The following is a 144,179-nucleotide window of genomic DNA, read 5'->3' as shown; positions in this document are numbered from 1 at the left end:
GATCAAACTCTGAGAAACAAGTCAATTTTCATTCTGGTTAAGAAAAAATGTTGTTGAATGACCTTCTTAACAAGATAAATGGGCTTTTAAAGGGTGAACCATGAGTCTCTCTATCTATGGCCCAAGAGGGACAAAAGTCAATGCTACAGGTGCCTGGAGTCACTGCAAAACAATAGGCATCCCTGATTGTTTTGCAAGAGTATGGTACACTCTAAAATGTGGGTCAGAGAGAAGAACAAATGCAGCAGGCAGGTAAGTACCACACGTTTATTTTTCTGTTTCCAATCTCAGGTAGGTTAGCGGAAATTAAATTTTGCAGTAACTTACCTAAACCTATTAAGGGATCATTAGGTTTTCTAGGATTCAGTAAATTTTCTTAAAACACTTTGGTTCCATTTGGGAGGAAAAAGCAGCATGGGAATACTTTGATCACAGTTCTGGAGCATGAAATCTGATTTAATACCCAAAGGTCACTGCACTGTTTTATTGTAGAGGACATTTCACTCCATGTTAAGAAGTTACAGGGTGAAATGAACTGCAACTGAGGCGGCTCTGTATTGTTGTGGTCTGCTATTTAGGCTGTCTGTCCCCCATTAGATTGTTTGTACTGTACTAAAGAGTTCTGGAATGAAACTGCATGACAGCTGTTTCCCCTGAGACTTCTCTGAGTATAAGATATACATCTCATGTGTCTCTCCCAGCAAAAAAGCATTTGAAATAAATAAATATCCCATCTGTTGCCATCCATCTGAGTTTTCTAATCTCTTCTGCTTTCATTGTGCTGGTCCCACATTGTGTACTTGGTGTCAGGTGGTTGAAGGATGTCAGAGTGCCCTGGCAGGTCTCTGACATTGTAGACTTTTCAATTTTTTTTGTTGGATATTATGGTAATGCATCTTTTTGTGTACTGCTTTGAGCAAAGCTGTGAAAGCTGCTGTCTGAAGGAAGTCACCAGTCCAGGACTGGGAGAGAAAACTTCTAGGAGGAAGTAACATTTAAGTTGGATCATAAGGGGACAAGCAGGGTTCTCTGGGAAAAATAAGGGCAATGGGGGTGGAAAAGAGGAGGACTCTGTCAATAGGGGTTCAGCTTGTACTTGGACCTAGCACTGAGAGGCCTCTTCTGAAATTTTCAAAGGCCCGGTGTATGTGTGTGAATGTGTGTTATGTGAGTATATGCATCTGTATGAATGTGTGTTAGTAGTGTTAGTATGTATGAATATGTGTGTCTGCGTGAATGTATGTGTGTGACTATCTCTTCGTATGTGTATATGTGAGTATATGTGTGAATGTATACGTGTATGTGTATGCATTTGTGTATTGTGTGGTTAAGAATGAATGGATGTCTGTGTTTATATTAGTGTGTGTGAGCGTGTTTGTATGAATGTGTGTGTGAGTAGTGTATATGTGAGTGTGTATATAAGTACATGTTTTGGATTGTAACTATGGTCATGGAGGCTGGCAAAATATGAGGCTAAAAAGATAAGAGAGATGTTATCTTGATCTTATATGGTGATGTCTGTGGTTTTAGTTCTTCATCTATAGAATAAAACCTTTTCCATCCACCACCACTCCTACCCAGTGGACAAATGAGGCATTGGAACTGGCTTCAAATAGCAACCTTTTTAGGCATCACTTTCAGGAATACCTTGCCAGTACTTGTTTCAAAATCAGACTTTAAAATCAGGTTGCCTTGTTTTAAAATCAGACCAGCCCACTCACTCATCTTGAAGCTCAAAACCTTGAGTTCCCTTGCTCCTCAGAGCAATAGTTGTGCGCTCCTTCTCTTTGTGACAGTGTGTTCCAGTCCCTGTGGGTCTCACTTGGTGGAATTCTGCCCCTTCGGTTGAAGAACTAACTATACTATGGAACTGTAATAGGTTGATTTCTATTTGCTCTAAATTTACTGAATATTTTTATATTCTATATATAATATCTGCTTTTAATTTATATAATAATCATATATACACATATCTAAATTTACAGAGTGATTCTATCTGTCTATCTATCTATCTATCTATCTATCTATCATCTCCATCTTCAAGTAACTGCAACAAAAACTCACAATAAGTTGTGTTGGACTTATACAAAGTCTTTGATTAAATTTTTGGCAGGTCAATGGTCCTTAGAAACAAAAAGATTTTTCCACATCTGCTACAGATGCTATTACTAATTGTCTTGCTCATAAGAAGAGTTATGTACCTTTTCTTTCATTTGCCTTATCTGGTTGCAATAGCAATCTACATTTTCTTGAAGCAAAAGGGCAAGACTTCAAGGGACGCCTGGAAGTTCCAGCCACAGCCTGGTTCCATTTTATGCCCCTGTCTTTATTTTCCCCTTTTGTTCCTCACATATTTCTAATTTATGCTATCTTGCTATTTTTATGTGCCCTTGTAAAGCCCCTGAAATTCTTTTTGGGACAAGGTAGAGTATAAATTTTAAACAATAAATTGTGTGAAAAAATATGAAATAAACCACGTACCGTGTATTTAAGAAAAACATACTGTTTTTCAGCACTATGAGGTATTTTAGTGATTTTCTAGTTAAGAGCTTGAGGCTGAGAAAGGGGACACACTACCAGGTCCCCAGGATGGCAGTCCTGCATTTCCATCACAGTCTTCTATGTAGATGATTTTCCTTTATAATTAGAAAAAATGTCTGCAAACATCCCAAAGTAAATACCATAGAAAGAAAAGTCCACCCTTCACTCCATTCCAATTCCTTAGGGAATCAATGCTCAGTTAACTCCAACTCCAGACAAGAAGGGGGGCCAACTTGGTACTAAGACCTCCAAGGAGAGCAAGACCCCAGTTCTGTTGTGGTGGGCAGTTGCCCAGCAGCCAATCGACCCCTCAGTCTGGGCCGCTTCTCTGTTTACCACCAGGTGACAGAAAAAAAAAAAACCTCTCTTTGCCCTCCTGTCAGGCAGGTTCAGAGAAAGACAGAGAGACGGGGGGTTTGGGGTCGGCTTTCGGAGCCTGGGAGATGAAGCAGTCTCTTACAGGGCTGCAGGGTGGTCAGGGAGCAGCCATTAGGAGTTGGGTACTCATTCGGATTATGGGGTAGGGCAGAGTTTAGGGGACGAGGCTGTAATGTCATCATACACAATATTGTTGTGAGACAGGTTGGTTTGAAAAATTACAGGGCAATTAGAAAAAGGATTCTATTCCTTCCTAAGTATTAAAACCAGTGTTTCTAAATTTAAACCCTCTTTTGTTTGTAAAGGCAAAAAATGTTATCTTGGAAAGGAAAAAATAAATTCCTAGATCTCAGGTTGAAAAACACTGATTTCAGTTGTACTTCCTCTGAAAACCAATGTGTATCCTTGGGAAAGGAGTATGTATATGTGTGCATGCATGTGTGTGTATGTGTGTGTGTGGTGCAGTGTATGTGTGTGGTGTATGTGTGTATATGTGATGTGTGTGTAGTGTGTGTGCATGCGTGCACACTTGCGCATCCTACCACAACTGATTCCCTTGTTGACAATAATTTCTTCTCAATCAGGAGTGGCAGTAGCAATGCCTCTCACAGGTTCTGCGAAGGCTGTCATGGAAGATACCCCAACATGTGCAGATGACTGCCCCTCCAAGCCCTGGCTCCATCCAGAAGCAAGGTGAGCCAGCAATGAGGCAGGATCATGTGCTGGGCAGGAGTGATAAGCAAGTGGAGGGCTCCAAAGCCAAGAGCAGCCTGTATATTATTGGAGAAAGAGTTGGCCTTAAACAAGTGAAGAAAACTGACACTGGAGCTGCAGAAACATATCTCCTTTTAGGTACAAAGCAAGAAAGGCAAAGACAGTGCATCCAGGCATTTGGGGGCAGGTCTGCCTCTGAGTCAACAGGCAGGAAGACATTTTGGCCTTCACTCTGATGACAGAAAAGAGGGGTAGGGATGTAAACGAGACGTTTCTGCTCTTTCTGCTCTATTTCTATATCTATGTCATGAGAAATAGATCTTTTCAAAGTGAAATTTTTATAGGAAATATAAAAGAAAATTAGGTATATCAACATCCCATTCAATGCCATAACCTGAAGATAAAAACCTGTAGAAAAAATTATCTCCTAAAAAAGACACATCTGAAAAACACAGAACAGTGCATACTAACGTACTTAGAAACCACCTAGGCATCTTGTCAAGATAACTGATTGGGTAGGACTGGGCTGAGGCCTGAGAGTCTGCATTGCTAATAAGCTCCCAGCTGATGCCAGTGTTGCTGGTCTATGGACCACAGACTTTGAAGAGCAAAATTTTAGTATGTTTTCCAGTTTCAGGTTCTTACAAAACTCTACTCTTCAAATTGATTATCTAGTGGATTCAGAGTACATTCAGAAGTCTTTACTTTCTTTGTTGTTTTAGGATGTTTTTTATTTTATATTTGCAATTATTAATAATATCCAACATGAATTAAGTCCTTGGCACATGCCAGGGACTGTTTTAAGTATTTTATTTGTATTAGTCAATTTAATCCTCACAACTTTATGAGGAAGCTATTTTTATTATTATTATTATTATTATTCTTGTTTTACAGATAGGAAACTGAGGAAAACTGAGGAAAATGGAAAAATAAAGTATATTTCTTGCGTAGAGATATATGTACAAGTTTATTATATAGGTAAAGTGCATGTCACAGAGGTTTGGTGTACAGATCATTTCACCACTCAAATAATAAGCATAGTACCTGACAGGAAGCTTTTCAGTCTTCTCCTTCTTTCCACTCTCCACCTTCAGGTAGGCCCTGGTGTCTGTAGTTCCCTTCTTTGTGTTTACATGTTCTCAATCTTTAGTTCCCAGTTATTAGTTCCCACAAATTTGTGGTATTTGATTTTCTGTCTCTATGTTGGCTCACTTGGGATAATGTCCTATGGTTTCATTTATGTTGCTAAAAAGGATGTGATCTTGTTCTTTTATGACTGTGTAGTATTCCGTGGTGTATGTGTACTACATTTTCTTTATTCAGCCTACTATTGGTTGGCATTCAGGTTGGTTCCATGTCTTTGCTACCATGAATATTGCTGTCATGAACATACACATACATATGTCTTTATGGCAAAACATATATTCCTTTTGGTATACACCCACTAATGGGATTGCTGGGTCAAACAGTAATTCTGTTTTAGGTTCTTTGAAAAATCACCACACTGCTTTCTATAACAACTGAACTCATTTACATTCCCACCAGCAGTGTGTAAGCATTCCCTTTTCTTTGCAACCTCACCAGCATCTGTTATTTTTTGACTTTTTAATAATAGCCTTTCTGACTGTTGTGAAATGGTATCTCATTATGGTTTTGATTTGCAACTTTCTAACGATCCATGATGCTGAACATTTTTCATGTCCTTCCTGGTCACTGGTCACGTATATGTCTTTCTTTTGAAAAGCATCTGTTCATGTCCTTTGCCCACTTTTTAATGAGGTTATTTGTTTCCTGTTTGTTACTTTGTTTAAGCTATTTATAAATTGTGGATATTAGAATCTATAAGAATATGGATACTTAGAATCAGATGCATAGTTTGCAAATATTTTTGCCCACTCTATGTATTATCTGTTTACTCTGTTGATAGTTTCTTTTGCTGTGCAGAAGCTCTTTGGTTTAATTAGGTCTCATTTGTCAATTTTTATTTTTGTTGAAATTACTTTTGGCATCTTCATCATGAACTGTTTGCCAAGGTCTATGTCCAGGGTCAATGGTATTCCCTAGGTTACCTTCCAGAGTCTTTACAGTTTTAAGTTTTACATTTAAGTCTTTAATCCACAGATTTTTTTGTATATAGTGTAAGGAAGGGGTCTATCTTCTGCATATGGGTAGGCAGTTACCCCAGCACCATTTATTGAACAGGGGAGTCTTTCCCCATTGCTTGTTTTTGTCAACTTTGTCAAAGATCAGAGCTTGTAGGTGTGTGGCATTATTTCTGGACTCTCTGGTCTGCTCCATTGCTCTGTGTGCCTGGTTTTGTACCACTATCATGTCATTTTAGTTACTGTAGCCTTTAGCATAGTTTGAAGTTGGGTAACATGATATCTCCAGCTTTATTCCTTTTGCTTAGGATAGCCTTAGCTATTCAGGCTCTGTTTTGGTTCCATGTGAAATTTAAAATAGAGTTTTCTAATTCTGCAAAGAATGTTATTGGTAGATTGATACGAATAGCACTGAATCTGTAAATTGCTTTGGCAGTATGGCTATTTTAACAATCTTGAATCTTCTTATCCATGAGCATGGAATGTTTTTCCATTTGTTTATGTCATCTCTGATTTCTTTGAACAGTGTTTTGTAGTCTCATTGTAAAGATCTTTCACCTTCCTGGCTAGCTGTTTTCCTAGGTATTTTATTCTTTTAGTGGCTATTGTGAATGGGATTGTGTTAGTGATTTGGCTTTCAGTTTGGATGTTGTTGGTGTGTAGGAATGCTACTCATTTTTGTACACTGATTTTGAATCCTGAGACTTTGCTGAGATTGTTTAACAGATCAATGAGCTTTTGGGCAGAGACTATAGGATTTTCTGGGTATAGAATTATACATCTACAAACAGGGATAGTTCGACCTCCTGTCTTCCTACTTGGATATCTTTGATTTCTTTCTCTTGCCTTGTTGCTCTGGCTAGGACTTCCAGTACTATGCTCAATAAGAGTGGTAAGAGTGGGCATCCTTTTCTTGTTCCAGTTCTTAAGGGGATTGTTGCTCTGGCTAGGACTTCCAGTACTATGCTCAATAGGAGTGGTAAGAGTGGGCATCCTTTTCTTGTTCCAGTTCTTATGGGGAATGCTTCCAGCTTTTGCCTGCTCCATATGATACTGGCTGTGAGTTTGTCATAAATGGGTCTTATTATTTTGAAGTATGTTCCTTTGATGTCTAGTTTTTTGATGATTTTAACATAAAGCGATGTTGAATTTTGTTGATAGCCTTTTCTACATCTATTAAGATGATCATCCGATTTTTGTTTTTAGTTCTGTTTATGGAATGAATCACATTTATTGATTTGCATATGTTGAACTATCCTTGTATTTCAAGGATAAAGCCTGCCTGATCATGGTGGATTAGCTTTCTGATGTGCTGCTACATTTAGTTTCCTAGTATTTTGTCGAGGATTTTTGCATCTATGTTCATAAAAGACACTGGCCTGAAGTTTTCCCTTTTTTTGTTGTGTCTTTGCCAGGTTTGGGCATCAGAATGATATTGGTCTCATATAAGGCCCTAGGGAGTAGCCCTTCCTCCTCAATATTTTGAAATAGTTTTACTAGGAGTGGTACCAGCTCTTCTTTACACATCTAGTAGAATTCAGCTCCGAATCCATTGGATCCTGGGCTTTTTCTGGTTGTAGGCTTTTTATTTCTGATTCAGTTTTGGAACTCACTATTGGATCTGTTCAGGCATTCAATTTCTTTCTGGTTCAATCTTGGGAGATCATATTATCCCAGAATTAATCTATTTCTGCTGGGTTTTCTAGCTTGTGTGCATAGACGTGTTCATTCTAGTCTCTGAGGGGTTTTGTATTGCTATGGGGTCGGTGATAATATCCCCTTTGTTATTTCTAAATATGTTTATTTGTTTATTTGGATCTCCTCTCTCTCTCTTTTTTTTTATTAGTCTAGCTAGCAGTCTATCTATATATAATACTAATTCTCGTCAAAAGCCCACTTGCTGGATTCATTGGTCTTTTGTATTTTTTTTTCATCTAAATTTCCTTGAGTTCAGCTCTGATTTTGGTTACTCTTGTCTTCTGTGAGCTTTGGGGCGGGTGTGCTCTTGTTTCTCTGGTTTCTTCAGGTGTGATGTTAGGTTGTTAATTTGAGATCTTTCTAACTTTTTGATGTGGCTGTTTAATGTTCTAAACTTCCGTCTTAACACGCTGCAGCTGTGTCCTAGAGATTCTGGTATGTTGTAACTTTATTTTCATTAGTTAAAAAAATTTTTTTTCTTGATTTCTGTCTTAATTTCATTGTTTACCCAAAGTTCATTCAGGAGGAGGTTGTTTAATTTCCATGTAATTTTATGGTTTTGAGCAATTTTCTTAGAATTAATTTCTATTTTTATTGTGCTGTGGTCTGACAGTGGTTTTCTGGAATTTGCTGAGGATTGTTTTATGCCCTATTGTGTCATCGATTTTAGAGTATGGGCCATGTGAAGATGAGAAAAATGTATATTCTGTTGTTTCAGGGTAGAGAGTTCTGTAGATATCTATTAGGTACACTTGGCCAAGTGTCAAGTTCAGGTCCTGAATATCTTTTTTAGTTTTCTGCCTCAATAATCTGTCTCTGTCACTGGAGTGCTGAAGTCTACCACCATTATTGTGCTGTTATCCAAGTCCCTTCATAGATGTCAAATAACTTGTTTTATGAATGTAGGTGTTCCTGTGTTGGGTGCATATATATTTAGGATGGTTAGTTCTTGTTTAACTGAACCCTTTACCATTATTGAATTCCCTTCTTTGTCTTTTTTGATCTGTGTTGATTTAAAGTCTGTTTTGTCTAAAATTAGAATAACGACCCCTACTTTTTTCGGTTTTCCATTTGCTTGGTAGATTCTTCTCCATCTCTTTACTTTGAGGCCATGAGTATCACTGCATGTAAGATAGGTCTCTTGAAGAGAGTGTACCGTTGGGTCTTGCTTCTTTATTCAACTTGACACTCTACGCCTTTTAAGTGGGAAATTTAGCCCATTTACATTCAAGGCTATTATTGATATGTGTGGATTTGATCTATCATCATGTTCACGGCTTATTATGAAGACTTATTTGTGTGGTTGCTTTATAGTGTCAATGGTGTATGTAGTTAAGTATGTTTTTGTAGTGGCCAGTAACTGTCTTTCCTTTCCATATTTAGCATTCCCTTCAGGATAAGGCAGGATCTGCTGGCAATGAATTTCTTAGCATTTGCTTGTCTGAAAAGGATTTTATTTCTTGTTTGCTTATGAAGCTTAGTTTGGCTGGATATGAGATTATTGGTTAAAATTTCTTTCCTTTGAGCATGCTGAATATAGACCCCCAATCTCTTCTGGCTTGTAGGGTTTCTGCTGAAAGATTTGCTGTTAGCTTGATGTGGTTCCCTTTGTAGATGAACTACCTCTTCTCTCTAGCTGCCTTCAACGTTTTTTCCTTTTGACTTTGGATAATCTGATGACTCTGTGTCTTGGGGATGGTCTTGTGCTATATCTTGCCAGGGTTTCTACATTTATTGAATTTGAATGTCATCCTCTCTAATGAGTTTGGAGGAATTTTGGACAGTATCTTGAGATATGTTTTCCAAGTTGCTTGCTTTCTCTCTCTCTCTTTCAGAGATGCCAAAGAGTTGTAGATTTTGTCTCTGTACATAATCCCACATTTCTTGGAGGCTTTGTTCATTCTTTTTTATTCTTTTTTTTTCTTTATTTTTGTCTCATTCTGTTAGTTCAGAGATCCAGTCTTCGATCTCTCAGGTTCTTTCCTCAGCTTGGTTTATTCTGTCATTAACATTTGTGACTGTTTTATGAAATCCTTGCAGAGTTTTTTTCAGCTCTATCAGATCAGTTTAGGTCTTTCTTATGATGGTAATTTTGTCTTTTGGCTCCTGTGTCATTGTATTGTAATCCTTAGATTACTTGGATTGGGTTTTAACTCTCTTCTGAAACTCAATGATCTTTTTTCCTATCCATATTCTGAATTATATTTCTGTCATTTCAGCCCAGCCTGGTTAAAAATGCTTGCTGGGGAGCTAGTATGGTCCTTTGAATGAAAGAAGACACTGTTTTTTTGAGTTGCCAGAGTTCTTGCACTGATTCTTTCTCATCTGTGTGGGCTGATGTTCCTTTAACTGCGTAGTAATTTGAGAATAGTAAATTGACTTCTTTTCTGTGTGTTTTCAGAGAGCTGAGGCTTTGTGCGGTATCTTTATTTGTAGCTGAATTAATGTCCTTGGTTTCACAAGGGAGTATATTAGCAAAGTATTTTTGGTGTTGAAGTTCAAACTGTAATCTAGTAAATAGCACTTATGTGTAATGGCTAAGAGGTAGTCTCTTGCCCAGCCACGTGTCTTCTCTGTATTTCCTCACAATTACAGCCACGCTTCCTCTCAGTGCTCTGAAAATGTGGGCTCCTTTCCCACTAGAGTGCTGGCTGCAGATCTTGGCTTGGCAATCCCAGGCTGCATAACGCTGCCCTGCGGTGAACTCAGGCTTTATGTTCCCTCCCCAACTTGGAAGCATCAGGGGAAGAGATCTTGGCAGTGGCTGTGGCAGAGGGCCTGTCACTTGTCTCTTCACCCCAGAGATATGCAGAGGTGCTGTCAATCAGTGTGATATGCTTGTGCACTGGGGTGGCTCTATTGTGAGCCCAAGCTGGGGGACCCTGCCTGGTGACAAGCAGAGGATGTCAGGGACTCATAGGGAAGACAGACTGGCCTCTTCTCTTTAGAGTGACTGTGGCTTGCTGGGTGTGTGGCTAAAGCATTTAGGGTCTTTGTTCCTTCCCCAATCTAAGCACAAGGGCAATACTACTGCAGCAGCAGTGGCAGAGGGGCTTTCAGTTGCCTCTGGGAGCTCCACCTCAAAGAAACACAGAGCCACTGCCTGGGGTCCCGGCGGGGGGCTGCTCAGTGAGGAGTACTGGGGGTGGTGACCCAAGTGGAAAATAGTCTGGCCACTTTTCTGCAAGGCTGCTGCCCTCTTCTGGGGGTCCACATTGTCCCTAATCACTGTGCTCCCTCCTTAGCCCAGGGACAACAGGAGTGAGGGCTGCAGAGCAGCAAAAATGGCGGCCTGCCTGCTCCCTCTAGGAGCTCTGTCCCAGGGAAGTGCAGAGCTGCTCCTGGTGCGAGAGCCCAGGTGGGGCTGAGGCGGCTCCACTAGGGTCCCAGGCCAGTGGGCCACATCCAGCAAGATGCAGCAGAGATGAGGCCTGCAGACTATCTGCCATTCAGTCCCATGGATTCAGGCCCTGTCCTGGGGGCATACAAGGCAGCCTGGCCTCCCCCATTGCCAGAGATGCAGCCACTGGGGCCAGGATGCCAGGGTATCCATGTGCCTGAGCAGTGGCTCTGCCCAAACTCCAAGGAGCTCTCTGTGTCAGTGCAGTGGGGACTCTGTGTCACTTCCAGGTGGGCATTTGTCCTCTCTGGCTGCTTTCCATTCTCTGTGGGTTGAGGTTTCCCAAAGCGTCCACCTGGATGGTCCAGTTGGAAAGAGTGATGTTCCTTGCCATTCTTTCTTCTCTTCCTGAGAATGAGCCTTATTTTAATCTGCATTTATAATTCAAACACAACAGGTAAGTCTATTGATAATCATTTTGAAAATAAAATCTGGGACTTTTCTCCTTCTGAGACAGTCTATTAAGCCATAATTATCTCTATTTTGGAGGTTAAGTACCAACAACTTTGACCGACTCAACCAGATAATTTAGGAAATGAATCTAGTCTTATTTCAGCCCACACATATATTGGATAAGCCATAAAGTTTCTAAATGATCTCCTGTTATCACTCTTTCTTGGTAGGGAAAAGGAATGCAGAATCCTGCATTAAGCTCACATATGTAGCATTATATGTTGGGTGAAACCAACCCTGCCATTCAGGCCTCAACAATGCAACCAAGAATTAGTGGATAAACCAAGGGAAAACACTCATGAACTCCACTGAGAGAGAACAACCACCTCTCAAACAGCCTGGCCTGGAAGTTTGTCCAAAGGGTGGTCCTACATGAGACAAGGTAAAGGCTCCCTATCAAGTCTTTTCTTTGGGGGACTATAGATACTAACTATGAAGGGAAGATAGGTCACATAATGCCAGGGAGCATTATGTGGTATAGTCTGGAACAAGGAGTACTATGGCTGGCTAAAGAAGATCATATTCCCTTGTATCCTTATCATGAATCCTCACTACTGAAAGTAACTGAGTCAAACTAATACTCCGTGCTAATAGGATTGGTTGAGTTATATTCAGTGCCTTGCCTCCTGCTACCCTTTGGACTCAAGTATGCTAGAATAACATGCTATTCAACTAATATAATTCTGTTTGTAATTGCCTCATACACTAAATTTCCTTTATATTTGTGTAAGATAAGTGGGAATTTTTTTAATGTGCTAAATTTGGTGGAAACTGTAAGGTGTTTATAAGGTGGCTTAGCCTCTCAGTGATGTAGCTAGCAAAATGTGAAAGACAATGTTTTTAATTGTCCAGAAATACATTCCAGCTCTGGCAACTTAATTCAGAAAAGTCCTCTAATGATTATGAAACAATAGTAAACATTGCAATACATCAGCTTAATAAAGATGATACAAAGGAAAGACAATTTATAATTTTCAGATGTTTTCTAATTCAGTGTCTACCAAGCTTCCAAAAGTCTCTAATAGGATCGCTATAGGACAAATTATGAAGTGCATTTTTTGTTTGGTTGGGTTTTTTTCTGGTTCCCTGAGGGAAAACACTATCATCCCTTTGTCATCATTAAAGGATGTCGGGTCACTAGGTAGCATCAGATTTGCAATAAAATGAAGTTGTTATGTTAAATGATTTCACTATAGTATTATAAATCTGTGTTTTATTTTTAACAACTCAGTCATGACTGTCTTATTTTTAAAGCTATGACTTCTTTTTGTTCTGTTCATTCTGTCTGAATTCGAGGTAAATCCAACTAGGAAGAGTTTGTCATTGCCTGGTTACTAGTCAGCAAGATCACCTTGATGCAGGCTTAAAGTTGCTGAAAAGGCCAACTTTGAAGTGCCTTTATATAGATAGACTTTCAACACTGACATTGACTATGTTGTGCTAATCAGAAGCTCTGATAGGTAATTATATAATCTTTGATGAATTTTTAAAGGGGCAAGAGGAAGTCATGAATGTTTACTTAAGTGAAACTTAACAGACAAAAATTTCTTTGAACATGGTATTCAGGAAGGGCAATAATTTTTTAAGGTCTTTGTAGGTGGAAAACAATAAGTAAACACCACTGACTGAAAACTACTCAGATAAAGCTAAGACAAGTCCTTTTTAAGAATTATATTTTAAAAAAGAAAAAAGGAAACTGAGAAAAGAAGGCCAGGGAAAGAAAAACTGAAAAGGAGATGAAATTGGAAACAAGGATGGGGAGGAAAATTACAATGTGGGAAGACTATGCTAAAATGTGGAAAGGGTCAAGCATGTCACCTTCTCCTCCAGATTCCTTTGTAGACGTGAGTTCTTAGTCTGACATCTTTATCTGAAACCTCTTTATAGCTGCGAAGACCTATGTTAACCAGCACTGAATCAAATGCTACTCAATTCTTTATCATTGGATTTTGAAGTCATAGTGAATAGAGTACAACCCTGAACATGTAAAGTCTAAGTAGGAAGCAGCAGGCGTGATAATAATCCTTACCTCACCTACAGAAAACAAAGGATTCTTGATGCTCCCCACCTTTGAATTTATGGAATAGCAGAGCAAGGTAAAAATGCAAAGATCCTTTGGTTACTTTAGAAGAACCACAAATGGATGGGAATTATTGAATTTCATCATGCAGTTTGGCTTTGCCAAATTTGGATATGATATTCCTACACAGATAGACCTGTTTTGCTAAATAATGAAATATCATTTTACCACTCCAAAGCTTTGAAAAACATTTTTGTTAGTCTATCCTCTTCACACATGATCATAATAAAGAAAATAAGTGATCATGTTTAGTGCTTTATAGTCAGTGTTTAGCCAAATAATTGTCATTCATTCATCCATTCATTCAGCAAATATTTATTAAATGCCTGCAATGTGCTAGCTGCCATCTTAGAAGGCAGTGATTCAGTCATCAACAAGACAGACAAGGTCCCTGACTACGATGTGTTTGCTACACAGAAAATTGTCTTTTTACTCTGATACAGAACTCTTCGATTTACTCTCACAGTTAATCACAAAGTATTTTCACTTTTTGCAAAGTTTTAAAAACTCTTAAATAGGGAGGACTAGTAGGCGAGAAGAAATCATCAAGGGATAGGGCTCAAAAAAAAAAAAAAAAAAAAACCCACATGATCCTATGGCCCAACTGCAGCTAGGAGCATAATTCCTTTCATGAAAGACTGTATGGCTTTCAACATGGGCACTTCCCTCCTAATCAAAATTTCAAAGAACACAGAAGACCATTTAATAGGATTATAACTAAACCTGTTATAGATTAAATTCTCTAGCTGTCTGACACCATAGTAACTAGTTTGGATTTGTATTTACAAAGAAGAGGTGAGAAAAATTCCTTCCTGATAGGAAGAAGAGAACAGGATATCCCATCTCTTCCCTTATCTCAGAAATAAATAAATTAAATTAAACTAAAAAGGGAGAGGAACATATGCCAGGAAACAGAAACTCCACCTCCAGTTTACTGATGGCAAAGTTCAAGTGTACCAGGAAAGCTCACCAAGCAGTGTCCACCCATGCCCTCTGAAGCAAAATTCCACTGGCTATTTCCAACGGCTCACAGCCAAGATCTCAGCATTTCTCCCTGAACAGCAGGAACAATAAATATCTGTCTCTTGGTGACACAAATAGTTAAGCATTGACAGAATTTTAAATAGAAATTACTAAAAACCCTCCTCTAGGTTGCAACCACTAATCTTACTGTACCTTCAGAGATTGAGGACGGCAGCTACTGACGATGGCAGCCCACCAGCAGCAAAATTATGTGAAGAGAAAAAAATCACAAACATATTTCCACCTTAAAATAGGTGGTATTGGGAGGATATACAGATTGGATAAAATGAGAGCAAGTAGGCAATATGCTTTTAAAACATGATGGATGATACCTTTTATATACACGTGTGCATCCCCAAGCTAATTAACGTTCAGATGAAGCTGTCATTCTAACATCAGTACAAGAGACAAAGATGTTCATAAATAGAAAACTATGTAAGTAAGGGTTTAAGCAAACAGTTTTTCCTGACACCTATGAAAAGTGTTAAAACTTTTTTTCGTATTGACTGTTACCATCTGGGAGGATATTCTGTAGCTAATAAAGCAGTTTTCCAAATGGCTTTCTAAAAAGGTCAAGTCCATTTTCAGGGCTTAAGACAGACTGTCTGCTAGAGGGTTGCAGAGAAGTCTTAAGAGTGAATTCACTTTTAGCTAAGATTGCTGATTCATTCCAGATGCTTTATATTTGTACAGGTTCAGTAGCTCATTCTCATTTGCAGCATTTTTGAATTTGATTTAATACTCCTTATTAGGCAGCTCTTTGAAGTTTGCTTATTTACTACAAAATTGATTCCAGGAGCTAGTGCTGTGAGTATAGATTTTTAAATACTGTGTAACTACCATCAAAATGTAAGATGGCAACTTGTGTTTAGACTCTCTGTGCTAGAGAGAGAGGGTTGAACTATGCTCTGCCATTGTCACAGGAACATGACTTAACAAGATCTGTCACATCCGATGGCTTTGTCACAGCTCTATATGTTAGTGCATACACAGCTTTGCAAACACATCTCCCACTGTACAACAAATATTTACTACATTTGACATGTAATTTTTATAATAGACATTCACATTTATTATTTATAGACATGAGTTACAGGCTCACACTTATTTAACTTGCCTTTATCATAATTTCAACAGGATAGACACTAAAATACATTATTGTGTATTCTAGAAAGTGTTCCTCAAATCCGGTGTCCTGCATGTGTCCTAAGAAATTGCTTTTGCTGCTTCTTCAGTGATTAACAGCACAGGCTCCAATTCACTCAAAAATGCTGATTCTGTCAGTAACTAATTTCTCTTTAAGTCTCCATCTCATTATCTGTAAATGAGGATAATCATAGTTTACCTATAGAGTTGTTATAACAACTAAATGAGATAACGCATGTATGCTTTGTATAGTGCCTCAGGAAAAAAATAAGGCTTAATATGTTTTAGGTGTTACTATTACCACATTTTCATGAAATCTGCCACTGATTGCAAATGCACCATTACTGAATATACCACGATGAAAAGAAAAGAAAAAACAAACCACTGCCAGCTCAACTATGCAACTGATGCAAAGCTTTTGCTTTCTCATTACTTATAATTTTATTTTTACATTCATTGAGAAAGTTTTTTAGATGGAAACATAGATTTTTATTATATAGCACTCTTATGCATGTATAAAAATGCAAGCAAAAAATTGGTTAATATATTTCAAAACTTCTTTACATTCAAAGTCTGACTCTCTTAATCACTTTTTGATTCATAATTGCTGATGGCTGTGTTTTTCCATACAGTATTCTTTAGGCATCAAGAATGCTGGTAATGCGGGATCATCTTTTAAGCCACTGACACACTTTCTGCAAGTTTTCTTGCTGATGCTTCCCAAATCTTACCAAATGAAAAGGATAGAAGGTTTCCATTTGATATCAGGGAAAGATAGTTCTATTCTCAAATGATTGTTAAATCACTCATTGGTTGAAACATCACGGAACTACCTTTGTTTGCCGCACCATTAGGAGTAACAATACAGCTGACATATGCACAGCAAAGACACCGAACAGTAGTATGTTAGAATTGACTAAATACAGAATGTTCCCTGTCACTTTTCTGCCTCTCACACCCGAGTAAGATAGCATGGATCAGTATCTGCAACCCAAATGAAATAGAAAGTTAGGCACTTTGCTATAGAATCTATGTATTGAGTCCAGCCGTGCCCATGGAAATCCAACATTTATGTGTTATTCATTTACCATTTATTGAAATATGTCTATTCTACAGACACATAATTAGACAAAGTATAGGAATTTAAAGAGGTAAGTTTTGGTCACTGAGACAAAGTAGATGATCCAGCCCTTGGTTAGTGAGGGAAAGCAAACCTGCAAGCAAACACTGAAGATAATGAACTAAGGTGGTGCGGTGAGTGGTGCATGTATAAGGTATCCTGGTCACACAAAGGAGACCTCTGTGGATTCTGCTAGGGCCTGAGATGGAGAAATAGATATGAGTGCTTCAGGCAACAAAGGAGGGAAGGGTATTGCAGGAGAAGGGTACATTTTTCAAAGGAATGTTTTCTGAAAATTGAAAAATTATTTCTCTTTTTTTCTTCTTCAAACTACCTATTTATAAATTTTGTCTATTTTCTCTGGAGTTATATTCACTTATTGGCTCATAGGGACTTTTTTACATTATGGCTGTTAACCCCACTATGAATTATATATTTTATGAACACATTCTTCCATTCTGTCACTTACCCTTTGATTTTATTAATAGCAACTTTTATATTCCAACAGCTTTAAGTGTTTTCCCAGTCAAATCTGTTGATATTTTGCTTTATGGTTTCTGGGTTTTAGATTTACTTATGAAGGCCTTTCCTACCCTAAGATTATCTTCTAAAACTTACTGTAAATTTTCTTCTTTTTTAAAGAATTATTTAGCATTGTACCTGTCATCTAATTTTGAAACTATTTTACTGTAAATTGACAATTTATAATTGTATATATTTATGGAGGATAGTGATATGATTTATTGATATGAGGAATAATTAAATAAAGCAAATTAACATATCCATCACTTGAAATATTTACCATTTTTATGTGAACATTTGAAATTTACTCTCTCAGAAATTTTGAAATGTGTAGTATACTATTATTAACTATATTCACCAACCCACGCAATAGATCTCAAAAAAACCACCCTACTTATTCTTCCTGTCTAAGGCTTTATGCCCTATGACCAGCATCTCCTCAATCTTCCTAGCCCCCTGCCCCAGCAACCACCATTCTGTTCTGCTTCTATGAGTTTGTTTTAAATTCCATGTATAAGTGGAAACATGTGATATTTGTCTTTCTGTGCCTGGCTTATTTCGCTTAGCATAATGTTTCCCAGTTCCACCCTTGTTATCACAAATGAAAGAATTCTCTTCTTTTGTTAAGGCCAAATAGTATTCCATTGTATGTATAGGCACCATATTTTCTTTCTTTATTCATCTGTTGATGGACATGAGTTGATTCCATAACTTGGCTATTGAAAATAGGGCTGTAAAGAACATGGGGATGCAGGTTGATTTTAAACTGACTTCAGATCTTTGGGGGAAATACCCAGAAGTGAGATTGCTGGAGTATATGGTAATTCTACTGTTGTTTTTTTTGAGAAACCACCATATTAGTTTCAGCAATGGCTGTACTAATTTACATTCTCACTGACAGTGTACAAAAGCTCCCTTTGCTCCACATCCTCACAAACATGTATCTTTCATCTTTTTGATAACAGCCCTTCCAGCAAGAGTGAAATAATATCTCATTGTAATTTTAACTTGCATTTCCCTGGTGATTAGTGATGCTGAGCATTTTTTTCATGTATCTGTTGGCCATTTCTATGACTTCTTTTGAAAAATATTTGTTCAGCCTGATATGGTTTGGCTCTGTGCCCCCACTCAAATTTCATCTTGAATTGTAATCCCCATGTGTTGAGGGAGGGGCCTGGTGGAAGGTGATTGAATCATAAATCAGACTTACCCCTTGCTGTTCTTGTAATAGTGAGTGAGTTCTCATGAGATCTGGTTATTTGAAAGTGTGTGGCACTTCTGCCTTCACACTCTCTCTCTCTCTGTCTCTCTCCTGCCCTGCCAATGTAAGATGTGCTTGCTTCCTCTTTTCTTTCCATCATGATTGTAAGTTCCTGAGGCCCCCCCAGACATGCTTCCTATTAAGCCTGCAGAACTGTGAGTCAATTAAACCTCTTTTCTTCATAAACTACCCAGTCTCAGGTATTTCTTTATAGCAATGTGAAACAGACTAATACAGAAAATTGGTACTGGAAGTGGGGCACTGCTAAAAAGATACAGTAGCAGTGACTTGAGAACTGGGTAACAGGCAGAGGTAGGAACAGTTTGCAGGGCTTAGAAGACAGGAAGATGTGAGAAAGTGTGGAACTGTATAGAGACTTGTTAAATGATTTTGACCAAAATGCTATAGTAATACGGATAATGACGTCCAAGCTGAGATAGAAATGAGGAACTTATTGGGAACTAGAGCAAAGGTGACTCTTACTATGCTTTAGCAAAGACACTGGTGGCATTTTGCACCTGCCACAGAGGTCTGTGGAACTTTGATCTTGAGAGAGATGATTTAGAATATCTGGCAGAAAAAATTTCTTAGCAGCAACCTGTTCAAGATTTGGCCTGGCTGCTGCTAACAACATAGAGTCATGTGTGTTCACAAAGAGATGGTCTGAAATTGTAACTTACGTTTAAAAGGGAAGCAGAGCATCAAAGTTTTGAAAATTTGCAGCCTGACCATGCAGTAAGAAAAACCCAATTTCTGGGAAGAAATTCAAGCAGCCTGCAGAAATTTGCATAAGTAACTAGAAACTGAATGTTAATAGCCAAGATAATGGGGAAAATGTCTCCAGGGCATTTCAGAGGTCTTCAAGGCAGCTCCTCCCACTACAAGCCTGAAGGCCTAGAAGGAAAAAAAATGGTGGCCCAGGACCCCACTACTTTACACAGATTCAGGATGTGAAATCCTGCATCTCAGCCACTCCAGCTCCAGCTGTGGCTAAAAGGGTTCAAGCCATGGCTTCAGAAAGTGCCATGGCTTCAGATGGTACCCCAGGCCTTGGTGGCCTTCACATGGTGTTGGGCCTGTGAATGTGTAGAAGGCAAGAATTGGGGTTTGGAAACCTCTACCTGGATTTCAGAGAATGTATGAAAATGCCTGGATGTCCAGGCAGAAGTCTGCTGGTGGGGTGGAGCCCTCATGGAGAACCTCTACTAGGGCAGTGTAGATAGGGAAACGTGGGGTTGGAGCTCCCACACAGAATCCCCACTGAGGCACTGCCTAGAGGAACTATGAAAAGAGGGCCACCATCCTCCAGTCCTCAGAATAGTAGCTCCATACACAGCTTTCAGCACCAGCCTGTGAAAGCAGGGTCTATAACTTGCAGAGCCACAGGGGCAGAGCTGCCCAAGGCCATGGGAGCCATTCCTTGTATCAGCATGCCTTGGATGTGAGAAATGGAGTCAAGGGATATTATTTTGGAACTTTAAGATTTAATGACTGCCCTACCTGGTTTTGGACTTGCATGGGGCCTATGGCCTTTTTGTTTTGGCCAGTTTATCCCTTTTGGAATGGGAGCATTTATCCGATGCCTGTACTACTACTGTATCTTGGAAGTAACTAATTTGATTTTTATTTTACAGGCTTATAGGCAAAAAAATAGGGACTTACTTTGTCTCAGGTGAGACTTTGAACTGCGAACTTTTGAGTTAATGCTGGAATGAGTTAACACTTTAGGAGATTGTCACTGGACTGTTGGGAAGGCATGACTGGTTTTGAAATGTGAGAAGAACATGAAATTTTGGAGGGCTCAGGGGCAGAATGATATAGTTTAGCCCTGTGTCTCCACCCAAATCTCATTGCAAATTGTAATGCAAACATGTGGGAGGGCCTGGTGGAAGGTGACTGAATCATGAAGGTGGACTTCCTTTTTGCTATTCTCATGACACTGAGTGAATCCTCTCAAGATCTGATTGGTCGAAAGTGTGTGACACTTCCCTGCTTCGCTCTGTCTCTCTCTCCTGCTCCACCATGGTAAGACATGCTTGCTTCCCCTTCACCTTCTGCCATGACTATAAGTTTCCTGAGGCCTCCCAGTCATGCTTCCTGTTAAGCCAGTGGAATAGTGAGTCAATTAAACCTCTTTATAAACTACCCCGTATAAGGTAGTTCTTCATAACAGTGTGAAAATGGACTAATACACAGCTTCCTCACCCATTTCTTAATTGGGTTTTTGTTTTCTTGCTGTTGAGTTGTCTCTGGGTTCCTTATGTATTTTGGATATTAAACCCTTATCAGATGTGTGGCTTGCAAATATTTTCTCCTAACCTTAGGTTGTTGCTTCACACTTTTAATTATTTGCTTTGCGGTGTAGAAGCTTCTTAGTTTGATGAAATCTCATGTCTATTTTTGGCTTTGGCTGCCTGTATTTTTAAGGGCAAATCTAAAAAAATCATGGACCAGACCAATATCATGACATTTTCTCCTATGTTTTCTTTTATTTGTTTTATAGTTTCTAGTTTTATGTGCAAGATAATTCATTTTGAGTTGATTTTTGTATATGCTATGAAGCAAGCATCCAATTACATTTTTCTGCATGTGGATATCCAATTGTTCCAACATCATTTATTGAAAAGACTATTCTTTCCCATTGTGCATTCTTGGCACCTTTGTCAAAAATCAATTGATTTGAGCCTGTGTAGACATATGAAAAATTTTTAAGAAAATCAATTTACATACTTATCTGGCAGGGGGGATACCATGATCATGAAGGTGGTTTTCCCAGGGCAAGGCTTATCCATTGCACTCTGGATCTGACCCCTACGATTTCCCCAAATATGGGAAACTTGACTGCATAATTTGTGGTAGTGGGGGACTGTGTTCATGCTTTTCCCTGGTTTTAATATTTTATTTTTTATTTATTTAAAAAAAGTAAAATAAAAATAAAATCTATAAATGCATGGGTTCATTTCTGGGATCTCTATTCTGTTCCATTAGTTGATGCGTTTATTTTATGCCAGTACCATCCTACTTTATTTACTATAGCTTTGTAGTCTAGTTTAAAATTAGGTAGCATGATGCCTTTAGCTTATTCTTCTTGCTCATGATTGCCTTGGCTATTTTTGAGTTTTTGTAGTTTCATATGAATTTTAAAATAGTTTTTTCTATTTCTATGAAAAATGACATTGGAATTTTGATAGGGATTGCATTGAATCTGTAGATTGCTTTGGGTAGTGTGGATGTTTTAGCAATATTTGTTTTTCCAATCCATAAACACAGAATATCTTTCCATTTGTTTACATTTCCTTCAACTTCATTCATCAAATTTTCTTCAGTATCCAAGTCTTTCACCTCCTTGGTTATATTTATTCTTAAGTATTTTATTGTTTTTTGTAGCCATTGTAAATGGAATTAAAGAGGTTTTTTTTACATTAAAGTCTATATTAATATTTATTTTTGGATAGTATGTGAGGTTGATGTAATTTTCCCCCAATGCAAATTGAATTTAGATTTTCTGTCAGCTTTTACCAGATTGTTATTAACTCAGACAAGGATAAGCAGGCAAATTTCAATGATCTGTGCCAACAAAGAAGAGTAGTGTCACAAATAAAATTATACTATTTTTTTTAGTTTTAAGTGTCAGAAACCTGCACAAAAATAACGTTGGGAAAACATGAATTTTTTTTAACTCCCATAAAGGGCAAAAAGGGAGAGATGAATCTATGCTTCAGAATAGGTAGATTTGGGGATGTGAAAGTCATAAAAACCGAGAGGACTCAAGATGGTGCTGTGAGAACAACCCAGGATTGGAGCTCTCCTTGAATCCGCAAAGAGGTGAGTCAGAGTTGCATTTCCAGACCGATCTTTGTTGCCCACAGAACGGGGAAACTCCCAAGTATAAAAAAGACACGGGACGCCAGGCAGTAAGTCTGCCTGGCGAAGCCGGCAGCCGGGGCGGCGGTGGCCGGCCCTACCCAGCAATCCCCACAGGGCGCGCTTGTCCGGGTGCCCTGTTGAACCGGCAACCTGAGACTTGAGAGGGCTGGACTTGAGACTGAATGAGACTTGGACAGTAGGCCAGCCCAGGGGAGTGCAGGGACAGAGCGTTCGGGGTACCCAGTGGGACGAACAAAACCGCGATTTCAAACTATCCCGAGCAGACGGTCCGAGACGCTCTGTGGGGGAGGGGCGTCCACCACTACCGAGGCAACCCGCCCCAACTGAGATACACGCCCACTGCTGACGCAGCCTGCCGTTGCCGAGGCAACACACTACAATGAAGAGACTCCGCCGCAGGGCGTGGCGGAGACCACAGCAGAGCCTGCAGGAACAGGGCGAATCACACAACAGCAGGGCGGAGACTCAGCAGGCAAACAGTGGCTAGTCTGCCTCCTAGCTGGGCAGGACACCTCAACAGACATCGAAAAATAAAGCCCGAACCCCCCAACACAGAGCATTAGAGAAAAAAAGGGTTTTCTTAATGAGCTCTGTTGCAGCAGAATCAAACAGAGCAGCCTAACAGCCCTGAATGAACAACAGAGCTCACAGCTCAGCAATTGAGCTCCTAAAAAGAACAGACTGTCTCCTCAAGCAGCTCCCTGACCTCTCTATATCCAAAAGACTGACATTTGGCAGGCATCATCCTGGGACAAAGATAGCAGAAAAAGAAATGGGTAGCATCCCTCACTGTGCCACAGCTGCTAGAGGTGCACCCCAGACAAGCAGGGCCTGGAGTGGACCTCAGCAGTCGTACAGTGAAGGGGCTAGGCTGGTAGAAGGAAAACCAAGTAACAGAAATACTTCATCATCAACAATCTGGGTGTCCACTCAGAGACCCAATCGAAAAGTCAGCAACTACACAGACGACAAGTGGATAAACCCACAAAGATGGGAAGAAACCAGCGAAAAAAGGAGGAAAACACCCAAAACCAGAACACCTCACCTCCTAGAAAGGACCAAAATCCTCACCAGCAAGGGAACAAAGCTGGACGGAGAATGACTGTGATGAAATGACGGAATTAGACTTCAGAAGGTGGATAATGAGAAACTTTTGTGAGCAAAAAGAACATGTATTAAATCAATGCAAAGAAACTAAGGAACTTAAAAATAGATATGAGGAAATGATAACAAGAATGGATAACTTAGAGAGGAATATGAATGAATTAAAGGAGCTGAAAAACACAATACGAGAACTTCGCAAAGCATGCACAAGTTTCAATAGCCGAACTGACCAAGCAGAAGAAAGAACATCTGAAGTCGAAGACCAACTCAATGAAATAAAATGAGAAACCAAGATTAGAGAAAAAAGTGCAAAAAGGAATGAACAAAGTCTCCAAGAAATGTGGGACTATGTGAAAAGACCTAACCTACGATTGATAGGTGTACCAGAAGGGGACGAAGAGAATGAATCCAAGCTGGAAAATACTCTTCAGGACATCATCCAGGAAAAATTCCCCCACCTAGCAAGACAGGCCAACACTCAAATGCAGGAAATACAGAGAACACCACAAAGATATTCTGCAAGAAGAGCAACCCCAAGGCACATAATCGTCAGATTCAACAAGGTTGAAATAAAGGAGAAAATACTAAGGGCAGCCAGAGAGAAAGGTCGAATTACCCACAAAGGGAAGCCCATCAGACTCACAGCAGATCTCTCGGCAGAAACACTACAAGCCAGAAGAGAGTGGGGGCCAATATTCAACATTCTTAAAGAATAGAACTTTCAACCCAGAATTTCATATCCAGCCAAACTGAGCTTCAGAAGTGAAGGAAAAATAAAATCCTTTGTGAACAAGCAAGTACTCAGAGATTTTGTCACCACCAGGCCTGCTTTACAAGAGCTCCTAAAAGAGGCACTACACATAGAAAGGAACAACCAGTACCAGCCATTCCAAAATCACACTAAATGCTAAAGAGCATCAACATAATGAAGAATCTACAACAACTAACAGGAAAAACAGCCACTTAGCATCAAAATGGCAGTATCAAATTCACACATAACAATATTAACCCTGAATGTAAATGGACTAAATGCACCAATCAAAAGACACAGACTGGCAAATTGGATAAAAATCCAAAACCCATCAGTGTGCTGTATCCAGGAAACCCATCTCACATGCAAGGATACACAAAGGCTCAAAATAAAGGGATGTAGGAAGATTTACCAAGCAAATGGAGAGCAAAAATAAAAGCAGGAGTTGCAATTCTCATCTCTGATAAAATAGACCTTAAAGCAACAAAGATCAAAAGAGACAAAGAAGGCCATTACATAATGGTAAAAGGATCGATAAAACAAGAAGAGCTAACGATCCTAAACATATATGGACCCAATGCAGGAGCACCCAGATACATAAGGCAAGTTCTTAATGACTTACAAAGAGACTTAGACTCACACACAATAATAGTGGGAGACTTTAACACTCCACTGTCAATATTAGACAGATCAACCAGACAGAAAATCAACAAGGATATCCAGGGCTTGAACTCAGAACTGGAGCAAGCAAACCTGATAGACATTTACAGAACTCTCCACCCCAAATCCACAGAATATACATTCTTCTCAGCACCACATCACACCTACTCTAAAATTCACCACATAATTGGAAGTAAAGCACTGCTCAACAAATGCAAAACAACTGAAATCATAACAAACAGCCTCTCAGACCATAGTGCAATCAAGTTAGAACTCAGAATACAGAAACCAACCCAGAACCGCACAGCTTCATGGAAACTGAACAACTGGCTCTTGAATGTTGACTGGGTAAACAATGAAATGAAGGTAGAAATAAAGAAGTTCTTTGAACCCAATGAGAACAAAGACACAACATGCCAGAACCTCTGGGACACATTTAAAGCAGTCTCTAGAGGAAAGTATATAGCAATAAGTGCCCATATGAGGAGAATGGAGAGATCCAAAATTGACACCCTATCGTCAAAATTGAAAGAGCTACAGGAGCAAGATCAAAAAAACTCAAAACCCAGCAGAAGACAAGAAATAACTAAGATCAGAGCTGAACTGAGGGAGATTGAGACACGAAAAACCCTTCAAAAAATCAGTAAATCCAAGAGCTGGTTTTTTGAAAAGATCAACAAAATAGACAGACCACTAGCCAGAATGATTAAAAATAAAAGACAGAACAACCAAATAGATGCAATAAAAAATGATAAAGGGGAAATCACCACAGATTCCACAGAAATTCAAACCATCATCAGAGAATATAACAAACAACTCTATGCACATAAACTAGTAAACCTGGAAGAAATGGATAAAGTCCTGGACTCCTGCGTCCTCCCAAGCCTAAACCAGGAGGAAGCTGAAACTATGAATAGACCAATAACAAGGTCTGAAGTGGAGGCAGCAATTAAGAGCCTACCACACAAAAAAAGCCCAGGTCCAGACGGGTTCACAGCCGAATTCTACCAGACACACAAAGAGGAGCTGGTACCATTCCTTCTAAAACTATTTCAAACAATCCAAAAAGAGGGAATACTTCCCAAATCATTTTACGAGACCAAGATCATTCTGATACCAAAACCCGGCAGAGACCCAACAAGAAAAGAAAACTTCAGGCCAATATCCATGATGAACATAGATGCAAAAATCTTCAATAAAATATTGGCAAGCCAAATGCAACAGCAAATCAAAAAACTTATTCACCATGATCAAGTAGGATTCATCCCGGGGATGCAAGGCTGGTTCAACATACGCAAGTCTATAAACGTAATTCACCACATAAACAGAACCAAAAACAAAAACCACATGATTTTCTCAATTGACGCAGAGAAGGCATTTGACAAAATTCAACAGCCCTTTATGCTAAAAACCCTCAATAAACTCGGTATCGATGGAACATATCTCAAAGTAATAAAAGCTATTTATGACAAACCAACAGCCAATATCATACTGAATGGGCAAACACTGGAAGCATTTCCTTTGAAATCTGGCACTAGACAAGGATGCCCTCTTTCACCACTCCTATTCAATATAGTTCTGGAAGTTCTAGCCAGAGCAATCAGGCAAGAAAAAGAAATAAAGGGTATTCAAATAGGAAAGGAGGAAGCCAAATTGTCTCTATTTGCAGACGACATGATAGTATACCTAGAAGACCCCATCGCCTCAGCCCAAAAACTCCTGAAACTGATAAGCAACTTCAGCAAAGTCTCAGGATATAAAATCAATGTGCAAAAATCACAAGCATTCTTCTACACCAATAACAGACTTAAAGAAAGCCAAATCAAGAACGAACTGCCATTCACAATTGCTACAAAAAGAATAAAATACCTTGGAATACAACTCACAAGGAACGTAAGGGACCTCTTCAAGGAGAACTACAAACCACTGCTCAACGAAATCAGAGAGGACACAAACAGATGGAGAAACATTCCATGTTCATGGTTAGGAAGAATTAACATCGTGAAAATGGCTATACTGCCCAAAGTAATTTACAGAATCAATGCTATCCCCATCAAGTTACCATTGACTTTCTTCACAGAACTGGAAAAAACCACCATGAACTTCATATGGAACCAAAAGAGAGCCCGCATAGCCAAGTCAATTCTAAGCAAAAAGAACACAGCGGGGGGCATCACACTACCGGATATCAAACTATACTACAAGGCTACAGTAATCAAAACAGCATGGTACTGGTACCAAAACAGAGATATAGACCAATGGAACAAAACAGAGGCACCGGAGGCAACACAACATATCTACAACTATACAATCTTTGATAAACCTGACAAAAACAAGCAAGGGGGTAAGGATTCCCTGTTTAACAAATGGTGTTGGGAAAACTGGCTAGCCATGTGCAGAAAGCAGAAACTGGACCCCTTCCTGACACCTTACACTAAAATTAACTCCAGATGGATTAAAGACTTAAACATAAGACCTGGCACCATAAAAACCCTAGAAGGAAATCTAGGCAAAACTATCCAGGACATAGGAGTAGGCAAGGACTTCATGAACAAAACACCAAAAGCATTGGCAACAAAAGCCAAAATAGACAAATGGGACCTAATCAAACTCCACAGCTTCTGCACGGCAAAAGAAACAGTCACTAGAGTGGATCGGCAACCAACAGAATGGGAAAAAATTTTTGCAGTTTACCCATCTGACAAAGGGCTGATATCCAGAATTTACAAAGAACTCAAGCAGATTTACAGGAAAAAAACAAACAAGCCCATTCAAAAGTGGGCAAAGGATATGAACAGACACTTTACGAAAGAAGACATATATGAGGCCAACAATCATATGAAAAAATGCTCATCGTCACTGATCATCAGAGAGATGCAAATCAAAACCACATTGAGATACCATCTCACACCAGTTAGAATGGCGATCATTAAAAAATCTGGAGACAACAGATGCTGGAGAGGATGTGGAGAAAAAGGAACACTTTTACACTGTTGGTGGGAGTGTAAATTAGTTCAACCATTGTGGAAGACAGTGTGGCGATTCCTCAAGGCCTTAGAAATAGAAATTCCATTTGACCCAGCAATCCCATTACTGGGTATATATCCAAAAGACTATAAATCGTTCTACTATAAGGACACATGTACGCGAATGTTCATTGCAGCACTGTTTACAATAGCAAAGACCTGGAATCAACTAAAATGCCCATTGATAATAGACTGGATTGGAAAAATATGACACATATACACCATGGAATATTATGCAGCAATCAGAAATGATGAGTTTGTGTCATTTGTAGGGACATGGATGAATCTGGAGAACGTCATCCTCAGCAAACTGACACAAGAACAGAAAATGAAACACCGCATATTCTCACTCATAGGCGGGTGATGAAAAATGAGAACACATGGACACAGAAAGGGGAGTACTAAACACTGGGGTCTATTGGGGGGAAAAGGGGAGGGCCAGTGGGAGGGGGAGGTGGGGACGGATAGCCTGGGGAGAAATGCCAAATGTGGGTGAAGGGGAGAAGGAAAGAAAAGCACACTGCCATGTGTGTTCCTACGCAACTGTCTTGCATGCTCTGCTCATGTGCTCCAAAACCTAAAATCCAATAAAAAATTAAAAAAAAAAGTCATAAAAACCAAGTTTTTCACTTGTTTCTGCTTCTTTTTTATGTTTTTTTTTTCTCTAATTAAAGACAATTTTTTTTTTCTTGTATGGTAAGAGAGATGGGCTCAGAGCATTCCAGATATACATCCTCCCAGTTCACTAACCAGGGAGGGAAACATGTTTCCCATCTCATCTCATAAAAAGAAAATCTCAGGAAAGGAGGGTAATTATAGTGTAATTATACTGCCCATTAGTCATTGGTTCATTCTCAATCTCTGGACTGATGGGTTTTTCTCAAAACCCATTTCTGGACTGATCTCTGCGGTCAGGAAGAAAGAGTTTCTATGGCTGACCTAGCTGGGTCGTGTTCTCAGCCTAGTCACCAAAGAAGAAGGGTCTGGTAGCAGAAGAAAGAGGATGATCACAGACATGACTGCCAAGAGAATGTCTAAGAGACAATCAATCCTTCCAGTCTGTAATTTGCTGCAGTCAATAATCATAAAAGCAATATAAGCATTTACATTTCCCTATTGACCACATTCAATTTTTAGACATAAAAGTTGTCTTTCTCATTTTTTATTCTAAGCTCATATTAAAATTAATTTTCACAATCTCAATAATAATTGATTGAAAACCTGGGTTTTAGCCATATAAGCTAAGACAAGTTAACTTCTTGTTTATGATTTTTTCATCTGTAAAATGAAGGCCTTTGATTGTATGATCTAAGGAACTAGAAAGATGATCCAAAAACAGAACAAAAGAAGGCTGGGATTCAATGTTTGCCATAAATGACTTTTAAATCTGCAAGTGGATAGTAGGGATAGCCCGCTTGACATCATGCCCTTGTCTCCTGCATGCTCTCCCTAATCCACCATCTTACTTAAGAAAAAGATAAAATCCAGAACCAGAATTCTCTCTATATGAGTCAGGAGATTTTTCAGGATCAAGTAACAGAACCCAAGTCAGATTGGATTAATGGGGAAAAAAGGAATTTACCCGTTCCTGTAACTGTGAAGAGGTACACGCTGCACTAGAGGAAAAGCTTCAGGAACCAGGATCTCAGAAACTCTAACTGGGAACCCAAAGCTACAGAGAACCGTGTCTCTTTTGTTCACTGCTGTCCCAGCTTCTCTTTGCTTTTTTAGTCTCAGGATTTTATAACAAGGAGTGTGGCTGCCACAAACCTCAGGTTAGAAACTACAGCCCAAAGGGAATATTTTCACCCCAGGAAATGACTCTGGCCCTGGTTGGGTTGTATGTTCATGATGTGAACCAGTCTGTATTAGAATGAGAACTGGTCACATATTTAGTCCTGTGGCCAGGGAGATGGTATCTATTAGCCCAAAAAAATGAAGTAGATGAGGAGTAGGATTGCCAGACTTAGCAAATAAAAATATATCCTACCTGGCAACCCAGGAGGAGCTTTCTGCACAGGCAAACTTAATAACCACCACAGTTTCTACATTGTTTCTGCAATAACTTGCCCTTGGTTTCTTTGCCATTTTGCTCACATAGTGGGCAGATTCATGAGCAGGAAGACAATGGCTGTCATCATGGGAACTTGGCTTAGCATTAAAGGTGGGGAGTATTTACTATGCCTTTTCAAATCCTCCTTGAAAAAATCCTTCTTAGCCTTTCTTAAAGCTACATGCTTCTTCCATAAGCTTATGGGATTTGAAGAGTCTTGGTGGCTGTGGGGTTTGGATTCTATTAATCACAGAATCAGAAGCTGGAAGGGAACCTGGAAGTCCTGTCCAATCTTCTCATGTAATTTGTAACTTTGGTGTGCTGCGTGTAAACTGCCCAAGAATTTTATGCATGATCATTTCTAAGTGATAGTCCTTAGGGGACAATAAGTGTAACTGGAACATGAGGAGAGAGGCAGGAGAGGAAAGAAATGAGGTTGGGAGAGCAATACCAAAGAGCTTTGACTAGTGAAGAGCCAGGAGAGGTCTTCGGTGAAGGAGTAAACATGATCAGGCTGAGTTTTAGAAAAATCACTGTGGTGGTGATTCGGGAGGAGAAACTGCAAGAAGCAGGACTACAGGGAAGGAGCTTGTTGGGGAGGTAGTAGCACTGGTCCCATTGAAGGGTGTTGAGGGCTTCAATTAAAATAGTGGAGATAGGGCAGGAAGGAATGGAGGGGAAAAAAGGTTGATTCCAATAGTTCAGAGTGATAAGTCAGCAAGAATTGGCGACTAATATTATCCATGTTTAATTTCAGTCCTGCTTTTAGCTTTAACCAGTGACATATCATCAGTATCTCCCACTTTTCAATGACCTATAGGTAGCACATGCATCATTTTTTTTAAAGGCCATATTAAAGTCTTTGCTGAAGATATTGCACAATTAGCAAGTGCATCATGTTCTCACCATTTTAATGATATTTTCCAGTGAAAGTACTTCTTCTCATACATCTGTCCTCTTAATATTTATTTTTACTGTAGGAATTATGTGTGCAAGGATCATTCTACCACGGTGTCAGTTTAGGCGATTTTTAGAAACAATGAAACTATCCAAATTCACTAGTTTATATAATTCCTGCTTTTACCATATCTCCAGCATGATGAGGTGGGAAAGTACTGGATCAAATGTTAGCTGACATGTGCCTGGCTTGCATCTCATTTTCATGGGTCAAGTGAATGACCACAGACATGGGACAGAACCTCAGATTCGCCACCTGCAAAATGAGGGAGCATGTGCCAATTGATCTTTCAGGAGCCTTCTAACTCTATTATCATCAGATTCATTGGCCAGGAAAATTATAATTGAAACCATGAAAAGATAGTGACCTTTCACCTAATGTGACCTCTTGGGAAGTAAGCAGCAATCTCAAATGCAGGTTAAAATCACAGGCTTTGGAATCGAGCAGACTTGGGTTTCAATCCTAGTCCTGCCATTTTGCTTCTTCCTGCCTAAGCTTCGGTCTTCACGATTTTGATACAGAAAATAAATACCTACTTCATAGTGTCATTGTGAAGAAGGTATTTCCCCTTGCATGGGGAGCACTCTACCCAGGGCTGAGCAGCTAATAAATACTCCATACATGGGAGTTTGCACTGCTGTTGGGATCATGGGAGCATAGCTAACATGCTGCATCATAAACTGGGTCAGTACAGAATTAAAAAAATTATCCAAATCATTCATTGACTTGTACATTCTTTCAATTATTCATTTAATACAAACTATATTTGCCCAATAAATATTTGCATGGGCATACAAATAAGCATGACCTCTGGCTACAGACTTCCATCAGGCACTTTTTATATTCTCACTTTCTGGCTTCACCTAAAGTGCTGGGGTTGAAAGAATGAGGAACATTTTGGAATGGTTATCATTATAATATCTTTGAAAGTAACAAGCTCCTGGTTTTAATTAATCTCGGCCCCTGACTTTTGCATGAAAAGAAAAGTCAGTGAGCTCATGCTGTGGTGTCTTTCTCTAGAGCTGATGTGGTTAGTCGTTCGCGTGTGAAACTGCCAAAGGCAGACTGGGTTACTGTCCTATGGAACATCTGCACAGTGTTTATCACTTTGGCATTTGAGAACTATGTAAATATGTGCAGACCCGTGACAACCTCAGGATTTTGTTTCCAAATGTGCCATCGATGAATAACGGCACAAATGAGCAGAATCATCTGGGCAACAATTTGGGTGGAGAGTAAGGCTGGGAATTGCAATGTGCTTCCAAGTGCTCTGGGGGTAAAAATCGGTTCCTATCACTGCATAACAATAGTCTTTGGGAGCACAATAATGTGTAGAATGGCTTTAGAATCAGACAACTTGCTTTTGTTTTGAAAGCACATATTTAAATCTGGCTTAGGATCATTACTGGCAGAAGCAACTTTCTTGATAAGTGAGTCCTGTGAAGGAACCTACATCTTTATTACAGAGAGCACCTTCTCCTAATTTCCACCTTAGCAGCAAAGGCCGAGTTCCCTCAGCTTAGCCACAGCTCTCAACTCAGAACTCAGTGCCTCCATCTCAGACGCTGGTAATTGAAGATAAATCCAACTTGTGCTGCCTCTGTTAGTGCCTGAATGGTTCTGTCTCTTTTTGAATAACTCAGTCTTTTGTGTTCAGCTCGTATCTTAGAGATGTGCAAAGGCACTAAGGCGATTATTTCTGACTGTCTCCTAGAATTCGAGAAATTCCTTTGTAGAAGGTTGAAACCATGCCTGGTCATTTAGACTGACTAGACTTAAAAAGGCATCAGATACAAATAAATTCTGGGAAATAAATCAACTTTAGGCCTTTACTGCTGAAGGCTTAAAATAATTCCCAAAAAGGCTAATTACGTCTTCCTTTGCTCAGTAGTTGGGCTTAATAATAAGCACCAAACATATGGCAGAGATTGAGCTGCAGAATCCATCATGGCCTTCTGTTCAGTAGCAGGGGATGGTCTTAAAGGAAATTATGTACAGAAAGCTTGTATGTGTTAATCATTGTAGTACCCATTATCGCTGTAAACAATAACTGCTAACCCAGCTTCTAAAAATTTCTTACAATTCACTAATAATCAAAGAAGTGTAATGTGAAATATAAGTTGAGCATCCCTAATCTGAAAATCCAAAATCTGATATGCTCCAAAATCCAAAGCTTTCTGAGTGCTGGCAGGACACCACCAGTGGAAGATTTCACACCTTACCTCATGTGGTGGGTCCCAGTGAAAATGCAGTCAAAACTTCGTTTCATGCATAAAATCATTTAAAATATTGTACAAAATTATGCTCAGGCTCTGTGTACAAGGTGCAAATGAAACACAAAGGAATTTCCTATTTAGACGGGTTCTATCCCCAAGATGTCTCATTACACATATGTAAATATTCCAAAATCCAAAACAATCAAAAATTCGGAATGTTTCCAGTTCCAAGCATTTCAGATAAAATTTCAGATAAAAGATACTCAATCTGTAACACTAACAATCTATTTTTCTTTTTTGTTGTTTTGTTGAGTTTTTAGAGACAAGGTCTTGCTCTGTCATCCAGGCTGGAATGCAGTGGTGCGATCATAGCTCACTGCAGCCTTGGATTCTTGGGCTCATGCGAGTCACCCACGTCAGCCTCCCATGTAGCTAGGACTACAGTTACAAGCCACCATGCCTAGTTAATTTTCTAAAAAAACCTTTTGTAGAGATAAGGTCTCCCTATGTTGCCCAGGCTGTTTTGAACTCCTGGCTTCAAGTGATCCTCCTGACTTGGTCTCCCAAAAGGCAGGGATTATAAACAGGACTGACCTCTGAACCCTGGCACTGAGGCTTCCAAGCACACCCACCCATGTCTAGCCTCGATTTTTCAACTATGAAATTAATAGTGATTTTAAAATAATGATGATATTGGGGATAGTTTGATAAAATATGTATATTTATACCTTATGTTCGGAGTCTAAATTTGGACAATCTTTCTGAATAGCAATTTTAAAACAAGAGGTACAAAAGCCACAAAAATATTCAGGTGTTTTGATCCAGTCACTTCATTCCTAGAAATCTCTCTGAAGGAAATAATAGAAACCATAGACAAAAATGTTAATTGTAACATTATTTCCAAAGCAAAATATGTGATAAGAGAATCATTTTTAAAATTATATACATAAGGCACCATAGAATATGGTAGATGTATATAATTTAAAAAATCATTATAAATCATTATATAATTTTAAAAATTAGCCAAGTGTGGAAACATTAAAAATTATGTTGACAAATGTTTTCAAAGATAGAGGGGAAGTGAAAATAGAATACAGAACAGTGATATACCATGACTTTGACTGTGTAAAGTAATGTATCACACATATTGGAGATAAAAAGACATTACTTTTAAAACTGCAGCAGTCAGCTAGGTGTGGTGGCTCATGCCTGTAATCCCAGCACTTTGGAGGGCCGAGGCAGAGTTGCTTGAGCACAGGAGTTTGAGACCAACCTGGGCAACACAGTGAGACCCCTTTTCTACAAAAAAAATTCAAAAATTAACCAAGTGTGGGAGTATGTGCCTGTGGTCGCAGCTACTTGGGAGGTTGAAGTGGGAGGATTGTTTGAGCCCAGGAGTTCAAGGCTGCAATGAACTGTGTTCATACCACTGCACTCCAGCCTGGTGACAGAGCAAGACTTTGTCACACACACAGTCATGCAGCAGCAGCAGCAGCAGTTTCTATATTCCAGGGAAAAAGTGGAAACTTGTGAGTCTTAGGGGTTTGGGGGAAGAGAAAATGCCTAGGCAGCTGGCCTTCGGGAAGTTCTGAAGTAGCAGAATAATCCAAAGCCAATGGTCAAAAGTATTCTGCTAAATGTTACTAAGGTCAACCTTTACTGTGGGCAGGGTCAATGTCTGCAAGCTCCTCCATGCATTCACATCACAGTATTTATGGAGTCCTCATTATGGGCCACAGCAGTGTGCCAGGAGAAGGGAGACTGTAGCTAGCAACATAGACACAATTCCTGCCTTCACAGAGCTTATAGTCTGACTTGGTTGTCACCATCATGCTGTCATCAAAATATCCACCGATATTTTTTCCTTGGTAGTAGCAACCAGGCAAGATTTTAGAAAAGAGATGTGCAGTAAGATATGTATGGCTCATGAACACTGGACACAGCAGTGTCAGATACCCAGTTGTAGTTTCCTTTCCCACACTGAAATTCCCTCCTGTGACCCTCAAGACAAAGCCTGTTAAACAGTAGCTCACACCTGTAATCCCGGCACTTTGGAAGGCTGAGCTGGGAGAATTGCTTAAGCCCAGGAGTTTGAGACCAGCCTAGGCAACATAGTGAGACCCTGTCTCTAAAAAAATTTATAAATTAGCCAGGCATGGTGGCTTTCACCTGTATTCTCAGCTACTTAGGTGAGAGGATCACTTGAGCCAAAGACTTTGAGCTCCCACCGCACTCCAGCCTGGGTGACAGAGTGAGAACCTGTCTCTGAAATAAAATACAAATCCATTAAACAGGACTGCCTGTGCTAGCTGGGCTATGGGGAATAACAGGAAAGCAAGTCCCCACACTCTGTGGCAGAGCGGATGTAAGCAAGCAGCGGGACCCTGGAGAAGACCCACAAGAGGTGCTGAGTAAGAAGACAGGGCAGTCCAGAGCAAGGGCCGAGGACAGGAGCCAGGATGGGCTAACGTGATGTGCAGCCTTGCCCCCAGGACCCTCAGAAACTGGCCCTCCTTTCACTTTGAGTGGAATACACTTCATTATTGTAATATTAAAGGAAAGGCTGGAAACCATATGAAGAGCACACAGAAGGGGAAAGAGATAGATATAAAATCATGAAAAGAAATATACCAAATATGCCCAAGGGCAAGTGGGTCTTAGGTGGAGTCATTCTTTCATCATTTTACATATATTATTATCACCTGCATGAAATGTTATTTCAAATGCTCCTGCTCTCAACACACTCATGTCATGCATGGATTTTCCTGCTACTCTGTATCTTCCTTCTTCTTTCTCATTGTTTCTTCTCTTTCTTTCCTTCCTTCCTTCCTTTTCTTCTTGCCCTGCTTGCTCTTATCTCGGGTCTTGCCATCCAGTTGCAGGTATAGCAACCTCTTTCTTCCATGACCTATCTTTGGGGTTAAAATAATAACATTGATCTTGCACTATTCTTAGCATTTCATGTGTACCAACTCCTTGAATCTACACAACGACCCTACTTGGTATGAGGTCACTATCCACATTCAGCAGATCAGGAAACTGAAATGCAGAGATGTTAACCAACCTGCCCAGACACACTGGTAAAAAGCAGGACTGAGCTCTGAATTTGGGCACCAAGCATACCCACACAAGCCACCTCACTGCACTCTAGCTCTGGGAAAGCATAGAGGCCACCAGCCTCAAGACTCCTGCCCCAAGACTGCTCAGCATCTCAGCTTTTATATGAAATTGAGAGCACAATGGCTGGAGTCCCAAGTCCAGTTATTTCATAAGTGGTGCAACCCAAATACAGCTTAGTGCTTTAGAGTACTATCAGGTAGCCATCACGCCACACCCTCACGGACAGAAAGGCAGGTCACAGGATTTGGCTACTTAGCCGTGTGATCCCAGATCTGTTCCTAAAGCTCTCTGAGCCTTGTTTCTCAATCTACAAAATGGGTATTCAATCTCTACCTCGTTAGTCAATGTTTGTATATTCTTAACACAATGCCTAGTACATAATAAGTTCTCAATAGTAGTAGCTATTTTTCCCAACAATCATTGGAACACAACCATACACATTTGTTTACATATTTATTATCTTTTCATATTACAATAGCAGAATTTACTAGTTACAACAGAAACCATTTTCGTTAAGTCTGCAAAGCTTAAAATATTTACTCTGGCTCTTTACTGAAAAAGTTGGTCAACTCCTGCTAAAGGCAGATCTACTTACTAGATGAAGTATCAAAACAAAAACACAATCCAGTAGTTTGTCAGACTTTAGATAGATATCTCTGATTGTTGTTTTATTGGGAGCTAAAGTGGGAAGGTTTATTTTCTAAGTAAACACATAACATAGAAATAAAAAAGTCATAATCTTTTTAAAAATAGCAAATACACAGTCATTTAGCAAGATGTGAAACAGTTTTCAAATTCCCTACATGGTTTGTCCTTTTGTGTGTCAATTCAGCTCTGCTACTGAAGGCTTCTTTCCTAGGCACTGATACTCTTATCAGGAAGGCAATAATATATGGTTCAACTCTTTTGTTCATATGTTTAGGGTATCATCTGCCTTGCCCTGAGATGAATCAAAATGAAACATTATAGGGGCTAGAATGGTGGAAGTTATGGCTTCCAGAATAAAACAGCAGCCTAGGGATCTATAGAGTGTCTCCAAAGGATATTAAATTAATCAGCCAAGGATTATTGTGTATTTTCCGGAACATCTGTGGGCTCTTTCTTTAGGGTGGTTTGAATGGGGTTTCTATTATGAGACTGTGGCAGGGAGAGCACTGTTATTGTCATACAGATGGCATGTGGAGAGAGACTCCGGATGGGCAACAGGGACTCAGTATTCAGAAATGCAGTGGATCCTCTGGGAATATGAATACTTGCTGGCTCAGAGAAGGGCTCTATGCTTTGTTTAGAGAAGGCTTAAGTTGGTAGGAATGGAAAATTTGTTTTCCCTATTCTGCTCTCTCAGAATCAAATAGCAGCCAAAAATCCCAGAAGGAAAAAATGAGACTTCTCCTCAGAAAGATAATTGATGGTGGGGGGTGGAAAAGAGCAGAAATGGATGGCAATTGTACATAGTTACCAAGAAAGTGAGGGATTCCTCCCAAATTAAAGTTCACATGCGGCAACAAAGATCACAGATCCTAACCAACCAGGGACTCTGAGGGCTGCAGTTTGGAAGCAAAGAAATGACGATGGAGAAGTGGAAACAATTTAGTTTAATGTAAAAAACTGTTGTGTCTCTAGCGTCCATCAAATTAGTTGTGACAAAAATTACTTTTCAAGGAGAGTACTTAACTAGAAAGGCATAATATCAGGATTTGATTCAATAATATTGCACACAGAAACAACAGTGAATGCTATCACTGGAGTCGGAGAAAGAACAGTGGCTTTGGATGGAGACGGACCTGAATGTAATAATCAGATCTGCCACTCACCATTATAGAAGCTCGAGGAAATTATTTCCTCCCCAGAAAAACTCCCTCTCCTCACTTTCTGCATCAGCCAGGCCTTATAGTCTACACTACTGAGAAAATGGCAACCCTCAGACATGACCTCATGCTGTCTGGGTTTCCATCCAGCTTCAAGTTTATCTACGTCCACAGCTTTGCCTGCCTGCGTTCTTCCAGATGCAGTGCCCGCCTCTTGCTCTCTTCAAGGCCACTTGTGTTCTTTGACCTTCTTTCCTGCCGCCTCCTCTAGAATCCCTGGCTTTCCAATCTTTTCCTCCCTACCCTACTCCCCATTAACATTGAACAATTATTCCCCATCTCTCCCCTAAAATTCCCCGACCAGAAATATAGACCAATGGAACAGAATAGAGGCCTTGGAGACAATGCCACACATCTACAACCATCTGGTCTTTGACAAACCTGACAAAAGCAACTGGGAAAGGTTTCCCTGTTTACTAAACAGTGCTGGGAAAACTGGCTGGCCATGTGCAGAAAGCTGAAACTGGACCCCTTCCTTATACCTTATACAAAAATTAACTCCAGATGGATCAAAGATTTAAACATAAGACCTAACACCATAAAACCCTAGAAGAAAACCTAGGCAATACCATTCAGGACATAAGAATGGGCAAGGAGTTAATGACTAAAACACCAAAAGCAATGGCAACAAAAGCCAAAATAGACAAATGGGATCTAATTAAACTTAGGGCTTCTGCACAGCAAAAGAAACAATCATTAGAGTGAACTGGCAACCGAGAGAATGAGAAAATTTTTTTGCAAGCTACCCATATGACAAAGGGCTAATATCCAGAATCTACAAAGAACTAAAACAAAGATTCAAGAAAAAAAAAACCCCATCAAAAAGTGGCCTAAAGATATGAACAGACACTTTTCAAAAGAAGACATTTATGAAGCCAAAAAACATATGAAAAAAAGTGCTCATCATCACTGTTCATTGGAGAAATGCAAATCAAAACCACATTGAGATACGATCTCATGCCAGTTGGAATGGCGATCATTAAAAATCTGGAGACAACAAACGCTGGAAGATGTGGAGAAATAGGAACACTTTTACACTGTTGGTGGGAGTGTAAACTAGTTCAACCATTGCAGAAGACAGTGTGGCAATTCCTCAAGGATCTAGAAATAAAAATACCATTTGACTCAGCAATCTCATTACTGGGTATATACCCAAAGGATTATAAACCAATTAATTATAAAGACATATGCACCTGTATGTTTATTGCACACTGTTTACAATAGCAAAGACTTGGAACCAACCCAAATGTCAATGAAAGACTGGATAAAGAAAATGTGGCACACATACACCATGGAATAGTATATAGCCATAAACAAGGATGAGTTCATGTCCTTTGCAGGGACATGGATGAATCTGAGAACCATTGTTCTCAGCAAACTGATAAAAGAACAGAAAACCAAACATCTCATGTTGTCACTCATAAGTGAGTGTTGAACAATGAGAACACATGGACATAGGGAGGGGAACATCACACACTGGGGTCTTTTGGGGGTGGGAGCTGGGGAGGGATAGCAGGGGGTGGGGTAATTGGGGAGGGTAAACATTAGCAGAAATACCTAATGTAGGTGACAGGAGGATGGACACATCAAACCACCATGGCATGTGTATACCTATGTAAAAATCCTGCAAGATCTGCACATGTACCCCAGAACTTAAAAAAAAATTTCCCTGACCCTCCATTTACCTCCTAATTCTGGAGTCACTGTTCTGAACATTCTCTGAATGTTATCTTAATTTCAATAATCTATTCTTCATAATATATTCCCAGGTTATTCACTTTATTTCTGTATTTATACTATAAAGTATTAAAAATTAGGGGGAAGTATGTTCAATTCCCAGTTCTATCACTTACTGGCTGTGTGAACATTAACACCGACTTTTCTCCTGTGTCTCTTAGTTTCCTTGTCTGTACATTTCAGATAATAGTACCTATTTTGACTTCAGGACTAATGAGAAAATACAGATCAGTGAATAGACACTATAAAGCCAAGCAATATATTGCACATACACACACAAAAGACAGAGAGAGAGAAAGAAAACTATTTCTGGTGTGTATTTGTATAGGATGATACATTTTGGAGGTTGCATTTATAAAACACAAAAAACTTTCTCTCTTTGTTGAAGTGATTTGACTTTTTTATTGTGAATTCATTCTCTCCCTTCTTCTCCTCTTGAAACCACTTCTCCTTGGATAACAGTATATTTTTAATAAAGCTATTTCTCCACCAGGGTAAGGCAAGGAAGTAGATTGGGCCTGTTAAAATGATCTGAGGTCTCACACTCTTTCTTAATTTAATTACAAAAAATTCTAAGATTGAGCACAGTGGCTCACATCTCGAATCCTAGCACTTTGAGAGGCCTAGTTGGGAGGACCACTAGAGGCCAGGAGCTTGAGACCAGCCTGGGCAATATAGCAAGACTCCAAGTCTAAAAAAAATTTTTTTAATTATATTTTTAATTAAAAAAAAGAGATATTCTAATTCAGTAAATTGAGAGTGGGCCGTGAGGAATTTGTGATTTGAAAAGGTTCTTTAGGTGATTCAAATATTTACTTTTTTCATGCCACTGTGACTCCCAAATGAAAATCTGTGCTTTGAATGTAAACAGGTACTTCAGGCCAGGTCTGGAATCATTCACAAGACCCCTGATGTCACAGCCACAGGCCTCATTGCTTGTATTAGCTGTATGTCTGTGGGAAATTAGATGCATCAATGACAGGCTGACACAGGCACCTTCTAGTCTTTCTAAGGAGTCAACACAACTGTTTTTAGCTGGGTCAGGTGTGAAATTGGAAGCATTCTTTTAAAATCCTATTCAGATTTCTATGTTAATTCAGAGTTTTTATGTCCGATTTCCCACTCTGATGCAATTATACATATGTAATCTAAGTTAGCAGGTTCTGATCCTCGGATTCCAGCAAAATCTCCACGACATATTTCTGAGAGTTCTCAGAGAGGACTCATTAATGATTCTGATATTTTAGTTCTCTCTTCCTGCTTCATCTTCCCTCCCCTGGAAACTGCCATGTTCACTAAATTCTCCTGAAATTGTTGAGCCTGCTGAGGTTTCCCCAGGACTCTCTTGTCTCTGTCCTGTAAATATTTGAATCACCTAAAGAAGCTTTTCAAATCACAAATTCTGCTGGGTGCCTGAGATGAACACCACAACCACTCTGACCGTACCACCCACCCAACAGGCTTTGCTGTGCCCACCCTTTGCCCCTAACCTAGCAAATCTTAAGTTCTAGTGTTGATTCAAGTGTACCCTGACTCCCAGGCTGCTGTTTAGAAGTGGGAGAAAACGTCTCTCTCCCTTTTTTTAGTGTGAGACTCTCTTAAAGGAACTGATCAATGTGACCTTGCTAATCAGTAGTGAAATTAGTGGTATTCAAGATGTGTGCTTGGCTAAATTTTGATGAGGATATTTGAAATACTTTTTAGCCATTTCTGGAGTATTGCTTGAAGATTGGGGAATTTCAAATGCTAATCAACTAATATACTACACTGTAAATACAGTTTAAAATTAACTTAAACACACATATATCACATTGTTCATACTGAACCGTTTCAAAGTAAAATGCCACATAGATGCTATAGCAAGCTCAGACATATTTCTAGTAGAGACCTGAATAAGAAGATAAATTCAAGAGACAAACACTCAGATATAACCAGAATTGCCCTTTGCATCCATATTTAAAAATTAGTAACTTGGCATGGTGGCTCATGCCTGTAATCCTAGCATTTTGGGAGGCCAAGGTGGGCAGATCACTTGAGGCCAGGAGTTCGAGACCAGCCTGGCAAACATGGTGAAACCCATCTCTATTAGCAACACAAAAATTAGCCAGACCTGGTGGCACAGGTCTGGCTGCTATGAACATCTGTGTACATGTTTCTGTGTGGATGTAAGTTTTATTTCTCTGGGATAAATGCCAAGGTTTTTTAATCTCCAAAAACAAAAGCATAATAAGATGAAATCATGTACATCATACGGTAGGCCTGTAACCCAAGCTACTCAGGAGGCTGGGGCACAAGAATGGCTTAAACGCGGGAAGTTGAGGTTGCAATGAACCAAGATTGTGCCACTGCACTTCAGCCTGGGCAACAGAGTGAGACTCTGTCTCAAAAAAAAAGAAAAGGAAAAAGAAAAAGAAAAAAAGAATTAGTAAGTTGGTCTAGAGTATACAGCCTGACTTTTTCTTCTAAAACAAATTTGTTTTCTCTCAGGAATGTCCTTAGACTCATTTAAATGAACTCTGGGTGGTCCAATCAACATCTTCCCAGATAGGCCCAGACTCAGCACTCCATCTACATATAGCCCTTGAAATTTTGCTACTGCACTACTCCTTTCTTTCCAGTCAGATTTCTTTTCTCTCAATAATTGGGCTTACTCCTTCTCTTTCTCTTTTTAGAGTTGTTGATTACATTTGGAGTTCGATGACACTACTGTTTTGCTTTACTGTTGCAAGTTGAAAGAGACTAATTACTCATTCCTCCTTATTTATTAGTTCCAAGCAATTTATAAATAGACTCAAGGAGTCAAGTTAGAAAAAGCAAGTACTGGCAAAGTTGATTTGGGTAGCATGCAGAGATACTCTACCTCTTATTCTAGTGTGAACTTACCCACCAGTGAGATTTAAAAGCTGAAAAAATCCAGACCTTCTCAGCAGCTGATGATCTAAGACAACTATAAAATATCAGGCTGTATAGAGTTGTTCCATCTGAAGTCAAGCAAATCCAAGAGAAAAAAAACAAGCAAGGCACTTAGCACGAGCCATTGGCATATTAGACCCATCTGGTAGTGACCCAATGAACATGTTTCGCACCAATATCCTACTTCAGAGTATTAAGATATGACCAACAGGATAGGAGTAGGGTCCCCCTCCATGTCCTCTAGATCAAATACTCTAACACATGTTCATGACCTCCCTTTCCTCCATACCCACTGTCCTTGGCTCAAGGATAAAATTGAGTTTTCAAGAAGACCTAAGGGGTCTTCTGTTCTAAAGAATAGAAATTTCAGGAGCAGTAATATGGAATGAAACTCCTTCTTTTTGGTTCTCTCCATCTTTCTTTCCTCCTAGGCAGCTGGAAGGTATTTGGGGTTGAGTGAGGGGCTCCTGCTTAAGAAATTCTTCTCTTTTCTTGAAGGCCTAATAGACAATGGGGAAGGCCTAGGAGAAAGGGGGCCTGAAGCTAGACTTCAGGCCTGCCTATCTAGATCTTAAGTTAATGGGGTAAACAGAGTCTGTAAATTTCCCAAGTCTGCCCACTCCACCAGGATTAAAGAGACTTGGACCTAAGACATAAGAGAATATTTAAAAGTTAGCACTTGCCAGTAAAAATAACTTAGACTGACATGCCTACAGAACCACATAGAAGCATCCCGGGTAGCCATTCAGAGAATGAGGAGTCCAGTTATCAACCTGCTGTCCTGGGAGACCAGCATTTTACCACAGATGAGCCTTGTCTAAAGCACATGCTTCAGTTTCCAAATATATCCAGCATTAGCATTAACTCCAACTTTATTATCATAGGATGATGTCTTGTTCTTCAGCCAAGGTTGTGTGCCATTTTCATCTCTGCACACTCATGTAAAAACAATAGGATTTGGACACGTGCTTGACCGCTCCTAGTACAATTACTAGTCACTATTTTGGAAACCTGACAGTTGCTTTTCAGATTCTTTTCTAGTGGCCTAATGTTACAGTCTTAGAAATGATTACCTCATTTGAATCTTTAATAGTCTTCAACCTCTTTTTATAGATATTAACTTATAACTCCCTCATAGAACTATCATAATATGATTATGTTCCGTAAGTCCAATAGCTCTCTGTCCTTTACCATCGAGAAAACTAAGGCCTAGAATGTTGGTGCATTACCTTCTTAAAGATCTCAATTGACTTATCTGATTTATTTCACATTTTCCCAAGCTACGAAGTTTTGTTCTATTGTGACATTGTTATCGTTGAGTCTGCACAAATTTTCTTTTTGGATGTAAAATTCTGCCTATTAGTTACTTCTTTTGAAAGGTGGAGAGTAGAAAGAATGGGAGAAGAAGCAAATCACTGCTGATTATAAATTGAGTCCTGCTTAATAAAACCCATATTCTGGCTTGATAAACTTTCTGCTAAAAGTCCTAATTAGCAGCAGATGGTTCTGAGGTTCAGGAGACAAGCGTACTTTCCAAATTCCCATTAGAAATTATTTGGAATCCTTGATTTTTATCTTTATCTTTTTCTTACTTGAATGTTTAACTTTTCCATAGAGAACATGAATTACATGAATAACTTAAACTGTTGCATAAAAGCTCCTAATTCTGTGAACAAGTTCAAACATATGAAAATGATAACCCCATAAAAAGGCTGTCTGAATAGATGCCCAGCACTGAATCTGAATATAGCTTTAGAATTATTTTTTAAAGTTCTATCATTTGTAGGACTATTATACTGCAGTTATATACTATACACAGATAGCATTAAAGCTAGGTCTGTTGGGCTAATATGGCAGTGTGGATTCATTTTTGAAAACTCACTTTGCTCTGAGCAAATGCAAAGATACAATAGTGGATAAAATACAGAAACATTCATAAAGAGTACCAAGAAATTCAATTGGTCTGAAAGGTTATATTAGTGTCTTACTGGCCTAGTCATAAAAGAAATTTTTTTTTTTACTATTTGTATTTTTTTAATTAATGTTTTTATTTTGAGATAATCATAAATATACATGCAGTTATAATAAATAATACAGAGAGATCTTACATAATCCTTATCCAGTTTCCCCCAGTATAGCACCTTGCATACCTATAGTGCAATGTTACAATGAGGCAATTAGCACTGATACAATCTACAGATCTTAGTCATATTTCATGAGTTTTACATTCACTGATTTGTGTGTGAATTTAATTCTGTGCAATTTGATATTGCATGTATAGGTTCAAAGAGTTCACCAATACCTCAAAGTACAGAAAAGATCCATCCCCCTAAGGATTCCCTGTGCTGCTGCTCTTTTAAAACCATAACTCCTGACTGCCTCCCCATCCCTATTCTCTGGCAACCACTGATCTGTTTGCTCTCCATCTCTAAAATTTGGTCATTTCAAGACTGTTATAAAAATAGAAGAATGTACAGTATGTAAACTTCTGGGGTTAGCTTTTTAAACTCAGCACAATTCGCTTGAGATCCAACCAAGTTGCATGGATCAATTTATCTTTATTGCTGAATAGTATTTCGTGGTATGGACATACCACAGTGTATTTACTCATTCACTGAAGAATATTTGAGTTGCTTCTAGTATTTGGCTATTACTAATATGCTGCTATGAACATCTGTGTACATGTTTCTGTGTGGATGTAAGTTTTATTTCTCTGGGATAAATGCCCAGGTTTTTTAACCTTCAAAAATAAAAGCGTAATAAGATGAAATCATGTATATCATACGATTTTCACATTTGGCCTGTGAGTCTGGCTCAAACAAAGGTACTCATGTTAGAGATGAAGACACTGGAATTGTCAAAGTGATTTGCCAGAGCTATTCTGAATGTAAACTTAAAGTTGGAATTCTTTCTCAGTGAAAGCCTTGTTTATTCTTTAAGGCAGACCTTTTAGAAGGAAAGTTGCTCCATACCTTGAAACATGTTATCTGCTACCTCTGAGGTCTACCCAGATGTTTGGCATCCAGGATTTTTCATGTTAGTTTAGGTACTTACGTCTAAAATATCCAAATTCTGCACACGTTTAGATGTCTATGATTCTGAAAATTGATCCCTATGTCTGTTCTGTTGATGAAGAGAGTAGTTTGGTGACCACAGACAATCCGGAATGCATTAGAGCCAACTGGGGAAGAGCTGGAAGTCTGCAACCCCCACAGCTGAAGCTAACTAGCAGCCAGAAATTCTTTCTCCCCACAAGCTGGAAAACAGCTGTCCCAGAAAATTGTTCCTCCAAAGGAGGAATTACTTGCTCTCTTTTTTTAATGGAAGAGATCATGGCCTGGCTAAATGCAAGGCCATGTCAAGTGTCTGTTCATTCACAAAGGGCAAACAGTATCCCCAATATCCAACTGGCAGTAGCTTGAAAAAACAAAACTGGAAACCAAGACCCAACAAATCTTAAGCTTCATTATAGCCTTTTTTGACTTCCATTTTATTCAAACATGTCACTGACTGTTTATATTTTATCAATGTTTATCCACGGAAGAGGAGATTAAAAGACTGAATGACTTAAACCTAGGATGAGCAAAACTTAAAAACCAAAAAACTCTAAATCCATCAAGCCCAAAATGTGTATTTCAAAAGATAGGAAGCCAGCCTAATTTAACAATATGCTAAACAGGTAAAATATTTCATCTTAGAATTTAACTCCTCAGCAGTGAAACATGCAGCTTCTCTACTCTGTCTGGAAAAGACAAAAATGCTTTGGTTCTATTGTGAGAGTTGTGAATTCAGCCCAGGGCAGGCAGGGATCCAAATGACCTGAATATGCCACTTCCTACAACTAATTCAGAGGAAATGAATCTTCTGCCTTTCCTGGATACTGGGCTGACTTTACATATGAATGGAATTGATCAAGGCCAATGAGATGGGATTTCACTTAAGTAATAAAAACAAAAATGACAATAACAACTAACATTTATTGAGAGTAGCATTTATAAACACCAGCAGGGGGCTAGAAATTTCATGGAGATCATTTCACTGACTCTTCGTGATAATCCTATAAGGCAGATGTTATTATGCCTACTATTTTATAGATAAGAAAACTGAGTCTCAGAGAGAAGTATAGTAAGTTGCCTAAGATTTGTAGATGTTAAGTGATGGATCCAGGACTCTAATTGTGAAGTTCAAGTTCTAAACTATATGCTCAGACTTCACTCAGAAATTTCACCATTAGAAAGACATTTCTCCAGCCTAGGCAACATGGTGAAACCCCATCTCTACAAAAAATACAAAAATTAGCTGGGCATGGTGACACATGCCTGTGGTCCCAGCTACTTGTGGGGCTGAGGTAGGAGGATCCACAAAGAATTCCATTTCTTTGGAACAAGATACAGTCCCTTATTAAATGCTGTCCTCCTTTGGAAGGGATTACATGGTATCAGGTTCTCAGTCATCAACTCCGGTGCCAATGAGTTCTTCAGGCCCCTTATCACTTGATAACAAACTGAGAGGAAGTATTTCCAGGAAACAGAGGGAATTACACATAGGAAGTCTAAAGGGGGCAGTTAGGTGTAGAGAAGCTACAAGAAGGTTATAACTGGAGTCCCTATGACTGCTGACATGCCTGCCTCAGTAGTTTTAGAGCAAGCCCAGTTTTATCCTTCCATCTGTGTAAGGCATTTTCTCCTATGTAGGACTAGCCCTACTCACTGTCCCATTGCTTTATGCAGTAATTAACTTCACCACTACTTCTAGGAGACAAGAATGCACATCCACCATAGACTCCCAGATGCTTTCTTCTACTTCTGTGGGTCTCATGCTCCACATAGGTCCAGTCTTCTTGTCTCTTTCTATATCCATTAACTCTTGATGAAGAAGAAACACATTTATGAATTTGTTTTTGAGATACGGTCTTGCTCTGTCACCTAGGCTGAAGTGCAGTGGCATGATCACGGCTCACTGCAACCTAAACCTTCCAGGCTCAAAGGACTTATAGATTAAAAGGATGGATGGGGTGGAGATGAGCACAAGCTGAGGCACTTTGAGCACCAGACCCTGGGTCAGGGCTTCATATCCTTGATCTCATTAAATATTCACAGCAGCTCTCCCAGGGAGATGTGATATCCCCATTTCACAGGAGAGTAGACTAGCATCCAGTACCTCCTTACAGTTTCAAAGGTAGGTAAGAGACAAATCCAGCATACAAACACATGCCCCAGACTCCAATCTCCATTTCCCAGCCCTAAAAGACAGAGTAAATGGGCTACAAAATAAATACCTTAGAATAGAACCTCTTATTGAAATTAAAAACAATATTCAAAGAGGAGCAAAAAGGGAGATAATACTTCTTATGCATCTTAGCCATCAAATGACAAAGAAGGTTCAGTTGGCCTTGATGAGGGGGGAAAGGTAGTGAAAGTGATGGGCCACAGAAATCAATCAACCAAATTCCTTTACAGCCGTTCACTTATTTGTTGAATGGCACATGCTGCTCATGATGAACAGAAAAATGGCTTGGATTTCTTATCCTCAAATTCTTACCTGAGAGATGGTAACATTCCAAATAAAAGTACATTTCTTATTACCACTAGGGTTTGAGCCTCAAAGCCCAATATAATCTCCTGGTGAGGTAAGGTGTGCCATTGTAAGCCCTGGTTCCCACGTGGCTTCTAAGAGCAGCCAAGCAGGAGATAATCCTGGGCCTTTTCATTACCCTGATAGTCATGAGGCATTCTCAGTCTCTGCTGAGAGTGAGAGCTTTTAGCTTTTGCATCTCCCAGAGGAGCTTTTGCTGCAGTCCCCAGCATTATTTCCTAGATAATGGAATGCAGCTAAGTTGTGTCTTTGGCTTTTACACCCAAATACATTTCCCTTGGCCTAAGGGAGAAAGACTTAAGCTCCTCTTGTGATAGGTGCTTTGATCATGTCCTATTCACCCCATTGGTGAAGGGGGTATTTCATCCTTAGCATAGTGGGAACGCCAAACACAAGACATTGGACACTGCACAGATAAGATTGACAACAATTTATTTGTCACTTATACTGATAGTCTGGGAGAGGACATTGCACACAGGGCCACACAAGGTCTGCACTTAGGAGCAGCGTAAACAACCAGGGGCCATGGGAGGCAAGCTTTGCAGTGTCAAGAGGGTGACTTGCCCCTTGGTTCCTGTGGGAAAATATGATTGGCCTGTTTGAATGATTCCACATGCTGGCAGTGACTGAAGCTTGCTCCTTGGAGATAAACAGGAACTGTGCTTGACCCCCATGATAAGAAGGGTTATTGGCTAGGGAACCTTTTCCACACTGGTAGAATAGGGATGGGAACTTATGTTAGGCCATCTGAGGCCTGTCTGGTTTTCTTCAGATATAAAAACAAGCATGCTATGGGACCTTAGTTTTAGTCCTTGTACTGTTGTAGTACATGTCACTAAAGGACCAAACAAAAATAGAAAAGAAACTTTACAAGTTTTTATTTGTATATGCCCTGTTCCTCCTTCAATGTACATGCTCTAGAGGTAAAGAAACATGCTAGTCCCTCCCCTTTTATGTCCCTTCATGAAGCCTTGGATAACACCAAGTCCTTTTTGATGGATACCACAATAACCAGTGACTTAATAAATGTTATTGTTTGAGGAAGCCAATCTTTATTTGAGTAGCTATTGCCAGCCAAATTTTTTATTAATGTATCAAATATTTATAGAAAATCTAAACAGACCATTTGTATAGAAGCTGTATCTGTCACAGTTCTTTGGTTGCAGGCAACAGAAACTGAGTCTGGTTGACTTTAACAAAAAAAGGAACTTACTGGACTGGATTTCAGTAGCTCAGAAAACTGAGGAAAAAGATCTTAAAGAACACAGGTTCAGAAAGGACAATAATCAGGACAGCTCTGATTAGGATCTTGGTAGCAGAAACTAATGAATACTCTATTGAGGGCAGCATGGGAGGAAGAATTAACTCTAATCCTTCCATTAGTTGGCCTAGGATTCAAACTCCAGGAGGAGTCTGACTGGCATGGTTGGAGTCTTGGCCCAGGGAAGGAGGACATGTTGATCAAAAATACAACCAAATCTGCAATAGACAGCAGATGGTTGCTCAAAGGAAAACCAAATGACTATTTACCCAAAGAAAGAGGAAGGATTCCAGGCAGACAAAAACAAAAACACAACAGGCATACATTTCTAGAGCTATGTCATTGTCTTAAATAAATTAGAAAATCAATGATTATTAAACAAAACAGGTGAATCATATTTTAACCCATTCGGTTGTGCTTTCTACAGTGTGTATTTGTATTTGTGTACTTTTTTACTTGTTTCATTAAAATAAAACATTTTCAGTGCCTCAATATCTAGTTGTAAGGTAGATTTGTTGTGGATTTAATACTCAGACAGGCCAATCTGCCTTAAAGCCTTATCTCTTACTCCAACTATGTATATTACAAGAATAGATCTTTTTTCACAAAGAAGAAGGAGCGATATGAATGAATCAGCAAAAAAATTTTCAGTGATTTTAAAATTATTTAATGAAAGTATGTTATGTAGGCACTGTCCTGCTAGATTCATGGATGACAAAAAGATAGATGCACACAACAAAAAGTACAACTTCCTACACCTTAGTTATAATGAACATGTGCACACACAAGCAATTAAATGACAGTTCAATAAGAAATACGTAACCCAGATGTCAGCAGAAATCCTACATTCTTTTCCTTCCCAATATTATGTTCTGAAGAGTCTCAGAAGTTTCCATACTCAATATCACTTTTGAATCTTAGTTTCCGTCACCCCTGAAATCTTATTTTTACTTTTATTTTTGCCCCGCAATTGTTGCCTTTTCTCTGTTCCATACCAAACCAGAAACACCCCCACTAAAAAAAGGGAGTATGTTGAGTTCAGCAAACTCCACACAAACATTGGTGAGACAAAGGGGACCCACATCAAAGAAGAGCTAACAGGTAAAAAGTGTTTGATTTCTAAAAGTCTTTTAACTATTTCCAACAATTCAGGTCACAGCATCCTGTCATGTATTTCAGCTCTCCTTTTTTCACTCCTTATCAGTAATTTGTCCCAGGTTACTATGCAAAGCAATCCAGGTTTCCTCAATGCAGCTGCAGCCCTCCCTTGGTAGAACCAAACACTCACTAGCTGTTGGACAATGGATCACCTACTTCCTCATCAGTATCTACAAGAGAACTGAATCAGGGATGTTTTCCCCAGGGATGTCAATCTTGCCACCCATCCTTAGAGACTGGTGATCTCATATGAGATCCACAATGAAAAAACAAGTGCCTCAGATAACTATTGGTTCTACATCTTTCTCTCTGCTTCCTTTTTCAATTGCCAAAAGAAAAGTTGCTATAATTGAAACCTATTACTGCCAGAGAAGCAGAGATTTTTCACTTGGACTGAGGAAATGGACTCTAGCTACCAATCCAGGTCAATACATACCATTGATAAATGTGAATATACAACAAACAATTATCAATCATCTGAAGAAAATGAATAGCATAAAAGGGAGGGAGCAAACCAAAACAGTAGAAGAACTAATTCCTACAGAAACATAGTTAATAGAGAAAAACAAAAGAGTCAAGAGCATGCCATGTCCTAAAGAAGAGCAGATGTGTGTGAAAAAGAGTCTATTAGGACCTTGGAAATTAAAAACATGATCACCAAAATAAATAACAGATGGCTCAAATAACAGAATTTACATAACAGAAAGTAGAGTTAGTAAATTAAAATATGTGGCCAAGGAAATCTCCCAGGGTATAGTAAAAAATAATGAGATGAAAACAAGTACAAAGTTGAGAGACAAAAAAGACAGATGCAGGAGATCCAACGTTCATCTAATTGGAGTTCAAAAAAGGGGGAACATCAAATTATCAAATAAGTAATTATATAGGCATATGAAAAAGTGTTCAACATCACTATTCATTAGGGAAATGCAAATAAAAATCACAATGAGAAAAAAAATCACCATTTTACATACAATAGGATGTTTATTACAAAAAAAAAAAACCCAAAACAGAAAATAACAAGTGTTGGCAAGGACATGGAGAAACTGGAACACTTAGGCATTGCTAGTGGGAATGTAAAATAATGCAGCCACTTTGGAACACAGACAGTATGGTGGTTCCTCAAATAACTGAATGTAGAATTGTCATATGACCCCACAACTCTAGGTGTATACCAGAAAGAATTAAAAGCAAGGAGTCAAACAAATATTTGTAGATTGATATTCATAGCATCATTATTCACAGCAGCCAAAAGGTGGAAACATCCAATGTTTATGAATGGATGAATGGATACACAAAATGTGGTATAACCATAAAATGTAATATTTAGCATTCAAGATGAAAGAAATTCCAATACATGCTACAATATGGAGGCACCTTGAAAACATGCTTAAATGAAATAAGCCATATATGAAAGGACAAATATTGTATGATTCCACTTATATAAGGTACTTAGAGTAGTCAAATTCATAAAGACAGAAAGTAGAACAGTGGTTACCAGGAGCTGGGGGAAATGAGGAGTTATCATTTAATGGTTATAGAGTTTCAGCTTGGGTTGAAAAATTTCTGATGATGAATGGTGATAATGGTTATGTCACAATGTGAATGTACTTAATGCCACTGGATTATGTTAACTGACAAATTTTATGTTTGTTTATTTTACAGTCAAAAACCCTTAAAGCAAAGCAAAACATATTATAATATTGCTTTTGCACTTAAATAAATTAGGCATTTTTATAACGAAAGAACTATGGAAAGTTTCACTGAACTGAAGTCTTCACATGGAAAGAACTCACTGAGTGATGAGTAGAAATAATTGTAAAAGAAATAAGCCTAGACACATCATGATGAATTTTCTGAACTCTAAAATTACAGAGAGAATCCTAAAAACCACAGGCCAGAAAAAAAGCTTACCTATTGGTATGGACTAAATATTTGTGTACTCCCAAAATTTATGTGTTGAAATCCTAACTCCCAAGGTGATGGTAATAGGAGATGGGGCCTTTGGCAGTGATTGGGTCATGAAGGCTGAGCCCACTTGAATGGGGTTAGTGCTTTTATGAAAGAAATCCCAGAGAGCTCCCTTATCCTTTCTACCATGTGAGGACACAGCAAGAACCAGAAAGTATCAGACTCTGATATGGTTTGGCTGTGTTCCCACCCAAATCTCATCTTGAATTCATGTGTTGTGGGAGGAATCTGGTGAGAGGTAATTGAATCATGGAGGCAAGTCTTTCCTGTACTGTTCTCATGATAATGAATAAGTCTCACCCAATCTGATAGTTTTAAAAAGAGGAGTTCCCCTTCACAAGCTCTATTCCTTTGCCTACTGCTATTGATATAAGATGTGACTTGCTCCTCCTTGGTTTCCACCATGATTGTGAGGCCTCCTCAGCCACATGGAACTGTAAGTCCAATTAAACATCTTTCTTTTGTAAATTGCCTAGTCTCAGGTATGTCTTTAACAGCAGCATGAAAACGAACTAATACAGTAAATTGGTACAAGTAGAGTGGGGTACCCAAAAATGTGGAAACAACTTTGGAACTGGGTAACAGACAGAGGTTGGAACAATTTGGAGGGCTCAGAAGAAGAGAGAAAAATGTGGGAAAGTTTGAAACTCTGTAGATATGTGTTTAATAGCTTTGACCAAAATGCTGATATTGATACAGACAATGAAATCCACACTGACATGGTCTCAGATGGAGATGAGGAACTTGCTGGTAACTAGAGCAAAGGTAACTCATTATGTTTTAGCAAAGAGACTGGTGGCATTTTGCCCTTGCCCTAGAGATTTGTGGAACTTTGAACTTGACAGAGATTTGAACTTGACCAGATTTAGGATATCTGGTGGAAGAAATTTCTACACAGCAAAGCATTCAAGATGTGAGTTGGGTGCTGTTAAAGGCATTCAGCTTTAAAAGGTAAACAGAGGATAAAAGTTTGGAAAATTTGCAGCCTGATAATGCAGTAGAAAAGAAAATCCCATTTTCTTAGGAGAAATTCAAGATGGCAGTGGAAATTTGCATAAGTAATGAGGAAACAAATGTTAATCCCCAAAAAGTGTCTCCAGGGTATGTTAGACATCTTCAAAGCAGCCCCTCCCATCACAGGCTCATAGGCCTAGGAAGAAAAAGTGGTTTTAGTGGGCCATGCCCAGTGTTCCCATGCTGTTTGCAGCCTAGGGACTTGGTACCCTGCATCCTAGCTGCTCCAGCTATGACTAAGAGGGTCCAAGGTACAGCTTGGGCCATGGCTTCAGAGGGTTCAAGCCCCAGGCCTTGGAAGCTTCCATGTGGTGTTGAGCCTGCAAGTGCATAAAAGTCAAGAATTGAGGTTTGGAAACCTCTGCCTAGATTTCAGAGGATATATGGAAACACCTAGATATTCAGGCAAAATTTGCTGCAGGGATGGGGCCCTCATGAAGAACCTCTGCTAGGGCGGTGCAGAAGGGAAATGTGGGGTTGGATCCTCCACAGAGTCCCTACTGGGGTACTGCCCGGTGGAGCTGTGAAAAGAGGGCCACCATCCTCCAGACCCCAGAATGGTAGATCCACCAACAGCTTGCACCATGCACCTGAAAAAGCTGCAGACACTCAATGCCAGCCCATGAAAGCAGCCAGGAAGGAAGCTGTACCCTGCAAAGCCATAGAGGCAGAGCTGCCCAAGACCATAGGAACCCACCTCTTGCATCAGCATGACCTGGATGTGAGACATAGAGTCAAAGGAGATCATTTTGGAGCTTTAAGATTTGACCTCCCCACTGGATTTTGGACTTGCCTGGGGCCTGTAGCCCCTTTGTTTTAGCCAATTTCTCCTATTTGGAATGGGTATTTACCCAAAGCCTGTACCCCTACTGTATCTAGGAAGTGACTAACCTGCTTTTGATTCTACAGGCTTATAGGTGGAAGGGACTTGTCTTGGATGAAATTTTGGACTGTGGACTTTTGAGTTAATGTTGAAATGAGTTAAGACTTTGGGGGACTGTTGGGAAGGCATGATTGGTTTTGAAATGTGAGGACATGAGATTTGGGAAGGGCCAGGCATGGAATGATATGGTTTGGCTGTGTCCCCACCCAAATTTCATCTTGAATTACCACATGTTGTACCAGTGGGAGGCAGTTGAATCATAGGGGAAAGTCTTTGCCATGGTGTTCTCATAATAGTGAATAAGTCTCACCAGATCTGATGGTTTTAAAAAGAGTTTTCCTGCACAAGTTCTCTCTCTTTGCTTGCTGCCATCCATGTAGGATGTTACTTGCTTCTCCTTGCATTCTTGCATGATTGTGAGGCTTCCCCAGCCACGTGGAACTGTAAGTCCAATTAAACCTTTTTCCTTTGTAAATTGCCCAGTCTGGGATATGTCTTTATCCACAGCATGAAAACAAACTAGTGCAGACCCCAAATCTGCTGGCCGATCTTGGACTTCCAGCCTCCAGAAATGTGAGAAATAAATTTCTCTTGTTTATAAGCACCCAGTCTACAGCATTTGTTATAGCAGCCCAAAATATCTGAGACACCTACCAAAGAGAAAAAAAATCATATTGACATCTTGTTTACAATATACAACACCAGAAAACAATGTAGTGATGTCTTCTAAATTCTGAATGAAATTATATTGAGTCTAGAATTCCTGCTTCAGCAAAACTAGCATTCACATGTGTTTGGGGAGAAGGCAAGTTTTGGACACATAAGATCTCAGTTCATGACTTATGAATTATTTCTAAATCAATTATTAAAAGCTATAATAAAGTAAACTGAGAAATTGATTTTAAAAAAAAGAAGTGTAATTCAAAGAAAAAACACTTACTAATAGGAATCCTAATTAAAATTAAATAATTATTGATAATTTGGCTATACAACATAACGTTTTAAAAAGGTAAGTGTACCATAAAATAATTCATAATAATTAGAACTTAAAATTCAAAGTAATTTCAATAAAACTGGGAAAAGAGAGAAAGAGAAAGTCAGTGAGAGTATTTGGTCTTATTCTGGGGGCAGTAAGATTTTAAATACAGATTAAATATCTATTCTGAGAAAAATATAAGTTTAAATATATTTACTAAAGCCCTAACAATAACAGTAAAAATAAGATTTATAGCTTTCAAATACCAGGTGAAAAAAGAAAACCTTATCATCAAAAGAGAATAATTACCCAAAACAACACAAAATAGAACACAAGAAAAACTAAACCAAGACAAAAGAAACCTTACAAAAAGAAAACACAAAATGAGAAAGCAAAAATAAGATTGATTGATATAACAAATACAGCACTTGCCAAGTCCTACAGGCTGTTCAAAGTGCTTTATAAATATTAGCTGACTTAATCAAGCACACAACTACCTCAATAAATGTGAATGGGTTAAATTCCTCAATTAAAAAAGAGAAAAGATTCTGATATCTTAAGTTGTGTTAAAATGAGACAAGAGAGAAAGCAAGAGAAATAATACTGTTAAACAAAGTGACTTAAGTTTGTTAAAACAAAGAGCCAGGAAAATGACACCCAAATAAAAGAAACAAAGGGATGGCAATATTACTATTGAACAAACTAAAATTCAAATTGAACAAAATTAAATGGAATCAAAATAATAATGACATATATTTAAATATTATGTCATTATAATATGTATTTGTCATACTTTATATTTTAAAAATTAAAATATTTAAGTTTTTAATTTTAAAAATATAATGAAAAAAGCTTTAAAATTTTTAAAAGCTTTAAGAGTACTAACCTATGAGCCTCAGGATAATATCAAACATGTTAATTCAAAACTATTAGAAATGCTAGGATTTGAATTGATTTATGGGGTTGCAAAAGGAAGGAGACATTCTTGGCAAAAAGAAATTAACCTACCTGGACAGCAAGGCCACTTTGACAAAAACTGAGGGTCTATGAGGAGGCTGAGGAAAAAATAAGATTAGAAAGGTAGAGCAGCTCTAGATTTTACCTCTAGGAAAGTTGATGAGAAAAAAGAGAGATGTGATTACAGGTGTCCTTTAGAAAGGTAAATCAGGCAGCAGCATGCAAAACTGATGGAAAAGAAATGGAGTATTGGCAACACAGGCTGAACTGCACGTTCACTATTAGTAAATCAGTAGCACATTTCCACATAATACTTATGCTTTTAGTCTATCACAAAGAAGTATTTGGAAGTTGAGTTCAATAATGTATATGAAAGTCTTCTGAAAATTGAGGTGCTATAAATATGTAATATTAATATTAATCATTCTTATTCATTCTAGAGTATTATATTTAAATACTTAGTCTCTAAATTTTGATCATAAATTGGTATCTATAATCCTTATCCTGTAGGTAATTGGAAGCTTTGAAGAACTTGATCAAAGTGAATTCTTTCACCAAAGATCTAACAGCCCAGAAGATGTGCAATTACAGAGGCAGTCCAGGCATAGCTTCTTTTCCTCCCCTTTCTCTCTTTGCACCGTATCCCACTCTACCTTTCTTTTACAGAGAGTTATGATATGGAAATTTTGGAAGGATCCTATTAGCTATAAGGACATAGTCTCCTGTGGGAGAATCTGTCTTTTTCAGGATATTAAATCAGTTTTATAATTTTAAGAAAATTTTTGATACTTACATTTTTAAGAAAATGTAATTCTCGACTCTGCTTAGGATATGCACATGAGCAGGCCCGTGGAGAATAGATTTTCCTGGTTTTAGAAACTGTTGTCAGTAATGCACTCTCCCAATCACCTGCATCAATGAAGGGGAGCCAAAATGGAGATAATCCCAATGGTAGATCATCCAAAAACGCATGGTTCTTTAGTTTGGGAGTACATTTAACTACTTTATTTTCTTGCAGCTAGGTCTTTCTAAATCTGTATTCCTTAGATTAGTGCTAAAGTAATTTGCTATCTGTGACCACACACTAATTTATAATGGGAAGAATGGCCCAGGTGGGCTGGTTGGCAATGGTGCATCAGCCTGAGATTAACCATTTGCCACAGATAATTACAAATGAGTAATTCAGAGTCAGATAACTGAGAGTTCTTACATACTATATATTTTGTCTTAGGAGGCCAACTGTAAAATTTCTGTGATTTCTGTGATTTTATGTGCATGTGTGTGTGTATTAAGAAGCATTTATGATAATTTTATGGTAATCCTTTAGCACTATAAGAGAATTACTAAGGCCCTGCTTTTAGGAATTGAAGTAACTATCTTTAGCTGCTTTCTAACTTTGAAAATGTGAGGATTTGATTTTTTTAATTAATCATAATCTTTAAGTAAATGATTTTAATGTCACATACCAGAAAAGGAACATATAAAGAGGAGGCTTACCTTTCTCAACTAGTTGCATTAAGAATTATAATTTTCAATGGGTAAACTTTGAGAGAAACTATACTATTAATCATTAAACTCAAGAGTTTTATCAAAGCCTCAAACATTATCACTGGCAACAAAAGACTAAAAATAAACATAGTTAATTATCTCTCTGGCATTACCAAACACAATTCTGAGGAACCTATTAAGATAGAAATAATTATTATTGAAGGATGTGATCTATTTATATATTTTCCATAATACCTATAGAATAAATGATTTATAGGAAATTATATTCAAAATGTGTATAAAATAATATTTGCAATAGCTATTGATATTTGTCAATAGCAGTCAATAAATTAAATAATTACAAGTTTGTCAAAACTTTGTATTGGAGATTATTGTCCTTTATCTAACTATCATTTCCTTGATACCCACATCCCTTCTGAGAGAGCATACCTTGCACTGCCTGGAAAGAATACTAGAATACTGTGCCCTTGCCTATCTGAGAGTGTGAGCCCATCACACTGAAGTGAGCCCATTACATTTTCTCGCCTTGTTTTGGATGTGCCCTCACATTCTCTCTCCTGCTTTTGGATGTGCAGACTAGAACATCATTTGTAATCAGAGGTGGGAGTTGCTGTTTTAGGAACACTGGTAATGGGTATTTTTCCAAAGACAAAAGAATGAAACAGGTGCAGCAGAGACAAGGAACCAGGGCCCAGAGGGATAGGGAGAAGAAGAAAATGAGAGTAAAAGAATTTTACTGATAACCTTCTGGTTCTATAAAATTCTTTAATTCTTGCTAAAACTGGACACCTTGAGATGCTGTATTCTTGCAATAAACTTCTCTGTAATTAGCCCAGCTTAAGTGGATTTCTTCTGGCAACGATGCATATGAAAGTGCTCAACCATTATGTTAATTTTCAAGACTACTAAAGATGGCAACAACTTACATTTCTCTGCCAGAATTTTGGAGAGAAGCAAGCAAATCTGACATCAGAAATGTAGTTGTCTCACTTTTGGTTTAAATTCTGAATCAGTTTAGGGATGCAGTGGGTGAAGACTATTTTTAAACAGCCCACAATCAACTTACCCTACTCAAAAGGATGACAAAAACACTGAGGAGACAGGAGAAATGAAGAATTTTTATTTTCTGGTAAGTAGTGGTTATTTTAACATAAAATAATTACTATATGAAAGTCCTTTGAACCATTGTGACTTGGATTGACAAATAAAGAGAGAGAGAGAGAATAGAAAGGTAAATCAGGATATTCTTGAATCAAGAATCTATTTTTTTCTATGATTATGTATTGGCTTATAAAGGACTCCTGCTTAGTAAAGGGAAGTGTTGACTAAGCTATGTGTGTCACAATAAAAGGCATAAACCTTCTTTTTTTCCTGTTAAAACAAGGTTGAAGGAAAATGAAGACTAGTTTAAGTCAAGAACATCTGAGCAAATAATAAAATAAGAAAAACAATTAAGAGTTTGGGATGGTATTAACAAACTGAGATCAAAACCACTGAGATGAGAATCTGGGGGGCAGGAAATAGAAAGCATGGTAAAAAAAAATACATGGGGAAAGAGTTAAGATGTGAAATGATTCAGAAGACCTTCATTCTTACAGTAACATCAGAAAAGTTGTAATATAAAATTATGCTTACTTGTGAGACAATAGAAAAGTGGTACACACAAAAGAAAACCTTGATGAACTAATTTTTTTTTTTTTTTTTTGAGACGGAGTTTCGCTCTTGTTACCCAGGCTGGAGTGCAATGGTGCGATCTCGGCTCACCGCAACCTCAGCCTCCTGTGTTCAGGCAATTCTCCTGCCTCAGCCTCCCGAATAGCTTGGATTACAGGTGCGCGCCACCATGCCCAGCTAATTTTTTGTATTTTGAGTAGAGACAGGGTTTCATCATGTTGACCAGGATGGTCTCGATCTCTTGACCTTGTGATCCACCCGCCTCAGCCTCCCAAAGTGCTGGGATTACAGGCTTGAGCCACCGCGCCCGGCCGATGAACTAATTTTTAACACAGCAAAACCCTTCATGGGTGAGCAGAAAGTGACAACAGCTTCTAGGGTAAGTACTGTGTCTAGATACAGGCCAGCAGATGAGAAGACATGCCATAAACTTGATTAAGTGTATCGGGTAAGAAGAGGCCAGCTGATATATTGGCAATGGTAAAGGAAGGCAGGATGGACTGAGGTATGGAAGACCCCTTAAATACAGCTTATGTTTTCTTGGCATTATAATTCTCCCCATTCTCTTCTTCCAAAATTTGTTGAGAAAAGCTAGGCATGCTGTATTAAGTAATAGGAACTGAGGTAAATAGTTTGCTAATTTTAGAAATTATGGTAATCTAGCTAGTCTAGCTAGTCTTTTTGATGTTTGCTGTAGCTATAGGTGCCAGAAGGTTCATCCTCTGATATCTTTGTTTTTGTCTCCCTTCTTGACTTTGGGCTTCCGTAAGTATTCCTTCTCAAAAAGAGTTGTGTCATACTGCTCTTTCAGTTACAATCTGCTGTTATAATACTGGAGCCCTGTTGGTGTGGTGGTAAGCCGTGGCAGATAAGAGCATTCTATACTCTTCTAATTAAATATCTGTGTTTCACTGGGCCTGCATCTTTTACAAGTGTTCCTCCAGTGGTAAAGACTTTTTTTCTCTCTCTTGCCCCCGACTCATATCCCTGACTGCCCCAATTCCAATTTATGTTCTTAAAGCCTTGATCCTTGTTAACTATGTCTTTCCTGCTTATCTGAGACAGGAAGACTACAGAGTGCTTCAGTGGGAAGAACGTCCTTCCCCCAATTGGGATAAAGTTCTGAAAGAATCTTTCCCCATGGAGCATAGGCCATTGTTAGGGAGAGATCTCTGGGTATATTTCCCATTGGGATATTTCTGGGTGTATTTCTCACTCTTCCTCTTCTCTTCCAGAGCTACCTGGGGATCTTCCTTGGCTCTTCACTATGAGAACCTGCTGAGGTCCCTAGAAATACAATCCGTGAAAGTGTAGGAGTCATCTAAGACTGTGATTCCCAGGAGTTTCTCATTTGATCCATAATCAGCCTCCAACAATATATCAAAATGACTGTGTAAGGGTCCTTCTACTTTATGGCTTGAGTGCCTTCTGCTTCAGGTAAGAAGCTCTTGGCTATGTTTCTCTGGATGAAGCTATCTCCTCAGATTCTGGGGAGAAGGGTTGCCCTATAACCTAAGTTCTCTGATGTGTACAACAAGAGGCACTGATTTTCAGTTTTCCAGCTTCTTCTTGTAAGGATGAGAGTGATGACTCAAGCTGTTAACACGTCAGAACTAAAACTGGAAATTACATTTATATATTTTCACCCAACAACTACAAAATATGCCTTCATTTCTAGTACACATGGAAGACAGACCAAGGCAGTACATTTAAAGGATTGAAATAATACAGAGTATTTGCTATGATCAAAATAGAATTAAGTTAGAAATCATTAATAAAAACTGATACATGAAAAATCTACAAGTATTTGGAACCTAAGCACTAACTTCTAAACAGCCCGAAGGTCAAAGGAGAATCAAAGAGAAATCAGAAAATGTTCAAACTAAATTAAAATGACACTAAAACATATCAAAATATTTTGAATAAAACAAAAGTAGGGCTAAGAGATTGTATTAGTTAACTATTGTATAATAACATTACCAAAAATATAGTTATTTAAAACAATATATAGTTATTATCTCACAGTTTCAGTAGGTCAGCAATCTGGGCATGACGTGGCTGGCCTCTGCTCCAGGATGTCACAAGGCTGCAATTAAGGTGTTAGCCATGGCTGCTGTCTCAACTAAAGACTTGACTGGAGAAAAACTTACTTCCAACTCATGTAGTTTTTAGCAGGATTCAGGTCCTTCTTATAAAGAGAACTCAAGGCCCAGATGGTTTAACCAGTAAATTGTATCTTTAAGGTGGAAATAATGACAATCTTATACAAGTTCTTTCAGAAATGGATGAGAAAAGAATACTTCCCAACTTTCTTATGAAGCCAAAATAACCCTAAAACCAAAATTGGCAAGTACATTATGAGAAAAGAAGTAACAGACCATTCATTTTCCCTAATGACTACAGATGGAGAGGTAAGTTTTAACAAAATATTAACAATGTAACTCTAGCAATGTACACATAGGGTAATATAGGACAACCAAACGGGATTTATCCAAGAAATTTAAGGTCACTTTAATGTAAAAGTGTAATTCATTGCCAGGTATCGTGGTTCATGCCTGTAATCCCTGCACTTGGGGAGGCCAAAGCAGGAGGATTGCTTGAGCCCAGGCATTTGAGATCAGCTTGGGCAACATAGAGAGACCCCCTCTCTGCAAATAATTTAAAAATTAGCTGACCACATGTAGTCTCAGCTACTCAGGAGGCCAAAAGGCAGGAGGAACACTTGAGCCCAGGAGTTCAAGGCTTCAGTGAGCCATGATTACACTGCTGTTCTCCAGTCTGGGTGACAGAACAAGACTCTGTCTCAAAAAAAAAAGTTCATCAGATTAACAGAATAAAGAATCATCATGTAACCTTCTTCATAGATGTAGAACAATAATTTAACAAAATTTAATTCCTTTGTAGTAAAATCTCTCAGGAAATATAAACAGAAGAAAAATTCCATAATCTGATATGAAAATTCTATAGCTACAAAAGACTTAATAGTGAAATTTTGACACCATCCTTCTAAGTTCAGAAATAAAAAAAACAGTTTGATCCTATCACTTGCATTCAGTGTTGCCCTGGAAGTCCTAGCCAACACTACAACATGGCAAGAGCATAAAATAGAATGCATAAATATTGGGAAAGAATAAGTAAAACTCTTTATTCACAAATGATATGAATATGTACATAGAACATGCAAAAGAAGCTACAAAATCCCTGGTAGGTCTCACAAGTGAAGTCAGCAACAATTGGAGGATAACATTTTTTAAATGATGAATAGTAGCATCAAAAAACATAAAGTACCTAGGAATAACTTTAACAAAAGATACATGTGTTTGCTAGACTAACAACTATAAAAGATTAATGAGAGAAATGAAAAAAATCTAAATAAATGGAGAGCCATATCATTTTCACAAATTGAAAGATTCAATATTGTGAAGATATCAGTTATCCTTATATTGGCTTCCTATGGTTGTTTAACAGTTTACCCAAAGTTTAGTCAGTTGAAATAATATGAACTCATTATTTTACAGCTTGGTAGATCAAGGAGTCAGATGTGGGGCTCACTAGGCTAATATAAAGGTGTCAAGACTCTATTCCTTTTGGAGACTCTGGGGAATAATCTATTTCCCTGTCTTTTCCATCTTTTAGAGGCCACCCACTCTCCTTGGCTCATGGCCTCTTCCTTTGTTTTGAAACATCAGCAACAGCATGTCAGACTTTTCTTGTATTGCATCATTCTAACCTCCTTTTCTGCACCCCTTTTCTGTAGTTAAGGACTGCTGTGATCACATTAGCTCCATCCAGATAAGCTGGGATAGCCTCACTATTTAAAGGTTGATTGGGTGGCAAACTTAATCACATCTGCAACCTTAATTTCTCTTTGTCACATAACCTAACTTAAGTACAAGTTCCAAGGATTAGGATGTGAACATCTTTGGCAGGGTTTGAGGGGAAGGGAAAAAAATTTTCTGCCTGCCATTTTCTTCAAATGATCTGTAGATTCAATACAATTCCAACAAAATACTGGCATACCCTTTTGTAGAAATCGACATCTGATACTAAAATGTATAATGAATATTAAACAATTTAGAACACTTGACACTTGTGCAACATGAGGGTTAGGGGCACCAACCCCTATGCACTTAAAAGTTTACATATAACTTTTGACTCTCCAAAAATGTAACTACTAACTGGAAGCCTCACTGATAACATAAATGTCAATTAATACATCTTTGGTTTGTTATATGTACTGTAACAAACTGTATTCTTATAATAAAGTAAGTTAGAGAAAAACTACTATTAAGAAAATCATAAGGAAGAGGTATTTATAGTATACATGGTATTTATTGATACTGTAAGTTTGCGTTATCTGTTTACAATATCAATTGTCTGTCTGAAATAGTGGGTTACCATAGCTGCAGACCTCAATGTGCGGTACATATCAAGCAATTCGATTTTTTCTTGTAGTGTCATAATTTTTCTCTGCTGTTGGGGAGTGCTTCCAGAATCACTAGTGGCACTTTGTATGGATCCCATGCTGTTACTCAAGGTCTATGCTATTGTACTAAACTCATTGAAAAATATGCAAGAACTGAGAGAAATCCCTTTTCACTGCAATATGCAATATACTCAAGAGACAAACTGCTCATGTGGAGATGATTAGCATCACATGGCATTTTAAATAGATACTTGCAACATTTGAGCTCATGGAAATAGCAATAGGAGGTAGCTATGAAATTATTACAGTAGTACAATACGTACAAGAGTGAATTTTATGTAGTTGTGATTCAATACTGCATCTTTACATGTGTACATTTCTCTGGATTGTGAGTAAGCACCCTCTATGATCTGTAAATGCTTATATGCATAAATTTTCATAACTTCTAACTTTCAATAAAAGATTTCTGTAAATTTTATGGTAGTAAATGATAAAATAGATTAGTATCTACATATGTTTTATGTGTTCATGACATCCTAACTTTTTCTTAATTTGGGGGTATTTCTAGGCTTTGCAGTTCTTCTGTAAGTTTTTTCAAATTGTCACAAATCTTCAAATAAAAAAAGTGTTTAGGTGGACCTGTGCAGTTTAAATTCACATTGTTCAAGCATCAAAGATTCGAAACAATCTTGAAAAGATTGCAAGATTGTCAATAAAGCCACAGTGATTAAGAGAATGTAATACTGGTATCAGAATAGACCAATGGATCAACAAGAAATGGTGCTGGAACATTTGGATATCCATATGGAAAAAAAAAAAAACTATGATGAATACCTCACATTCCCAAAAATTAACTCAAGATGGATTGCACACTTAAACTTAAAAGCTACACTATAAAGATCCTAGAAGACACAGGAAAATATCTTTGTGACCTTGGCATAGGCAAAGTTGTCTTAAAAGTGAAAAGACCTAATTCTAAAGGAAAAAAATTGATAAACTAGATAAAATTTTAAAATTCTACTTATCAATAGACACTATAAAGAAAATGAAATTTGAATAATAAACTTAGAGAAAATCTTTGCAATACGGGTATCTAACCATCATGAATACATGTTGCATCACCAAGACCCCTCTTTGAGACTAGAGGATTAGGCAATGAGCTGATTAGAAAATTGTTGGCTAACAGCTCTCAGCTGACAATCCTTTCCAAGAATTGCCTAGTCTGAAGAAGTCACACCTCCTATTGGGGGAATCCCATTTCTAGTATCTTATTGAATCAGGAGCGTAAATGTTTGGTCCTGCACTGCAACTTAGATAACCTTGAAGGTCCACCCAGGTTCAGAACCTCCTATGGTATGACTACACAGGTAGCCAACTTCTCCCTTTAACAATCTTCCTTCCTTTCTACAGATGTTGATCCCAAGAGCACTCCCTAATACGTCTCTTACACGCTCCTCTCCATCTGCTTCCTGAGAAACCCATTCTGAGAAGCATTGACAAAAACCTTGTGTCCCTGATAAATAAATTACTGCTAAAATAAATAATTTTAAAGTAAAACAACCAAAGTTTTAAAAATGGGCAAAATATTTCAATAAATACTTCACAATAAATATACAAATGGTTACTAAACTCATGAAAAGTTGTCAAGATTACTAATCATCAAGGAAATGCAAATCAAAACCACAATGAGATAGTGCTACACACCCATTAGAAAAACTTAAAAATAAAAGTATTAACAATACCATGTGCGGGAGATAACATGGAGCAACTGGATCTTTCATACCTGGCCAATGGGCTTCTGAATTGATGCAATCACTTTGGAAAACTACTTGAAGGTTTTACAATGTTCACAATATACCTACCTCATAATCCAGCAATTCCACGCTTACATATTTACCTATAAGAAATAAAAACATATATCCACAAAAAGATTTAAACAAGAATGTTCATTACTGCTTCATTTATTAATTTAAAAATAACCAAATTAACAATCAGCAAAAGGATAAAGCAGTTGTGGCATTTTCATACAATGGAATATCACATAGCAATAAAAAAAGGAACTACTGATACATGCAACATGAATGAAACTCAAAAACACTCTGTTGAGGGAAAGACGCTAGACCCCCCAAAATGACATACTGTGTGTTCACTAACAGGTGAAATCAACATGTGAAGGTAGAAATCAGAGCAGTGGTTGCCTGAGGGGGAGGGGCTACCGACCTTGAAGAGAACTTTCCAGGGTAAGAATTTTCTAGGGTGATGGCAATGTTCTATAACTTGATTGGGATATTGGTTTATGGGGTCATATATTTGTCAAAATTCATCAAACTGTACACTTGAGATCTGTGCACTTTAGTATGATAGGGAAGATATTATTTAACAAAAGAATGCATACAGAAAGGCAGAAAACTGTTAATAAAACATCGGTTAGACAGGAGAACTGTGGTTGGAAAAATTCAGAGAAATGTGCTCTGGTTTCTTGGCCAGTTCCAAGGCTCTTAACATATCTGTTTTCCCTGGAGAGCCTGATAATAAATACTTGCTATGAAATTCAAGCACACAGGAAAATTCAGAACATGTTTATCTTTATCAACAGTGATAGTTTTGAGGGTAAAACATGCAGCAAAGTGTAGTGCTTCACTTAGAAGGGCTGTGTACCCAGCCACAAAATGCAGGGTTAAATGTCCATCTCTGCCTCTGTTTATGAGACCTAGACGTTAGTTATCCTCTCAGCTGTAAAATGGGGATAATGATAATAATTGCATCCACTTACTGGGGCCACCTTGAGAATTAAATGACTTACCACATGCAAGCCTCCTAAAAAGTATTTGCCATATAATAAGTGCTTGATAACTGTTAATATTGTATGAATTCTAAAGCTATTGTGCAAGTTTTAAGATCTCCAAGCAGAAAAGGATATGTAGACCTTTGAAAACTTGAATCTGGTTGTATATTTCTCTGAAACTGTCACTGGCACCAGCAGTGCTACACACCCATTAGTTTCTTTTCAGGAAAAAGGTAGTTCTGAATTCAATAAGGCTTTATGCAGGGAATCAAGAGGCTGTGGGTTCTAGTAAAGGTTTTGCTGTAGTGTCTACCAAAGTAGGATGGTAAGGATCTATTGTGGCTAAAATCATTTCTTCCCACACCAATGATTACAGTTAACTGACTGTAGCTGCAACTGTGGCTGCTTGTTTTCTTCAAATTATATAAACTAGAGCCAGCCAGAATACTAGTGAAATATTGAATAGTACATTTGCTCTTATTGGTTTATCCTTTATTCAATCAAAGTCTGTGAACGTCTTCATTTCAGTTCAGATTTTAGCAAAGGTATCCATGAATTAGACCTCAAAATAACTACATTTCTACCAAGTAAATTAAGTTAGCCAGCTTATATTACCAGCAATAGTTTTTTAGTCTGAACTAAATATACAGTACCATCCTAAAAATCTGATGTAGCTTTCTTGAAAAAATGTGATGAATTCCCTAGTAGTATACAGCAATCCAGAGACGTTACTTACTGAAATAGATGCGGCTGTATAATGTATCTTATTGAATCAGAATTATTTCCCAGTTGATTATTGGATGCATAAATTCAACCAAAATTATCATCTATCAAACTGAAAACATTAAACTTACAAAGCCAACTGGATCATCTGGCAAATCATAAATATGGTCATGGCATCAGAGTACACATCAGCACTCTGTTGTCTTGCAGGGAATCAAGAGGCTGTGGGTTCTAGTAAAGGTTTCACTGTAGTAAGCTGTAAAATGGAGGAAATGTTAACTCTTTCAGGTGGCCGATAGAGTAGGGCACCTGCATTCTCCTAGAAACAGCTCCATATAATTCGGTTTAGGAAGCCAAACTGCCCTTCACATCTGAAAAGGCACCCTTCCAAGCAGTACACGGCAAAAAGTCTCCTTCAGTTTTTCTGTCCTCTCTCCCCAGGAGCCAGTGACCTCCAGAACTGTAGACAAAGCAGCTCTTGCTGCATTTAAAACAAACAAGTAGCACAGGAAGGTGACCCAGTGTGATCAAGAGAATATTAGGCAGTTCTCACTGATCATAAGAATGTAAAGTTGAAACCTCATTAATATGCTGTTCCTGCTTTCCTCATGAGAGAAAGTTGAATTTGGGGTTACCAGAAGGCAGAGCCTTTTCAGTGTGAAGCAAAGTGGCCTTTTTGTTTCATTCTGTTTTCGTTTTAGAGTGTCTTGTTGTGTCCTCTCTCATTCCTCTCCTCTCTATGCCCTATTGTGATTTTCTTTGTCTGGTAGGTACAGGTACACTTATATAGAAAGTAACCAGACATCTTACATATTTCTAGACCCTTCTTTCAAATATATTATTTTCCCCATAAGCATATTCATGTATATCAGAGCATGTTTCCTACTTTTTAATTTGAAAACCAAAGTCACCAAGATGCCCATGATGAAAACACTGCCCCATTCTATACTGTCTATCTTCATCCCCCTATCATTAAGCGTGGCAGACATTTGCTACAATGGTATTCTCTGCCACTGTCTGATGTTAGTTAACATTCTTTTGGTTTCAAGTGATAGAAACAGTCTCTGGCTAAGTTAAGTTAAAAAGGCAACTTAATGAAAGGACGCTGAGGCAGCTCCCAAAATCTGAGAATGAGGGGAACAGTGAAGTCTGCTGGCTGAAACCTCAGCAGCAGGAATCTGTGAACTTTCTCACTAGAGTACTGCCACTGATGTGCACCAGCTCCTAGTAATCCCATCTTGGTGAGTCTTGGTTCAAAATTCCAAATTGGAGATTTCAGAGAGAATCTGATTTGCTCGGCTCAAATCAGGTGTTCACTGCTGTGTCAATCAGCTCGTGACAGAGGTGAAAGCCCCTCAATAAGACATGGCTGCTGAGGATCTCTCCTTTGCATATCTGGGGCAGGTCTGATGCAAGGAAAGTGACACCAAGAGGTATTTAAGCTCAGGAGCCCCTATTTGTATATTGCTTGAGTAGAACCATGCCTGTGAAGCATTTCTTTAATACTTTGCCATAGTACTTCCAACAATGGTTAGAAGTATTATCTCTTCATCCCAAAAGAAAGGCACATTTTTAAGTCTAAGTGTTTCCATATCTTGATGTGGTAGAGAGAGTGCTGGTCTAACAATGGGTTACAATACAACTACTAAGCATGCGTGACCAAGTTTTGAAAAAGAAAACTTCTATAATCGAGTAAGATACATCCACCTACCAAAAGACATAATTTAGTGTGGAAGAAAGAAGGGCTCTTTTAAAATGCCAACCAGTTAGTTTATGGCCTCTATCAGTGCTGCAGTGATGGAAAAGGAAGGTGTCAAAAAAGTAAAATAGCTGATTTACCATCTGCAAAAGATTAACAGCTTTGCTAGGCCGGGTTGAGTATGGAAGTGGAGCCGAGTGAAATGTTCCTGTCGGACATACACTGATGAAAAGGGCTGGATGAGCACATTGACCAGCTTCTTTTTGTTGTGAGGAAAAAGTTGCCATTCATCATGATTGAACTTATCATTCTAGGGAAGTATTTGGAAATCCAGATTGTTTAAGGCTCATTTTCAAAAACCGAAATAAACACATTATTCTGGGACTAAATAATAAGCAAATGTTTACTTTCTGTCTAAATGAGGGATATCGTCAATCATCAGTCTCCTTTGAGGATTTATTCAAGTAGCCCTTTTTGGAGTAGGGGACACCAACATGCCCAAAGTTGTAGTTTGGTAAGGGCAGGCCTCAGAGTCAATACGGCCAAACTGTAGGTCAAACCCAAGAAACAAGATGTGGCTGTGACTGGAGGCAAGCCACCTTCAGAGCCAGAGATACCTTTCCTGGGCATCAAATTGACCTATCTGTCGGAACACTGGGAGAGGCCCGCTGGAAGTCGCAGCTTCTTCTGGTTGGAAGGAAGAGGTTGAGACTCCGCATCTGGGACAGGAACAGCGTTCAACCCTCCCAACCAAGGCCAAGCCCAGAGCCTGAGCATGAGGCACAGAGCATAGGTTTCCATACATTTGGAACCCAAGGCCATTGACTGGAATAATCTGAGGAAGTCATAAATATGTGGCTAAATTCTAGCACATGTCAAAATAAAAACTAATAAGCAAATGTTTTTCTAAAGTCATGAAAAGGAAAATCACATTCTTCATTCATGCGCTGTCGAAACCTGTCAGAGTTTCATCTGGCTTCTAAGCAAATAAGATACAGAATCTATTTTCCAATATCAAATCCATCTTTCTGTTTACCAATGACTCTGGACAAAAGTTCATGTAATGAACTTGCTCATGTTTGACCTGCACTCTGCAGGCCTCTGAGAAATATTCTATCCTGATAAGCTCGTATTAGGGTAGTGCTTCTAAACCCTATCAGACCTAATGTCCCCTTTAAGAACACATGTTATGTAACACCTTTTTTATTATCTTGAGATTAAATCACAGACGATATATCTTACCTTCAAACAATGTTTTAAAAATCAATATGATGCCATTGCTATAAATAACAAATAAAAAGAACGTAATGTAAAATAAAATAACATATATTAGACATGACTTCATTAGAAGACAGAATGAAGAAGTCTGATGTTTGTGCCTATATGTAGAGTTACTAGGATTGCAGTAGCTAAAAATGCCAACAGATAGAGGTGCAGTGCTGGCAGCTCAAGTGCCCCAAGCAATGTCATTGCCAGTGATACAATTTTCTGAAGTGGCTAACAACTCTTGGTTAAGTTCCCAACAAAGCAAAGTATAATCTTCCCTCCACTCACATGGTAGTTGCACTCATGGAAAATTCAGTATATATTTAAGCTGTACCCAAAATAGTCTGTGTTTATACAAAAATTGAGTTAGGCTTTAAGCTTAGATAATTGCAAACAGGCTTTTCACCTACATTGCTGTCTTCCGGGACATTTAAAAGTCATGGCGATCATGCATTAATTACTCACCGTGCAAGGTCATCCCGGACATTGCAGTACGTAGAGAATCCTTGACACTTATGTAATTAATGGCAAATCCAGCCCTCAAACACTGTGAGAATCAACATTTCTTCTCCATATTGGTGAAGAATGGCCCTTTCTTACCTTCCCTTAAGGGCCAATTTCCAAATGGCTTTTCCATCACTGCAGCACTGATAGAAGCCATAAACTAATGGCCAATTTCCAAATGGCCCTTAAGGGAAGGTATCCCTGGGAGTCACTGTATTAGGGCATCTTACTACAACTTAAAATATAAGACTCATTTAATTAGCCCTTTTTGCAGTATGAAGACACTATATTGTTGAAAACCAAAGTCATGTACCAACCTATACAGGCCAAACCTAGCAGGTTTTAATCAAAAGCTCAGAATGGGAAGTGTTCATCCATGTCAGGTGATCTCATCCACTGGAGAGATTACAAACATGGTATCAAATCCTAATCTGCCCTATATTTCTGACCTTCTAGAATACTGTGTCTGCAGAATAAACATTTAATAGTGACTATCTGTGACTTATGTATAATCTAAGTGTTATGCCCTTTTCTAATGTATCTTATATGTTCTCACAGGAACTCATGTAAGACAATGGACTGGTGAACTACTCCCAGGCAGTAGCAACAGATCCTAATCAAGAACATTTACTGCCTCCAGGCAAGGGGTCCTGGCAACATGTGCCTACTTAAATTTTAGAATTGCTGTGACTCAGTGACTTCTCTTTACCTCCTCTCTATAAATGGAGAGTGTTGGTCTGGCTCATCCTTTCCCTGTATCACACTGAAGAAAGGTGTGTATAAGTGCGAAGAGGGGAGGGCGATAACTTGTCTTTTTAGTTTATAGGTTTCCAGATCAAGAGGAGCTGCACTTGAAGAGTGAAACTTCATCTACAGTTGGACCTGATTTAGAGAATGAAATCATGGCCATCAAGTCTGCTGCCATAATAAGATGAGATTTTTTATTGGTCTTTGAAGACTGTAGTAGATTTGCAAGGGGAAAAAAGAAAGAAAAAAGGAAGGGAAAAGAAAGGAAGAAAGAAAAAAAGAGACAGAGGGAGAGAAGAAGAGAGAGAAAGAGGAAGGGAGAGAAGAAGAGAGAGGGAGGGAAGGAGAGAGTGGGGAGGGAAGGAAGGAAGGAAGGAAGGAAGGAAGGAAGGAAGGAAGGAAGGAAGGAAGGAAGGAAGGGCACAATTTCTTTAAATTTCCTCCCATTGCCACTTGCTCCTATGACCTGCACTTGTCAATGGGACATTAGCAAATGTGATGCAAAGAGACATTTGAAACACATGCACATTGGGCTTCAGAATTGTTGCTTGGAAACTATGCTTGCTTGCATAGTTTCCAAGCAACAATTCTGAACCAGCCATGGCCACCCATCCCACCCACAGGTGGACTGCAACCATGTGAGTAAGCCTGAGTCAAACCAGCACAACTGCTCATATGAGCACAGCCCTAAGGGCCGACTTACAGAATCATGAGCTAATCAATGATCGTTTTAATCAGTATGTTTTGTGGATTGGTTTGTTACACGGCATAAATTAACTGCTACGGTAACTCTGCAGCACTTAGGGTTAGGAACCTCAGCACCATGAACAGTCAGAGGGAAGTTTCTGGTGAGTCCTACAAAGACTTCATTATCTGACTCACTGGAGACATCAAAGATACCAGCTTATCCGCAAGAACACTGAGGACTCTTCTTACCGCTTTATTTTATACATCCAACGTTCACACATAAAGTTTTCAATCTGCTAAGTTATCAGTTTCTGAAAGCTCCCGAGAAAAAAGAATCTGCATGGTTCAGTACACCTACCTGACATTTTTAGGCAGTTTCTCTAGCTTAAATTTTACCTTTGGCTTATGAAATCTTATATAATGGATCAGTTGTTCTCCATAAAAGCCTTGGAATTTTATCAAATTGCATGTTGTTAGTTGACCCCCGTGCATCTCTCTCCATTATCCTGGCCCACTGTGAGGTAGGTGCTATTAAATGTCATTAACCAACCAGAACTAAAGAAGCTTCATAAATAGACATGCCAACCTTTGACCAAATGCAGTTCACAAACTCTTTCAGAAAAGAAATGCTGGAGATTTCTTATGGCATTTCTGTTTCTGAGTTAAATTGGGACTATGTGGAGTGGAGAGGGTACTAAACCAGGAGTTAAAAGGCCTGGCTTCTTGTTTCGATCCTTCCTTCTCTTTGCTGGGAGATCTTGGAGTTATTTAACCTCAATAAGCCTTGGTTTTCTCATCTGCTAATGGAAATGATGAAGTTTTCCCTGCCTATCCACACAGGATAGACGTGATGAATACATAAAGTAAATCCTTTTTCTACACATGTCAGTATCAGGTGCTGTCTGGTCCACAGAGACCTTGCTATTAAATATTTTTAGTGATACTATTTCACCTCTACATAGTACTGCAGGAAGGAAGTCGTAGCTGCAGTGCTTACCGGAGAGAAGAGAACCCAGCCTAAAATGCTGTTGATGCAAAGCCCTCCAGGTCTTGGTGCTGATTGTTAAAAAGGGGCTTGGACTCTCCTGGCAGCTAGTTTCTGACCATACTGTGGAAGGTCTTTCTAGCATGTGTGGCATTGACTCGTTAGATCAGAACTGAAATCTCCATTGCTATGTCTGCAAGATGCACCTCTACCAGAAGGATCCCTGTGCTCCTTGCTTACACGTCACTAACATTTGTGGGATCAAGAGAACAAAGGAAAACCCACATGCTCTACATATAAATATTTTAAAGGATCAAAGAATATAACAGAGCACCTAAATCAAATGTATTATATCCTCATATCTTGGCAAACACACTTCACACTGACCTTGAAGGCTAGTTTTGAATTTAGAACTACTCAGACTTCTCAGAGTTCCTTTCCAGGATATGGTAAGCCTTTATCTTCCATCCCACAATATGAGGGACTTGGGATCCCACGTGTGGACCCCCCACCTCCCACGTCTCCATGTCCAAGCTTCATCCACATGCCCCATAAATGTCTGTTGTTTTGGCCACTGGTCAGGTTGAGGAGTGCATTGGGGAGCCTGGTTCACACTTGGAAGGACAGACCTGTGCAGAGGCTCATGTAAACCCTGAAAATTGGCTCAGGACCACTTGGGCAGAGACTTCTGGGGCATGGTCTGGAAGGGGAGGCATCCAGTGGCCCGGTTCCCTTGGTCCTACAGAGTCCTCAGCTGTTACTGGAAACCCTGAGGTCTCTAGTTTTCAGGTCCACTACTCCTCTCTCTCCAACTTCAAAAGCAAGCCATAACCCAAGAAAAGAATGGGCTGGCAACCAAGGGTGACATTAAAATATATTTTTAACCAGCATGGCATGAGTACCATCCAATCATCCAACCATTCTACCAGCAAAAATAGACACAGATGATGAGAAATTGCTATGGTCATAGTCCACTCAGCACTGGCATTGCTCTATATCTGATGCTTATCCTTGGCCTTCTCCCTCTCCCTGATACCTTGGCAAAGTCCACATAACTGATATTCTGCCTCAGTTGACTTCCTAGGCTGCAACCATTTTCTGATCCTTAATGTCTTTGACTAGGACAGGTTCTGATACTCTTCCAAGTTCTTCCCATCTCCTTTCACCCGGATGCTAAATCAAGAAGATGGTCTTCATGCATAGTGTCACTACCTGCCTATGATAAAACTGCTGCCTGGATCCCACTGCTACCCCCTACCTACTAGCAAAGGGACCGTGGAATGCTGGGATTATTCCTCCCCTTAACCCCATGGGCACTGGACAGCTGTTGAGCCATATACATTGAGTTCAACAAGATGCAAACAGAGCAATAGGGAACAAGGGTGTGGCTTAAGCAGGTTCCTGTACTTCTGGCACCTGCCGTATTTCCAAACTTGCTGGTCCCTGGCTTCAGCCTCTGTGACCCAGGGCTCTTCTTCAACCCAAGCCTCCAGTCTGGAATTTCTGCATCTGGCATCTCCTGCTCTACTTTCTTTCCACCCCAGTTGTCTCACCTGGTTTTCTCTTTCCGCTCCTCACCTCTCGCAGAAGCTGTTTCTTTGGCCTGTGCTCCAGCACTGTCTCTCCCGGAGTACCTGGCTAGTCATCTCCCATCCCAACCCAGCTGGCATTCCTGATACCCTCCATGGGGAAAACAGGCCCCTTTGTCCCAGGAAGCGTCACATAGACTGGCCCTGGGTAGAAGTACAAACAGAGGCCCACATACCATATGTGTAAATATTTTTAAGTTATACATTAAGCCAACCAACTGTTAAATAAAACATGTCCTATTCTCCCACTTTGACAGACATGCCTTCACAGTGTCCTTGAGGTCCAGATGGAAATTTTAACTTCTAGGACTCCTCAGAGTTTTATGCCAGAACATAGCGACAGTGAGAACCGCCCCCAGTCTTTGACCCCACCCTGCTGAACAACCCCCTTTTCTTTCTGACCTGGCTTTGCCCCACATGGTGAGAGGCCTTGCGAGGACAGGTGTACACTTCCCAGCCATCACAGCCAAATTCCACCCACATTCCCTGAGGAGAGTTGCCCCTGGCCCACCCTGTCCTCAGAGTGACCAGCCCTGGAAGTGAGCCTAAGCGTATCCAGACAGGGAATTCTGGGGTCCTGGGTACCTGGAATGTGATCTGAAAAGCAAGCTGCAGGCCCAGGGCAGGAGCTCCTCTTTCCCTGGCGTAAGGGCTGTTCTGAGAGAGAGAATGAAGAAATTCGGGTTTAGATGAGTCAAGTAGGAGAAGCTGGAGAGAAACCCATGTTGAGATGTTCTGCAGGCCTTTGGAAACGTCCATGTCAAGTTTGACCAAAGAATTGCATGCAATAGAAACCTGAACATCACTGAACTAAAGAAATGGGATTATGTGGGTTTCCCACACTAGCCGATGATGGTATAGAGTTGTTAAAGGCAGCCCAGCTTCTCAGTGCCCCATATCACTACTCTGAACAATGCAAAGGTTGTTGCCTCTCCCTGTCTTGGTAAGGATGTTTTAGTGAGACACGTGGCTTTCCAGGGGTCATTAGGAACATGTGGAGGTGCCTAAGGAAGAGGTTGTATATAAGATAGATTAGGGTTGACAGTGAGTGCCAAAAGATATAAATGGCATATAGTGGCAGTCCAGGCTGCAATCATGATGCTACAGTCTCTAAGGTTCCAGGCTCCCTGTATCTGAATAGTAGCTTCCATCTACTCAGAATAATAGTTTCCACCTCACTGTTCAAGGTAGTTGCTCAAGCTCCAGTCATCACGCCCACATTCCAGCCAGCAGGAAAGGAGAACGAAGTATACACCTCTCCCTGAAGAAAAGCTTTAGCCAAATTAAATTTAAAAGAATTTAATGAACGAAGAACAGTTCCTGAATTGGGCAGAATCCTGAGCCAGAATACGCTCAGAGACTCCAGTGCTGTGCAGCCACACGGTGGAAGAAGATTTATGGACAGAAAAAGGAAAGTGATGTACAGAAAAGAGAAGTACAGAAACAGATTGGTTACAGCTCAGCGTTTGCTTATTTGAAAATGGTTTGAACAGCTGGCCACTTTTGATTGGCCAAAACTCGGTGAATGGCACAAGAGTAGGTTACATTCTGTTTACAACTTTGTTCAGACTACAGTACACGATGTACAGAGAAACTTTTAGGCTGAACTTAAAATATGTAAGGAGGCAGCTTTAGGCTAACCTTGATTTAACACCTTTTAAGGCTGTTTCTCAGAAATTTTACATGGCAATTCTACTTTTATCTCATTGTCTAGAAGTTAGCTACATGACCGCATCCAACTGGAAGAGGCTGAGAAATACAGAGTTTATTTTAGCCAACCAGAATCCCTGCCATTCCCAGCTAAAAATCAGGGTTTCTATTACTAAAGAAGTAGATAATGGGAACTCAGGGGCAATTATCTGGCTTTGCCACAGGTTGGAAGAGCAGAGATGACAGAAAGAATTGCCTTAGCAACATGCTCTTTCGCTTCTGATGCTCTGAAGTCCTTGGTGGTATGGTCATCTTTAGGTCCTGGTCCTTCCACTGCTGTAAGGTCGAAGCCTCCCAGCTCCCCTAGTCTCATTTCTTTTTGGGTAAAGCCTGGAACAGCAGGCTACTATCTAGATGCTGGGTGAGAGTCACGTCTTAATTTGTCCTTGCACAGCTCATCAAAGGCTATTTCTCTTTTTGAATAAGCTGTAGCTGTAGCCGTTATTATGCCCGGAAAGGCTGTGAAGTTTCCACGGATCAGCAGTTTTGGTAGTTGACTCTGCCTGATCAGATGTAGAGCAAATCATAAACTATTCAACATGTAAACACTGGAGGATGTGCTCTGCATGGGTAATGCACACGAAGTTTGGTTTGGCTCAATGGGTCCTGTGAGGGTTTTAACCCAGCCCAGCTGGGTGGAAGTATGGTTCTAAAGCCTATCAGCCCAATGTGGCAGAGTAGGGGAGGGAGAGGATGTTGAAATGATGGGGGAAAGCAGACAAATAAGGAGAAAGCAGTCTGGTTTTCATAGAGCAGTCTTTCCTAAGAGATTCTGTTCTCTTCTTTCCAGATTAGCCCCTCAAACTAAAGTCCTACTGTGGAGCCCATTGAGGAAAGTCTGGAATGCTGTCACACAGCAGTCTAGAGAAGAAAAGATAGCACTACGAATTCCCTGAAGCCACCATTCCAGCTAAATCCTAGCACTAACTTACCTCACCCACTATTTTACCAGAAGAACTTTCTAGTTGATCTGTCTTTTTGACCTGTTACCACCCACTGAAGGCCCACAAGGGAGAACACCATTCTGGCAAATGCATGGGATTTGGAGTCAGGTGGATACAGGATAAAATTCTGAGTCTTCTATTTACTAGTTATGTGGTTTTAAACACATTAACTTTCTGAGCCTCAATTTGCCTACCTGTAAAATTCAAGGGGGAGAAAACTACCTCTCAGGAGTGCTGCAAGGCTTAAGTAAGATCATATGCATAAAATCCTGGTTCCATTCTGGCCCTTCAGGCACACAAGCTATAATTTCCCTCCATCTTCTCTGCTAGGACCACTGAATCACAAGTAGGACCTGCCACTAAAACATTACATCTAAGAATCCTTGCCCACCCCTAGTCCCCTTCTCTACTTTCCCGTCTCTTGCTATTCCTGACTCTCTGGCATAATTCTACCCTTATCCAATTCTGTTCTCAGCAGTTACAGAATGTCCTTTAACAGGTGCCTGACCCCTGTCAATTTCCCCCTTCCCAAGAGAGGCTTATGGAGGAAGTCTTTAATTTCTCCTACCACAAAAAACTGCTTGCTAGCTAAGTGATACCTCAGCCTGGATGACCTGGGCTTGGCCAATCCAGGGTGTCAGGCCATCCACAGTTGTGGACACATGATGTCCTCAAGCCTGATAGTCCTCTGAGCCTGAGGGCCCTCTGGACCACCCCACAAAAGTCTAAATGACTGAATTGAAAATGATCAAACTTTTCTTCTGGATCAGAATAGGATGGGGGGATTAAATGGAGAGACCCAAACTTTCCTTCTTGGTTGTGGCTTCTGTTTACAGTTCAAACCCTCTCATTCCCTTCTCATCGGTCTCTTAGCCAATAACATCAGCATGGACAGAGCAGCCCAGCCACACTGAGCTCAGTTAACATTGGAAGCCTCACAGTGGCAGAAGAAACAAGACGAATTGGTAAGACCCACATCTGCCTATCTTCTTCCTCCCACCAGAGCAGGAGGTGCCCCCAAAGGTAGCCTCTGCTTGGGCTCAAGTCTCAGTCCTTCATACTGTCTCTCTAGTCATACCTTCTCTTTTTTTCATTATCAGTGTTTTCTTCTAGACTGAATCATTCCTGACACCATGCAAACATACTTTATTATTTCCCATTTAAGAAAACACCAAAACAAAAATCGAGACCCTCTCCTGACCCCACATTACTCTCCAACCACTATCCCATTTCTAAAAACCTCTTAGAAAGATTATGAGCACACTGTCTCCACCTTCTCACTTCTGTTTACTCCACAGCACAATCCAACCCATCTTCCATTCCCTTCGCTCTGCTGAAACTGTTCTAGTCAAGACCTCTACCCATCTCCATATTGACAATACTTTCTGTCTTCATCTTGCTTGCATGGCACTGGCTCTCGGTGAAGTTGACCACCCTGTTCTTCTTTCAATCTTTCCCTCTCAGAGCTTCCATGACTTCACTGTCTCCTGGTTTTCTTCCCCACTCACTATCACCCTCTCTCTAGCTCCTCTGCCGGCAGACCCACTTCTATCAGGCCCCTAAAAATTGGAGCTGCTCTTGTGAACAGTGTCACAATAAACATATGTGTGCATGTGTAAAATGATTTATAATCCTTTAGGTATATACCCAGTAATGAGATTGTTGGGTCAAATGGTATTTCTAGTTCTAGATCCTTGAGAAATCACCACACTGTCTTCCACATGGTTGAACTAATTTACACTCACACCAACAGTGTAAAAGCATTCCTATGTCTCCACATCCTCTCCAGCACCTGTTGTTTCCTGACTTTTTAGTGATCACTATTCTAACTGGTGTGAGATGGTGTTTCAATGTAGTTTTGATTTGCATTTCTCTAATGATAGTGATGATGAGCTTTTTTTTTTTTTTTTTTTTGTATGTTTGCTGGCTGCATAAATGCCCATCAATGATAGACTGGATAAAGAAAATGTGGCACATATATACTGTGGAATACTATGCATCCATAAAGAAAATGAGTTCATATCGTTTGTGGGAACATGGATGAAGCTGGAAACCATCATTCTCAGCAAACTAACACAAGCACAGAAAGCCAAACACCACATGTTCTCACTCATAAGTGGAAGTTGAACAATGAGAACACATGGACACAGGGAAGGGAACATCACACACCAGGGCCTGTTGCAGGGCAGGGGGCTAGGGGAGAGATAGCATTAGGAGAAATACCCAATGTAGATGATGGGTTGATGGGTGCAGCAAACCACCATGGCATGTGCATACCTATGTAACAAACCTGCACATTCTGCACATGTACCTTAGAACTTAAAGTATAATAAAAAATAAAAATAAAAGAATAAAATCTGCTGACACAAGTGCACAGTACCAAGAAACGAGGTTAGTTTCCTAAGACCTCACCATCTTGGCCCCGCAAGAGGGAATGAGTCTGTTCATACATCTAGCACATTGCTACTACAATCAGCATTTGGGAAAACCACCTTACAAAGGCTATTACAAGGAATTCATACAGTCTTTACCATTGAAAGTACCCAGAACCTAATGACCCTATACATCATACATTATATCATATCTTCAAGCGGGGGAAAAAACTGGATCTGCTTACTGTTCAGCTCAGAGCTTTATTTTCTTCTTTTTCACACTCAATTGGGGGCCAGATATGTCTCATCCACTCTCATGGGTTAGAAGTCTTAGAATATTATGTATATGTTGATTATTTCTCAGTTCATAAGTAATCCTCAAACTCCTCTTCTGAGATTCAGACTCGACTGCCACTAGGATTCTCCACTGGATATCTCACAGGTATTTTCAAATGGACAAAATGGAACGTTTGACTTCCTTGAGCATGTTTCTTCCTCAGTCTTCCTCAGGTAAGAAAAAGGCACCCCAATTCTACCCAGTTAGTTGCTCAAGCCGATAATCTCTGATGAATGCAAGTGCCACAGGGAAGAGATCTTGGTCTGTATTCACTGTTGATATATCCCCAACAACTAGAACAGTGACTGACACATAGTAGGCGCTCAATATTTATTTGTTGAATGGACGATTCCCTTCATTTTCCTTAAGTCCCACTTCTGATCCATCAAGTCCGATTACACACTGCCTGCTGCCCACACTCTTCTCCTCACCTCCATGGCTGTCATGCTGATCATCTCACCCGAATGTCTAAAGTAGCCTTTCTTTCTTTCTTTTTTTTTGAGACGGAGTTTCGCTCTTGTTACCCAGGCTGGAGTGCAATGGCATGATCTCAGCTCACTGCAACCTCCGTCTCCTGGGTTCAGGCGATTCTCCTGCCTCAGCCTCCTGAGTAGCTGGGATTACAGGCACGCGCCACCATGCCCAGCTAATTTTTTGTATTTTTAGTAGAGACAGGGTTTCGCCATGTTGACCAGGATGGTCTCGATCTCTTGACCTTGTGATCTACCCACCTCGGCCTCCCAAAGTGCTGGGATTACAGGCGTGAGCCTTTCTTTTTTGTCGCGTTGCTTCCATTTTTGCTCCTTGCCAACCAGTTCTGTTTACAGCATCATTTTAAGCAAATGAATAACATTAGATGATGTCATTGATTCGCTTAAAATTGTTTAGTCTTCCCATTGGGCTTAAAAGGACATCCAAACTCCATTTCTTGGCTTTCAAAGCCTTTACTGGACATGGTCTAATCCTTAAACCTCATCTCATGACCCTTTCCCACCTTCTTGGGTAGTTTTAGTCATTGGCCTTCCACGGATTCTGGAGATTTTCCAGTCTCTTTCTGCCTCAGGACGTTTGTGTCTGTTACAGCTTCTGCCTGGAGTGTTTTTCCCTTTGCTTGCTGTGTGGAGGATTCTTTCTAAGTCTTTAGGCCTTCAGAGGCATTTCCTCAAGAGACCTCACTGACTACCCTACTTAAAATGACCCACATTGGTATTTTTCATTACATCACCCCATTTTTAATATTGAGTAAAATCCATCATTATTCTGACAATTCATGCCTTTAAATGTTTATCATCTCTCCCCACTTTTCACCGTACTCCCTTCACTAATGTAAACTCCACGAAGTCAGGCACTGTGGCTGTCTTGTTCACCATCATATCCTGCTGGATCTGGTATGTAGTAGTGGCTCTATATTTATTGAATAATGAATGAATGGCTCATATCAAGTAGCATGTGGATTCTTGGGATATCTGGGCCTACCTTCACATTCATTTGAATGTTAAGTAATTCGGATATCAGCAGAGGTACCGTTCTTTGAGATTTACATATAGTTGAGAAGAAGTCCCTTTCCTGCAAAAGTACAATACCCTCCTCAGGATGTTTGTGAATTCCGGCTGTCTTAAATTCTCAAGAGCACTTGTGGTTTTAATTTTCTGCCCTTGTAAATTCTCAATCTCATTCACATCTCGTCTCATGCAGCTGTTCATAGCTTTCTGCTCCAACATGACCCAGATGAGTCTTTCTGTTTTTTATTGGCCCTAGATATCACCAACCAGACATTTGAGTATAGAACAGTCTTTCTTCAAGTGTTGACAAAGAGGCAGCCAGAGGCTATAATGTCTATAGCACAGCACTAGGAAATGAACAACTTTAAATTTTAATATTAAATATCTTAATAGTCCTTTTGGGCTGGGCCCAGTAGCTCACACCTGTAATCCCAACACTTTGAGAGGCCAAGGCAGTGGGATCACTTGAGGCTGGAATTTGAAACCAGCCTGGGCAACAAAGTGAGAGCCCCACCTCTACAAAAAAATTTAAGAAATGAACTGGGCATGGTGTCACACACATGTAGTCCAAGCTACTTGGGAGGCTGAAGCAGGAGGATCACAGGGGCCCAGGATTTTGAGGCTGCAGCTATGATCATGACACTGCACTCCAGACTGGATGAGAGTGTGAGACCCTTTCTCAAAAAAAAATGCCTTGTGTCACCACCCCCACTGCTCTCCCACTGGTGACTTTTTGCTGATGACATTTCTTAGCCCCTCTTCTCCTTTTCACTTGCTCTTCATAATTTCTTTTGGAGAGCAGTTTAATTCTCTCTTTCTGTTCTTTTGAATGAGAGGGGTGAGGAGATGGGAACAGGGAATAAGAGAAGAAAAGGAATATTTGCCTTTCAAATAGCAGAAGCAATCTACTCCTAGAGAAATAAGCCAGCCCCTTAGAAATGGAGTGGCTTGAGGCTGTTGTGGTTTTAAAGGGCACTTTTTAAAACTCCACTTTACCAACATATTCTATGCATCCAGTAAGGGAAGTGTATTTATTGCTATATGTTGCTATATGTTCCTATATTAACAGTCACACACACACACACACACACACAGAATCATGTGTTGCTTAATGATGGGTATATGTTCGGAGAAATGCATCGGTAGGTGATTTTGTTGCTGTGCGGACATCATAGATATGCTTACACAAATCTAGATGATATAGCCTACCACATACTTGGGCTACATGGGACAGCCTATTGCTCCTAAGCTACACACCTGTACAGCATGTTACTGTACTGAATACTGTAGGCAGTTGTAGCACAATGGTGAGTGTTTGGGTATCTAAGCCTATCTAAACAGAAAATGTACAATTAAAATACAGTATTAGAATCTATGGGACACGTGCTTGCTTCTGCAACACATATACTAGAATCTGTGGGACTGCCATCATATCTGTGGCCCATCTGAAATGACTGAAAAGTTGTTACGGAGCACATGAATGTGTATATGTGTATGTGTGTTCGTGTGTGTCTCTCTGTGTGTGTGCACACGTGTGTGTAATTTTAGTTGTTTTCCAAGGAAACTCCTGTATAGGCCAGAACCTTGTGAACTCAATTCTCAATTCACAGTCTGAGCAAAAATTCTCGATTGGGTCTGCCAGCCTCTCCACCCTCACCCCTTCATGCTGAGACCTGCTACACCTTAACTCAGGTGGACCAAATGACATGCCTAGTAGAGTGAGCTGGAAAAAGGATTCAAAGACCCCAATATGTGTTCCAGTTAAGATCAGACACAGAAGGTAAGAACATTTTTGTTTGGATTTCATGTATGCAACACCAGTAAGAATGGTCTGACTTGAATACTAAAGAACAACGTTGAGCACCTAGAAACCTCGAACATCTTAGAAGCAATAAAGACAATAATAAAAGGACTATGCTCCTCTGGTGAAAGACATTGAAACCACTCTCTAGATGAACACATTTAGGAAAGTCATGTTTAGTTTATCCACGGGCGGTAATAGCTGACTCCCCAGAGCTCAGAGCAAAGTACACCCAGGGCAGACTTCAAGATTCTCTCTTGCTCTAAGTACAAGTTGATATATTCTAGACCTTTCAGACCAAAAAAATTGGTATCTGAATATAGATTAATTTATGCTTTAGAGAGAGCTCTGACCCATGCCAGCTTGCTTCAATTATGGAGAATGGAGTATACATGGAATGATCTGTATTTTCCTGTGGGTTACTAAGGGAGACACATGACAAGTATTCTAGAAAGCTCCAAGGTAGGGCTGGCCCCTATCTGTAGTAAGACAGGAAAAAAGGGGCTGGTGCTGTTCTGTGGCTCTCCCTTTCCCCAGGGGAGCTGTCAGATAAGGCCACTCTTCACCCTCAGGGCACTGACTCTCCCAAAACATCTCATTTGGAACCTGTATTAGTCCATTTTCACACTGCTGATAAAGACATACCCTTTATAAATTACTGGGTAATTTATAAGGAAAACAAGGTTTAATGGACTCACAGTTCCATGTGGCTGGGGAGGCCTCACAATCATGGCAGAAGGCAAAAGGCACATCTTACATGGTGGCAGGCAAGAGAGAAAATGAGAGCCAAGTGAAAGGGGGAACCCCATATAAAACAATCAGATCTCCTGAGACTTATTCACTACCACAAGAACAGTATAGGAGAAACTGCCCAATGATTCTATTATCTCTCAGCAGGTCCCTCTCACAACACGTGGGAATTATGGGAGCTACAAATCAAGATGAGATTTGGGTGGGAACACAGCTAAACCATATCAGAATCCAAGTGTGAGAAAAACAGAGAAACAGAGAGTTTGTCTTTGAATGAAGCTGGGGCCTGTCCCCTGGGGATTATTTCCGGTCCTTCTGCTGAGGAGTGCCACATATTTGATCTCTGCATGGCTTTTACTGCCAACTCCTCTATCACACCCTTCTTTGCTTCTTGCCTGGGTGAGTATCACCTCCCTAGTGTAGGTCAGCGGAGGTTATTTGGTCAGAGTTTATGTATGATTCTTGCTCCTTCTCTTCTTCGCCTTCAGGTGTAACTTACTCAGGAGAAAACAGCAATTAAAGAATCAGAGGAGGAAGGACTGATGGAAATTATGGGGGTGAAAGAGGCCACAACCCCCTTTGAATAAAATCTACTGTTTTCCATGGCATTAAACAACCTGAACAGGAATCCCTCCTCTTCCTTCCCCCCTTGGATAGTCCCACTTTCCCTTCACTCACTGAGATATGGACACTTCCAAACAGAGCTCCTTCTGGCCTATGGCCCTTCACACATGTCCCCTTCACATCTGCTCTTGCATGGCTGCATCTTCCTGAGCCTGAATGGCACCTCCTCAGAGAGGTCCCAAACACCTGGCAGTCCCCAGCACCTAGCTTAGTGCCTGTTGTTAACAAACATTCATAAAAGAAATGAATAAATGAGTTAAATATATTTTACTGGTTGGCTATGTTCTTTCTTTTCTGACCCAAAGAAGTAGGTATGAGTAAATTAAGAAAGCAGCAAGAATTAATAGCAAATTTTGCCTCTGCACATGCAAACTCAGATGCATAACCCCCAAAAAATAGAGTTGAAAATATAGCTCTGTTCTCAAAAGATAATCCTTGGTCATGCCCTGGACCCAGAGAACAGATAACAGGGATCTGAGGATATAGATGTATTCTTACCACATTTAAGTACATCTAGAATCATATAGTGGAGTACAAGGAGTTCTCAACTTTGGCACTACTGAAATTTGGGGCCAAATTATTTTTGTCATGAGAGACTGTCATGTGCATTGTAGAATGTTTAACAGCATTTCTGGCCTCTTCTTACTAGATGTCAGAAGCAGCCCTCCCCCAGCTATAAACAACCAAAAATGTCTCCAGAAATTGCCAAATTTCCCTTGGGGGCAAAATAGTCCCAGTTGAGAACCACTGGTCCATGTTCAGATGGATCATATGATCTGAAAAGTCTTAGGTGCCACAAAAGAAAGAAAGAAAGAAAGAAGAAAACTACATTGATAACAGGTTGCTTTATATTCCTAGCATGAGGACTAGCACAAAGTATTTAAAGGCCAGAATGTGTAATCAATCTAGCTTTAGCTTCAGAAATAGACAAAAGATCTACAGGATGAAGCCTGAAGCTCACTAGAGATTTCCAAAAGAAGAAGGAGGTGAATTAAATATGATTAGATAAAATAATTCATGCAACAGTGACAGGATTTAATTATGGGTGACTGCAGTCTATGAATGTGAATCAAAAAAGTGCCAAAGGCACATGGTGCAATGATGACTGAAATGATGCTCATCATAAATGACTGGCTTGTAAACTAAGGCTTGCTGGATGGAACATGTGGACCGAGCTGCATCTGGTAGCAGCCTTAATCAATAGGCAAGTCTAGGTAAGCAATTCAGAAGCTGCTAAACTGATGGTGTCATTGGCCCATGGCACTGGGATGAGAGTGCTTTATAAATCATCTTGACATCCATCCAAGCACTAGAAAACCAAAACTGAGGTTTCGGATCTTAGGTTTAGAAGACTGTAGCAAGTGCTTAGATAAATGGAGTAAAGAGACATGATAGGGATGAGACAGAAGTGGAATGTGCTCTGCCCATGTGAAATAAACTCCAATATTGCATTGCCAAAATGTAAATTCAGACACAGCGAAGGAGTCAAAACAGTTAAGTAAATCAGCCTAGAAGGATACTGAAGTGGAAAAATGATTACAACACAGAGCCCTCCCAAGGAAAACAGGAAGCACACTGCACTGGAGAAATAGTACAAACCTTTCTCAGGCAATTCTACATGCAAGTGGAAACTTGAAAGGAGACAAAGAGCCACACACCCTCACACAAACACTTGGTAACCACATAACAGCTGTCTGATGCAGAGCAGAGTCTGTGAATATGTCTTTGAAATTATCAGCGGCAACAGTTGAAGAACACAGATGCTGCGAAGGCTTTTTCTTTGTTAAGAGAGACTTTTAGAAAAGATCTCGGAGACCACAGACTTCATGATTTCAACAGCGGGGGAGAAAGTGTTTTGAAGCTCTAAGCCACAGCTTGAACATAAGAATCTTTAAGAAAGTTATGTTTAATGACAAAGAAACCAGCACAAATTTTCAGCGGGGAAAATGTCCTGCAAACCCGTGAGGTCAAACTGCAAAAGAAAATATTAATGGATGAGCAGCGTATCCAAATAATTTAAACACCTTTCCGGAAAGCACTTAACACCATTTTTCATAAAAAAAAACCTAATCTTCAAAACTATATTCTGGCATTTACAAGGCAAGCTATTTTAACCACAAGGAGAAAAAGAATCCCCCAAACCAATTTTGAGATAGGCTATCGTATTACAGTCAATACTGTGGCCTGGCAGGAAGAACACTGAAGCTCATTTGAAATACTGTGTGCAGCTCTGATAAGGACATAAATATGGAGAAGGTGGAGCAGAGAGCAACCAAGTGATAAAGAGACTCAAAGGAGACATACTTTACATTAGCACATATCTTGCAAAATCAGCAACTGCACAGCACTTGGTCAGCAAAGAAGGGGATTTATGAGAGAATTTCATTGAGATGTTAAGAAAAAATCTGAAGGGATTACAAATGGTAAAGCAACAGGGCTGCTTGACTTTGAATGTAAAATCAGGGTCTGCAAATTCAGGTGAATTGAAAAAGGTTTTTAATGTTTTCTGTTTGTTAGTTGAGGGGGAGCTTGGAGTTGTTGACTTGGGGAAAGGCGCCTTGAGCAGTATTGAATGGGAAAGAGGAACAGTGGAGTAATTGTCAGAACTGTGGAAAGGTTAAAGGAAGAAGAAAATAAATGTTATAGCATCTTTGACATGGCAGCATAGAATCGTCCCACCTGAGACTGGAAAAATAGATGCTTTCCTTCTCAGATCCACTTCCAGTTTTAGAGAGAGAGAGATGTTGCCCTTGTTGGGTCCACCTCACACTGGTTTTATGTAATTCTGATCTATGATGCAGAAAGTAACTTGTTTCACTGTAATAAAAAATCTAGATCCCATAGATTAATTTCTTAATGCTCTTTCTGGCTTTTCTCTTCTAATATTTCAAGTCCAAGCCACCATTCAAGGTTCAGTCCAAATTCTATCTCCTCTGTGACACCTTTTGCTGGCCTCCCCAGTGAAAGTGAAGTCTTTCAGCATGTACACCTTCCATATTCACTTGGCACTTTTAACTGCCAAGGAGGAGCCCCAACTAGATTATAAGAACCTTAAGGGCAGGGACAGTATCTTATTTGTTTGTATTTTTTCCCTTCATACTTCTCACTGTATTTTTTGGTAAGTGTCTCAAAAATGAGTTAGGGTTTGGTTAGTAAAGGACATAGAAGCATCTTATTAGTTATTAATAAGCATGCTTATTACTTATTAGCTCATTACACCTTATTATCCTAGGTCTTGGTTTTCAAAGACAGCCAGGCAGTGAGGATTGGTGTGATCATAATAATGGCTACCATTTATTGTGCACCTACTCTGTACCTAGCATCAGTTATATCAAGAGAAAAAAAACAACAACAAGAATTGCAGGGAAAACATGCCCTTTTGAGTGGTGAAAAGAAGCAAGAAGAGAGAGCTGAGATCCAATCTAAGATTTGAAAATGGAAGAAATCAGTTTTCTTAGAAAAGAGAAAAATACTTTAAAGTGCTAATGTATATTTACATTTATTTTTAATTATTTCATTATGTTTGTATTATGTGATCACACTCTACCATATGTTTTTGTGTGTGTATATATAAATGTATGTGTGTATGTGTGTATATATCCATGTAAACGTATTTTTTAAAGTTCTAGAGGGACAGACACCTGCTGATAGCTGTGGTTTCCTCCAGGGACTAGAGCAACTGATAGATACTCAAAAAAGACATAACTTACATGATCACGTTCAGTGTGCAGTGGGAAAAGGGGGTGATATTATTGAGGACTTTCAACTGGCCTCTATTTATGTATTATTTTTATGTATGCATATTCATGTGTGCACCAGAAGAAATACACCACTTCAGTTATTTTTACCAGTGAGAATCAGAATTCAATATAAAGAATTTTTAGCTAGGAATTAAAGAATTGACAAGGCAAAAAAAGGGCCACTGAAATATAACAGAAATAATAACTGCAGAAAGTAGTCACCACCTCAGTCTGGGGAACAAAGGGAGGAGTTGGGCTTGTTAGGATCTCCGAGGGCAGATTCAGATCTCTGATAAGGAGGTGTCTGCAGAGACTGGGAAAACTGCACAAGAATCAACTGCCTTTGCTGGGGTGAAGGGCTATGGCTGGGAAACACTAACAGGAAGAATAGGAAGCAACTAGTTCTTTCTCTTTCTTCCACCATGCTGTCTCCCCTTAGCGCCCTCTAATGGAGACAAATGGCTGAGCTTCTTTCTGAGTCCCAGGGGCATGTGTATGGCTTATTGATGAACCTCCCAATTAAGCTGTGCTGCAAACTGTGCTGATCTAGGTGGGTGACAGTAACAATTTAGCTCTATCATAGTCACAGGAGTCAGAAGTAGCCTTAAGAAATTAGAAATGAACCCAGTGCTTATGTATAGAGAATACACACAAGACCCCAAATTTTTTTATTCTATTTGCAGCCCTCTCCCACTAATTAACTGGAAAATTTTATAGAATTCACATAATCTCTTTCAAAATAAATGCAGCAAAAATTAATTCCAGTATAGCACTTAACAATGCGCCAGGCACTCAGTGTTTCATATATGTTAATAAATTTAATCCTTGTGACAACTCTATGAGGAGCAGGACTGTCAAGTAACTCATCCAAGGTCACTAATAGTAAGGGGCAGTCCAGAAAATAGGCCCAGCTATCTGATATAGAGATTATCTTTTTATTACCTAGCTCTGCTGCCTCTCAAACACTTACATGGTGTTTATCATATGCCAGGTATGGCTCTACTCCCTTATAATACAGAACAACCCTCTAAGGTAAGAACCATCATCCCCATTTTACAGATGAGGAAAGCAAAGCCTGAAGGCTATGAAACCCTCTGGCCTCCATTTCTCTGGCTGTCAAGTGAGGAGGCTGGACCAGCTGGCAGTAAAAGCTGCTTCTGTAAGACACTAGGATGCTAATACAAAAGAGCTCAAGTGTCCTGGCTCAAACACAGCTAGAAAGAAAGACTCCCTTTATGTCTTTATAGAACCCCTGACCTCACAGGATTAATAATAAAACAGTCTTGTATATGGGTACTAAAATTTCCAACTCAACATAGATTTTTTTATCCCCCCTGTCTATTCTCCTGCCAGGAATTAGACGGGAAATAAAAGAAAGGGTATTCATGGCCTTTTTAAAAAAGAAAAATGAAAAAAAAAAAAAAAAGAAAAGAATTTAGGAAAATCTGTTTCTTGCTGTTAGCAAGTAGCTCTCTGGTCATATCCACATTTGAGTGTATTTGGGCTCCTTTAATATTAAACAGGGGTGTGGGGGTGAGGGATAACACCCGCTTTTTATTGCGTTGCTTTTTCCCATTTATTTTCTGCTTGACTTTAATAGTTTCAGTCTAACATAAGCCTTTGAAATGGGTTAGTGTTGTCACGAAGGAAAGGCTCAGAGCCCAGGGAAGCTCAAGACCTTGCCTGAGGACACCCACTTAGTGAGAACTGAGCTGGGATTTGAACTTGTGATGAGTTTTACCTAAAGTGGCAGTATCAGGACTGCCAAGACTAAAATTGATCTTGTGTTAGAAATTCCATTTTTTTAATAAAAACTTTCCTATCACTGTGTAACTTTGTAACTCTTGACAAGCCAGGGATAGGGACATTGATAAACTGCCAGCCCCTCAGCCAAGTGACCTGACATTATCGCATCCCAGAGAGACTCATCGTAGCAAGTCACAGGCCATCCACTCACCATGTTGATGCCATCTGAGGTCCACAGGTGTTTAACATCCCCAGGATCTACACACCATGTGAGGGAATGGTTATGTGGAATATGGCAGTACCTGCAAAAGCCACAGGAATGGAGTAATTTTATAAGGATGGACACCTGTTTTCTTCGAAATGTTCCTATGGGGGAATAAAAAAAGTGCTCCTGGGCAAAAGCAAGTCCTCTCTGTTCTCTGCCAACAGATAACTTTACCAGCACTTTTATAGTGCCATTTTGGGCTTATAAAAATGTTCCTAATATAATCTGCTGGGAAATTGATGGCTTATGGTAATGACAAGAAGCCTGCCTCAGAGAATGATCTTAATTCATCATTTTGAACATCTGTAGAACCCCTTAAAGTAGCCTGGAGAGGAACGAAAGTGAAGGGAGGAGAGCAAACCTTCCCAGGGAATGGGACTGACATGCAGATTCCTGCTAATTTACTCTAAGGTTGTTAAGCAGGAAGAGCTGGGAGAGCTGCTCCTGTTTCAACCCTTCCCTTCTTCAGATGAGCCAGAAGGCCTTCGAGAATTGTCTACTCCTCTACAACACAACAACCAAGTATTACTCAATACCCCCTCAAACTTGAATATGAATTACTTTAATCAACAAAGTCAACAGTTAATTGAATCCGACACTGTCAAAGGGATATTGGAAGGTGACGGGGTTACTTAGATCAGGGTTCCAATTCCACAGCCCTCATGGGATATGCAAATCTTTGCAGGTATTAGACGTTTTGTCTGGGTTTCTTCATTGAACAAATGGGGGTAATAATGCCCATCTTATTGGCCGATGAAACTATTAGCCATCGTGCCTGGCAGTGTGCAATTTACAATATCAGGATACAATTTTAGTGTATTCAGAATTATGTCGACTGACTAAATTTTAGTGCACCAGGACGCAGGGCTATTGGTTTCCTATGGAGGTCTTAACAAAGCACCACAAACTTAAAACAACAAAAGTTCCTTAAAACAACAGGAACATTTTCTCTCATAGTTCTGGAGGCGGGAAGTCTGAAATCAAAGTATCAGCATGGCCATGTTCCCCCTAAAGGATCTAATGAAGAATCCTTTGTCTGTTACAGGAGGCTCCAGGCACTCCTTGGCTTCTGGGTGCTTAACTTTAATCTCTGCCTCTGTCTTCACATGGTATTCTCTCTGTGTCTCTGTGCTCTCTCCTCTTCTTAAAACATCACCAGTCGTTGGATTTAGGGCCCACCCTACTCCACGATGATCTCTTCTTGATCTTTAAGTAATTACATCTGCGAAAGCCCAATAAGGTCAAATGCTGAGGTTCCAGGTGAATATGAATCTTGGAGGACATCATCAGCTCATGAGAGCTGATTAGGGGGCTTAAATGGGAAGGTACAGTTGAAGTGCCACACATATTACCTGCACGTTAGGGGTTTTTAATAAATAAAGGGAGTGGCTATAGTTTTGTTGTTATTGCTGCTGCTGGCATCATGATTGTTTTTCCAGGGGAATGCAAGGAAAAGGTTGGATTTGAGAGGGAAAGGCAGACCTGAGAAGTATATGAGGAGGGAGCGGCATAAAGACCCAGAGGAGAAAAAAAAGAGGCTGAGAAAGCCGGGGAGAAAGAACTAAGGGGACAGTCCTCGCCTGGGCTTGCCCAGCTCCTGTGCCCTCAGATGGCAAGGCCTGGATAAACAAGCAGGGTTGGTCAGGAAACCTGGACACCTCAGCCTGGCACAGTCTGGTGCAGTCTGGCCCTGCCCCCATAGTGTGGTCTCACATCCTTAAGAGAAAAGAAATAGGAATATGCAGAAAGAAACCATGTGTAAGTTTCCACTTCTTCCTCCCTGACTACAGGTATTTCAGAGTTTTTCTTAAGGGAGTGGGAGTAGATTCTAGAGGGAACACTCCCAGAATGCGAGACCTTGCTGAAAAGCAATGAATCTCAGTGCTGAGCCTGGACAGAAACTCCTATGCTTTCAGAAGATTCCTGAGCTGTGGAAGTCAATCAAGCATAACAAAAGTGTAAGAGCAGCTGGAAATGCTGGGCCTCTCCTTCCTAAGACCAGGATGACAGGTGTCCTGGACGTGCTAAAATTTAGTCAGTCAACGTAATTCTGAATACACCAAAATTGTATCCTGATGTTGTTAATTGCACAGTGCCAAGCATCATGGTGAACAGCTTTAAAAAATTTTTAATTTTTTTGTTTCAATTGGTTTTGGGGGAACAGGTGGTGTTTGGTTCAATGAATAAGTTCTTTAGTGGTGATTTCTGAGATTTTGGTGCACCCATCACCCCAGCAGTTTACATTATATCCAGTGTGTAATCTTTCATCCCTCACCAACCCCCATCCTTTCCCCAGAGTCCCCAAAGTACAATGTATCATTCTTATGCCTTTGCATCCTCATAGCTTAGCTCTTACATATGAGTGAGAACATACAATGTTTGGCTTTTTCATTCCTGAGTTACCTCATTTAGAATAATGGTCTCCAATTCCATCCAGGTTGCTGCAAATGTCATTATTTCATTCCTTTTTATGGCTGAGTAGTATTCCATCATATATTATATATATACCACAGTTTCTTTACTCGTTGACTGATGGGCATTTGGGCTCATTCCATATTTTTGCAATGGCAAATTGTATTGCTGTAAATGTGTGTGCAAGTGTCTTTTTTATATGATGACTTCTTTTCCTCTGGGTAGATACCTAGTAGTGGGATTGCTGGAGTATATGGTAGATCTACTTTTAGCTCTTTCCAGAATCTCCACACTGTTTTCCACGGTGGTTGTAGTTTACAGTTCCACTAACAGTGTAAAACTGTTCCCTTTTCACCACATCCATGCCAACACCTATTATTTTTGATTATGGCCATTCTTGCAGCAGTAAAGCGGTATCACTTTGTGGTTTTGATTTGCATTTCCCTGATCCTTAGTGATGTTGAGCATTTTTCCATATGCTTGTTGGCCATTTGCGTATCTTCTTTTGAGAATTGTCTTTTTATGTCCTTAGCCCATTTTTTGATGGGATTTTTTTTCTTGCTAACTTGTTTGAATTATTTAGATTCTGGATATTAATCCTTTGTTGGATGTATAGATTGTGAATATTTTCTCCCACTCTGTGGGTTGTCTGTGAACTCTGCAGATTATTTCTTTTGCTGTGCAGAAGCTTTTTTGTTTAATTAAGTTCCATTTATCTTTGTTTTTGTTACATTTGCTTTTGGGCTCTTGGTCATGAAGTCTTTGCCTAAGCCAAAGTCTAGAAGGGGTTAATAGTTTTAATATAAGCGTGGCACACGCTTATGTCACTGGAAAAGATGAAGGGTAAGAGTTGGGTTCTGACTAAAATTATTGAGCACAAAGATTCCCTTTAAGACTGACTTCTTTTCTCCAGAAACCATCCTACTGGCCTCGCAGCCAGGTGTTCATAATTTTTTTTGGTACCATAAGCCCTTTTGCCAATCTGAGTAAATCCATGGGCTCCTTCTCAAAATAATGCTTTAAACTTAATAAAACTAAATACATAAGATTACAAGGCAAACCAATGATATCAAAAGACAGTTATTAAAATAACAAAATTTGTGATACAATTCTGTATGTGCTTTTTTATTAATATATTAAATAACAAGATCCAGCAGTAGTCCTAGAGCTACTGTAATTTTGAAGTCATGAGACATGTAAATGGTATTTCAAGATAGCTGCAACAACCATAGTGGAATCTGTAAATATCTGTAATTTGTTGCCTATATTCATAATTGAAGAAAATGCAAAATTTCAGTTGGAGCTTAACGAAAATAAACATATAGCATTTTCCCCATCCAAGTTCACAGAATTTTATCCAGATTTGTGCACACCAAATTTAGAACCCCTGTTCTAAGCAAGCTTTTCAAAGGCAACCAATTTTTGGAGGGGTTCTACCAACTAGCCTGAGCACAAACTCGGTTATGTTTGCAAAGGACGCCCCCTACAGGCCAAAAGACTTGAGCTAGTCACCCGAAAATGCATTTAATTTGCTGTGTTAGAAAACAATAGGTCAGACAATTAATTCACTGACTCACACCAAGAAACGGAGAACGGAAGACTGATGGTCAGCGAGGCCCAGGGGCATCTAATCAGCATAGATTTAAAAGCCCCTTTTGGCTTAATGGGAAAGTGCTGACGGCTTGTGCTGTTGGTCATTAGCAAAGGAGGACAAGATTGCTAACCTGGGAGGCTATTGCTAAGGGGGCTACTTTCTCTGCTTCTGGTCAACAAGGAGGCTCTGCAGATTGCTGAAAGGTTAGATTTCCCAATGCACTCATCTGGCCAAGGTCTTTAGGATCTGCTTTCAGTGCTTGGAGCTTGGAGCCAAGTGGAAAGGAAGGAGAGGGGAAATGAATTCAGAACTTACCATGTGCCAGAAATCGGCTATTTTCACTTAGGCTATTGCACTGAGTTCCTAAAACAACTCTGTACAGAATTTATTATTATTGTTACCGCTATTTACAGAGGTAATTGAGGCTCAGAGAGGAAAGTCATCACTTGCCCATGGTCACTCTGAATAAATAACTGTGGGTTTGAGGGGGCAGGGAACCATTTGCTGTCCAGTCTCTGCCACCCAGGGCATGGCAGTGAGACTCCCACAGCACTGCCCACTCCTGTTAGCATAGAGTTCTGGAGCCTGCTTTGAATTCTGGGCTTCCCCACTTACTAAGGGTGTGAACTTAAGCAAGTAATCATGTGCCTCCTTTCCCTATCTGTAAAATGAGGATAACAATAAATGTTTACTATAACTTAACTAAAGTTATGATTACTTTGCTAAATAGTAAAAACTAAACGTTAAGCCTGTAGAACAGTGCTCAATACCTGCAGGCATTCAACCAATGATAGCTATTATTAATTATTACACTAAGTGTTGCCTCCTGAGAAGCAAAGCAGCTAGCAGCTAACAGCCTCAAGCAGTACTTCTCACCCACATGCAATTTTTGTCCTCCAGGGGACTTTGACAATAACTGGAGACATTTTGGCTGTCACCACTAAAAAGGCATCTAATGAATAGAGGCCAGAGATATTGTTAAACATCCTAGAATGCATAGAATAGCCCCTACAATAAAGGTTTGTATGGTCCCAAATGTCAGTAATCCAAGACAGAGAAACCCTGCCCCAAACTGAACACCAGTGGAGACTCTTTTGCCAGATATAAGGAGGTGCTAAATTGAAACTCTAATTCCAGGGAGGGTGCAGACAATAAAAAAACAAAAAACTAAAAACAAAACCTAGGAAACGATTAGATGATAACAAATGCTGTAATAAAAATAAAACAGCGTGGCAGGAGAGAGTGATGGGTGCGACTGCTTTGGATGGGATGGTCAGGAAAGTCTCCTTAGAGGAGGTGGCATTTAAATTGTTACCTGATCATCAGGAAGTGATCAGCCATTGAAGATCTGAGCAACAAGCATAGCTGGTAGAGGGAGCAGTTCCTGCAGAAGTATCAAGGGAGGGGTAACTTTGGTATGACTGAGGAAGAAAGAATGAGAAATTAGAGAGTAGTCGGAGGGAGGGAGAGAGTCAAATGAAATTCCAATAAGGCCTCAAAGAATGGCTCCCTTTGGGCAAGGCTACTTCTTGGTAATCCCTCAGGGAAAAAAAATTTTCTCAAGGTACTTGACTATAACTAAAATATGTAATTTTTTAATGTGGTATAATTTTACATTGGTTTTAAAGTTGTTTATTTTTTGTTTTTGTTTCACTTTAAGGAGTAATAACAAGGAGTCTCTTTCCCAGCAGGGAGTTACTTAATATGGTCAGTTACTGATTTGCTTACTTCTGGTTTGAGATGAAACCACATTGAGTCTTTCTTTTCTCTGGAGTACAGGGGATTATTCAGATGTGGTATCGTAAGAAAGGAGACAGAGCACAGTTTGATTTTGCGCTGTTGAAGCATTTCAGCCACTCTGAGTCAGATGTAAAATTGCAATCCACATTTTGAAAACTAATAAAGCCTGGATGGGGGTGATGGGAAGGGCAGGCAGTGTGTTCTCTTAAACTCATGCAGCTTTGCCCACAGCTACACTGCACCTACAAAGTCAGAGACTAGGGGATGAGTCATAAAAGGAAATGACCATCTAATTCTTAGACTGGTCCTGGTGAATTTCTTTATATGAAGGTAAAAAGTATCACAGGATTCTTTGCCTAAATCTCATCTAAGATAGTACTAGTGAGAGAGCAGAATAGTAGTCTCAAGATAACCATGCCTATATGTCACATAAAAGTGAGCCAGAGTTGCAATTTATTAAGCAAGCGTTTGATAGAATGTTCAATAAACTGATTGATTTATAACATGGAAGGAAGTGGGGAGGAGGTTACTTCTGAAGATGGGATAAACTGTATCCAGGGTCCTCTAGGCAGGAACCTGTATGAGGTGTAAACAACAGGATGTGAGGGTCAGAGATCTGGACCTATCATTTGAAGCAACCTTTCAATGACTCTAAAATCAAGACGTTTTCTCTGGGTGCTCTACTTCATTTAAGTTTCTAAAATTAGCTGGGAACAGACACATAGATCAGTGAAACAGAATAGAAAACCCAGGGCTACCTCCGCACGTCTACAGTGAACTCATTCTTTCACAAAGTTGCCATGAATATACATTGAAGAAAGGACAATTTCTTCAATAAATGGTGCTGGGAAACTGGATACCCATATGCAGAAGAGTGAAACCAGACCCCTACCTCTCGCCATATACAAAAATCAAATCAAAATTGACTACAGACTTCAAACTATGAAACTACCATAATGAAACTTTGGGGAAGCACTCCAGGATATTGGTCTGGGCAAACATTTCTTATGTAACACCCCACAGGCAAACAAAGCAAACATGGACAAATGGGATCACATCAAGTCAAAAAACTTCCACACAGCAAAGGATACAATCAACGAAGCAAAGAACAACCCACTGAACGGGGAAAATATTTGGAAACTACATATCTGACAAAGAATAACCAGAATCTATTATATAAGGAGCCCAAACAGCTATATAAAAAATTCTAATAATCTGATTAAAAATGAGCAAAATATCTGAATAGACATTTCTCAAAAGACATACAAATGGTCAACAGGCTATGAAATGGTGCACAACGTCATTTATCATCGGAGAAATGCAAATCAAAACTACAATGAGATAATGTGGCACATACACACAATGGAATACTATTCAGCCATAAGAAAGAATGGGATCCCGTCATTTACAATAACGTGGATGGAACTGGAGGTCATTATGTTAAGTTAAATAAGCCAGGCACAAAGAGATAAGTTTTGCATGTTCTCACTTATTTGTGGGAGCTACAAATTAAAATAATTGAACTCATGGAGATAAGAGAACAGGATGGTTACCAGTGGCTATGAAGGGTAGTGAGGGTTGAGGGGAAAGTGGGGATGGTTAGAGGGTACAAAAAAAAATAGAAAGAATGAGTAAAATCTAGTATTTGCTAGCACAACAAAATGACTATAGTCAAAAATAATTTAATTGTACATTTTGAAATAACTGAAAGAGTATAATTGGATTGTTTATAACATAAAGGATAAATGATTGAGATGATGGATACCTCATTTACCCTGATGTGATGATTATGCTTTGCATACCTATGTCAAAATGTCTCATGTAACCCATAAATATACACACCTGCTATGTACCCACAAAATTCAAAATAAATTAAAAAGTTTTTTTTTTTTAAATTAGCTTGGCAAGGCCAGACATGGTGGCTCCCAGCATTGTGGGAGGCCGAGGTGGGTGGATTGCTTCAGTCCAGGAGTTACAAATTAGCCTGGGCAAAATGGTGAAATCTTATCTCTACCCAAAAAAACAAACAAACAAAAAATTAGCCAGGTATGGTGGTGTGCACCTGTAGTCCCAGCTACTCAGGAGGCTGAGGTGGGAGGATCTCCAGAGCCTGGGAGATCAAGGCTGAAGTGAGCTGTGATTGCACCACAGTACTCCAGCCTGGGTGACAGAGTGAGACCCTATCTCAATATTTAGGACTATTTCCAGACTGCAGTTAGAAAGACCATAGGGTCTCTCAGTGAAGCTGGGGTTAGCAACTCTGTCGGCTATTTGGCAGGGTCTGTGGCTTCATGACTCAAGCAACCCAATTAGGACAAATTGCTAGAGGCCTACACCCAATATTCATTCTCCCTCTCCTCCTCAGTTTTAGGACCTCTAGTTTTATTTGAGGCAACAAGATATACCCAGCTAAAAGACTATATTTCTCAGCCTCAGCTTCCCAATTACATGTGACCATATGACTTATTCCTGGCTGATGAAATTTATTGGAAATGATTTTTTGTACCTTCTAGGAAAACATCTTAAAAGATAGCTGATGTATATACACTTTGCCTATTCTTTCCTTTCTTCCACTCTGCTACGTGGAATATGGATATGGTGGCTGGCGCTCTCATCAGTCATTTTTTAATATAAGGACATATATCATGCCCTAAAGAAAACAGTTGTGACTAGAAGGAGCCTAGATTCCTGAGGACTTTGTGGAGTTGGCGTACAAGCCCCAAAGCATCGTTATCTCTGAATCTCTATTAGTGTAAGAAGAATCAACTTCTATATTATTTAAGCCATAATATTTAAAAGTTTTTGTCAGTCTCGTGCGGTGGCTCACGCCTGTAATCCAAGCATTTTGGGAGGCTGAGGTGGGTGGATCACAAGGTCAGGAGTTCGAGACCAGCCTGACCAACATGGTGAAACCCCCTTCTCTACTAAAAATACAAAAATTAGCCATGCGTGGTGGTGCGTGCCTGTAATCCCAGCTACTCAGAGGCTAAGCCAGGAGAATTGCATGAACCCAGGAGACAGAGATTGCAGTGAGCCGAGATTCAAGCCATTGTACTCCAGCCTGGGTGACAGAGGGAGACTCTGTCTCAAAAAAGTTTTTGTCTTATGCAATTATTTACTAGAACTTATCCTAAACAATATGCCAATCATTTGCATAATCCGTTCACATTGGGAAATTTAAATGGCCAACATCAAGTACTCTTATTAGGTCTTATTTTATGTAAGTTTCTTAAAATTTGTTTTGGGATGACGAACAATTTATAATAATATTGACATTATATAAGGTCTTAGTTGACCAATTTTGTTGTTGTTGTTTTAGAGACAAGGTCTCACTATGTTGCCTCGGCTGCTGCTAACCTCAAACTCCAGACCCAAGCAATCTCCTGCCTCAGCCTCTGCAGTAGCTGCGAGTACAGGCGTAAGCCACTGCTTCCTCCTATGTGACCCCATTCATCTAAAGAGTGTGTTAGTGCACCTTGGCAGATCTCATCAAATGGAGATCGTGTGTTAGTGCACCTTGGCAGATCTCATCAAATGGAGATCATGGAATTCAAGGGCTCTATAGCCGTTGTCACTTAAACTGGTTTAGATATTTGCAATCATTGTTATGCAAAACAAGTGATTCTCATCTTTAGACTCCATAGCAGAAGTCAATAATGGTCAGTTAATTATGTGTAACTAAAACACCTGGAAAGTCTCTCGCTTGATCTCTCTGATGTAACACTGTGTGCATTTTCTGCATATGGTAATCATTATTGCATCTCACCAAATACTTCTCACCCTCTGCCTTCTAGGAATATGGCAGAATTGTACTTCCTGGGTCCCTATGGTTGAGTGAGGCCGTGTTCTGGAGAAATAATTGCATCACTTCCAGGTTCACCCTTCAGAGTTGTCTTTTCCATTTGCTATTGTATCTGGCAGTGGCTTCCCATCAGCCTGTGTCCAGGGAGGAAGATGAGCTGGCACTGAGCAGAATCCTCAGGTGTCTCTTACTGAACAAAAAAACAAACCTTTTTGTTTGTTTCAATCCACTGAGATTAAGAAGCTGTTTGTTACCGCAGCATAATCTACGTTATCGTGACTGAGATACCATATGATTCAGAAAAAAAATATTCCCAGGATGGGCGTAATTACAGAGGCACTGAATGATATAATCTGTGGTTCCAGCAAGGATATGGGTAAAAGTCCCCTCCAATTTAACCCATGCACTTAATCTTTTTAACATCAACAACTTATGTTCATAAAATATTTTTGTGGAGCAATTTCTTATAACATATCTATCTAGAAAAAATCTGTCAATAAGCAAAGCGATCTTCCTCTTCCTTAGTGGCTTCATACCCTACCAAACTTACATCCAATCCTCGCATTTAGATTCCACATGCTATTGGCGCCACCGTGTGGAATTTAGAAAGAATGACATTTACTATATGAAAGCAAGGTCAAATATCCAGTAATACCATAGATTCCTTGAGAGGGGTACTGTACATGATTTAAAAACTCACATCCCGCTTGCTAGGGTATCAAATAGAAGGCAAGAGGGAAAACATTCCTGTCATGTGAACTAGGAAGTTGAACAGAAGTGAGGCTTACTCTTACTTATCCAGTCAACAAATATTTACTAAGCTCCGCTTCGTTTGAGATATTGTTCCAGTGCCTGGGGATTCAATAGTGAACAAGATATAAAACGTTCTTGCCTTAGTTCCAAAGACAATGAGAGAAATAAACAAACACATCTTACAATGTCTGATCGTGATAAATGCTATAAACCAAAATAAATCAGGATTAGGGCATAGAGAGTGATGGGGGAAGAATTGTTTTAAATAAGGTTGACAGAAATAAAGGCAAACAATCCACATTTAGCTTTCCCAAAGTTCTTTTAGATGAATGATCCAAAATCTCAAACAATACAAACAATCTCTTACAGACATAAAATGAGAAAACACCTCAAAATGCTCAAATCTTGTTTTTCAAACTCATTGCCCTGGGGTCGGGGGAAGACTCCTTGGAGAAATGGCTGATTACAGGTCTGAGGCAGGAAATGGACAAGAAGATCCTGAAATGTATTGTTATGTTGGAAAACACAGGAGCACTCAGAGACTAACAACAAAGTCATGTTCATCTTTAATCTGTCACGCAGACAGATTACAAGGACTCCTGCTGGCAAAACTGCGGCATATTTAGGCATCAACAAGAATAATAACTGTAACGGATATTTCACTGGATGAATAAAAATCTATGAGTTTAGGCTGGATGTGGTGGCTCTTGTCTGTAATCACAGCCCTTTGGAAAGCTGAGGTGGGAAGATCACTTGAGCATAGGGGTTCAAGGCTGCAGTGAGTATGCTCTTGCCACTGCACTCCAGCCTAGTTGACAGAATGAGACTTCATCTAAAAAAAATGAAAGAATTCATGAGTTTCTAGTGTTATTTAAGGAAAATAAAAAGACAGGGCTCTGTTTTATTGAAGAATACCAATAGCAGGTATTATAGAATTAAAGGATAATCATTTGGCAAACTATAAGGTAACACCGATTCAATAAGGATCATCTTGTGTATTAATTTCTTGTTGCTTATGTAACAAACTACCACAAATGTAGTGGCTTAAAACAACATGTATCCATTATTTTGCATTTCTGGAGATCAAACGTCTAAAATGGGTCAGCTGTCGTGTCCCCTCATAGTTCCAACCTCGACTCCCATCATCATGTCTGACTCCTACCCGCCTGCCTCCCTCTTATAAGAAATGTCCTTATAAGGACATTTGTGATTACAGTGGCTCCACCCACATAGTCCAGCATAACCTCCTCATCACAAAATTTAATGATACCTGCAAAGTCCTATTTTGCCAACTAACCTGTGGAATACATGTTCATGTGTTTCAGGGGTTAGTATGCGAGCATCTTGTGAGCAGAGTATTTACCAGGTATCAAAGTATCATCTCACAGATTACTTATTAATTGTAAAGAGAGAAAAAATGACTTTTACAACTAAGGGTTCTCATAATCACCACTCTAAACAATTGGACAATGAGAAATTAGGTATGAGGCCCACAAATCACCTATATATTCATGCCAAAAAGGTTTCACCTGAATCTAATCAAGTCTTTCACCCTAACTTTCAGCTTACAGAAGTGATGCCATAGAAAAGCAAGCGCATTCAAGATACAAGACGTGCTGTGTGTCCACCATTCTAGACTTCCCCAAACTGCAATGCCAGAAACAAGGTTGGGGGAATATTCTAAATTTTGAAAAAAGGACTAAAGAGACATAACCAAATGCAGTGGGTAAACATTGACTGAATTTTGGATTAAAAAGTCATTTTAAAAGATAATTGATGGAATTTTAAATTTAAATATTAGCTGATACTATGGAATTATTGCTAATGGGCACATAGGTACATAGGTTAGTGTCCTTATTCTTTGGAAATACATGTTGAAATATTTGGGATTGAAATATTAATACGTGATGTCTGAAACTTACTTTCAAAATCTTTCAATAAAAATATCTGGTCGCCGGGCACAGTGGCTCATGCTTGTAATCCCAGCACTTTGGGAGGCTGAGGCAGGCAGTTCACAAGATCAGGAGTTTGAGACCACCTGACCAATATAGTGAAAGCTCAGCTCTACTAAAAATACAAAAATTAGCTGGGCGTGGTGGCATGCACCTGTAGTCCCAGCCACTTGGGAGGCTGAGGCAGAAGAATTGCTTGAACCCGGGAGGCAGAGGTTGCAGTGAGCTCAGCTCATGCCACTGCACTCCAGCCTGGGCAACAGAGTGAGACTCTGTCTCAAAAAAAAAAAAAAAAAATTGGTCAAACACTATTCTAGATGTTTCTGTGAAGGTAGTTTTTGATGAGATTAACATTTGAACCACTATACGAATATTAAATCTCTCTATATGTCTCCATAGACTATCTATGTTTCTCCATAGAAATAGATAAATATAAGTTTTGTTTCTCTGGGGAACTCTAATACAATACTCTTCTTTCAACTTTTCAGTATGTTTGAAATTTTTTCTAATGAAAAGTTAGGGGAAAAAATCAAATTCATATTTTTTAAAACAACATTCAGGAGTTTTCAAAAACATTTTCCTGATCTAGTCAATGCTGACATTCAGGAGTTAAGTCCATTATTTTGTAGCTTGTAGCTATTCTTCCAGGGGAGAAAATTACTCTTTATAGAGAATAGTCTGAGGAGCCTAGCCAACTAAAAATAAGCATCGCCTGTCAGTTTGCAAATATTTTTGAGGATTTATTGTCTTAGTGGCTATGCTCAGTCCTGGAAAAAGAATGATAAGCCACCCAGAAGTGGTCCTGGCTAGTTCTTTCTGTGTTATTATGTGTCCCATACTTGCAAGCCAAGTTCAGTTGGGTCAAAGTAGAGCACAGCTAACTAATTCTTGATTTTAGGAGAACGTACAGGTTTTCTGATCAGGGAGACTGTACTGATGATATAGCCATTTCCGTGAAAGCCAACAGTGACAACTTCATATTTCAAAAGTTAGACTACTCCAGTGAACATGATATAAACTCTTTTCTTCCTCTGTAACCAACATAGAACACATTTAGAAAGCTTATTTGAAAACATGTCAAGTTCTCATAGAAAGTAGAAGAATGGTTACCAGAGGCTGGGAAGGGAAATGAAGCTGGGGTGGGGATGGCTAACAAGTACAAAAAAAAAAGTTGGAAAGAATTAATAAGACAGCCAAGCGCGGTGGCTCATATCTGTAATCCCAGTTCTTTGTGAGGCCAAGGTGTGTGGATCACAAGGTCAGGAGATGGAGATCATCTGATCAACATGGTGAAACCCTATCTCTATTAAAAATACAAAAATTAGCTGAGCTTGGTGGTGCGTGCCTGTAATCCCAGCTACCTGGGAGGCTTAGGCAGGAGAATCGCTTGAACCAGGGAGTCAAAGGTTGCAGTGAGCCGAGATCATGCCACTACACTCCAGCCTGGCAGTAAAAAAAAGAATTAATACTACTTACTATTTGATAGCACAACAGGGTGACTGTAGTCAATAATAACTTAATTGTACATTTTTAAATAATAAAAAGCATATAATTGGATTGTTTGTAACACAAAGAATAAGTGCTTGAGGGGATGGGTACCCCATTCTCCATCATGTGATTATTACACATTGCATGCTTGTTTCAAAACATCCCACATATGTGCACCCCATAAATATATAAACCTACTATGTACCCACAAAAATTAAAAATAAAAAAATTTAAAAATAAGAAAATAGTCAAGTTCTGCTGTGGCCATAATAAACATTTATCCTGATGCCTTAAACACTAGACAACTCAACACATTACATGAAACTACTGTGCTCAAACATTGGACAGTAGGAAGCACAGTGTTTACCAGCAGAACATGGTAAACTTACTGAATTGAGGAGACAGACATGGAAGGCCACAGAGTCTGAAGACGCTGAAGGTGAAAAGCAAATGTTCGGAGAGGAGCAGCCTATGCAGAACAGAACTTCAGAAGTTTGTGTAGCAATTTCCTTGAGTTTCCAGTGAACACTAAGCTATGAACACAAAGGATGAGACTCTATAAAGTCAAGCAAAAAGTGACTGGAAGCTGGGAAGTGAACAGTTCCCAGAGATCCTATAGTGCTGGGAATTCATTTGAGTTCCCTAAGCCAGCATGGAGAGTGCTGTCCTGTTTGATCACTCAGGGCATCCAGTAGAGACCCCATAAGTTACTCCATACAAATTGGGCTACACTCTCTGTAAGTAAAAGCTACTCTAGATAAACCTTAACAAAGCTTAACAATAGCCTCAAAAAACTCAAACTGAACCACAAATGACCTAACTGGCTACCTACGAGAACAAAGCTCAACATTCTTCTCAAGGCAAATAATATCCAACCGTACCCAGATATTCAGTGATAGAAAATTCATAAAGTCAGGTGTCGAATAAAAAATTACTAGACCAGGCCAGGCGTGGCGGCTGACACCTGACACCTGTAATCCTAGCACTTTGGGAGCCTGAGGCAGAATGATTGCTTGAGCCCAAGAGTTCAAGACCAGTCTGGGCAAAATACTGAGACCTTGTCTGTATTTATTTTATTTTAAAAAATTACTAGACTAGCCAAGAAGTAGGAAAATGTGGGTCATAACCAAAAGAAAAATCAGTTACTAGAAAGAGATTTTAAAGACAGAGAAATATTAGGATTCATAAAAGACAGCTTTAAAACAACTGTTGGGCCAGGCAGAGTGACTCATGCCTATATTCCCAGTACTTTGGGAGGCAGAGGCAGGCAGGTGACTAGCTAGGAGTTTGAGGCCAGCCTGGGCAATATAGTGAGACCCCACCTCTACAAAACCTACAACAATTAGCTGGACATGGTGGGGTGCACCGTAGACCCAGCTACTTGGGAAGCTAAGGTAGGAGCCCGGGGGGCAGAGGTTGCAGTGAGCCGAGATTGTGCCACTACACTCCAGCCTAGGTGACAGAACGAAATGCTGTCTCAAAGCAAACAAACAAATATGAAACAGTTGCAACTATGCCCAGGAAGTTAAAGGAAAATATGAACATAGAGAAGATATGAGAGTCAAATGGAACATCTAGACATGAAAACTAACACATCTAAGCTGACCTAATTCCACTCCCACATTTCACGGACACAACACATTCTTCCTCAAAAATCCCTGTAAGATCAACAGTTTGCTCTGCTCAACAAGACCCCTCCTTTACTTAGGTAAGAAACCAATTCAAATTTGAGGTTTTATATTGATTTTGAGTGGTGGTCTCATATTTTGACCATTATGAGGTTCCACCAAGGTTATTTTGATGACTCTAACTTCAAAATAAATAAAAGTGTGCTCACCAGGTCCCTTGGTGTCCAGATTTCATTTATCCTTTGGATTTGTTCCAAGTGCTTTTGTCTCAATATTGATCTGTACTCTGACTCCCACTGAGCATGTATTGCTGAGTTTATTTTGTTAAAGGAGGATTCCGATCAAAATAGTTCTTTGTAGTTGGCATTGTCAATATTTTGGTCATTAATTTCGTCATTCTTCTTGTGTGCTCGTTTTGCTTTAGTGTGTCTATTAGTACAAAGTCTTGGCTCGGGACTTTTTTTCCTGTTGCTTTGTCTTTCACAGTCATTTTATTTCTTGGATATACAAGGGGCTCTACAGTGGGCATGGACAAAGGAATATGTCCATTCAGTCTCCAATTCAACCCAAGTTGAGTCCAAGGACTATCAATTAGAGGTCCAGTAGACAGTAACAAATTCATGATCAAACTTTGCCTTTTGTTCCCTAAACACCTTCATAGGGACACTTCCTCTTTCATCAATCAATAAAAGGCCATTTCATTTAGTCCATATGCCAGAGTAAAAAACTGTCATGTCATTTATTGTATAGTCCCTTCTTAGCCCCAGTTGGTCAGGTAACCTAAGATGCTATTTTTTAGCATATATTTTGAGTGACTATAATGTCTTTTCTTATTTGTCATGAATTTTTCTAAATTAAAGTCATAACTTCTTACTGGCTGAACTCCTACTTTTTCTGTGAATTCTCACTAAAATACTAATTTATGTGCTCATCCTAGTACAGCAAAAATATTTTTAACCCAAAGTAGCAATGCCTACATTGGGGGATATTCTGATACTCAAAATTAATACATTTAAGCAGAGCTCTAGAAAAATGAGGAAAACTAATACTATTTACAATTCAGTAGTCAACTTCTTTGGTGTGTCAAGACCTCAAAACAAAATTAATGACAAGATAGTTTCTTTCAAAGACTCTCTAATTTCCTATCATTCAAAGCCTTTGGAAACTATGCTCTGTATATAGCTGACATGAAATTCTCATCACTCAGTTAAGCTTTTTCAATTCCTCTATTCCTAGCCTCCTAAATGTGATACCGTTTCCTCAGGGCTTTTCTCAGAAAAGGCCATGGTATCTCTTAGACTTGCTAGACCAGAAAGCAGGATCAATAGCAGCTGAATTTAAACCTTGGTCTAGAGTATCAGTAAGACTAACACAATTCCCTGCAGAATATGGAACTTTGTTAGATATACATTATTTTGGACTATTTAACGTATATAGTTAGCTTGCTTAATTGCTAGTCTCTCAAAAGGTAAAAAGGGTTAAAAGCAGCAGGACGGGAAACACCAGGAGGCGATTTTCATAACTCAGTTGTGTGTAAGTGAAGAAAATGGTTTCGAGTGGGCAAATAGATGCATACATATATGAAGTACACTATAGAGGGACATGCAGTTTTTCCTTTATGGATATGAACAGATTCAACATTATAAGCAAAGTGAAGATGAATTAATAAAAGACTTTAAAGATGCATTTCAGGAAAGTTTCAGTTTGAGTAGACAGTTGGAACAGGCCCAACATGTGAAATGAAGGGAACCTTTTTATTTGTCATTATAATGGGCTCAGACCCAAACTAGGGGACTTAAACAGAAACTGTACAATGGAATGGAAAATTGTCAGTTTAGGAGAGTTTCCAACATGTAGCTGAACGTTTTCAATGAGCTTAAAAAAGGAAACTAGCTGAAAATTAAACCAAACTTCTGACCCTTCAGATAAAGTAACTGGCTCCAAGTTAAAAATAAAACCAAAAGTCCTCTGTTCTTTGAGAATAAAGAGCCTATGGCTAGGAACACCTTTAGATGTTGTAAGCAGAAAAGCCAGTGAAGGAAACAATGAACCATATTTTGAACAAAATATCAAAGAAATGAAAAGATAGTTATCCAAGATCTGTCCAATTATGCTGCTCTAAAAGCAAACTCAGCACCCAGCAATTTCCTGTCCTTCCTCTAAAGTCCCAAGGGGAATTGTCTGAAAATACAGATGGGACAACAATGCCGCTTTTATGTTACTAAACATGCTGCCCTATCTACCATTAATTCTGCTTCTGTAGAACTATCAGATCACTCAGAAAAACATTTTAAAGTTGAAGAGCCAGAGAAAGGTGCATTGACTTGTAATACAAGTTCGGAAGAGGGGAAAGGGAGAGTTTTGCCTTCAAGTGAAAATGTTTGGTTGTACAATAACATGAAAGAAAATAATAACAAACTTGAGGGTGTATATAAATTTTAAAAGGCTTGAGGAAAAGTGAACTTTACTTGCCTTGTTTTACTGAAGCAATTCAGAAGTGGGAATTTCTATCAATCCTAAATCTTTTCACCAGACCCAATATTTAAATGTCACTTTGGAACTATTACGAGAACATTCCTTTCTTCTTTGTGACATAAGTCCTATCTTACATGGAATTTCCAGACAAAGTTGAAGGGTTATTCTTAAGGCACCCTAAAATTTTCCTTCATATGTACACTTACTGTCTATGCATTGGAAAACTTTCACTATGTATAATTCAGGAAGTAACTACAGAATTATCTATGGTCCACAGATATGGTCAGAATATTTGCAATAAAGTCTGTAAGAATCCATTGATTCTTTCAGGGTTATTATAAAAGTTCAGTTACATAGGTGTGTGAAAAGATAAAGCTCTTCTCTAGGGGCTATAACTCAACATGAAGCATGTCAATGAGCCATTGCATGTTCTCCTAATTTCAAAGATACTGTAGTCTCAGCTAATTTTGTTAAAACCTTTTCAGATAATCTTTCCCAGTCCGTGAACTGCCTTTTATCTTACTGATGTCTTTCAAAAAGTTTTAATTTTAATAAATTCCAACTTACCAATTTTTTTTCTTTCATGATTCATGCATTCTATATCCTAAGAAAATCTTTGCTAATCCCAAGATAGCAAATGTCTCCTATTTGTTGTTTTCCTGGAATTTCTAGATTTAGCTATTGTTTAGGTCTATCATCCATTTTAAAATCTAAATTTTACACTAAAATTATATGATACAAAAGTTGAGGTTCATTTCTCCTAAGAATACATACTCATTCCATTTGTTGAAAAGACTGTTTTCCTCTTGGAATTGCTTTAGTGCCTTTTTGTTTTGTTTTTAGAGTGTCACTTTTTTGCCCAGGCTGGAGTGCAATCACAGCTCACTGCAGCCTCAACCTCTCCAGGCTCAGGTGATCCTCCCATCTCAGTTTCCCAAATATGTGGGACTACAGGCACATACCACCACACACAGTTAATTGTGCCTTTGTCAAAAATCAACATATGCATGGGTACATTTTTGAATTCTATTCTGTCCATTGGTCCTTAATCTTACTTATAAAACATGCCCATTAGCAATAAATTTTCTCATGTTTTCTCTGAGTCTTCTCACTTTTTGAAGATGTTTGCTGAGTATCAAATTCTAGGTAAAAAGGCTATTTTTTTCAGCACTTTTAAGATGGCATGCCAAGGTCTCTAACTTGCTGTTTAAGAAAAGAAATATGTAGTTATTCTTACCTTGGCTTCTCTGCATGAATATACTTTTTTTTTTCTCCAGCTGCTTTGTTCTCTGGTTTTCAACAATTTCATTATGATGTACCTTGACAAGATTTTTTTTTGTGTTACCTTGTTTGTTGAATTTCTTGTGATCTGGGGTTTGTAGTTTTCATCAACTAAGACTTTTCAGCCATTATTATTATTTTTTTTTTACCATAATCTTATGAGTATTTTTTTTAAATTGTACTTTAGTTTCTGGGGTACATGTGCAGATCATGCAGGGTTGTTGCATAGGTACATACATTAGCCATTATTTCTTAATATACTATTTTTGTTTCCATGACTCCAACTTCTAGGACACGAAATACAAGTATATTAGAACAGCTGATATTATCCCATAGGTGTCTAAGACACTGTCCTATATTTTTTCTTTGTATTTTAGCATGCTTTTAAATTCACTGACTTTTAGTTCTATAGAGACCAACCTGCTATAATTTCATCTATTCCTTCTTATCTAGCTAGTGACCAAAGAGAACAAATAGCAGCAGTGAATTTTTTTAAAAAAAATAAATCTTACACATACTTAAAATAAAGGCATAAGGCTGGGCACAGTGGCTCACGCCTGTAATCCAAGCACTTTGAGAGGCTGAGGTGGGTGGATTGCCTGAGGTCAGGAGTTCGAGACCAGCCTGGCTAACATAGTGAAACCCTGTCTCTATGAAAAATACAAAAAAATTAGCCACGTGTGGTGGCATACACCTGTAGTCCCAGCTACTAGGGAGGCTGAGGCAGGAGAATCACCTCAACCCAGGAGAAGGAGGTTGCAGTGAGCCAAGACTGCGCCACTGCACTCCAACCTGGGCAACAGACTTGTCAAAAAACTTGAAGGTATAAATGCATAAACCACAAATAAAATATTTAAGGATTATTAATTTAGAAATGTGTAAGTAGCCTGGGTGCAGCTGCTCATGCCTATAACCCTAGCTCTGTGGGAGGCTGAGGCAGGAGGGGCACTTGAGGTCAGGAGTTCAGGACCATCTGGGCAACATAGTGAAACCGCTATAAACATTTTAGCCAGCCATGCTGGTGGATGCCTATAGTCCCAGCTACTCTGAAGGCTGAGGCAGGGGGATTTCTCAAGCCCAGAAGCTCAAAGTTACAGTGAGCTATGATCACGGCACTGGACTTCATCCAGGGAGATAGAGCAAGACCCTGTTTCTTAAATAATTTAAAAAATAAAGACATGTATAAGTTTTTTCAATATCTTCTTTATTATATCCATAAAATTATATGTAGCATTAGAAATGTTATTGAATATGACACCAACAATGTGCTATTGTATTTTTTAAATTTTGATTTCTTTTAAAGAAGGTGATAACAATCTGTGGAAAATGCTTTTACTGTATCATGCCAATATACTGCAAGAAGTATTTCAAAATAATATAAAAGTAATTCATACATTTAGATTAAGGTGAAGATCAAATGATCCAAAAATTTTTCTTCCTTAGTTTTTCACAGCAACTGCTAAAGTCCTTAAGCTGATTTTTCCAAGAAAATTATTCTAATAATTTTGAGTGTTCAATCCGTGCAATGGTCCAGTCAGGCTTTACTCCTTGTGTAAATTCCCTCTGAAACCTAGGAAAAACATTGCAAATAATGTAAATCTTACATCAGTCCAAATATGTCTTAAATAACTATGTAATTTGCAAGTGTATATTTAGAAGTAGTTTTGGAAACAAGCCAATGGTTAATATTACATCAAAATCAAAACAAAAAAAACCTATAACCTACCAATTCAATCACAAAAAATATACCCACAAAATTAAAGTACATTCTCAAGTAATGTACGTATTTTTAATGGACTAATCTATATTCAACATCTGCCAGTTCCTAAGAGAAACTTGGATATCATTCTGTTTAAACACTAGCTGTAACACATGCCTAGTATTAAGAGAAATAAACTAGACTCTGGTGATGCAAACAGCACTTTAAATACATAAACGAGGATACAGGAATAGCTGTTTTTCAAATAGCACTGCTACCAATTTAGGAATAAACAGTGGAATTTAGTTTACATATATTAATCTTGAAAATAACAATGTTTATGAGGTACCCATAGTCTTAGTAAGAAACATCAGAAGAGAAAAAGTTTAACATTGATGACAATGCCCTTTAAAAATGATGTCTTAACAGATAATTCAGTGGATTTAAATTAAGTATTTAAATATGTAGAATATTTTGGGTAAGTACAAATAAAACAAAATAAAAAAAACACTTTTCTTTCAAGAAAAGTAAAAAAAAGAATAAGGATATTCTTTTTTACTTAAGTAAAATATACATTTTATTTCTTAGGTCATTTTTAGAGTTTGTTTTTTTAAAGCAGATTTGTATAACTGTGGCAACATAATCATTTTTTTAAATAAATGTTAAATTATATCTTCACTGACTTGCTCCAGCTGTTCACTGTTGTCGATTTTTTTTTTTTTTTTGAGATGGAGTCTCATTCTGTCACCAGGATGGAGTGCAGTGGTGCAATCTTGGCTGACTGAAATCTTCTCCTCCCAGATCCAAGCGATTCCCCTGCCTCAGCCTCCCAAGTAACTGGGACTACAGGCAGTCACCACCATGGCTGGCTAATTTTTTGTATTTTACTAGAGACAGGGTTTCACCATGTTGGCCAAGATGGTTTCGATCTCCTGACCTCATGATTCCTCTGCCTTGGCCTCCCAAAGTGCTGGGATTACAGGTGTGAGCCACCACACCTGGCCTATTCTAGATATAATTTGCATAAAAATACAACATAATGTCTGTTTTATATAACTTGCTAACTTCCTACTATACAATATGTCCTTAAGAGCAGTATCCCTTCAACTTTGTATCTGAACCTCTACCAGATCATGTGGGCACACAGATGATCAACAAATGTCTAGTGAATTGGTTCATGTACCAATGATCCCAATGATGGCAGATTTTATTTTCCAAAAATGGCCACAACCATATCTCTCCTCCCATGTGCTCTTCCATTATGTGGCCTTGCTGTTTTTTGGCCCCAAAAAATGAGGGAGTCTTTCTATACCCTTTAAACTACACAGATCCTTTGACTGCTGTGACAAGTAGACTATGGCAGAACTGATGTTCTAATTATGGGCATACCCCTTTACTGGTTTAGCAGCTTCCATTTTCTGCCTCTTTGAATCCAACCACCATGTAAAAGATATGACTAGTCTGAAACTACCACAAATCCAAGCCACAAAGAGAGGCCCTGGAGAATTCAGAGTCATGGAGAAGCCAAGGAGTACCAAGGTGCCACACATTGAGTTAAGAAGTCACTGTGGAAATGAATCCTCTAGCTCCTGCTACCTGTGTTGATGCCAGGTGAAGCAGAGAAAACCCCATAACTGAGCCTATCCAAAATTTCTGAGCAGTGAAATAGCAGGCAAAATCAATGGCTGTTTGAAGCCAATGAATCTGGGGATGATTTGTTATGCAGCAATAGATAGCTAAAACATCATTTAATTAAATTCAACAACATTACCTCTTTCTAATTTCTTAACTCTCCTGTTTCATATCCAGTGTGTCTTTCTGACCTTTTCTCTTCATAAATAACTTGTCAAATTTCAAATCCTTTCTTCCTAAAGTTCACTTAGTTTTCATACCTTCAAACTACCTTCCATTTTCTGAAGAAAGGAAACAATGAAATCTGATTAAACTTACTCATAGCTGGCATTAAGAAGTTGTTTAGTTTCCACATTCTGATTCCCCAACTTAACCTGGAATAAACTGGCTCCTCTTAAGGTTTCACTAGGGATGTTGGCACTGGTTAGATACCAAAAGCACATCAGGATGTTAACAAACTTCCTTCCTTAGGGAAAAAACACATACACACACACATACAAATACAAATCAAAACAATCTATCATCCATATATACAAAATGAAATCAGAAATTGGCAGTAGTTATACAGTTGTTACAGGTTAAATTTTGTGTTTATTCTGGTGTGACTTAAAATACTTGTATTGATACTAATTTGTTTTTAGAAAATTGTCTTAGGATTTATGACATACTTGCCCTCTTCTCACATCTGAGTAATAAAGCTACTACTTAACTGAGCACATACTTTATACTAAGTATACTACATGGATTATTTTCAATTAGTGGCATTTTATTTTTCTTTTTTTCTACACAGGGTCTCACTCTATCACCCAGGCTGGAGTGCAGTGGCATAGTATCAGCTCACTGCAACCTCTGCTTTCCAGGCTCAAGCAATCCTCCCACCTCAGTCTCCTGAATAGCTGGGACCACAGGCATGCACCATCACACCAGGCTATTTTTTTGTATTTTCAGTGGAAACTGGGTCTTGCCACATTGCCCAGGCTGGTCTTGAACTCTTGAACTCAAGCGATCCACCTGCCTCGGCCTCCCAAAGTACTGGGATTACAAGTGTGAGCCACTGCATCCGACCAGGCATTTTCTAAGATTATAATAATCTCATGAAAGATGTCTGTTGTCAAAAGAAAAATGAGGAGGAAAAAAATCATATTTTTTGCTGTTCAGTAACTACTTTAACCTCAACTGTGAGAAAGAGTAAAGGCTTCCTATTCTACCCTAATTCACCTTGCTGTGCCTGGTGATTCTGACAACCTCCTGATGCAAAAATTAGTTAGTGACCATGGTGCTGAGATGCAATCTGAAATATTAGGGAAGAAGAAAGTATTTATCACCATAAGATCTTTACAAATGTTTCAAAATAATGTGTGCATGAAAAATTTTACCATCACCAAGAGTCTTCTTCTTCTACCTTGGGAAGTGTATAAGCAGAGGTTACATTTCCTGTGTGGCTGGCACACAATACATATGCAAATAGAGTGATCCCTCGAAATTCATGGAGGATTGGTTTCAGGACCCCTGTGGATACCAAAATCCACAGATGCTTAAGTCCTTTATATAAAATGGTGTCGTATTTGCATAACACACATCCTCCAGTATACTTTAAATCATCTCTAGATTATTTATAGTACCTAATACAATGTAAATACTATGTAAATAGTTGTTATATTGTATTTAGAGAATAACGACAAGAACAAAATCTGTACATGATCAAGTACAGATGCAACTTTTTTTTTAATATTTTTTTTTTATCCAAGATTGTTTAAATCTATGGATGTGAAACCCCTGGATACAGAGGACCAACTCTGTATGTATCAGGAATAAATCAGTGAATTATCAGGAATGTTATAGGGAAAATGTATGCTGCAGACAAGAAGAACCAGATAACCACTAAACTTCCTCCCAACTTCTTCATTATTCTCAAATAGATCCAATTTGAGAGTTCTGCAGTTAATCTTTTCAAATCATCTTTAGCTGACAATATCTACTGTGCTTTTCTTTTACCCCTTATTCCTTCCATATAATGTCATTCCATATAATGTATTGAGTTTTAAAATACTCAATTGTTTCCTTCAAGTTAGGAAATCTGAAACACAAATATTTTCAGTTTGAGCTGTGGGAGCCACTCAGACTATTTTCAACAATGTAAGTGATCCTGTTCTCTACTGTGAATTAAATAGTAGCAGAAAAAATTTCTAGATAGAAAGGCTTAAGAAATGATTATCATATCTTAACTCTTTCAAAAGTAGGTCTTTAAAGAATGAATATAATATTTTCTTTGAAGTTGTATAAATATTTACTTGTCCTGACAAAACTCCACTATTTTGTGATTATCTACAATTTTAGCTTTCCGGACAATTATAGATCGTTGCAAGTTGACTATGCTCTGGCATTACCTTTCTCATCATAGTAAATGGAGATGTCTCCTGTTGATGTATATACAATTTCATCTATGTTGGCAGCAAGGGCATTTTTATGGTTGTCAGGTAGTGAAGTAACCTTTTCTTTCAATACATGTAGCACCTAAGTTTGAAAAAAGCAAGCCATTAGTTCATCGATTCAATTTTTGAAAACTTTCAAAAAGTGATCTTTATCATGGAATACATTTCTCCAAACCTGTTTTTAAATTTACTACCATATTTGCTCATCCTCAAAAGCAAGGCTGAAATGCATCTCATTATTCAACTAGGAAATTTCTAACAGAACATTCCACATAAGAGCAACTGAAAGACAACATGATTACTTACTTATGCCTTAAGTATCAAGAGTTATTCCATACTTTTATATGACCCAAAGTACCCATTAGAACAGATACACAGACTCTACTTTGGATGCTGGCACACACAATATTTTTATTTATTTTCCTTATAAATAAGGAAAATGTACATCATTCTACTGCAACAGAATACCATTTATTTTTAAAGCAAAATGTAAAATATACTTTACCTCTTTGGCCACAAGTTCTTCCAACAGATCAAATTTACACTGTGACAGCAACTTGGATACATGAGCAAAAGCCTTAAAAAAAATATTAAGGGAAGGGTGGGGATTATTATTTCAAAATACCATACCACGTTCATACTTAAATGGCTAAGTAAAATAAAGACTATTTTATAGTAACAGAGATAAACAATATCAAATATTAATTTATCAAAGCATGACTCCTTCAAGGTTGGTTAACTTTTCACATATGGCCTTTCCACATATATAGCAGTAAGTGACTTGAGCTTTAATTCTGAATCCACTCTCAGGCCTGCGAAATGATAGTGTGTGGTGTGCAATCTAGATGTCTCAATAAAAATCCTCCTTTCTATTTCCTTTTAAAATGATGAAGTAAACAATCATTTGGCAGTTCTATGACCTATCTCTTAATCGGGCATAGATAGCAGTTGGAAAGGAGAACAGTCTAGACTGTATTGGGAGTCTGGAAATCTGGGCTGTAGTCTGAATCTCAGTAAGGGAGATAACATAAGTTTGGAAAAGTGGGAGAAAAGGTAATTAGTTTATATAATCTAAAACAGTAGATCCTAGTTTTGAAGTATTAAATTCTATTTTCAAGGAGGTAAAAACTCAACTGCAATTCTCCCCATTACTAGCAATGAGAAATCAAACTGTGAATTAAGATCCTGTCTTCAGGGAACTTTCAGTCTACTTGGGGGAAAAGACAACTCAAGTTTAGGAATTCTGACAGGGATAAGAACAGGATGACTTGGGAGCATAAAGGAGAACCATCAAATCTAATCTGGGAGAATCAGAGAGGACTTCCTAAAGGAAGTAACATCTAAACTGAAATCTGAAATAAGCAGCAATCTAAGCTGCCAGGGGATGCACAGATATGTCAGATACGGCATGTCAGAGAATACTGCCTACTTGTTACAGGATGAATTGTGCTCTCCTTCCCCCTAAATTTATGTTGAAGCTCTAACCCCCAGAACCTTGGAATGTGACTATATTTGGAGATAAGACCTTAAATAGGTGTGATTAAGCTAAATGAGACCATCAGGGTGGGCCAAAATCCAATCTGACTGGCATCCTTATTAGAGGAGAAAATGTGGAGTAAGAGCCACCAGGAGCACACATGCATAGGGAGGATCATGCAAGGATACAGCGAGAAGACAGCCATCTATTAGCTGAGAGAGGTCTCAGGAGAAAACAACCCCTCCAACACTCTGATACTGAAATTTTGGTTGGTTGTTTTATATAAGCAACACGGCATACACACTGGCTGATGAATGGGGTAGAAATACTGCTAAATAGCAAGGAAGGAGGTGAAAGTAGCTAACAGCTGGAGGACAACTAGGATTGGAGTGACCCCCAAAATGCTGCACGCTCCTCTGTGTGTTCAGAGGAATCAAGTACTGAGGCTTGATTCCTGCCAATGGTGGGGAGGTGATTTCCATTCCTTACTGGAATATAAATGAACTGATACCATGTATTATGAGGTGGACCAGCTCATATATCGTCGGCAGGCATTGTAGAGAACAGTAGGATCAATACAACTTACCACTGCATGGACAAAAGATTTTGAGAACTGACATGAACAGAGGTTTATCCCTTAATTATGATGCTGAGTTATGCATCTTAATTAAGCTTGCTCTTTGACTTTTTTTTAATATAAGATATATAGTAGTCAAGAGTTAACTCAAGAGAAGCAGGCAGCAGGAGTTAACACTGACACTTATTACACAAAGTTGACAACATTTGATTTACAACTGATAGGTCACATAAATACAAAGAGCCATGATTATGGAAAGAATCTGAAATAAATTTGGAGTAACACATCAATACCAGCATATAACCAATATTGTAAAATGATTACACCAATGGCATGGTTTTAAGGCATATGGTTTTAAACCGGGAAATAAACTTTAGGACTTCTAGTTTTGTTTGTTTTCTGAGACAGAGTCTTGCTCCGTCACCCAGGTTGGATGGTGTGTATCTGTCACCCAGGCTGGATGGAGTGTAGTGACATGATCCCGGCTCACTGCAACTTCTGCCTCCAGGGTTCAAGCAATTCTCCTGCCTCAGCCTCCCGAGTAGCTGGGACTACAGGCACCCGCCACCACACCCAGATAATTTTTGTATTTTTAGTAGAGATGGGGTTTCACCATATTGGCCAGGCTGGTCTCAAACTCCTGACCTTGTGATCCACCGGCCTCAGCCTCCCAAAGTGCTGGGATTACAGGCATGAGCCACCGCGCCCAGCCAACCTCTATTGTTATCAAAAGTTCTGCAACGTTTGGGAACGATATACAATCTGTAAAGGAGTCCAAAGAAAGGTATAGATGGCCCTTAGTCCTAGAAAAAAAGCATGTACCCACAAAATCTACAAATAATCTCAGGACCCAAGCGACCATATGTTGCAAGTGTAAGGCAATGCATAATCAGCCATTCAGAAAGAGAGGGATAACTAACAAAGGGATAAGAATCTCTAACAGCTAAATATTCTCTGTGCTGAGCACTTGGCCACCAGGCAGTCTCAGCAAATTCTTTGAAGGGGTAAAATTGCTAACCTCCAGTTTAATCTTTAAGGAATATGATAAGGGGTGGTACATTGGTGGGCTCTGTCAAATAGCTGGCAGGAAGTTCTACTCTTCTACTCCAGGTGACATTACAGCACTTAGGAAATGTTATCTCATCTATTCTTCAATCTTATGCATTCATTAATGTATTCAACAAACATTCATGGAGTGCCAGGCATTGTCTTGCCCACTTTGTAGATTTGATAATTATGCTCAGATAAGATGGGACCATATAGCTTTTTCTTTTTTTCTATTTTTTGAGACAGGGCCTGGCTGTCTACTAGGCTGGAGTGCAATGGCACGATCTTAGCTCACTACAACCTCCAACTCCTGGGCTCAAGAGATCCTCCCCCTTCAGCCTCCCGAGTAGCTGCGACTACAGGTGTGTACCACCAAACCTGGCCCAGAAGCTTAAAGTCAATCAATGGCTGGAAGGCTCTACGTCTGGGCCACTAATCACGTTCGATCGCTTGTATTCCACTGAAGAAACCTCACTGCTAAGCACTTCTGGGAGTAATAAACTCATTAGAGATGGATAAGTCAACCAGGGAAATAAACAAACCTGCTTCGCTCCCTCAGAGAACTCTGCGATGCTGAACTCTTTGTCGAAATAGGCCCAGATAAGGAAGGCGTAAATTCGAGTCCTAACCCAGCTAATGGGGTTGGCGAATCCCAGGACGATCATCTTGGTTTTCTGGTGCTGCTGGGACTTCTCCGTGCTGTAGCTGCGCCGAGAGCAGGCAGGGAAAGAAGCGAAGGCTATGGGGAGTCGCGGGCGGCTGAGCACTGGCCGCCAGAAGCCCTGGGCAGGTAGCACCGAGGCCGCCGAGGCCCAAGCGCTTCGGGGAAATGAGGCCGCTCCCGAGCCGAGGCGACAGCGGCAAAGGTAGCAAGGTCCGGCCGACGGCAGCCTCACCTCGGCCGCACGGGGAGTCCCGAGTCCGGCGGCCCCGCAGGGCAGCGACCGAGAGATCAGCAATTGGGGTAACAGACGAGCGGCCAGCGCCATTTTCGTGACCCTTCACCCCGGTGCCTCCGGGTGCTGTATCTAAAGGAAGTCGGTGGGAAACCACCTCAGTGATGTCGGAGAAGGAGACTGGAAAGCAAAGTTGGCCGGTTGCTGCCGCCTCTGGTGAGTCGGCCACGTTCCCGCTCTCCAGCACGCAGCCCAGGCCGAGGCTTTTCGGCAACCCTCTCGCGCTCGGACGCAGCCACTCTGGAGTCCGCCGGCCTTGCGGACCTATTCTCTGTGGGTCGTGTTTCCGGGCGGATGGCGCTGAGGAGCCCTTTAGAACCGAAGTTCCGAGGACTGAAAGAGGGCAGGCGTGAGCAACCATGGCCGGGCAGCACCTCCTAGTACCCCGGCTGGAGGGCGTTTCTCGGGAGCAGTTCATGCAGCACTACTACCCACAGGTGAGGCCCTCGTGCGGGGCGGAACCATGGGAAGCCAGCGAGAGATGCAGCTTTCCCATTAGTACTGCTCGGAACTGGTTTCTAGAGACCCAGGGTGTGGGAAAGAGGCGCATCACTGCAGCAGATGACTGGTTGGCCCTTAGGCCAAGCAAAGGACAGGTGCACCGGAGACGCCGACTGGCTCCTCTATTGAAATTTCCGGAGAAAGTCCAATGTTTGTAGGGAGCAAGATGATGGCGGAGAGCTGAGTGCGAGACGTATTTTGCCCAAGCTCTCTACTCAGCATCTGTCAGGCTACTCCGAATTAATGGATTTGGAGGCACAGCTTTTCACTCCATTGATCCAACAGGGAAAGCAATGGGATTCCCCAGGGAAACTCCTACTGGCCTTGAGTTCTAACTAACTTAGGTTCTAGTTCCAACATTGGAGTCTTTTATACCTGTTGTTAGAACTTCAGGTCTTTAAAAGAAAACTAATAAAGAAATATTAGGGAAACAAGAAGTGCTTTTACTTGCAGTGCTTTACAAGGGAGTCCAGACTCAAGAAAAACGGAAGATATTGAAAGAAAAAATCCACAATATTACAGTAAGTCTGTTTATGGTAAGAAAACAAAAACAAAACCTAGCAATTTTCTTACCTGATATTTGCATTTATAAGGGTGGTCACAGAACTACAGTTCTGGAGCCAGACGCGGTGTATCACTCCTGTAATCCCAGCACTTTGGGAGGTTGAGGCAGGCGGATCACCTGAGGTAAGGAGTTTGAGACCGGCCTGACAAACATGGAGAAACCTCGTCTATACTAAAAATACAGAATTAGCCGGGCGTGGTGGCGCATGCCTGTAATCCTAGCTACTCAGGAGGCTGAGGCAGGAGAATCTCTTGAGCCTGAGTGGCAGAGGTTGCTGTGAGCCCGAGATTGTGCCACTGCACTCCAGCCTGGGCAACAAGAATGAACTCCATCTCAAAACAAACAAACAAACAACAACAAAAAGAACACTACAGTTCTGAGTGTTACCAAAGTCAGGGATTAGGTGCAGTGGCTCACGCCTGTAAGCCTAACATTTTAGGAGGCCGAGGCGGGTGCATCCCTTGGAGTTCGAGACCAGCCTGGCCAATATGGCGAAACCCCGTCTCTACCAAAAAGACAAAAATTAGCCAGATGTGGTAGCACGCTCTGTTTCCCCAGCTACTCTGGGGGTTGAGGTCGGAGGATCTGCTTGAGCCCAGGAGGTCGAGGCTGCAGTGATCCATGATCCTGTCACTGCACTCCAGCATGCAGGAGAGGGAGAGACCCTCGCTCAAAAAAAAAAAAAAAAAAAGAAAGAAAGAAAGAAAAAAAAAAGGCGAAGGTAGTGGGGCGTGGGAGGAATGAAGTTTTTCTTTTGAGAGAAACCTACGGGGTAGGATTCAAGCCTTTATTTGGAGACTTGTACTAGATGGGTTGTTCTTGTTCTCCCTGTCTCTAGACACCCCATCCCTCCCATCTCAGAATGTGCTAGTCGTAAGTAGCCTAAAAGGCAGTGTTGTGAAGATTAATGTATGTGGAAGTGCTTTATAAGATGCAGAGCAAAAGGTATTTTGTAATTTAATCTCTTCAGACAAGACATATATCACAAAGAAAGCATTATTACATTTAAAAAAGTTGAAAATTACAAACAACCTTCTCTTGCCATAGTGCAGTAAAACTAGAAATTAATAACAAAATTGGAAAAAAATGAGCTACCTTTCTATCTGGAAACATTAAAAAGCATGAGGGGGACATAGGCCTATGAGTTTTTTTGGTAAACATTTTCCCATAACTCCATCTGTATATTGTACAGGTACATGAATAGACCAGGGGAATAAAATAGAAAGTTCAGAAATTTCTATTCATATGGAAATTTAGTGTGTAATAAACATAACATTTCAAAAAGCCCTAGGGCAAAAAATGACTTTTTGAAAAATAGACTATTTTTTAGAGTCTTTTTAGGTTCATAGCACAATTGACCAAAGATACAGAGATTTCTCATATCCTTCCTGCCCTGACATGGATAGCCTCCTCCATGATCAACATCCCCTCATTAGAGTGGTGTATTTGTTACAATTGTTGAACCTACATTGACATATCATTTTCACCCAAAATTCACAGTGTACATTTAGGTCATACTATTGATATTTTACATGCCATAGGTTTGGGCAAATTTATAATAAAATGAATGCACCATTGTGGTATTACAGAGGAGTTTCACTACCCTAATGGTGCTGGAGAAATTGGATAGTCATTTAGAAAATGATAAAATTCTATTTATATCTCACACTGTACATAAGAATAAACTCCCAAGTGGATCAGAAAAATGTAAAGAAATGAAACTACACAAGTGCTAGAAGAAAATATGGGTAAATTCCTCTATAATCTAGGTCAATGGAAGGCATTTCTACCTATGACTCAAAATTCAGGTGTAATAATGGATTAAAATTTGACTACATGAAACATTTGTATGCCAGAAACACGGTAAGCAAATTTGAAAGACAAATACAAACTAGGAGAAAATAGTTGCAACATATATCTCATATAAAGGTCAGTAAAAGTCCTTGTATGGAAAGAACTTTTAAAACAGGTAAGGTGCAGGCATGGTTGCTCAAGCCTGTAATCCCAGCACTTTGGGAGGCCCAGGTGGGCGGATCACGAGGTCAGGAGTTTGAGACCAGCTTGACCAACATGTGAAACCCCGTCTCTACTAAAAATACAAAAATTAGCCAGGCGTGGTGGCAGGCGCCTGTAGTCCCAGCTACTCAGGAGGCTGAGGCAGAAGAATCGCTTGAACCTGGGAGGCCGAGGTTGCAGTGAGCCAAGATTGGGCCCCTCACTCCAGCCTGGGCAACAGAGCAAGACTCTGTTTCAAAATAAAAAAAGGAGTGAGGTGGGTGTTAAAATGCTGAAAATCTAGTAGAAAAATGAACAAATGATTGAGGGGAGAAAAAGCAACATTAAAATGGCCTTTAAACTAGGATGTTTAAGTTTACTCATAGGAGAAATAAAGCTACAATGAGATACAACTTCTTCCCTATCATATTGGCAAAAATTTAAAAAGTTCTGGTAATACTCTTTTGGTGAGGCTGTGAAGAAACTGGCACTGTCAAATTTTATACCAAATGGTACAACTCTTTTGGCATATCTATGCGCGTTTACTTATGACCCAGTAATTCCTCATTTAGGAATTTATTCTGAAGATACACCTTCAAAAATGTGAAAATATTTACATAGTGTTACTGTATTTGCAAATTATTAGAAATAACCTAAATGCCTATGCAGATGAGAATAACTGAATAAATTATGGCCCATTTACACTGAGGCATACTAAGATGTAAACAAGAATAAAGGTTATTTCTAGGATATATTTATGAATTTTTTAAAAAGCAAATTACAAAATATATAGTAAGTTATTTGTAAAAAAAGGAAGAGAGAAGGAAATACATGTTTTGATCACTTTGCAGAAAAGAAATACTGGAATGATAAGCCAAAAATTACAGAGAATCGGTTATGCATAGGGATGTGTGAGTATGAGATGGAAGAATATGGATGGGGTGACTTTTGTATAGTTTTGATTTGGGGAATCAGACTAATGTTTTACATGCTAAAGTCATAATAAAATCAACAAGGATAAAAAATTATTTTTTAAAAACCTGTAATATAGAATATCAAATGTAACACATGAACCTATTTAAATGGGAGAGAGAGAAGTTACCCATGTCACTTTTTTAAAACCCAGTACTTTAATTATATGTCCCCAATCTAAGACAAAAAGAACTAAAAGCAAACTGAATTCTAGTTAGTACAGTAAGTCCTCATTTAATGTTCTCTGTAAGTTCTTGGAAGCTGCAACTTTAAGGGAAATGGCCTATAATGAAACCAGTTTTTAACCACAGGCCAGTTAATATAAAGAAGAGTTAAGTTACAGTGGCATATTTATGGCCATAAAAACATCACCAGACTTGTAAATAAAGACCCAAAATATTTCTAATCTTAAACATTGAAATAAATATGAGCTACATATACATTTAAGAAAGATGAATAAAAACAAATAATTACTCAATTTTTGGTGAATTGTTGTCTAAAAGTGGTGGGTTAAATCAAGGAATAAATGTTTACAAATGGAAAATTGTAAGGAGCGCCTCCTACCACTGAACAGTTCAAAAACAAGTGTAGCAGGTTCACTGAGTGCTTTCATACTGCCTTGTTTATTGTGCACCTGTATGATCATTATATGCTTTACAAATTTTTGTTTTACATACTTTGTATCCACTCCTTCCTTCATTTTCCAACTTGCTCATTCCAGTTCAGCATCACAGGTGGCCGGAGTCTATCCTGGCAGCTCAGGCACAAGGTAGGAACCAACTCTGGACAGGATACCATCCCATCTCAGGGCGCACTCACACACACATGCACACACACACGTACTCATTCATACTAGGACTATTTAGACATGCCAGTGAACCTGCACATCTTTGGGATGTGGGAGGAAACCAGAGTGCCCGGGAAGACCCACAGACATGTGAGGAGAATGGAAGAACCACTCAGACACTGGCCCTGGCTAGGAATTGATCTTTTTTTCTCATCTGTGTTATAACTTAATTTGAGGACCTGCTGTAGACACGTTTTTTACAGTGGTGTGACCTAACAGTGGCAAAAGCAAATTCTGTGAATTCTTTACTTCCTGTGAATTCTGGGATTTTGCAAGTGATCAAACATTGAGGAGGATGGGAACTAGGTTTCTCACTGTTGAAAATGGGAATTACAAATTCAGTAGACTATAATGAACTTGAAATGTTTATGGTTCATACATCTATTAGGTGTATGTGTGTGTGCATGTATTATATATATGGATATATATGGAGAGAGAGCTGAATAGAATAGGTATATGAATTGTGGGGTATACATAGATCCTCACATGTATCCTAGTTCTGTCCACTGTGAAGAAACCAGAGCTACTTTAAGAAATGACCGATCACAGGGCTGGGCAGAAAAAGTATAAAAGACGTCAGATTGTGTTATTTTGCCATAAAGTAAGGAAGGGCCCAGGTTAAAAAATCACAAGAAGCATTTTGAAGGGGCTTACTGGCCAAATCTGGGATAATTTGGGCATCAAAATTATACCACTAGATTATTACCCAGTGAATAAAATAGTTCAATGGAAAAGTTAGAGCTTATTTTGATATTAGGATGCCAGCTAATAAATGTAGAAGAAATGATGGAGTTTAGAAAAATCACTGTTTTTTGTACTCATCATAGCAAAACATCGTGTGCCCCCTGATGTGGCATGCTGAGAAGGCAGCACCATTTCTTTTGTGGCACATTCCTTTTCCAAAATGTGTAACTTGAGTCTAATTATGAAGAAACTTCAGATAAACCCCATTTGAAGAGTTTTCTACAAAATAGCTGACCTGTACTCTTCCAAAATATCAGGGTCATAGAAGATAAAGAGGCTGACAATTAAACATTTCAGATTAAAAGAGATATTGCAACTAAATGCAATGTGGCATCTTAGACTGAATTCTGGGCTAGGAAAAAAAATAACACTAAAGGCAATTATTGGAACAATTAGAAAAATTTGAATATGGATTGTAGATTAGATAGTAGCATTATGTCAATGTTTTGTTTTTGTGTGTCTGTTGGAGTTTCACTCTCACCCAAGCTGGAGTGCAATGGCTCAATCTCAGCTCACTGCAACCTCCGCCTCTTGGGTTCGAACAATTCTTCCACTTTAGCCTCCGAAGTAGCTGGGATTACAGACATGCACCACCGTGCCCAGCTAATCTTTTTTTCTTTGGTATTTTTGGTAAAGATGGGGTTTCACCATGTTGCCCAGGCTGGTCTCAAACTCCTGACCTCAAGTAATCTGCCTGCCTCAGCCTCCTAAATTGTTGGGATTACAGGCATGAGCCACTGCACCCAGCCTACGTCAATGTTAAATATAATTTTGGTAATTATTCTGTGGTTATATAAGAGAATGTCTTTGTTCTCAGAAAATATACTTAAGTTTTTAGAGATAAAGGAGCATGGTGTCAGAAATTAAACAAATGGGCTCAAAAATTAAATTATGTTTAATTTAATTTCAATTAATATCTCCTCTTGACAGTAAGAACAAATTATAAAGCAAATGTGCAAAATGTTAAATTAACAATTGGTGAATTGGTGTAAAGCATTTGTGGAAATTCTTTGTAGAATTTCTTAAAACTTTTTTGTAAGTTTGAAATGACATCAAAATTAAAAGTTACAAAAATATTTGACTATAAAGTACAAATTTTAGTCATTATCTATTGATGGTCTTGCAGTTTTATTTTGTTTTTCTAATCTTAAAATTTTGTTCTAGATATTTCACAAGGCTCCTTTTCTTGTTTTAGTGACAGCATGAACTGTCAAAAGCTTTGAGTTCGAGCATCTTCGTAGCAAGTGTCGATCTTGTATTTGTCTCCCTGTGGCCAAGTACAGCTCTTGATATGTTGTTGGTCTTCATGAATTTTGTTGTTGTATTTCTTTCCTCACTTACAGAGAAAACCTCTTGTGTTGGAAGGGATTGATTTGGGGCCATGTACAAGCAAATGGACGGTGGACTACCTAAGCCAAGTTGGAGGGAATAAAGAAGTAAAGATTCATGTTGCTGCAGTTGCACAGATGGACTTCATTAGTAAGAACTTTGTATATAGGTATTTTCTTCTGAGGTTTACTCTGGGGATACAAATAACTTTTTAAAAACTTTTAAAATATTTTCACATTATTATACAAAGACCATATGGCATTTCATCTTTTGGCTGGTTTGATATAATCATGGAATAGCTTACTGATTTTTAAAGAGTGGTTTTTAAAAGACAAGAATTCTGAGTTTACATAATTATACAATGACTTTTTTTTTTGAGACAGAGTGTTACTCGGCCACCCAGGCTGGAGTGCAGGTGGGTGATTTCGCCTCACTGCAACCTCCGTCTCCTATGTTCAAGTGATACTCCTGTTTCAGTCTCTTGAGTAGCTAGGATTACAGGCACATGCCACTATGCCCAGCTCACTTTTGTATTTTTAGTGGAGACAAAGTTTCACCATGTTGGCCAGTCTGGTCTCAAACTCTTGGCCTCGAGTGATCAACCTGTCTCGGCCTCCCAAAGTGCTGGGATTACAGGCATGAGCCACCATGCCTGGCCAACAATTTTTTAAAATAGGGTATATACCCAATACCTTCTGGAGAGATGGAAGGAAGAGCACATTTCTATAACTAGGGTTAGAGTACATGTGAAGTTGGATGTGCTGTGTTCATTCAATGCTTGATTAATTAATTGATCCTACCACATTAGTAACTGTTGTCTAGAACAGGAAATTCCAGAAGGCTCTTGTTTTCTTTTCCTGCCGTCTCCAGAAAACCACGACAAGCTATGTTTGATATAATCTTTCATCAACTTAGATAACTTTTAAACATCATACTTAATTTTCCCTTTTGATAAAATAGTCTTAAATACCTTTAATTTCTTTCATGATTGTCATTTTATGCTGTGGAATTTCTTAAGAGTAAATAAGAAATAGGCAAAAGCTGCTGACTGTCTTAAGATGAAAGTTTTAAATGCTGTCATCTTGCAGATTTCATTTGCTATTTATTCCCATGAGTTTCATTTAAATTGTTAAATTAAAAACAAACAGCTTTCAAACTCTGAGCATGTGATGTTCCCAGCAAATTCAGTCTATTGGAAAGCCATGTAGTTCACAAAACTTCAGTTTAGAGATGAGTTAAACAGAGCTTCTAATGTCTACAACCATTACTTTCTCATTAGTTTTCCAAGTTCACATAGCAGCTGCCAAAGCATTGCTCAGTTTTTAATCCTTTGAATATTCACCATAATAGTTTTAGTTATTAATAGGCCATGAATTGAATTTAATTGCCCTAAGCTTTTCCAAGTGTAAGAACTTTTCATTTTTTATCAGATTAAAAATGCTGGAATGATGAGTGTTTTTCAGCCAGCAGTTAATGATGTTTATTTTCCAGGGAGTCCAATGCCATAACAAACGAGTATTGAAACTTCATCTTGAATTGCCTTGATGTTTTGTCATGTCTTTTAAACTTTTCAAAACTTGTTTTTGAAGCACATACATTATGTAACAGTTCCTATCGCAGCTTCCTCCAAGCCTTTCACTAGAGCTACTAAAAAGTTGCAAGATTATTTTTTTTAGTGCAAGAAAAAAAATAGGTTTAGTCATTTTTAGCATTTACCAGGCAGTAGGAAAGAAGGAATGCATCCAGGCCAGAGAGAGACTAGAAAGTAAGAAACCCTGCACACACATATTTATTATGATTATCACTTCAAATTGAGATTGCTATTATGCTTTATCAAACATTGGAAGATTGATACAGTAGCAAATATGAATTTTTACTTCTTCTTGGTAGCGCTCATTGTTCAGCGTTAGGAGAGTCTGAACAAAAGAACCTTGTGTGGTGAAAGGATATTGTTGGCATTCTTCTGATCGTAGATTGCTTTTAAAAAGATCATGTAAGGTTTGCCACATCTATCTGTCACATCCTGTAATTCCTGTCATCATCTTGCTCTTGTTGTACTCTCGTCAGTTCTGATCTTGATTTTATAAAGCAGCCTTTTCCAAATGGGGAACAAGACAGGGAAGGGCTTTCTTCTTTTTTAAAATGTTGATGACTACTTGCATGCTGCAAAAGGGTACATTATCATTGCTGTTAACCCCACCATCTGTCCTTTACTGAGCACTTATTATCAGTTACTGTGCCAAGCAATCTAGGTTATATTACTCATTTAAACTTTGGAACAATCTGTGAGGTAGATATTTTTAATAATAATTTCACAAATGAGGAAAGAGAGGTTTAAAAATATTAAGTAACTTCTCAGGATCATATAGCTTGAAATGATAGAATCCAAGGTGTTTACTCAAATTTCCCTGACTCCACAGAGTCTGTGATTAAACCTTTGACATTACCCTCCTTACTGGTGCTGCCAGTCCAGACAAATGGCACTTTAATAACCAGTGCCCTTCTTTTTGAAACATGGATAGATTTTTAAAAGTCAAACAACTTCCCAATTTATATATCTAATTTCTCCCCCATCTGGGCTTAGCAGAAGCTATGACAGGTACCACTACATAAGAGAGAAGGTTGCTGGTGCCACCCCAGTTCTGCTTATCTGGGCTGAGCTACTCTGTCTGCTTTTTCAGGTTCACTCTTCTGCTCTGTTTTTCTAAAGGTCTAAAGAGTACTTCTGTGTTTGCCCTAGTAAGAAAGCTAAGCCTGGGTAAATGCAACAATTACAGTAGTAGCTATGGTCCAGATAAGCTTCCCTACTGGCCCAGACCCTTCAAAGATGCTTTGAAGAAAGAAAGCACGAAGAAATGAAGGGTATATGGTGAGGTCACAGACGGGAAACATTGAGGAGGAGAATGTCAAGTAAATTTGTTGATATTAGTTAGTCAGACACTATTTATAGTCCAAGAAATCGTACTCTGCATTGGTCTGAGTAGTGGCAGACCCCTCTTTCCTCTCCTGCAATGCTCACTCTACATAATTACCAGAAGTGGCCTGAAGTTCAGATTGACATTCACAGCACCCACCAATCCATAACCTGGCATCAGATTCCCTTAGCTTTTTGCAGGAGGATATAAGGCAGAAAATGGCATTCTAGCAGGATAATATCAGTGGAGCCTTTATACAAATCCAGGGACTATTTTTTGACTCATAAGTTCCAGCTTAGTTGTAAGGGAATGAGACAATGGAGGTAGTATAGAAACACCTGAGCTTAAGTAAGGCCACAGAAACCAGAAGCTTGAAACACCCCATGAACTTAGCTTCTGCATTCTTCCAAGGGCCGTACTCAGGAGAGTTGCACTATACACAGGAAAGCCATATCCTCTACTTCTGAACAAGTATTTATGGTCCATTCATTCATAAGCCACATAGTGAGACATAATTCATCAACCAAATGTTATTTTTATAATAAACAGTGTTACCTGATGTCACAACTGACATTCAACATTTATCTTTAATTTTTTTTTAATTCAACATAATTCATGGGTTCACACCATGTTTGTTTTTACTTAGTATATTTCTGAGAAAACAGTGCAAGGAAAAAGTAAGCTGGCCCCAGGTCATCTTCTCATAGAGAAGGAGAAAGTGTTTAGCTAACCTTTCCTTTCCACTTTCTCAGTAGAGTTCAAGTGGGAAGATATTTAGTAGTAAGACTGAAAAGATTTCAGCTTTCAATCAGAAGTTTGGAGGCAGGAGTGCAGTGCAGGGAGCAGAGGAGAGGCTTTTGACCTAGAGGACTTCATTGTCTTGTTACCTACACAGTATCATCTTCATTTATAGGGCAGTACTTTTGATTCTAGAAAGTGAAGAGATAGAAGCAATCTGGAGTAAAAATATCCTTCTAGCTCAAGAGTGTGACATAAAGAAAATAAACTTTGCTTCTACAGGATTCAGCCCTGTTCATCAGGTTGGAATGAGACAGGCATTTGGGCAGAAATTTTGAGGAATAAAAATTGGTCACTTCACTGGAATTCTCCTTGAGCTATTCCTCAGAAGCAAGGATGAGAGCAGTGTTACTGGCTTCTGTGTTCTGTGATAGTGCCAAAAGGCAGGAAGAATGGGGGGTGGCTATCTTCATGGGACCATTTGTGTATTGTCTCTTCCAAAGTAGCACGAGTAGTTTGCCGCACTCTTCATAAGATTTGTTTTGCCATGACACTTAAAAACAGGTAGCAATCAGAACCTGAAAGTCTGTGTATTTGCAATGGTAATCAGATACCATACGGACATTTTTCTGTCATAACTTGGAATAGTAGAATATTGACCTATAGAAGGATCCATTAGAACCATAGAGTTTTAAATCTTTAATTCCAAAATTTTAGACAATTTAGGTCAAGTAAGCATATTGCTCAATGAGTTTTGAAAAGTTAGAATTTCACATAATAGGTTACATAAAAATTACAGATAGTGTAAAACAGGAGTTTAGGGCCAGGCATGGTGGCTCAAGCCTGTAATCCCAGCACTTTGGGAGGCCGAGGCGGGTGGATCACGAGGTCAAGAGATTGAGACCATCCTGGTCAACAAGGTGAAACCCCATCTCTACTAAAAATACAAAAAATTAGCTGGGCATGGTGGTGTGTGCCTGTAATCCCAGTTACTCAGGAGGCTGAGGCAGGAGAATTGCCTGAACCCGGGAGGTGGAGGTTGCAGTGAGCGGAGATCGCACCATTGCCCTCCAGCCTGGATAACAAGAGTGAAACTCTGTCTCAAAACAAAACAAAACAAAACAAAAAAAACAGGAGATTATATCCAACTCCAACAAGCCTTTATGTGTAGTGATCACATTCTTACTAGTTGACCTGTTATTATTATTAAGCCTAAGGATTCTTCTATGTGTATTTCAGAACTTTACCTTTTGACCAGTTAGTCCAGAGAGCAGCTGAAAAGAAGCATAAAGAATTCTTTATTTCAGAGGTAATTGCTTTTAACATTTTAAAAAGAAGTCATTAATATCTGTATACTAAATGGGTTTTCTTATGAAAGGATACTAGATATACAAGAGCTATAGCCTTCTCTGATAGACATTCTTAAGATGTAGTTGGATGCACCATAGACTGTAGCTCTGCTATTTTTTAGCTCTCAAACTTTGGCCAAACGATTTTTCTGTACTACAGTATACTCATCTTTGAAATGGGGGTAATAATACTACCTATTTTATAAAGTGTTTGTGAGGATTAACTAAATAAAGTCAGTAAAATACTTAGCAGTATGCCTGATGTATAGAAATTACTCATTAAATGTTAGCTATTAATGTTACTTCCTTTTAAAATGCTTTGGTCTGATATGCCAACATCAAATGCTAATGGAGAACTTCATTTTCATGTCTATTGACTATTAGCCTTTTTCCATATTCTTGTTATCAATGTGATTTCTATGTGTGTATTTGCTGTAATATTTGTTCAGGATTAAATGCAGAAGAATTCTACTTAATTATAGTCTAGCTTTAAATAATTTAATTTAAATACCTTGAGTAAGACATTAAGGCCTTGTATATAAATATGTTTTTAAAAATTCACTGTGTTGGCCAGGTGTGGTGGCTCATGCTTGTAATCCCAGCACTTTGAGAGGCCGAGTCAGGCAGATCACCTGAGGTCAGGAGTTTTGAGACCAGCTTGACCAACATGGAAAAACCCCATCTCTACTAAAAACACAAGATTAGCCAGGCATGGTGGCGCATGCCTGTAATTCTAGCTACTCGGGAGGCTGGGGCAAGAGAATCACCTGAACCTGGGAGGCAGAGGTTGTGGTGAGCTGAGATCGCGCCATTGTATTCTAGCCTGGGCAGCAAGAGCAAAACTCCATCTCAAAAAAAAAAATCACTGTGTTACTCAAAAGCACATTTTAAAAACAAATTGCTTTTTAAGCTTTGAATAAAGCTGTTGTCTGCATTTGTGCCATTGCATTTTTACAGTTCTCTTGTCAGGTAATAGTTACACTAGATTACCACCACAATCCCCACAAACTCTGTAGGTCTGTGATTCTGTAGTATAACCAAAATATCTTTTAAAATTGATCCCATTAGTTGCACCTGAGAACTGTTTTCTCACTTTATAGCCATGCTTTGAACATGTATATTGAGTTGCCCTTGGGTACTTTTGTATCTAAAGGTAATGAGTGGTACAGATTTAAATAGCCATGAAATGTGAAGTAAAAGAAATAGACACATGGTAAAAGATTAAAGTCTAAAAATTATGGAAAGTATGTAAACAAGATCAACATGAACTGTCAGTTTGGTCCTCTAGGAAGCAGATGCTGGATGGAATTAGGAATGCAAAAGGCTTGTTAAATAGAAATACCTGTGAAAGGAAAGGCGAGGAAGCCATCAGATGTAGATACAGATCTGACAGTCTCTGCCAATTCATCCTGGAACTCCTGAGCAGACTGCCTGTGAGAAAAGTCCTGCATTGGGTGGCAGTGTCCAGGTCGTTTACCATCTTAAGTCACTGGTTGGGACTACCCCAAGAAGAACATGACCTGGGTTCCAATCCTGAGGTGGACCTAAAGAAGCTAACAGCTGGTAGCTCTAAGCAAATCACACTTCTTGCAGTTAAGCAGTGAGTTCTTTCTTGAAGGGATTTCTGAGAAGTGTACCTCTGTGTCTGCTGCATGAATTTTACTTTTTAAATCTTAGAACTAGTAGAAAACCCTCAGAATTTTGAAGAACATATTTTGAAAATCTGATGTGGTGGTAGGTAAAAATAGAAAAACAGTGAATCTGAGAGTTCAATTAAAACTTCAATCATCAGTTTATGTTTTAAGATAAATATGATCTTTTGAAGTTTGTGTTATAATGCTCAGTACTGGGTGAAAGAGGCAGAATTCGGAGTTTGGATTGCCTACGTGCTTGACTTGGTCTCACTTTTCTAACAGTTAATATTTTATAGTTCAAACAACTCTCTATTTAGGTACTTGGTGAAGTAAAAATAATAATTTTCGGCCTAGCATGGTGGCTCATGCATATAATCCCAGCACTCTGGGAGGCCAAGGCAGGAGGATCACTTGAGCCCAGGAGTTTGAGACCAACCTGGACAATATAGCTAGTCTCCTTCTCTACAAAGAGTAAAAAAAAAAAAAAAAGTTAGCTGAAAGTCCCAGCTACTTGGAGGGCTGAGGCAGGGGGATTGCCTGAGCCCAGGAGGTTGAGGCTGTAGTGGGCATGATCGCATTACTGCACTCCAGCCTGGGTAACAGAATGAGACCCTGTCTGAAAACAATTTAAAAAATTTAAATATTAATTTTTTAAATGATCAATTTAAGTTTACTACATGAAATTATATATTTCTGATTCATACATGAGCTGAATCTTAAGCATTTGGCTTGAGAATTTATAGGCAGGGATAGGCTTACATTGATAAAATATAGTGTTCTAGATTTTAAAGATATATATTATTAAAAGCATAAGGTGTTTTGTTACTGTACATTTATATTTGCTAAGTATTAAAACACTTAAAATAAGTCTAAATAATTTGAAATATAAAGACTAACTCATTGTAGCTTTAGAGATGGTATGTATATATTGTCTTTAGAATTTATTTTACTTAATGTCTTAAGGATCCAGTCATTATTATGAGCAACATATTAAAGACATTTCTTCATATGGCCACCAGAGAGCATTAGTAGAAAGGGTAAGAGAATTAACTTTTTTTTTTTTCTTTCTTGAAACAAGGTCTTGCTCTGTCTTGTCACCCAAGCTGGAGTGCAGTGGCACTATCATAGCTCACTGCAGCCTCAGCCTCCCGAGTAGGTGGGACTACAGGCACGCACCACCATACCCAGCTAATTTTTTTGTAGTTGGTGTCTCACTCTGTTGCCCAGGCTGGTTCTGAGCTCTCGGACATAAGCAGTCTTCCTGCCCTAGCCTCCCAGAGTGCTAGGATTATACGTGTGACCCACCATGACCAGTGATAATTGAACTTTTTAGAAAACTACTTAACTGGGTCAGATTTTAAGATTTGTTTCCTAACTTCTTTACTTCGTAATATTTTTGAAATTAAGGTGTTTTATTTTTTTCCATAGTTCTGAGTACATAATTCTTTTTTTACTTTTAATTATTATGAATACATGATAGCTATACATATCTTAGCATTTTTACATTTAAAAAAGTAAAATATTGCTGATGTTATTTTTCTATGGGATGTTTAAGGATGAGAAATACTACTTACGATCACTTGGAGAAGATCCTAGAAAGGTAAGAAATCTGAAGGTAAACAATTGCTTAAAATCTAAATGGATGTCTATATGTTAACTGGCAACACTGTACCTTTTATACTTACTGCCTGACATATACCCTGTTTATCCTTTTTCATTCTTTTCTCAGTGATTTCTGCCTCTAAATAAGAGGTAAGATGATTAAAAATTGATTACTTTTTATTCAGGTAGGCCTTTAGAATCTTAGTGTTTATAGTCATCTAATCTCTATACAATAAGAAATCTCTTCTGTATATTTTATATAGGTGGTGACTCAGCTAATAAAATATTAATCCAAAAATAATTATTAGAATCCTGAATAGTTTACTGTATAAGTTTTGACATGTACTCAGAATCAAATCAGTATGGCTGCCATGCTAAGGAGTAGTCCCTAAAATGATCAAATGGGATTTTTTTCCCATTAATATGACCATTTAGTTGTTTACTCTCTCTTTTAAGCCCTCCCCTCAGTAGAATTCACAGATTTTATGTAGGTGATGACTAGTAATGTTAGTTGAGGGTGTTGACTCCCGAATATTAGAGTGGACAACAATTGTGTAATTCTTGCTTAAAGTAGGAAGAACCTTTCTATTAATGAAGTATATTGAGCTTAATGGTAGTGATACTATTAAATCTGCAATCTTGTTACACAGCCTGGTATGTCTTCATTTGAAAGATCATATATTGGGTAGGCGAGGTGGCTCACGCCTATAATCCCAGCACTTTGGGAGGCTGAGGTTGGTGGATCGCCTGAGGTCAGGAGTTGGAGACCAGCCTGTCCAACATGGTGAAACCCTATCTCTTCTAAAAATTAGCCAGATGTGGTGGCACAGGTATGTAATCCCAGCTACTTAGGAGGCTAAAGCAAGAGAATTGAGAATCACTTGAACTCGGGAGGCAGAGGTTGCAGTGAGCCAAGATGGTGCCACTGTACTCCACCCTGGGTGACAGAGCAAGACTCTGTCTCAAAAAAAAAAAAAAAAAAAAAAAAAGGAAGGAAGGAAGGGAGGAAGGGAGAAAGGTCATATAGTGGCACATGGTCACATCATAGTATTTTAAAGCAGTGAACAAAGTTTTGCCCCATTCTTCCTTAATATCATAGGGTCTAATTTAATTTTTTCTTTATATGTTTCTGTAAATACAGGATGTTGCAGATATCAGAAAGCAGTTTCCTTTGTTGGAAGGAGATATTAAGTTTCCAGAATTCTTCAAAGAGGAACAGTTCTTTTCCAGTGTTTTTCGAATTAGTTCACCAGGATTACAACTTTGGACTCATTATGATGTATGCTACATAAATGAGATATCTAAAGCTACAATAGATCTTTAGCATTATAGATTTAACAGTCACAGTTTTAACTTCCTATAGGCTACCCTAAAGATCTGTGTAATTTGCTGAAACATGACTTTTGAAAATAAGTACTCTGCATAGCAGTTATACAGGAGTGAATTATTTTGCTAATGGCAAAGCCTAGTTGATTCCTCACATTTGTATTGCTCTGTGGTCCTAATTCTTGATTCATCATCATATATATACCAAGTTTTATGAAGCGATTTTTTTTGCATGTGAAAAATGGCCATCAGATAAGGGGGGAGATTTTATTGAAAAAAGTGATAAGCTTGTAGTATGAGAAGGTGTAAATGATACACATGACTCTGGCCACCCAGAGATCCATAGCTCTCTCCAGAGTTACATTATTCAGGAAAATGGCAGAAGCTTGTTGAGTCATTAGCAATGATAAGATCTGAGGATATCTGAAGATCTTAGTATATATATGCCTTGAGAATGTCAAATATCTGCTATATTTGTAGGGCAGCAAAATGTGTGCAGTATTGATCTTGATTATTTATCGATGATGTTATTTTTTTTGCTTAAGTTTGTGTACACATCTATAAGCATTTTAAAAACATTAAAAATACTATTCTGGTATGTAGTTTGGTGTTGGGAAGTAGAGAAACTTGAGGAAGGTAGAGCAGTACCTGACAAGTTTCCAAAGAGAAAAAAAATTTTTTAAGTTCTAAATCACACTGTAATGTTTTTCTGTTTTTTTTTTTTTTGAGACGGAGTTTTGCTGTTGTTACCCAGACTGGAGTGCAATGGCACGATCTTGGCTCACCGCAACCTCTGCCTTCTGGGTTCAAGCAATTCTCCTGCCTCAGCCTCCCAAGTAGCTGGGACTACAGGCATGCACCACAATGTCCAGCTAATTTTTGTATTTTTAGTAGAGACAGGGTTTCACCTTGTTGACCAGGATGGTCTCGATCTCTTGACCTCGTGATCCACCTGCCTTGGCCTCCCAAAGTGCTGGGATTATAGGCGTGAGCCACCACGCCCAGCCTTATAATGTTTTACACATGTGTTTTATAATTCAGTTGAGAACTTCTTGGGAGGATTTTACCATAGTCAGTAAATTTGTAATTAAATGAAATAGACATAAACTCTTAGCATATTTTATAGTTTTATATTAATGACATAGTGAGAAAATCATGTGGTAATACATTGTAACTACATTCTATGATTATTATCATTATTACTGTTGTTGTTTTTGAGACAGAGTCTGCGCTATCACCCAGGCTGGAGTACAGTGGCACAATCGTAGCTCACTGCAACCGATCCCTCCCAGGTTCAAGCGATTCTTGTTTCTCAACCACCTGAGTAGCTAGGATCACAGACATGCACCAGCACACCCGGCTAATTTGTTGATGTAATTATAGTATCGATGGGGTTTTGCCATGTTGGCCAGGCTGGTCTTGAACTCCTGGCTTCAAGTGATCTATCCACCTCAACCTCCCAAAGTACTAGAATTACAGGTGTGAGCCACGCCTCTACGATTACGTTTTAAATTTTAAGTAGTATCCCTTTTACTTTGAATTATAATGGAATGGTGGGGCACAGAGGCTCATGCCTGTAATCCCAGCACTTTGGGAGGCTGAGGCGGGCGGATCACCTGAGGTCGGGAATTCGAGACCAGCCTGACTAACCTAGAGGAAACCTCATCTCTACTAAAAATACAAAATTAGCCAGGTCTCATTGCAGGCTCCTGTAATCCCAGCTACTTGGGAGGCTGAGGCAGGAGAATCGCTTGAACCCAGGAGGCAGAGGTTGCAGTGAGCTGAGATCATGCCATTGCACTCCAGCCTGGGCAACAAGAGCAAAACTCTGTCTCAAAAAGAGAAAAAAAAAGAATTATAATAGAATGTAATATATAAAGTATTTCTTATAAAATTAAGTCAGAGGAATGCTAGTTTGATTGTATAGTTATAGTATACATAAGTAAAAGGTTAGTACTAAAGGAAGAAAGCTTGGGTAGAAGTAAAAAGTCATGAATGCATCTTGCTTAGAATTTATCTTAAATCCTTAGATAATTCTCAGAATTATGTGGCTCTGCCTTTTACATTTTTCACAATCTTTACCAAGAAAGTGTACTATTGCATTCACAGGAAAAGTTAAGATTGCTCCAATAATAAATATATATTCAGAAAATCTGTCATAAATCACCATACTGTTTGCAGAAAAGAAAAAAAATCTGTGAAATTATATTCCTATAAAAATAATTTGAAAATCAAGGTTCCTATAATGAAATTATGGTTGAACATACATTAAGAGTTTAGCAGTAGTTGCAGCAGTACCTTGTATTTTCCTGGCATCTGATTTTTCTAAGTGCTTTTACTCTGTTGTCTAATACTGGGCTTATAGCATTCCTTAACAGATAGTAAGTATTAACCAAGGGGAGCCTTAAATAGGCTTAACTATGCTAACTGTCAGTTAGTGACAAGGGCAAATAGTTTTCTGACTTCCCATTTCCTAATTTGCCAAGCCTTCCCATTTTAGGGCAGTACTGCAGAAATATCTTTAAGGCCCAGTTGTATATGGAGTACAGACGTTTTTACTGTTAGGTGACTGTAATGACTGTGAGAGTCCTAAGTGAAGTAAGTCAAGTCTCATTAAAGGATCAGGTTTGCAGTTAAAATTTAGAATGCCATTGGTTCTATTTATTTGAATTTTAGATAATAATTACCCATAAGCTTTTATTGGTCTTCAGGTAATGGATAATTTCTTAATACAAGTGACAGGAAAAAAGCGTGTTGTACTCTTCAGTCCTCGAGATGCCCAGTATTTATATTTAAAAGGTAGGGTTTTTTTTAAAGTTTATATTTCTAAAGTCTATTCAGTTACTCTTTGAGAAATCACTTGATTCTTACAGGAAAAGAACACTTTAGGATGTCTTCCTAATTGTATTCTCCATTGTATTTGTGTATATATGTAATAACAGGTTCAAATTTTGAGATTATCTTAATTATATTACATGGGTATCAGTCATCAGAATTAAAGAGTGAGTCACTGAAAACTGTCTTAGATGTCAGTAGCATAGTAATTGTCACAGTGCGGGTATAGTAAGTAATTGTATAGAAAAGAATAAATTTTCAAATGTATATTTGTGATTACTTTTATTTAAATGCTAACTTTGTTGAATCTACATTATCCCTTTTTGGAATTTTTTAGGTACTAAATCAGAAGTACTGAATATAGATAACCCAGACTTGGCTAAATATCCACTTTTTTCCAAGGCTAGAAGATATGAATGTTCCCTTGAAGCTGGTGATGTATTATTCATTCCTGGTAAGATTTCTAGACCTCAGTAATGTGCTATTTATAAAATATATACTCTGTCACTCATCCTTCATGTGATTTTTTTTTTTAGTACAAACATATATTTGTTATATGTATCCTGTCCTATACAAGATGACTTTTATACAAAACTCGTGTGTGTGTGTGTGTGTGTGTGTGTGTGTGTGTGTGTGTGTGTGTGTGTTTAAAGCAGGCCTAGGCAAACTTATAAAGTTAACAGTCCTAGCACTTTGGGAGGCTGAGGTGGGAGGATTGCTTGAGGCCAAAAGTGCAAGACCAGCATGAGCAACATAGTGACACCCTGTCTCTATAAAAATAAATAAATAAGTTTAGTCAGGTATGGTGGTATGCATCTGTGAGTCCCAGCTACTTGGGAAGAAGAATCTCTTGGGCCCAGCAGATTGAGGTTGAAGAAGTTGAAGCCATGGCATCATGAAACCACTGTACTCCAGCCTGAGCAACAGAGCAACACTGTCTCTAAATAAATTAAATTAACAGTCTTGCTTTCAAGGGCAACCTGTAAAAATAATATTATACTCTATAAACTATTTTACTAAATGACATCAGATAAGACACTTTTTTAAATGTGTTTTTTGTTGTTGCGTTTTTTTAATTTTCCCAGTAAGATACTTAATATCTCAGAAAAGATTATACTGGTTGGTTTTTTAAATTATGTTTTAAAAATAATATTGTCCTCTTTTTTATTAAATGGCATCAAGTAAGATACTTTATATCTGGGAAAAGATTATATTGATTGGTTTTGTAAGTTATTTTTAAAATATTCATGTATTTTAGAATTGTGTCATGGCCAAAACAGATGAAAGGTTTCATTAAGTATTAAAATTTTATAATCTGAACACCTATGGTATCATTTGTGTATATGATTTTTCTATACAGTCTGGATTTGTGTCACTTAATTTCTTTGTTCAATTAATAGGCATTAGTTTGAAAGTCCATAAAGTTTTAATGTTAGTCACCACAGCAAGGTAATTAACATTATAATTAATACTTAAAAATGAACTCTTGGCCGGGTGCGGTGGCTCAAGCCTATAATCCCAGCACTTTAGGAGACCAAGGTGGGTGGATCACGAGGTCAAGAGATCGAGACCATCCTGGTCAACAAGGTGAAACCCTGTCTCTACTAAAAAGACAAAAATTAGCTGGGCATGGTGGCGCACACCTGTAGTCCCAGCTACTCGGGAGGCTGAGGTAGGAGAATTGCTTGAACTCAGGAGGCGGAGGTTGTGGTGAGCCGAGATCACGCCATTGCACTCCAGCCTGGGTAACAAGAGTGAAACTCCATCTCAAAAAAAAAAAAAATGAACTCTTGAAGATTATTAAAATCATAATTAAAATTAAAGGAATGTATTAAGTTCTATTCATAGTTGTAATTCCGTATCTAAATTAATATATTAAGAATCATTAATACTTCTTTTCATTGATAAAAATAAGCAAATATTAATAAAGATAGATATTTGATGATTTCATTTGGGACTAGATGATAAATTCCTTGAAGACAAAGAACCATGTTTTGTTCATCTTTGTCTTCCCCCAAAGAGCCTGATATATGTCTTTCATATAATTGATTATCTATAAAAATTTGATTGACTTTTTATTCTTATTTTCATTGAAAGCAACCAATGTATTAGTCTTCAAATCCAATGCCATCTTTTAAATTTACATTTTTGGGAACATGATTAAGATCTATGTGGTTTTCCTTTATTCTATATGCAATTGTTTTATGAAAAAAGAAAAAAAAACAGAAATATTGAATATTTGCATATATTTTTAAACAAAAGCAAAATTCCTATCTTTGGGTTTAAATTCAACAGAATGCTTAGCATTTTCTTCCTATTATATTGAATAAAGGAGAAAAGATTGTGAAAGAAAGTGTAGTTAAGATTAAAGCCATGTTTGAAAATTAGTTTTCCAAATCAAAATATGTTAAGCTTTTGTTTTTCCTTAAACACTCTTAGAATAAGTTTCTAAAATTTAAATCTCCCTTTCACAGGATTAAAAGGGTTTTTTAATGTGATTAGTGTAGGTATATAATATGATAAAAATTTACTTATAATTTCTACTACCAAAATATTTGCTGTAGTTTTATATACTATTTATAAAGGAGCTGAAAGAAATATAAGATGATTATAATTACATTTGAAATATAAAACTAAGGAGGCCATAATGAATACGAAATTAAGCAAGTCAGAAAACCAAATTGCAGTTTGAACAGGAAGTCTTCGGGGACAAAAGTATTGTAGTGAATCAGAAAAGGTCAAAGATACTCCTCAAGTAATTGAAATGTTCTGTGTACCAAAAAATAAACACTTTGATATGGTTGCATGACTCAGGAAGTATAAACAAGTAACACAAAACACAGCCCTAGATTAGAGAACTGCAAAACAAATATATCTTTATTATGTCTTTCAAGTTTAAAGGAAAAATTGCTATTTCTAAAGGTTTTAAAAGTAAGGGTTGTGCTATTGACACTTTAAATTTGTTGGCAATTCATAAAAGTTAAAATGATTCTGTTAAAAGCCTGGAGTGTGCTAACGAAGGGATCTGGTTACAAGAATTATTTCTTACATTGGCTATATGCAATTCGTGATATTTCACTGACATTTTGGGTTTTTTTTTAAACTGTAGGTTTTATTTTTAACTTGTTTTTTAAACTTTCTCCAGCTTTATGGTTCCATAATGTAATTTCTGAAGAGTTTGGAGTGGGAGTGAACATCTTTTGGAAGCACCTTCCATCTGAATGCTATGATAAAACAGATACCTATGGCAACAAAGATCCTACAGCAGCATCAAGAGCTGCACAAATTTTGGACAGAGCCTTGAAAACACTGGCCGAGTTACCAGAGGAATATAGGGACTTCTATGCACGACGAATGGTCGTACACATTCAAGACAAAGCCTACAGCAAGAACTTTGAGTAAATAATTAAGTGAATGCAATGCACATAAACATTTTAATAACATTTAGGTAAAATACTTTTAAGGTATAATGATATAAATTAATCTTTAAATATTTTATTAAAATAGGAAAGAAATCAGATTTATAGATTACATAAATAGGAAAGGGTGTTTGTGTGGATTCTCCTTGATGCAGATTGTTATAATTAAAGAATGCTGTGCTGGGACCACTCTTTAATGTTCAGATGCTGACCATTTAAAAGTCCAACTGAAAATGACTTAAACAATAAGAAAATATATTGAATCACAACACATGAAATTTATAGATAGAATGGGCTACAGTATTTCTGATCCAGTGATTCTGTAATGTCATCAAGAACCTTGGGAGCCCGCCTCCGTACCCCACCCCCTTTTCACCCACAACACTGGCATCATCCTAAGGCTGGCTACCCTCGTGGTCATGGGATGACTGCCAGTAGCAGTTGGAGCCTTCTGCATCTTCATTTACATGCAGTGGAAGAGTCAGGCTGGATTCTAGGGGCCTCGTCCTAATATGAGAAAGCTTCCCCAGAATTCACTTTCCATATCCTAAGGTCTCATTGCTCTAAAATAACTTAGACCTGTCTATCCCGGAGTCACTGGCAAAGGGTCTGGAATAACACTTAGGGCAGTAAGGTCTACTGGAGCTGAGAATAGAAGTGGAGGCCTCATAAGGGGTATATGGGGACAGAATGGATAAGTTTTAAAAATCATGATTCTGATAGGAAAACCACGAGTAACCAATAGTATCTATTACATTTGCTAAGAAGAATTTTATGAGGAACTTTAAAAAACTGTACAGATACCTTGGTCCCAACTTTGTAGACTGATTGAGAATGTTTGGGATATGGTGTAGGAACTTAATGGACCTCACAGGGTGTTTTCATACATAATCAGCTGAGATCAACTGGACTTGATGATAGTGACTTGGATTATTAGTTTTGTAATTAGTCCAAAACAAATGTTTAATCTGATTCTGACGTTTTTTGCCACCAGTTTGTCAGGTCTGTCCTTTTTTTGGTTTTTGTATGTTAGAAAACATTTACTTAAAGAATGAATAAATGAGATCGTAATAGTGTTGTAATTGAAGACAGTGAGCCATTGTGTGTGGATCTCTGCTATTCTTTGTTCTGTACCTAGTAATTATATTGCAGTGTCATTGAAGAGCAGATAATCTTTGCTGAACATAAATGTGCCCATCTAAAGCAATCTCTTAGAACATCAATTTGGTGCATTTTAATTAGAGAAAATAATTTTCTCTACTGAAGAGAATCCATCCATTCATGCCCTATAAATAATAGTAAATAAGAAAGGAAAAGCATATAAAACATTCTGAGTTTTCTAGGTGTCTTTGGAAACAGATAAGTTACTCAGGTCAACAAAACTGAAAAAAGTCTTGTCAGAAAAGGAATGATTATATTAGCCAAATTTAATTATCAGATTTGATCTTCGTTACCTTAGGCTAAGCGAAGAACTTCTTTAGTGATTCCTTGCCCTTCAGTAAGGAAAAAGACAAAACTCCTCTTAGTGTAC

At 38.9% G+C, this 144,179-nt stretch overlaps 2 protein-coding genes and 1 non-coding gene across 9 annotated transcripts; 2 read left to right on the top strand and 1 right to left on the bottom strand.

Moving 5' to 3' along the window:
* The first annotated feature begins 21,164 nt into the window (after positions 1-21,164).
* LOC118155119 (U1 spliceosomal RNA) lies at positions 21,165-21,325 on the top strand. The gene has a single exon (XR_004745342.1). It is a non-coding gene; the product is annotated as a U1 spliceosomal RNA (small nuclear RNA).
* Positions 21,326-51,952: 30,627 nt separating this feature from the next.
* MAIP1 (matrix AAA peptidase interacting protein 1) lies at positions 51,953-119,924 on the bottom strand. 3 transcript variants are annotated; one of them, XM_078329136.1, is made up of 8 exons: positions 119,464-119,924; positions 116,326-116,397; positions 115,776-115,902; positions 113,707-113,854; positions 90,879-111,627; positions 57,341-66,053; positions 56,599-56,645; positions 51,953-55,264 (listed from the first exon to the last, which is right to left on the bottom strand). In XM_078329136.1, the coding sequence occupies exons 1-5, from the start codon at positions 119,908-119,910 to the stop codon at positions 111,549-111,551; spliced, it is 873 nt and encodes a 290-aa protein (XP_078185262.1). In that variant the 5' UTR covers positions 119,911-119,924; the 3' UTR covers positions 51,953-55,264; positions 56,599-56,645; positions 57,341-66,053; positions 90,879-111,548. The 3 variants fall into 3 exon arrangements, with proteins under 3 accessions (XP_078185262.1, XP_002749654.1, XP_035161134.1); XM_002749608.5 differs by lacking the exon at positions 56,599-56,645; XM_035305243.3 differs by lacking the exons at positions 51,953-55,264; positions 56,599-56,645; positions 57,341-66,053; positions 90,879-111,627; positions 113,707-113,854 and adding an exon at positions 114,153-114,897.
* A 281-nt stretch (positions 119,925-120,205) lies between these two features.
* TYW5 (tRNA-yW synthesizing protein 5) lies at positions 120,206-143,735 on the top strand. 5 transcript variants are annotated; one of them, XM_035305242.3, is made up of 9 exons: positions 120,206-120,314; positions 120,832-120,899; positions 126,845-126,999; positions 131,723-131,792; positions 135,022-135,066; positions 136,210-136,347; positions 139,106-139,193; positions 139,567-139,683; positions 142,375-143,735. In XM_035305242.3, the coding sequence occupies exons 3-9, from the start codon at positions 126,968-126,970 to the stop codon at positions 142,629-142,631; spliced, it is 747 nt and encodes a 248-aa protein (XP_035161133.1). In that variant the 5' UTR covers positions 120,206-120,314; positions 120,832-120,899; positions 126,845-126,967; the 3' UTR covers positions 142,632-143,735. The 5 variants fall into 5 exon arrangements, with proteins under 5 accessions (XP_035161133.1, XP_003733255.2, XP_035161129.1 ...); XM_003733207.6 differs by lacking the exon at positions 120,832-120,899; XM_035305238.3 differs by lacking the exons at positions 120,832-120,899; positions 135,022-135,066.
* The last annotated feature ends 444 nt before the right edge of the window (positions 143,736-144,179 follow it).

This window comes from Callithrix jacchus, chromosome 6 (assembly GCF_049354715.1).
Source record: "Callithrix jacchus isolate 240 chromosome 6, calJac240_pri, whole genome shotgun sequence".
NCBI classification, from domain to species: Eukaryota; Metazoa; Chordata; class Mammalia; order Primates; family Cebidae; genus Callithrix; species Callithrix jacchus.
This window is presented reverse-complemented; position numbering and strand designations above follow the sequence as displayed.

Coding starts and splice junctions, on each gene's coding strand:
- MAIP1 (XM_078329136.1), bottom strand. CDS start 119,910: ATGGCGCTGGCCGCTCGTCTGTTACCCCAATTGCTGATCTCTCGGTCG. Junction 115,903..116,325: donor AAGAACTTGTGGCCAAAGAG/GTAAAGTATATT, acceptor TTTCAAACTTAG/GTGCTACATGTATTGAAAGA. Junction 113,855..115,775: donor CATTTACTATGATGAGAAAG/GTAATGCCAGAG, acceptor TTTTTCCCTAAG/GAAGGAAGTTTGTTAACATC.
- TYW5 (XM_003733207.6), top strand. CDS start 120,237: ATGGCCGGGCAGCACCTCCTAGTACCCCGGCTGGAGGGCGTTTCTCGG. Junction 136,348..139,105: donor AACTTTGGACTCATTATGAT/GTATGCTACATA, acceptor ATTGGTCTTCAG/GTAATGGATAATTTCTTAAT. Junction 139,194..139,566: donor CCAGTATTTATATTTAAAAG/GTAGGGTTTTTT, acceptor GGAATTTTTTAG/GTACTAAATCAGAAGTACTG.